The 144,179-nt window shown below is 44.8% G+C and overlaps 1 protein-coding gene across 1 annotated transcript; it reads right to left on the reverse strand.

Annotated features, from left to right (window-relative positions):
• Window positions 1-4,793: 4,793 nt before the first annotated feature.
• Window positions 4,794-119,245, reverse strand: NALF2 (NALCN channel auxiliary factor 2). The gene is made up of 3 exons (XM_075259849.1): window positions 118,124-119,245; window positions 10,270-10,441; window positions 4,794-6,015 (listed from the first exon to the last, which is right to left on the reverse strand). Exons 1-3 carry the CDS (start codon window positions 118,925-118,927, stop codon window positions 5,639-5,641), a joined length of 1,353 nt encoding a protein of 450 aa, XP_075115950.1. The 5' UTR covers window positions 118,928-119,245; the 3' UTR covers window positions 4,794-5,638.
• Window positions 119,246-144,179: the final 24,934 nt, after the last annotated feature.

Consider the following 144,179-nt stretch of genomic DNA (forward strand, 5'->3'; position numbering starts at 1 on the left):
AACACGTCCAGCAGGAAGGATACATCATTACTTATTTCGGTTTATACCCTGCACATAAAATTTCCTACGTCATGCATTGGACAAGTAAGTTGGATAAGTATCCACATCAAATACAACGCATGAACAGGGCCTACAAATGGTGGAATGACAATTTCCGAGCGGCCGCATCTGTATACAGGCACGTGAACCCCTATGTTTGTTTTTGTCCTCATTCACAACAATGCATAGTAACTACATGACTTCATCCTACTCACAACCGGGAAGTCCTGGCCTGTTACGATGACAGGAGACTCTCGCTCGCATCCCTATTAGTCACAGGGACATACTAGCTCGGTGTATTTTCCAGATGTTCGGGTCATTTGCAGGCAGCTGTACGTCACAGACTTTTCAGCTCGCTCGGGGACCTCTATGGAGCAGCCACATTGATATCTGGGAGAGCGTAATGGTTATAAATGTCAGAAGCGAGAGATTGTATACTGGGGAAGAGGAATTAGACACGGGAGACAGATAGGATGCTCCGTTGTTTAAATGACTGAGCCTGGAGGAATTCGATATGGTTTCTTACATTTTCCTTGACTATTTGACGTGCTACTCTCTGGGGCACGCACTCGCTGCCAATAAAATCAGGTGTAAAGTAATGTTTAACTTACAGCATTACATACATTATTACATGTGTCCGCCACCACGAGCTGACGTCAGCGGACCATCCCCCCCCCTTACTAATACACTTTCTAGCCTATTTTTTTCTCGCCGTCCACTAAATTAATTTTACAACCCGAGCCAGCTAATAATGAGCAGATGGAAAGGACCCGATAGCCCAGATCTGTAATGTTTTTAGGAAGTCGTTTTCTCCACAACAGATGATGTATGGCTCACAATTTGTGAAACGCTCGCTGTCATAATGTAAGATCAACAAACGCAAATCTTATATATGTTCTGCACATCCCTGCCAAGACGCCAGCAATTACAAGTGACAAATACTCCCTGGCAAAGATATCAAGTGTGCAGAATGGTGTTATATGTGAGGGATAATGAGAGACATATGATCTAAGATGCTTGGCTGATCTACGGTAACAGCGCATGAATAATAGTCATAGAAATTGTACGTTTAGTTCCGTCATTAACTGCACCCAAGTTAAAGGGATTGTCCAGGACTATGACATTTATGGCCTGTCTCTAGGTTACGCTATCAATGTTTGGTAGGTTATGGTCCAAGACTATAATGGGGCCGTCACTTACCATGTGCTATCTATAATACTGGTGTTTGGTTTGGGCCCCTCCAAGCTCCAGGGCCTTGTAGCAATTGCTACCATTGCACCCCCCAAACTGCAGCTCTAATGTCCATTACCCCATAACCTTTGGCTACTTCATCAAAGATTTAGTTTGATCGATGGAGAATAATATTTATATTTTTTTCATACTGAATATGATCCAATGGGTTCAGCAGTCCCAGGGCCCAATTCACCCCGTGTCCTCATCACCTAACTAGACATACATGTAGATTGCTTAATAATGTCTTCTGTGATTGTCGACTACAAAAGATAGATAAGGTATGTTAAAATTTTGACTGAGGCCTGGTTCACATCTGCGTTCGGTATTCTGTTCAGATCCCCCCAAACCGAATACCAAATGCATTAAAAAGTGGTGAGGAATGAAAGCACATGGACCCCTTAGACTATAATGGGGTCCGTGTGTTTTCCGCGAGGTGTCCGCACTAGTCATGTCAGTACTTTTCTCTTCGCATGATTTGTGCGGACACCGCGTGGAAAACACACCGACCCCATTATAGTCTATGGGGTCCTTGCTCTTTCATCGTTCACCGCTTTTTGAGGCGTTCGGTATTCCAAGGGGACTTCCCGAACTTAATAATGAACGCAGATGTGAACCACGCCTAAGATGGTGTTTCATTTAATTACAGACTTCAGGCCCCCATGCACATTACAAGAAAGTCGTCCAATCCTACCAATTTAGCAAGACCAGACTTGTATGTGGTATGTGTATGGGGCTGCTCAGCTTTCCTGAAGGAAAGGAGGGTCGGGCATGTTGAATTTCAATGTCTGATCCTTTTGTTCTCTTAGGAAATAAGGCCTCGTTCACATCTGCGTTGGTAGTCCGTCCGGTGGAGTCCACATGAGGACCCCCAAACGGAATACCGAACGCAACTGTAAGTGGTGTGCCAGTGAAAGCACATGGACCCATAGACTATAATGAGGTCTGTGTGCTTGCCGTGAGCTGTCCGCACAAATCATGCAGGCAGAAAAGTAGATTGTGAACTACTTTCCTGTCCGCATGATCCCTGCGGCGATCTGGTGGCAAGCACACGGACCCCATTATAGTCTATGGGGTCCGTGTGCTTTCACTGCACAGCGCTTGCAGTTGCGTTCGGTATTCCATTTGGGGGGGCCTCAAGTGGACTCCCCCGGACGGACTACCAACGCAGATGAAGGGTCATCCACCATTGGAGGTGTTTGGTGCTGCCTTACTACCCTCTCCCTATTCAGGACAGGGCTGACGCTATTTATGGGATATTGGTACACTTCATTGCAAATTGTAAGTTTTGGTTATCTTAAATACTTTTTTTTTTACATTGTTGTCCATTCTCTGTAAATGAGTCCTGTGACACCCACAGATATGCCAATACTGAGATCTATACTCTCCACCTACAGTATTGTGTTCTGCAAATCAGATGTGAGTGATTCACAAGGACACTGGGTTACACTTCACTCCTCAAAATCACATGGAATTAATAAGAGAACCCATGGGCCACCTATATGACATGACCATGTAAATCCATAGATTGGTCACGTCACGGTTTATTGGCAATTATACCACAGAAGGAAACGGGGATGTAAAATGAAAGAGCATGGAAAACTGCTTAATAGGCAAGAAATGCTTACGGACCGCGGACAAGCCAGAGGCGGACGGGGATTTGGGGAATATATCATTTCCACCAACATTTTCAGAAAAAAAACGAGGAAAACGATCGACCTTCCTCTTTCTTCCATCTAGTGGGGCCTTTAAATAGTTACATAAAATTCCTCTAGGAAATTATGTTCATTTTCACTTGTGTAGAATTCCCCTAGAAATTATCGCAGATGTGTAATTGTCGAACATGTTTAAGCTGCCAAAACAGAACAGCCACATTCCTATGTGGTAACAGAGGATGCATTAAAAGATTCTGTATTGTGTTACATGTGCAACATACAAGAATGGAACACAGACCTAATCCTGTTACTTCTGGCACGACTGGACTAGGAACCAAAATCGTGGCTAGAACTAGTGTATGTGTATCACTCGGAAAATTGTGTGACAAATTGTGTCAATGGGTTGTACTCATTTCTCCTCTACCGCTCTATGAATCGTTCCGATTCCGAATTACTACTCTAACGTAATGTTATGATGTCCTTAATATGTGAACAATCTCTTACTTATCCACATATATGGCTACTTTCTCCAGCCCCCTCCCTCCCTCCCGTTCTAAATTCTCTGCTAGATCTGTCTTGGTAGGCGAGATGGACTGTCAGCTCACAGAGGGATCGGACTGCATGCATACAAAAGTGCAAGGAGAGAGAAGGGCGGAGGAGAAGAAGCTGAAGGAGGGAGAAGCTGCAAGAAACAATTAGACCTGCTGCTGCAATAGTAAGTGTTTTATTGTCTCATACTTACTTGAGCTAAATTGCTAAATTGCTCAGACCTGCTTCATAATGTCCTCCATTCTACCGCTAGCTCGGGTGAAACGGAGAAGAAAACGACTAAAAATACATGAGTCATTTAACAGAAAGAAATACTGTTAACTCTCACACATACGGGGCAACATATCTAGAAAAGAGATGTAAAACATCCGGAATACTTTACAATAACCTGACCTTACTCCACTAAGGCCGGGATCACACAGGGTTTTTTGGTCCAGAACCGTTCCGATCCAAAATACGGGTAGGTGTGACTGGATGTCGGTGCAGTGCACCGGTATCCAGTCGTGCACTCCACTCCGGATTAGGCCCAAATGAACGGGCCTAGTTGGGAGTGTCTTCAGGCAGATTCGCGAGACAAATTGGCCTGAAGACTGAGCATGTCCGTTCTTTTTTCCGGGAGCCGGAAACAAACGGCTCCCATTGATTTCAACGGAAGCCATCTTTTTGGACGGGATTTTGAGGCGGCCACGGCCAAAATATCCCATGTGAACTCAGCCTAATACTCCAGCCCTCGGAATTCTACTCCCCTTATGGGGTACAGGTTTTTTCCCACCAATTTGTTATTGAATATTGCCCTTGTATTTTGCCATGAACTTCCATTGTTACCTTTCACTTTCCCTAAAGTAAAAAATAACTTAAAGGTAACTTAGGGGACGTCTATCACCTCTCAAAGGATTGTCAGCCATCGCCATTCATACACAAAGCTTGAGCTGGTCTTCCATTTGGTGAACGGAAAAAGTAATTCATGGTGAATGAATATATAGAATGAGGTTTACATGTCGGGATAGGCAACACGCTGAACTAGACGTGTGATATGAAGACGTGACTCACTTAGGGGGCATTCACATGGAGGAAGTTGGTGCTGATTCTGGCATGATAACTCGGAAATAAAGTCTCCCATTGACTTCAGTGGGTTCCATTTTGCACAAGGAACCCATTGAACTCAATGGGAAAAAAAAGCCTCCCATTGATTTCATGGGATTCTGAGCAAGTTATCGCCCCAGAATCAGCACCTACTTCCTCCATGTGAATTCCCTCTTACTCAATGATGGTCCCAGGTTGCGTAGGTAAGTGCATTAGAGCCATGATAATCACATTGTAACCTCTGACATCTAAGTCTCACTTGGCGCCAAGGACATGATGCTATACGCCCCTCCATAAATACCATATATTATTTAAGTCATCTTCCATTAGATCTCCCATTCTCTAATACATATTTATTTCTGTACATGTGACAACTTAAAAGGTTTAGTTCTATGTTTTTTTTGCACATTCTGTTAATATTTGTGGCTTATGATGCCTTTTGCTTTAACCAGTGATTACGGGATTTCTCCTGAAAATAGAAACATCATTATGACATCTACACAGGCTATGACTACTCATTGAATCGCCTTTCTAAATGTAACCCTGGCTTGATGACATTAAAATATAGTTAGTTTTTTTTGTTTTTTTTTTGTTCACCTTAGAAATACGGCTGCCATTTGGCCATAAGCTGTTGGATATTTGGGCCAGCTCTCAATCAGCATGACCAAGAATACATTCAGGGCAGCACTAAAGCACTTAGCATCAACCACAAGTAAGGCTCACTGGTAGTTACCAGCGGGCACAACCCACTCTACCCATGGAGTGCCATGTTTTACTTGGCCAGGCATTCGTTCCACTTTTGCACTCTTCATAATGATACTGGACCACCCCAATCTGACTCTGCCTAACGTTGCCTCTGCATAACACAAGCATCATTTCAAGGCCACTGACACAGAACCCTTCTCAAAGTTGTGTCTCACGGCCCTCTAACCCAAAGGACTCATTTTGTTTTCACCATGCTGTGTCATGGTTTAACTGCTGCTGAGGGCGATCTCCCAGTGCCTCTGGGTCATAGAAAAGGGCACACCCTTTAGAAGAACTTATTCCAATCTTCTGAGTTTTCAGAAAGCACTTCCACGTGTTCACTCTTCACGTGCCGATGTCTCATCCATGCCAGGCATGGCTTCCAAGCTCACCCCATTTTGCACAGCCGAAAAGGAGGCCATGGTGTGGAGCAACATAAGCACCAGCACGCACAGCTTTAGTCTCGTGTTTCCGAGGCGGGATCCCGCTGAGACCGGCAGCAGAGATGGTTTGTGATGATGATGGTAAGGATGCAAGTGATGGTGCCGATGGTGAGGGTGCTGGTGGTGGCGACTGCGGTGTTGGTAATACATAGATTGGGAGTTCAAAGATTTGGTAGATGTGTTGTGGGTGCTGCTCCCCGGGGTGTTGCAGGAATGCCATCGGACATCACAACAAACCGCATCTGTGTTAGACATATGGTTTTCTAGCAAATCTGTGAAAACAAAACATATTAAAACACATTAACTACAGAGAACAGTTAGCTCTGACTATGTGTATTAATAGTGGCCAACAGGGTTAGGCCGGGGTTTTACATAAATTGGCCATTAAATTTAGCAAGACTGTGTGAAACGCCTAAACTCCTGCTATACATCTTGTAGTTGTCTACATCTGCCATTCATTCATAGGTGTCAAAGACTGTCCAGTTCAGGGGCATTCCCACGGAGTAACACGGCGCTGATTCTTGCACAATAACTCGCATAAGAATCAGCGCTGCAAAACAGAAACCCACTGACTTCAATGGGTTCCGTTTAACGTGCGTAACACATTGCAATCAACGGGAGGCTTTTTAACCCATTCATTTCAATGTGTTACGTGCGTTAAACGGAACCCATTGACGTCTATGGGATTTTGTTTTGCAGCGCTGATTCTTACGTGAGTTATCGTGCAAGAATCGTGTGAATGCCCCCTTAAGGACACATGCAGGCATATGCAATAAATGTAGAAGCCAAGCATTATGTAAAGCTACCCTACCATGCCATAAATTGTAAGTAGTATTTAATAATATGCACATCTAACCCAATTTTATCAAATTTTTTTAGACATATCGGTTTAAGGCTAAAGCCCTCCGTTGCAAAAATGTAGCGTTTTTGCCGCTATGGAAAAAAAAATGCTGTGTTTTACAGTACCTGCAAAGTGATTTGGGCAAATTTCCATCCAGACATTGCGGAAAAAAAAGTGTCTTTTTAAAAAATCTCAACATATCAATTATATCTGCTTCAAAACACAGCAAAATCTGCAACAAAAAAATTCTGTGTGGGGCCTCAGATGTAATGAGGACCTTCAATCCCTTCCACTAACTTTTTGCATCCGTCAATATTTGATACCCACTGATTCTGCTGGAGTAGAATTAATGCTCTAGCTCCCACCTTTCCTGAGTGCAGTTAGTTTTATCACCAGATATGCTAGACTCTTTACTGTCAGGTGGGCAGTCCAGGGCTTCAGAAGACAATCTAGGACTGCCCACATGACAGTACAGAGCCTGATTGACATATTGGGTTCTGAAAATAAGAGCACCAATTACTCAGGACAAACAGGAGCTAGACAAAAAAATTCAACAACAACGGAATCAGTGTAGCGGTGCCTATAGAAGTATGGGGTCAGGGGATAATCATACACATTAGGGAGAGTGTGTGCCTACATAGGCAGTACGGAGACTTACAAGTCATTCCTGCTCCGCTAGGGATTCTGGGTAAAAAAATATGCAAATCTATTCTCCAGGATGTAATTAGGAAAACAGTGCCTCTGTATGCCGCCCTCTAGAGGGCAGCCTCCTTAACATCATGCATGACTCAGTTAATAAGCCTACTGTCATGACGCGGATTTAATTGCCAAATTAGTATTTCTATTCCAAAAGGAACAGATTCCCAGCTATGGACAGCGCTGTTTCGGTCTTTTGGACCTCCTCAGCATAGGGCAGGGATACTGATTTGGCAGAGTAAGAGACTATAGACCAGGGTCAGGGGATAATCGTACACATCAGGGAGAGTGTATAGAAGGATGCAAAGATTTGGAGCTGCTGTAGGTGGCGAGTAGTCCCGTTAATGCACCAAATAAGCCGAGTTTGTTGCCAATTTTTCAAAAAGTCAGCCAAATCCAAAATTTGGGAGGTTTACCAAAACGTGATACTCACCTCTCCTGGCCTCTGCTTTAAGAGATCCCACAGCAGAACACCAAACGAAACGGCAGGGCAAACCTTGCAAATATTTGAGATATGAGTTTTGCAAGGGTTTGCCCCAAACTAGCACCAGATAACATCTACCGTAGATAATACAGAGCAGTGATCTATATGTTTATCTCAAGGCTGCGACTGGACAATTTAAACATTTTCTATGTACACAACTAATCAAGAATGGGTTTATGTAAATATTCACATGGATGGGGATAAAATTCATGAGAGGACTGGTAGTAATTGTCTTCTTGTGGAGCGAAGGGAAAGAAATAGCAAAATCCCCAGCAGAGGAGATGAGGCCCAGTCTACGGAGCTGTAACAGTTATTCTATGCAGGCCCCAGCACTGAAAGGGTCAAACAGATGTTTGACCTTTGGAAATTTGAGGACTGGATGTAAATGATGAGCTGAGGACGACAGTGTTCCTTTAAAAGTCAGAAGAAATACCTGGGTTAACTCCAGGGAGTGTTTGTAGATGTACAGAACAGATATGAGTGCGACGGGAGGATATGGATAGTGCACGGAAAGTGACACCAAATCTACAAGTCCCCATAGACCTAAACAGTATAACAGTGAGGTACGAGCCACAAGGCCATCTACTCTATGACATATCAAATGGAAAGGTTTTTGTTTCAGTGCAAAATGACTTCTAAAGCTAAACAAATAAAGCGATAAATATTCTGTGATTGTTTTTGATTCCGCTTCGGCCTCCTGATCCTAGTAAGTCCCATTGTATACGGTTACATCTGGTAGACATCAGATGACATCAGTTTAGTGCTGATGTTTCTCAGAAATCTTCTCGGCTTCAGGCTCGTTTCAGACCACCATAAAATGACTGCAATTTAGGGTCCGTATGACTGATGAATATCTTAACCATCGTGCGGTTCTTCTGGGCAGAACTGGGTCATTATTACGTGTAAGGTCAGGAGAACTAAGATTCTAGAGTGACGTCAAAATATGGACTATAAAATGCAGCACAGTCTAAGGCTGAGTTCAGATGGGGTTTTTGGTATGGAATATGACGCGGAGGCCGCTTTAGATTCCGGACCGAAAAAACGGCTAGCCGCACCTGGAAGCCGGTGTAGTGTATACAGTGCACCGCAATCCAGTCGTGGCATTCCGCTTTGATGAATGGGCCTCGGGAGGTGTCACGAGGCAGATGTCCGCAGCTGAATGAGCCTTGGAATCTGCCTGAAGAAAGCTAGTAAGCTAGTGGTCTACATAGACCGCTATTGTGAGGGGGCAGATTATGGCGTGGAAATGACCGTCTCCCATAGATCCCAATGGGAGGCGTTTTTTTCAGCAGGATTTTTGATGCAGATTCTAAGTCAAAATCCCGACCAAAAAACCCCATCTGAACTCAGCCTAAAGGTATGGAAAAGGTGGTGAAAACCTCCGCCGTGTGAACTTTACACGTGGCTAGCCACGACGGGATGCCGATGCAGCATTGGCTTTCCATCGCGGCATCCCCCAAATGAATGGGCCTAAACAGGAGCATGTCCGAGCCACGGACGCAATAGCTGGAAAAAAAAAGCGAGCAGTTCCCATAGGAGTTAATGGGAGCCACTTTTGCAGGCAGATTTTGAGGCGGATTCCACGTCAAAATCCGCCTGCAAAAAACTCCATGTGAACATACCCTAAGTGTAATGAACACCAAAGTCTATATGAGCCTAAGGCTAGGTTCACCCCTGCGCCTGGATTCCGTTCGGGATTTCCAGTCCCGAATCTGCATAAAAAATGCAGAGAGGAAAGTTTTGCAAGTGGGACTTTTCGGATGGAAACCTGGCAGACCTCATTATAGTATATATGGGGTCCACATGTCTCCACAGGTAACTGCTTTTGAAGCCATGTGTGCAAAACTAAGTACATTTCCAGCCTTGGACTTGACCACCGGTGAATCCCCTGTTGACCCAGCTCACCATTGCATGGAAAATGGACAGTCACTGTTTCCGTGAATATATATATACTCATTGTACAACATCTCAACCAGGTTACGCATCAGTATAATAGACCAGCTAGATTATTTAAGAAACCATCCGGTTTATTTTTACCGTAGACCCAATGGGTAGCTTATATGACATCTAGGGGTCCTCTCATTCACCCTGCAGGGACCCCAATCTCCGGTCATCTTGACGGGTCTTTCCGCTGCCTGAGACACAGATTCCTGGCCCACAGAGTAAAGAGGATCCTTGTTCAAGGCAAGAGCCAGTCAGCAGACTACAGACAGGACCCCGGGACAAAAACAACCAGGCAAGGGTTAGGCAGTAAGATACCAGTGAACAAGTTTAGTTTAGGAATTTGTGAATGAGTGTCAGGTAAGTCTAGTGTCACACTACCGATCGGTCTCTGTTCGGGGAATCCGACCCCCCAATATGGAAAGAAAAGTCCTGCAAGCAGGTGAAACTTGGTCGTGTGAATGTAGCCCTAATGTCCCTGAAATGGCCTATAATAACACGACAATATCTTGTATATTCAATGCACGTGGTTTGCTGTGAAAAAACAAGGTGATTCTACCTTACCTGTGCAGATGAAGCCAGGCAACCCTCCATAAATGACGTCGTCGTTGTCAGGTAGTATGAAGGGACAGCGGGTCTGCACCTCCAGGCAGTACTGCTTGCAGGGAATACCATTGCGACACTGTCGCTGGGTCACATTAAAATACTCTGAGCATAGCCAGGCTTTGTAGACGGCCTATGGAGGAAACAGAAAAAGAATAGAGAAAATGTAAAAAAAAATCCTAAATCTAATCAATAACCACTATAATTTATAGATCGATTTCATAGATTATACAAGGTAACAGACAATCGCTATAAACTATACATATCAATAACGCTCTTGTTGAATTCCTACACCCATAAAAACTTCTAAAATTTTTACCAAGGTTCTGAAGAGAGATGAATGAATTGATGTGACACAAATCAAATTTGGTCTGAGATTCTGCAAAATTTGAAACTATGCGGACTCTCCCCGGACGGAACACAAAAGCAGATGTGAACAGGGCACCATTTACAAAAAGCAAAGTATGAACCCTTATGCTTTGGTTAGTAATAGATTAGATTTTGCTCAGTGTAACGACTTCTGTCCCTAAATAATCGAACAACTTGCCCCTTGTCAGTCCAAGCTTGCATGTAAATACGAAGCCCGGGCATGAATTTCTTCACTACAAGTTTTCCACCTTCTTGAGGAGAGATATTTTGCATGTTGCTATGAATGCATTTAGCAGTGTTTAGCTGGAAGCCGTATATTATATATACTATCTAGTAAGAATTACAGACGTCTGAGAACGCAGCTCCTTATTCTAGTGTCTTAACAATAAAGGCAAGAAATGCCACCTAGTGGTAATGAAGGTAACTGTACAAACAGATGCAAAGCACATCACCGAGAGAGAGAGGATATTGTGGCAAAAAAGCAGTATATTTTATTTCCAGCAATGGTGCTACATAAAGCACAACAGAGCGTCGCACACATACAGATAGACATGCAGGTTTTAATAACATATTTTGTGTTTTGCTGTGTATGCAATGCTTTAACATATCAGTATAGACTCACCAAACACTAGTGTGCTTCTTTACTTTCCTAAAAATGAATCTGTATCAGTATCAGGATCTTACTTGGTCTCAAGTTCATGAGTGTATGAAAAATGATTATCGTATAGTAGTGCATATGGCTGCACAAAATATAGTGGTGAAGTTCCACACGGTACAGAAGAGGCCCTGGGGACTAGGGACGGCATGACAGTGAACGAAGGGGTTAATGCTAACGGTCAGGAGCGGGAAAGTTGGGGGTGGAGTCGGAAGTAATTTAAGGTGGGGGTGTGGCTAGCTGGGGTCAGAGCGTCATTGGGCAGTGTGTGAAGTGGGCCGCCCTCCCGCCCTTAATACGGGTTTTGTTCTGTTCCTGTTTGCCTGGAGGGGGTTGGGGTGTTAGAGGCCTAGCAGGCTGTTTGTAGGACCTCATCTGTGGTACGGGGGTTCCTAGTGGGGAAGGTTGAAGCCTGGGGTGTCTCCTAGTTAGGCTCGGGTTCCTATGGGGTCTCAGGCTTACGTTCTCTCAAATTGTTAAGGCCTGCCCAAGGTGGGGTTCTTGCGCCTGGGTAGATTTGGGGTGGTGCCTATCCCCATGGTGGGATAGGCTGGGGTGTTTTAGTACGCACTTTATAAAGGGGTTGATTTGTATGGTTTATACGATTACCATTAATGGGTGGGTAACTATACTCCGCCCAGTTTATGGCGGTGATGTGACGGTCATACTGTATTTCATACTTTGGTTATGGGTTTAATAAATCTAAAGCTATTAGAATCACCGGAGTGGCACTATGTTCCAAGCATTTCTGACCATATGTTTGTTTGGCGTTTCTCTTCGGGCACTGCCATGACCTATGACCGGATGTTGGACCCCTAATGATCTGATATTGATGACCGATCCTATGCTATTGCGTTGAGCTCCACATGCTCCAGTGTCAGGCCCTTACGTGTGCACCGCAGTCACTGCCAACAAGGCCCTGACCCTGGGCTTGGAACCTGTGTGCAAATTTAAAAGGTCAATACGCAACCAAACAGAGCGGCCTACCCCGAATATTTCTGAAAGGTCAGATGGTGAGACAATATAATAATCTATGTTCTATTTCTGTGGCCTTCTGCTCTAAAAGTAATTGTATATGAAGGCATAAAGAGCTTTTTCCCTTTGGTATGTTTCTTTAGATGTTCTTTCCTCCATTGCTTCCCATATGAAGGCATCAGACAACAGCACGGCATTAGGGGTGATTTTTAAGGGAGCCTTCACATGGAATACACGCGTAAAAATAAGAGTCCCATTGACGTCATTGATATTTTGTACAAATGTAAAAATACGCCTGTAAAATGTCATTGAAGTCAATGGGAGTCTTATTTTTACACGTGTATTTTGCTAAAATACATGCGTGTTTACTCCGTGTGAAGGCTCCCTAAGACTGTCATTTTTTATGCCAAAAACATGACTATAATTTCTTCCTAAAACAGCAGACGATCTGTATACAGAAGGTTTGTGGTATCAATGTAGCTGAGCAGTAAACTACATGCAATCCGTAGACAGGTGAGGAAGGAAACAGCCAAGTCTTTCTATTCCTGGGAACCACTTAAGGGTAAGTTCACATGGGTTTTTTTGGCAGCGGATTTTGACGCGGAATCCGCCTCAAAATCCGCTGCCAAAACTGGCTTCCATTGACTTTAATTGGGAGACGCTCGCTTCTTTTTTCCGCTAGCTAATGAATAAGCTGCAGCGTCCGCAGCGCGAGGATCCCTCCCGATTAGGCCGGCATCCCGTTGCGGCTAGCCACGCGTAATGTTCACATGCAGTAGGCAAATTCCGCCGTGTGAACATACCTTAAGGCTGAGGCCTCACGTTGCAGAAACAGCACAATTTTCAGCGCAAAAATGTTGGAAGCCAAAACCTGAACTTTATCTGTCCATAATCTCTTCCCCCCCAACTGTGGGGACTCCGTGCCCCATCCTACTGGATTTGTGCACATGGCATGCTAACCAATCTGTTATACTATAAGAAGAAGAAAACAAAGAAGTTCTGCAGCAGCAAACTTACAGTACAAGAGGTTGGGGCCGACATAACATCCCTGGTTATCTTTTTATTTAGGGATATTTCTTTGGATTTTGTGTTCTCTGCTCTCCCTACCACTCCAGTCCAGGTTTCTGTTGCTTTCTAAGGCCAGAAAATCCGATTGTACTGTGCTATTCCCTCCTCTTAGGATCCGTTCTTCAATGGATCTGTCATCTCTGTCATGACACCAGTAATACCAGGAGCCATGGTGCTAATATGAACAGAGCCTAATACTAATGATGTTCATAGCACAGAACCTCACAATGACAAATGACATCCATTAATCATGGTTACAGATAAGGGCAGAGGCCCCGGCCAGAATAGTGAGAGATCAATCTCACTATTACTTGAACGGATCCAAGCATACATACTGTATATGTCACTTGCAGAAGACCAGTAGTTCCCGATGGACCTTAATAGAGTACGTGTATTCCATGCATCTGTTATATAATCTACATCATAATGTCGTATCTGCAAGTGGGAAGCTCCATCCTCTTCTGAACTGGTTGAACCCTAAGGCCTCTGTGTCGGTAATCCGTTTAGGGGAGTCCGCATGGGGACCCCCCTGAACGGACTACCAAATGTATTTGCAAGCGGTGTGCAGTGAAAGCACAAGGACCCTATAGACTATAATGGGGTCCATGTGCTTGCTGCGAGATGTCCGCAGTGAACATGCAGACAGGAACGTACTTCACAATCTACTTTCCTGTCCACATGACTCGTGTGGAGATCTTGTGGCAAGCACACGGACCCCATTATAGTCTATGGGGTCCGTGTGCTTTATCTGCACACCGCTTGCAAATGCATTTGGGGGTCCCCATGCGGACTCCCCGAACGGATTGCCAAATGCACATGTTAACCAAGGGTAACTATAGTGGTTGTAGTAGTCTCAGCTGCAGAAGCCAAAGGACCCACAGGTCATCTTCACCATACTATGGCTGACTAAACATCTTTGATCTCCTTTCTAAGTCCATATAATGGTTGGCAGCTTGGACTGTGTAAACCTATTGACCCTGCTCTCTGGTGCCCTGGAGTGAGTCACATGAAAAAGATTTATGGTACACAGCCTTCCACTGTCAGAAAGGGGACATTTATCTTTTATGTGTATCATTTGATGTATAGAATCTAGTCAAGAAGGTATTTTGTGGGAAAGGCTGTGATATTACTTTATGGAGGGGGGGCACTGACTGGATTGGAATGACCATGTGCTTGTCTAGACCCAGTTTCAGAAGGGAAATGTAAATGCTACTAAAATGTACAGATAGGATGGGCTATGAGCCTGGGCGGTGTGCAAGTGAAAGCACATGGACTCCATAGACTATAATGGGGTCCGTGTGCTTGCCGCCAGATCTCTGCAGGGATCATGTGGGCAGGAAAGTAGCTCACAATCTACTTTCCTGTCTGCATGATTCGAGCGGGAAGCACGCGGCAAGCACATGAACCCCATTATAGTCTATGGGATCCAATTTTATCTGATAATTTCTCGTAACTTTTGCATATCTATTTGTGAAAGTTGCAGGACGGTTCAGCAACTTTGGTCAGACAGTATTTTCATTTTAATGTCCTTTTAGACTTCCATTAAAAAACAGCAGGGGAAACTCCAATTTGGCGTCGGGTTGGAAAGCAGAAGTGCAGCAAACAGCTCCAAACTGTGCGGGGACCCTTCATATATGTAATGAGCAAGGATTACAATAATAGCGGAAGAAGGCGCATTTGCCCCATTACAAGTTAATGTATCTGCAGAGAATAGAGGCGACTACCGGAGGAACAAGAGAGTGAAGGGCGTTGAGGGGGAGGAAAGGCAGAGATACTGTACAGAACAAAGTGGGTGTATGGGGGGAGAATTTGGATATGATCTGTGACAGAGAGGCCCTGAGTCATACACAATCTAGAATGAATCTTACAAACCAGAGAGGCAGCCAAAAAAACGCATTAGAAGAGCGTGGGGCCGGAAAAGCAGAAAGATTGCAGTATTGTTTAGGGATATCTGCGTACAAACACAATACAGTTACACGTCACAATGGAGCACAGCAGGGATACAGCAGGACAGGAAAATCGGGGGGAAAGTTCTGAAGAAGACCGAAAAGACCCCCGACCCCACTGAGAACAGAGGCAGATGGCAGATAGTCACATGAGTAGGCATGAGTCCTGCAGAGAGGAAAGTAGTTCATAAAATACATTCCTCTCCGCATGTTCCATGTGGACACCGCGCGGAAAACACACGGACCCCATTATAGTCTAAGGGGTCCGTGTGCTTTCATAAGCTCACCGCTTGTCAATGCATTCGGTATTCCATTCCCATGCGGCCTCTCCAAACGGAACACCGAACGCAGATGCGAACCAGGCCTAAGTGTGGTCAGGGTCAAAACCCAAAACATGTACAAAGCCAGAGGGGTTCCCAGCAGCCAGACCCCCACCACTGATATCTTATCCACATAACAGGAATATTCGCTACCAGGCTACAAGTCATATTCCATAATTCATTGACTGACGTGAAAAAATAAGTAGTATCTGATAATTCTGCATACGACTTCAATAACTGATGCCATATTACATATAAACTACCTAGATTATTCTATAAGGAACCTTTGTAAGACCTAGAAACCCATCCAGGGCTGTATAAGACGGAGCACTAGATATTTCCCAGCATGCCGCGGGAGCATTATCTACACAAAGATGTCTGACAATCATTTATCACCAATATAGCACACCAGAAAGGCCCTGGGGGGATCCTACACTTTATTTATTAAAAAATATTGTCAGGACCCCTTAATGAAATAACCGGACTCTAACGAACCCCCCGACACTTCATTACACGAGGACGTAAAGGTCACCTGACAGCAGCATAGACATCACTGACGGAGTAGCCGTGCGCTCCAGTGACGGACATCGATTCACGTATATGACAAGCCTTAATATTCACGTGTTCTCCTACAGACACAGGAACACGCCACGTGGCTCTAAATTATTGCAAAACATAAGGCGCCTGATAAAGTTGTTTCCTACATTTTGTTCATTCACCTCCGAGTCAAATTAAAGAGCAGACATTTTTTTTTTACATATGATGTCCTATTATTCTGTTATGATATCGCAACTCGTAGGTTTTCTTTTCCACCACTAGAGGGCATACCGTAATAATTGACCGCTCATCCCGCACTGAGTTTGGGGCTGTAAGAATGAAATTCGGAGACGTTTTAGATAAGACTTTATAGCTATTGTATTAGAAATAAGGATGAGCGATACATTGAGATCTAAAGCGCTGATCCGGAAAACCTATATCCTGAATCCTAATATTGACAAGTCAGGGGTATACGGATGGCCGGACACTATCCTTCGGACAACAGTGTGGATGGGGTATAAGATGTCAGTATATAGTGAGTGTACCGTATATACTCGAGTATAAGCCGAATTTTTCAGCACAGTTTTTGTGCTGAAAAAGCCCCCCTCGGCTTATACTCGAGTCAAGCAAAAAAAATAAATATATATTTTCCAGTAGCTGCTGCATTCCCCCCCCCCTCGGCTTATACTCGAGTCAATAAGTTTTCCCAGTTTTTTGCGGTAAAATTAGGGGCCTCGGCTTATACTCGGGTCGGCTTATACTCCAGTATATACCGTAATATGTCACCCTGCTTGTATGGCACCAACATATTCCAAATTTCTGTGGTGTACACTATACAAAGTCTATATGGATACTGGCTTTGGTAACATTCAAACAAAGGCCCCCAGACCTGGAAGGCAGAGCGACCTCGTGCAAGAACATTATATAGATCCCTTGCTTTCCAGTCACAGGGTACCCCTGTATATCTCTCCAACTCCCCCACCAGTCATTATGAGATATAGAAAGCATTAGCTTAGTTCCTAAGGCCTGGTTCACATCTGTGTCCGGTATTCTGTTTGGGAAGTCCAATTGGGGACCCCCCAAATGGAATATCGAACGCATTAAAAAGCATTGAGCAATGAAACGGATCCTATAGACTATAATGGGGTTGTGTGTTTTCTACGCGATGTCTGTACGAATCATGCGGAGAGAAAACTACATCAAGCCCTACTGTTCCCTCCGCATGATTCGTGCGGACTCCGCACGTAAAACACACGGACCCCATTATAGTCTAAGGAGTCTGTGTGCTTCCATTGCTCACCACTTATTAATGTGTTCCGTATTCCATTTGGGGGGTCAGACTACCGAACGCAGATGTGAACCGGGCCTTACATGCACTCTAATAGAATATTTGATACCGTGAGCAGCTCTGGGGTAGCAAAAAGCCCCATTACCTGCTGGAGAGGGGTAACTCCTGTCTAGATTGCCCTTGCAGTGAAGGAGGTTGTTGCAGGATGATTCATTGTCACATTACACATTGTGTACGTATGTGTATAAATATTGGTATTGGATCATGTGTTGTGTTATGATATGGTACAGGTCATGAGTGTTCTCGTGCTTTCTAGAAACTGCATCACGCACAACTCCTTATAGACAGAGCCTATAGGTTGCACCCTGGGAGATTTTCAAGCTCCCTTGAAAATCATGCCTGACTTTCCCACAAGCCTTTGCTGCAATGATGTGGGATTTTGCCAAGTCAGTATCCCAGCTGTGGACAGCGCTGTTTCGATCTGATTGGATCCCGTCAGCACAGCGTAGGGAGAACAGACTTGGCAGAGGTGACAAACTTCTAGTTCCCATAACCCCCCCATAGGGGAGCTAAAATGGCTTTGTAAGACTCCACACACCTGACAAGGAGTGACATTATCCCCATACCCTGAGAGAAGCTGATTCTTGCTCTCCCATGACGCTGGCCAGGTTTTCCAGGGCAGGAATTGCTCTATATTTAAGTGTCCTTTCCCACAATCTGTAGGAGTCAGCTTGGAGGATAACCTGAGAGTGGGACTGCTTGCAAACAAGGCGCAAAACTCGAAATGTGGCAAAGCTTGAAAGCTTGTTGGATAGTTGATGTAGTGGAGCAGCCTCACAACTGGAGATGCCAATTGGTTCTCCAAACTGAGGCACCTTAGGCCTGGTTCACATCTGCAGAGTTCAGTATTCTGTTTGGGGAGTCCACTTGGGGACACTCTAAACGGAATACCGAACGCATTAGAAAACGGTGAGCAATGAAAACACACGGACCCCATAGACTATAATCGGGTCTATGTGTTTTCTGCGCGGGCTCTGCACGAGTTATGTGGACAGAAAAGTACTTCAAGCAGCACTTTTCTCTCCAGACACACAGACCCCAGTATACTCTATGTTTGGAGTAAAATATCCATGTGTCCTTCATCGCTAGCGTGTTTAGTAATTGACACAGAAGGTCCAGGAAATCCAAGCCTCTCAGGTGGGTTGTCCCGGGCACAATAGATGGTGCTGATGCTCAGGAACGGCGGGGGCTGGAGGAAAAAGTCCAACTGCCAGAATTAATGGAGCTATGGAAGGATGCAAAACATTGGAATGATGGATTTGGTGAAAGGTCCCCTTTAAAAGACTACAAAATATAATGGCCAAATTGTACAAGGTACATTTTCTGCCGGACTCCGTAGAGCGTAATGCTGTACTATTATTTCTATTATGTAATGTGCTTCATAGTCAAGTGGATAATTTACGTCCAATTCACTGGGGTCTGGTTTTAGACATTGGCATTTTTTGGCACACGAACCAGTAACGTTAATCTCAAACCCTGAAACTCACAACCCTTAAAGAAACAATAAAAGCCTCCGATCTGCTTGGAAACGTAGAAGGGACAGGACCGGGAGCGTCGCGGATCTACGCTGCGATGACAATACTGATCTAGTTGTTCCCGCAGATTCTGTTTTATTTGTAATATAACAATACAAGTGTGAGATTCATGCAGATTGTGCGATATCATCGCAACGCTATCCTAGATTCTGCATTGTTTATCTCTGGAAGGGCGCCACACGATCACGGGTGTCTTACAATGTGTAATAACATTTTTTTTTTTTTCCTTCTTTGTCAGACTTTGTGACTCATTTTAGATTGAAAGTGCGTTCGTCATCCTGAAAGATTTTCTAAGGGGAAACAGACTTAAATATTTATACCGAATGACAGTATTCTCATTGATAAAGGAATAACAGGGAGTTTTCTTACAGCCGTCTCGTAAGGATGTCTTATCAGGTTACTTGGAGATAGGAAAACAGCCCTTGGTATACAAATGTTGTTAACTTATGAAGACATCCTCAGACCTCATTCAGATACACGTATTGTATCTCTATTCCAGAAGTAACGCCTACATCTCCCCTGGTTCTTCTAAACTGAACTCACATCCCCATTGTACCAATACAATTCGCAAGTCTAAGCCACTAGGCCTAAAATAGTTGTGACTTCTTGTCTCTTGGAGATGGACCATGGACGTAATGGTCTAGAACAAGGCCTACTATGGGAGAGATTCCTGGGCATGCTCTGTGACTTCTGCAGAGGAGATTGCACAGAGGGGTTAGTAAAAAAGCGGTGAATTCACCTATTGTGACTGGAGGATTCTCTGTCTTATCTACTGCGGGGAAGTTAGCTCGGTAGAAGTGGTGGTGCGGACCCAAACAGTCAGGACAGGGACACAAAATGTGCAGCAAACCGGTTTATTTAGAAAAAAAACCAGGAAAATAAATAAGCCTTGTCTTCAGACACAAAATGAGCAAAACAAACAAAAAAAATAAAATAAAATCCTGCTCGTCTGAGCAACTAACTAAACAGTAATGTTAACCTAACTATACATGTGGCTCACTACCAGACACATGAACAAAACAAGCACAGCTTTGTCTCAACGGACTCAGGGTTACAGGACAGACCCATACATCTCCTTTCGCTCCATGGATCTGCCTTGGAGTGCAGAACGTGGCCCAGTAATGAGCCAAGGACTCCTGGAGCTGAGGACTACTCAAGACCCGCACTAGATATAGGGGGAGATATAGCGAGACTCCAGCACCCTGCCTGTCACCTTCTCACACTACCTATAGATGATAGCGGTCATCATCAATGAAGTGGCTGCTGCAAAGAAATCTCATGTAGAAAACAATAAGTGTCAGCATATGATTTTGCCTGGTCACCAAGGAGTCAAAATAGCAGGAATTTTAGAAATTTTGAATAAATATTGCTAATAGCATGGAAATTTTTAAAAACCTACATAAATATTGTTTAACATCCATATGTAACACAAAACTTGATTAAGAAAATAAAAAAGGTCATGTTTTGGTGTCGCATTCCCATTCAATGTTTTTTGTTACACGAAAGTCAGTAAAAACAAATATTTAGTATTTTAGAGATGGTAACAAGTGGTAGAATAAAGCTCCAAACTGTCAAGGAACTGTGGGAGTAAACTTTGCCTAATCCACCATTTTCTGGAGGTCGTGGGCCGTGATCGTGCGGGGTCGTGGGCCAAGTTTAGAATTTTCTTCTCCACACTGGAATGCGGACAGGACTGCAGACCGCCAGCAAAACTAATAGCCAGTATTTTGCAGGAACCACGCGTCCTTCTACGACAAGCAAGACAATAGGACTATTCATGGATGGCTCAGTCATGTGACCAGTTATATGTGGTGTACAAAAGGTTCTCTAGAGAATTCCACTGACCAGGGCTGCTTTAAACATAGGTGCAACCACAGTGGGCCCTATGGTTGGAGGGGCCCCGTCAGTCGCCCCAGGTCGAGCGGGACAGTCCCACATTTGGGGTAATGTCCCGCTCTTCTGGGTGTCAGGCAGTGATTTCACCTCTATCTGTGTCCTTAGGACATAGAGGTTGAATACTATAGTGGAGCGGTTAGCTCTGTGCTCCATTATTCAGCCTTCAGCTGACGATGTCTCTGGCAGGGAGGCGCAATGAGCGCCGACCCATGGACAATACAATTGGAGTCTGCAGGTCTATGGGAACGTGGTCGAGGGGGGCAGGGGAAATTAGGTTATGGGGGGATTTGGGCGGCCAACTTTCAAAAAGTTTGCATAGGCCCTGCCACAGACCCCAAAAAACAGATCAAAATAGCTTCCTAGATATGAATAGAATATCTGGACACAATCTAAAAAGTACAAAAAATACCAGGAATAACGCTACAAATTATGTTATAAATGTTCTTTTCCAAACCATAGAATGTTATTGACAAGTTGCACCCGGATTCACAATTGCCAGTGTGATGGGTGTTACAGATTCATGGAGCAGTTTCTATCACTATAACAAACTATACGGAATTCACAAGTACAATAAAACATAAGAATGTCTCATTCCCCGTCTTCTCGTCCTTCTGCCCTGATCACTTACTGCTACTTGAGAGACAGGACGGATTATCAGCTCGCGGAGGGATCAGCTTACATACTGCCCATAGAAGTCTATGAACAAGGATAGGGAGAAACATCATAGGCGCTAAGGCCCCAGCACAGAGTCCGCGGAAAATCAGCAGAGAAAAAAATCCTGCACGGAAGACTTCAATGCAAAAAGATGCCATTATACTCAATGGGCTCGGTGAAACTTCTGTGTTAGCAGTCCAGCTCTCCAGAGAGCCAGCACTAGTGTGAACCCAGCATATAGACTTTACATATTCCAGAGCGGAGTTCAGGAAAAACTGACAATTAGATATGGAGTCTGCAGATGTAGTGAATGTACAGTCACAACGCCTTATCCAAAAATGCATCACAAATGAGGGGTACACTAAGATGACACATGTTATTATACAGCAAGGACGGCTCACGGATGATCTCCATGTTTCGTCCTTCAGTGAGAACGAGCCACATAACGGACAGGAAAAGGACATGTCCTGAGTTTCGCTCACGACCCCATAAACAGGACTGTGAAAATGCAAAGTCCCGGTATGGGGCCAAAGAAATAAATGGGTCTGTCAGTGTGCTAGCCATGAAAAACCCAGCCAGCACACCTCACTTGTGTGCATGAGGCCTAAGGGTAAGTTCACACATGGTTTTTTGGTCCGGAACCTGAGGCGGAGGTCGTTTCAGGTTCCGGACCAAAATACGGGTGGTTGCGACTGGATGCAGGTATTGCACTGGAATCCAGTCGCACACTACGCTCTGGATTAGGACCAAATGAATGGTCCTAGTCAGGAGGAGGGAGTGTCTTCAGGCAGATGTCGTGAGGCAAATCCACCTGAAAGAATGAGCATGTCGCTTCTTTTATCCGGGAGCCGGAACAAATGGCTCCCGGAAAAAAAAAACTGGCCGTCTCCTATTGATTTCAAAGGGAGCTGTCTTTTTCGTCAGGATTTTGAGGCCGTATCCACTTCAAAAACCCTGTGTGAACTCACCTTTAGGGCAGTGGTTCTTAACCAGGGTGGGTTCGATCGAACCCTAGGCCCTATGCACGGTTCATTTTGTGTACCAGTAAAAAAACATACCTATGTCTTGAATTTGGAAAAAAATCCTATTTGATTTATCACTAAAGACGGGTTCGGTGAATGTACAGGTGAAACTGGTGGGTTCGGTACCTCAAACAAGGTTTAGAACCACTGCATTACGGTAAGGACACGTCTTCAGGTTTTGTATATCAGAACAAGGAGAGAATTGAATAAAAAGGAAGCACCATCTGTCTTTATATGTTCTCACTTATAATCCACAAGTGGTTTTCCATTTCTATCTGTCTACCTAGCAAAATTTAACGTCCATTCTGTTCTGCTGTAATGGATTGGAACAATGGACATACAGTCCTATGAAAAAGTTTGGGCACCCCTATTAATCTTAATCATTTTTAGTTCTAAATATTTTGGTGTTTACAACAGCCATTTCAGTTTGATATATCTAATAACTGATGGACACAGTAATATTTCAGGATTGTAATGAGGTTTATTGTACTAACAGAAAATGTGCAATATGCATTAAACCAAAATTTGACCGGTGCAAAAATATGGGCACCTCAACAGAAAAGTGACATTAATATTTAGTACATCCTCCTTTTGCACAGATAACAGCCTCTAGTCGCTTCCTGTAGCTTTTAATCAGTTCCTGGATGAAAGTATTTTGGACCATTTCTTTCTACAAAACAATTCAAGTTCAGTTAAGTTTGATGGTCGCCGAACATGGACAGCCCGCTCTCAAATGATCTGAAAACAAAGATTGTTCAACATAGTTGTTCAGGGGAAGGATACAAAACGTTGTCTCAGAGATTTAACCTGTCAGTTTCCACTGTGAGGAACATAGTAAGGAAATGGAAGACCACAGGGACAGTTCTTGTTAAGCCCAGAAGTGGCAGGCCAAGAAAAATATCAGAAAGGCAGAGAAGAAGAATGGTGAGAACAGTCAAGGACAATCCACAGACCACCTCCAAAGAGCTGCAGCATCATCTTGCTGCAGATGGTGTCACTGTGCATCGGTCAACTATACAGCGCACTTTGCACAAATAGAAGCTGTATGGGAGAGTGATGAGAAAGAAGCCGTTTCTGCACGTACGCCACAAATAGAGTTGCCTGAGGTATGAAAAAGCACATTTGGACAAGGCAGCTTCATTTTGGAAACAAAAATTGAGTTGTTTGGTTATAAAAAAAAGGCGTTATGCATGGCGTCCAAAAAGAAACAGCATTCCAAGAAAAACACATGCTACCCACTGTAAAATTTGGTGGAGGTTCCATCATGCTTTGGGGCTGTGTGGCCAATGCCGGCACCAGGAATCTTGTTAAAGTTGAGAGTCGCATGGATTCCACTCAGTATCAGCAGATTCTTGAGAATAATGTTCAAGAATCAGTGACGAAGTTGAAGTTACGCCGGGGATGGAGATTTCAGCAAGACAATGATCCAAAACACCGCTCCAAATCCTCAGGCATTCATGCAGAGGAACAATTACAATGTTCTGGAATGGCCATCCCAGTCCCCAGACCTGAATATCATTGAACATCTGTGGGATGATTTGAAGCGGGCTGTCCATGCTCGGCGACCATCTAACTTAACTGAACTTGAATTGTTTGTCCAAAATACCTTCATCCAGGATCCAGGAACTGATTAAAAGCTACAGGAAGCGACTAGAGGCTGTTATCTTTGCAAAAGGAGGATCTACTAAATATTAATGTCACTTTTCTGTTGAGGTGCCCATACTTTTGCACCGGTCAAATTTTGGTTTAATGCATATTGCACATTTTCTGTTAGTACAATAAACCTCATTTCAATCCAGAAATATTACTGTGTCCATCAGTTATTAGATATATCAAACTGAAATGGCTGTTGCAAATACCAAAATATTTAGAACTAAAAATGATTAAGATTAATAGGGGTGCCCAAACTTTTTCATAGGACTGTACTTTTAGGCCGGGGCGGAAACTTTTCGCCACGGGAATAATCATGGCGTTTTACAGTAACTGCAAAATGGATGAGATTCTTGCAAATCCCATGCCAACTTTGCAGTAAAAACCGCTGTGCGGACACGCTGTGATTTCCAAAACTAGCGCGTTTTTGGAAATCGCATCATGTTAATTATATCTATGGAAACGCCAGTGGTTTCCCCATAGATATAATTGAAACAAACTCCACGAACTTTCTGTTTAAAGCGCTGTGGGAAGAACCGCCATGCATTGGGGCCATGGTTTTTCCCGCAGTGCTTTTTTCCGTGCGGCCTTAGCCTAAATGTTCTTTAGACCCATGTTGGTGCACATACCCATAGTGTCATAAAATCCGGAATTATCTAAAGGGGGTTTCCAGTTACTACAAGTTATCCCTTATCCACACTAGGGACAGAGATGGCCAGATAGTTGTGGTGGACACCAAAGCACCGGGGACAGGAGAGCCGGGTCCCCAGCCTTCAATGGTTGAATAAACTTGTATACATACATTTATATAGTATAGAGTTCTACAATATAACTACTGGTGCATCTCTGTTGGAAGGGCCGTACTTAACCCTTCACTGTCAGATACAAACATGATCCCGTCTTGATCACAGAAATATTTGTCATTTGGATCCTATTTTAATTAAGATTTGTTGCATATAGCATTAATGACTTTTATGTCATTAAATACAACAGAATCATTACCTCTGTCATATTACTGTCAAGGAAAGCTAATTAGTGGGTGACAGGTGTGGCATTTATACTCGGTGCCACCGCACATGGCATGCTATGAAATGTCACAAATCAGGGAAAGGTTTTACCTTGTAGCGGGACTGCAAACTCAACAAAATATATATTGGTCTCCTTTTCTTCACTGCCTACAGCGTTCACACTATTGCCTTCGGTTTTGTTATTTGTTATGCAATAATTTTTGATATGGGAACATATCGTATGGACCAGGTTTGCCTCCTTTGACCATCCAAAACGTCCTGACTTCAAGATATTCTAACTAAGGGAGATGTAAACTATTCCACAACGGGGAAGCTTTGGTAAGACTTATAAAGCTTGGGCTTTGTACGCCGGTCTTACAAAAAGGCCCCAATTAGACGCAGGTTAGGGCAGATTTATAAATCAGATGCACTCCCGTGGAATGGAGTACGCCGCCAGTTAGAATAAGTTCACACGGGGTTGTCGCTCAGGAGTTTTTTCCGGGAGCTGTTTCTTCCGGCTCCCGAAAAAAAGAGGCGAGATGCTTATTCTTCAGGCGCAGTCACCTCGCGATTCGGCCTGAAGACACTCCCTCCTCCCGACTATGCTCATTCATTGGGCCTAATCCGGAGAGGAGTGCGCGACTGGATGCCGATGCAGTGCACCGGCTTTCAGCCACAGCTACCCAATTTTTGGTCTCGTCCCGTAGCAATAAAGCACAGCGGCAGTGCATCATGGTTCGTCCGGCAACGCTTTAGACAGAAAGTTCACAGAGTTTTCCTCCATGGAATTTCTGTTTCAATTATATCTATAGCGAAACCACCAACATTTCTGTAGGTTTAATTGAAATGTTGAGATTTGGAAATTGCGTCGTGTCCACATTGTGGTTTTTACCGCAAAGTGGGAATGGGATTCACTAGAATCTCAGTCACTTTTCTATTACTGTAAAACACCATGATTTTTCCCAAATCAGTGTTTCCTTCCCATGGGGCCTACATTAGCAAAAGACAATTACTCACCGATTAATCCTCTCCAATTTCAGCACCTCCACTCTGGTCTTAGTTACTTGCAGTAGTCATGACTTGCCTTGTCTACCTAGGTGACCACTACACAGAAAGTTGAAATCATTGCCTGCCAGCCAGAAAAGCAAGACCACCCCAAATGCAGGACTGTCCCACTCTATCCAGGGCAGCTGAGGGGGCCGCCACTAGATGCACCATTGGCCTCTGGGTAAAGTGGTCCTGATGACAAAGAAATAAACTCACTCAGCCTGAGGACAGAGGCCCTGTGATACAGCGATGCCCAATTCTCACAGGGGTTTGTGCTCAACACTCACAGTAATCATTGGATCCAGTGTCCAGCCCAAAGCCCTGAAGGAATGACCAGGCCTCTCCTTATATAAAACCTTTCCCCACAATGTGACGACAAGGCGTCAAGTCATACTGTAGCTCGCGAAGACCAAAGGGACACTGCCGACTGCTCAGCCAATGGGCTCAACTAGGTGTTGCCTGTATGGAAAATCATGGTGCTGCTCTCTTTCCAAAAAGTACCTGACTAGGATGAGGTAGATGAAATGATTCCACAGCGAAGCACATTTAGACCCCATGTTGCAGAAATGCAGCGTTTTCGGCTGCTGCGGTAACAGCGAAAAAGATAATGTTGCATTTTACAGTATTTTACAGAACCAGCAAAGTAAATGAAATTCATATACTGTGGAGAAAAAAATGCATAGGAAGGATGAGGTCCCACGTTGCGAAAACACAGATTTTTTTTTTTTTTGTTGCAGATGTTGCTGTGTTTTTTTGATCTATTGCAATTCTGCATTGAGCAGCAGTATAATGGCAGTCAGTGCAGCAAGGTGTAGTAGGATTGTTCCTATTTCCCAGGCTGCAAATACCCCAAATGAACCCTGCTCTGCTTCAATACTCTGTATAAGTTCCTCCCTATCCTTTCCGTACGCTTCTAATGCTCTTTCCCTGAACTTCAATTGTGCAATATATCAGTTTTCAAGTCTTTTCTACCACTTTCCCTAGCGCTTGCTGACGTCTCTCCCTGCACTAAGTACATTGGAAAATGCCTGAATCCAAGATGGTGGAGAAGATTTATAGGAAAGTGACATCACAGGTCTGGCTGGCTGCTGATTGGCTACATGCATGGCATGGTGGGTGATCCCGCAATTCTCCTGTTTCTTTCTCCACATTGTAACATGTACAGCAGCCATTTTAGGGAAAAATGTGATTCATCACCATGAAGTGTGAGGAAATCCAGCTTCAATGCGAATTGAATAGTTCCTGAAATTCGGATCGAATTCCACTTCATCAACTTCGATTCGCTCATCTTTAATAGTAGTGATGGAAAACATACATACAGGGGAAGGTAACAGCAATGGTGCGAACCCAACCAGTCAGAGCCAATGACATGATGTCTAGTGTTTTATTTGGAAAAACTGCAAAAATAAATAAACCTTCATGTCAGGTACAGAATAAGGAAAATAAAATACAGCCTTAATTTCAGGCAGAAAGGTCAAACAAAACCCTGCTCGTCCGAGCACTAAATAAACAGTAACAAAAACTAACTATACGTGTGGCTTACTACTGGCCTCATGAATAAACAAATTAGCACAGTACAGTCTCACCAGACTCAGTATTTCAGGACAGAGCCAAGCACCTCCTCTCGCTTTCAGGATCTGCTCGGACGTGCAGGCTCTGCAGCCTTTTATGGTCCAGTAACGAGCTTAGGACTCACACCCGGGCTGAGGCCTACTCAACACCTGCCCTGGACCACACATATGTCAGGAATCTGGGGCTGATATATCGGGACTCCGGGACTATGCCTGTCACATTCTCACTATATATATATATATATATATATATTATTCTTATATCATTTGCTTACTAGAAGTATTTATTCCTTTTAGTATTTTTTCAGGAACCCTTCAATGGCAGAGCAGCCAAGTAATGGTTAAACAGCGTAACATCCATCAGTCTCTATTTGTTTACCGCTATATCTCGGCACTGACCGCCCAGCACGGATTTGGGTTTCACCTGGTAACGCAGGATCACACTGGCAATGTGGCATTCCTTGGCAACGCTATGCTGGGCACTAATTACCCTGGCAGCAGGGCGCCGCAGGAGGATGCATTGCCGGGACGCTCCTCGGGGAGCTGCAGATCGCTGACTAATGAGAGAAGGAGAGCCCAGACCAAAGCTAACAAACCTTGCTATGTTAATTAAAGGCAGCGTTAGCCAGTAATGGTCGCTATGGTAACAGTGGACCGAGTCAGACATTGCAGGGAAAAAAGATCTCCAAACTGTACCAAGAGCAGAGAATATGGGAATGATAACTTATTACATGGGTCCTGGGGTCGCACCGGTCTGTGTGGTTTTTTGGTGTTCCCCCGAAGTGATCTAGACACTAAGACACGGGGACAACCGGGATAACTCTAAGCATTTACATAGTACAGGCCCGGGCCTGTTAGGAATAGAGATGAGCAAACAGTGAAATGTTCGAGGTTCGATATTCGTTTCGAGTAGCCCCTCAATATTCAACTACTCAAATCGAATATCAAACCCTATTATAGTCTATGGGGGGAAAATGCTCGTTTCAGGGGTAGGCAACGTTCGATCAAATTATACTTACCAAGTCCACGAGTGAGGGTCGGGCTGGATCCTCCGAGAAGTCTTCTCCTTGCAGCGTCCCCGCGGCATCTTCCGGCTCTGAATTCACTCTGCCAGGCATCGGGCCTGGGCAGAGCCGACTGTGCATGCCCACACTATAAGCGGACATGCGCAGTCGGCTCTGTCCAGGCCCGATGCCTGGCAGAGTGAATTCAGAGCCGGAAGACGCCGCAGGACGCTGCACGGAGAAGACTTCTAAAGGTAGGAGAAGAACCAGCGTTGATTGGCCGACTGTATAGCATTCGGCCAATCAATGCTGGTTCTGCATCAAACTTTTACATTCGAATAGCGAGTACGAGTATTTCGAATACCGTAGTATTCAATCAAATACTACTCGCTCATCTCTAGTTAGGAAGCCATCTTCATCCCCCACCTCCCCCATACTGCCATACGTGCTGTGTGGATTCTCTTTTTGTATATGTGGGTGCTACATGTTTATATGAAAAAACACTGGATATCAGGTCTCATATTATTGAGAAGCAGAGGGATGGTATGGCGGCACAGGCCTAGGGTTTTGTAGTATGGAGCTGCATGTGCGCCTGTATAAAGAGGCTCTGCTCCACACATGAAGCCTTAGGTACAGTAAGCCGTTGTCTGTCAGGGTAAGTTCACACGGGGTTTTTTGGATCAGAACCCGAGGCAGAGGCTGCAAACCGGGTAGCTGCAACTGAAAGCTGGTGCACTGCACCGGCATCCAGCCACGCACACGGCTCCGGATAGGCCCAATGAGCGGGCCTAGTCCGGAGGGGGGAGTGTCTTCAGGCCGAGTCGCGAGCACGTTGCTTCTTTTTTCCCAGGAGCCGGAAGAAACAGCTCCCGGAAAGGAGACCTGAGCGGCTACCGTTGATTTCAATGGGAACCGTCTTTTTGGTCATGGTTTTGAGGCGAATACGGCCTCAAAACCCTGACCAAAAAACTCTGTGTGAACTTCCCCTCAGAGAGCACACCATGAGTGATATAACGCCAGTCTTACATTCCAGCGTATTGCTAAATCTGACCCAAATTGCACTCACTTATTGAGAGTCCCTGGCTTATTAATGTTTTACATGGGGAATTTTTGTTATCCATTTATGTGCAGCAGTTTCATTGAATTTACTGCCATTTATCTGCTATATTTGGGTACATTACACCGTAGATTCCACCTCAAATTCAGCTTCAAATTGACTGATTTCAAGGGGAGTCAGACATTAAACTTTTCCAATACCCATTTTTTATGTTAGTTAAAAAATAATAAGCGTCATGCCCAATCTTCAGGTGGATTCCATCTGATTACTTCCATAGAAGTGAATAGAAGGTGAAAAAATACCGCCTGTCAGTTGCGGAATTTGCAAATTCCGCGGTGGAATCCAACTTAGAATTTTTCTGTGGAATTTGGTCAAACTGAAAAATCAAGCTTTAAGTTCCTGAAGCGGAATGATAAGAACCATATTAAAGTCACAAAAATAACACTCCAACCACTGGGTCTAATGGCCTGAACTAACAACATCATAGACCCCTTGTTCAGGTCATTAGACCCCCGGTTGGGACTTGTAACTGTTATACGGTACGTGTAATAGACTTATGGCTGTGTAATTGTGGCCTTAGACTAAGGCCCCACTGGATGCTCCGCAGCAAAAAAGCGCTGCGGTAAAAACAGCTGCGGCAACACATTGCAGTTCTTCTCGCAGCGCTTTAGACAGAAAGTTTGCAGAGTTTTGCAGACTTTCTGTTACAGTCATATCTATGGGGAAACCACCAGCGTTTCCGTAGGTATAATTGACATGCTGCGATTTCCAAAACTGCGTTAGTTTTGGAAATCGTGGCGTGTCCACACCGCAGTTTTTAACTGCAAAGTGGGCACTGGATTCGCTGGATTCGCTAGAATCCCATCCGCTTTGCTCTGACAATAAAACACTGTGATTTTTCCCCCGGTGTTTCCGCCACGGGCAAGTTGCGGCATTTCTGTCCCGTGGGGTCCTGGTCTTAAAGAGGCGAGTGACATTTATCACCTATCCACAGGTTAAGTAATAAGTGTCTATAGCAGAGTTTCCTTCAGGGCATTCTTGGAAGAAAAATAAAACCTTGGGGCACTGCAACCACATCACATATACCAAAATACTGAATTTATACCAAATTTATATATTTATACAATGTGCCACAGGTGTAATGTAAGCTCCTGGGTTCTAGTATAGTATCTCTACCAGCACCCCCAACTATAATGTATAGAACTTGTCACTTCATATTGGGAAGCGACATTCATGCACCCTCATATAATAGCGCCAAGGGGAACACACTGATAGATTTCCCTAAAGCTAATAGAGCGGTGTATACTGTATGTTCTGCTTGGCTCCAGCTTAGGACAATTCACATTTCTTTCAGCCTTCTTCGCAGGGACGTAACTACCGGGGTAGCGGCTGCCACAGGGCCCGGGACATTGGGGGCCGGCGACAGCCACTACCGCTGTGTTTTTTTTTCTTAATAGGCCGTTACCGTCTGGACTTACGCTAGTCGGTAATGGGCCCTATTTACTTACCGATCCTGGCAGGTGCCGGGAACGGTAAGTGACGCCACTTTTCAGACCCCTGAGTATAATGATCAGAGGCCCGGGAGAGGTAAGGGAACATAAAAAAACACAGTTACTTACCTCTCTGCGCGCCATACAGGGATCGGGCCTAGTTGTGTGATCCTGGCAGGGGCTGGGATCGGAAAGTGACGCCATGGGCCCCACAAAAGGTATTATTATACTCGGGGGTCTTTTCAGACCCCAGAGTATAATAATTGTTCATGGGTGTTCATTATGGGGCATAATACTGTGTGCAGGGTTCACTATGGGGCATAACACTGTGTGCAGGGGCCACTATGGGACATAATACTGTGTGCAGGGGCCACTATGGGGGATAATACTGTGTGCAGGGGCCACTATGGGGCATAATACTGTGTACAGGGGCCACTATGGGGCATAATACTGTGTGCAGGGGCCACTATGGGGCATAACACTGTGTGCAGGGGCCACTATGGGGATAATACTGTGTGCAGGGGCCAGTAAGGGACATAATAGTGTGTACAGGGGCCACTATGGGGCATAACACTGTGTGCAGGGGCCACTATGGGGGATAATACTGTGTGCAGAGGCCAGTAAGGGACATAATACTGTGTGCAGGGGCCACTATGGGGCATAACACTGTGTGCAGGGGCCACTATGGGGGATAATACTGTGTGCAGGGGCCACTATGGGGCATAATACTGTGTACAGGGGCCACTATGGGGCATAATACTGTGTGCAGGGGCCACTATGGGGCATAACACTGTGTGCAGGGGCCACTATGGGGATAATACTGTGTGCAGGGGCCAGTAAGGGACATAATAGTGTGTACAGGGGCCACTATGGGGCATAACACTGTGTGCAGGGGCCACTATGGGGCATAATACTGTGTGCAGGGGCCACTATGGGACATAATACTGTGTGCAGGGGCCACTATGGGGCATAATACTGTGTACAGGGGCCACTATGGGGCATAATACTGTGTGCAGGGGCCAGTAAGGGACATAATAGTGTGTACAGGGGCCACTATGGGGCATAACACTGTGTGCAGGGGCCACTATGGGGCATAATACTGTGTGCAGGGGCCACTATGGGACATAATACTGTGTGCAGGGGCCACTATGGGGCATAATACTGTGTACAGGGGCCACTATGGGGCATAATACTGTGTGCAGGGGCCACTATGGGGCATAATACTGTGTGCAGGGGCCACTATGGGGCATAATACTGTGTACAGGGGCCACTATGGGGCATAACACTGTGTGCAGGGGCCACTATGGGGATAATACTGTGTGCAGGGGCCACTATGGGGCATAATACTGTGTACAGGGGCCACTATGGGGCATAATAGAGCACGCAGGAATGCGGTGGAGGGGGTCGGTCGGTCAAGGTCTTCGGCGTCGGTTGGGGGGGGGGGGCATGCCAAAAGTTTGTACAGGGGCCCCGCAATTCCTAGTTACGCCACTGCTTCCTCGGTATCAGCACTGAAGGATAGTAGGGTGAAGTCTATAAAGATCTTTTTACAACCCTATGTAACTATGATAGACTAAGACAATGTAGAGTACGCTACCTTACAGAGGCCTCACACAAAACATCTACGGTTTGCACGCTACATGTGTTTTATTCCAAATCCAGATTCTAAAGGATGAAAAGCACCAAGGAAATCTCTATATTTAGAACCAGAACTGGTGAAAGAAAAAACATATCCGCGCTGCAATCTGTCTGACCGCGGTTTTATCTTACAGCACATTGCAGAAAACCTGAAAAAAGCCAATGACATAGAACAGGAAGCTGGAACAAATCAACCTGTTTAACCCTTCATCCAACAGTTACCATGCTAGGGTTAGGCCGAGAGTCAGGAGCGGAAAGCTGCCGCCTGGTAACACGTATGAATGGGTTCTCTCATTAATGTGGCCCCAGTGACAGATGAATAGACTGCTAAGGAGTAAATACTTGTAGCAATAAACCTGCCACTTCCACGCTGTATATAAATGTGCTGTCTCATGGCAACTATAACACCGCAGTCTTTAAAAGCGCAAAATGGACCAATGGGAATTGTGCACTCAGCTTTCTAGGACTGTAGTAATAAGGAATCGTGGTATTAGGACACAGAGGTGTAATATGTCTGCTTGGATGGGCTTGTAATTAAAAGGGATGTCCACTATGTAAATAATGTGGAATAAATGTATCCAGCTATTGTAATACGTCAACTTTATAAGATATCAGCTTGCTTTCACTGAATCCATTCTCAAGTTTAGTGGCTGAAGACCCATTGTGGCCAAGTGCTTACGTGCGGACGTCATTGTAGGTAAAGAACGTCTGCTACTATAGTGGCCGCTCGCTCAGACTGGCGGATCGAGCTGGTGTCAGCCTTGGAACTAGAAAGTTTATATGTCCAGGAACCATCTGCACATTAAAGGGATTCTACCATTAAACCCCTTTTTTTTGTGGATAAGACGTCGGAATATGGTCACTGGCCGGCATGCACAGTCGGCTCTACTAATGTCTCACTGGCAGAGCCAACTGCGCAGGCGTCGGAGGTGATTCCGAAGAAAGACGACAGAGAAGGGGAGGATCCATCCGAAGATAGAGGCGTCGCAGGATCGTGTTCTCGAGCAGCAGTGGGCCCGCCCCCATCGCTGCGAGAGAACAAATTTGCATACCAGTAAAAACCGGTATTTCTAAGGAACGGTGCGGCGGAGATCACATCTAAAGATAAGAGATGAATAGCCTTTCTAAAGGCTATTCCAACGTCTTATCCACAAAAAAAGGGTTTTAATGGTAGAATCCCTTTAACGGACACAACTGGTGACAGCTCATAAAGTGTTATGTTTGTGTAATGACAGTCACCTCTATTACACAATTGTCTGACCTCTGTATAAGCAATGCCGCCCCTGCTACCTCTTGTGTCACCCCCTCTACCTCATAGATTGTAAGCTCCTGCGAGCAGGGCCCTCAGTCCTATTGTGTGAAGTGACTATTACTCTGTACTGTCTGTTTTTGTTTGTACTTGTACCCTACAATTTGTACAGTGCTGCGGAATATGTTAGTGCTATATAAGTTAAATGTATAATAATAATAATAATAATAAATAATAATAATAATAATAATAATAATGTGAGTCAATCCCTTTCAAAATAGAACAACACAGATTGAGATTGCAAAATGGGTTTGAGAGTATTGGCTTGTGCAATCTTGCATGGATGTCGGGTGCTCATGCATTATTATGTTCAGATCAAGCAATGTGTCATATACGTATGGCCATAACATATCTGTATTTGGACAATTATCCCAAGAACAGTTCTAAAGCTTGTAGGATCAAATGCATGTAAATCTAATGTGGGGTGTCAGCACTGTATGTTATATGTCACCCAACACACGAATACTTGTCATTGCTACTCCTGTGAGTGTTTGGAGGACTCATTTTTTTATCTATTTGCTTTTGTATTTATGGTCCTATAGTATTGGTGACTATGCTTTCCATAGTAATGGAAAAGTCACCTCAATACAGATGGGGCAGTATTTGGAGCAGTTTTCATGTGCACATGGATGGTCATAAAGCAGATTGCTGCTGTGCTTTCACTGTAAACAACTGCCTGCAAAATACGGTTGTCACAAAGATCATTAATCCCTGTGACAGTAGCTTGAGGCTGTCCGCGCTGACTCCGGGTATCAGTACAATCTGTGCACACTGTCTTTGACCATGACTGATGTTCCAGCCATGTGTTTGGACAACCCGCAATGGTTGAGTTGTGTGGCCTATATTATGTCTGGATGGCACAAAGATCATATATGTATGTATGGCAGTCAACACAATTCTGTATAAAGTGTCGGGTAATAGTATTGTAAAAAAAAAGAAGTGAACGGCTCCAATTGAAGTCAATGGGAGGTATTTTTTGGAGCCGGATTCCGCGTCAAAATCCGGTCCATAAAACCCCGCGTGAACTTACCCTTAGAGAACCTGGTGGTAAGTTTCTGATTTTCCTGCAGCCCCACCATAGGGGAAATAAAGCCCACAATGGGAATGATTTTATAGTGGGTTTGCTGCAGAATTCTGTTGTGAAATTGGTATAATTTTTGTCATATGTCAATTTGTGCCAAAAATTTGCCAGTTTTACTATTTTTCTGCTACTCGTGGCACTTTGGAGATGGTTGTGGAATCTGGGCAAAGCTATAGCCCTAATATATGGCAGAAACCTGGGGTAAATCTCAATTGTGATACATTGCATGTGCCTGAGATAGCTCCAGTTATTGGAAGGTATAGGTTAATAACTGTGGTGCATCTGAACCAGAGTAGCAGATTATTGCAACTGGCGTACTATAGTACAGTAAAGCACCATGGAATTAATGGTGCTATATAAATAAATAATAATAATAATAATATTAAAAAATCTGCCCCGATGTGCCTTCCCTTGTAATGTATGGATGTGCTGGATCCCTGCAGCCTCTCATTGCCCTGAGTGATGTATCAGAGTCCTTGCGCCAATGCAGCCCATTTACAGCTAAACCTTATACTCACAAAAACCACCTTTGCGTATAACGCACAATATATTCGGCATCCATATCTTTTATGTATTGTATGTTGTATATTGCATAGCTTGCCAGTAGGGTTGAGCGATTGGGAAAGATCGGATGCCGATCGGCAATCGAGCAAATTTCATGATCGCGATCGGCTGGAAAATCATCGGAAATCAGATTTTAAAAACGATCCTGAAATCTTGAGGTTGGCTCAACCCTACTCCATAAACATAAAGTAACTAGGGTTGAGCGATTGGGATCGGGAAAGATCGGATCCCGATGGACGATCGAGCAAATTTCATGATCACAATCGGCTGGAAAATGATCGGGTTGAGTGATTAAGAAAGACTGGATCCCGATTGGCGATCGAGCACATTTCACGATCGCGATCGGGATCAGCTGGAAATTAATTGAAAATCAGATTTTAAAAACGATCCTGAAATCTCGAGATCGACTCAATGCTACTCCATAAACATAAAAGTAGCTAGGGTTGAGCGATTGGGATCGGGAAAGATCAGATCCCAATTGGCGATCGAGCCAATTTCATGATCGCGATCGGCTGGAAAATGATCGAAAATCGGATTTTAAAAACGATCCTGAAATCTCAAGATCGGCTCAACCCTACTCCATAAACATAAAGTAACTAGGGTTGAGTGATTGTGAATGATTGGATTCCGATTGGCGATCGAGCAAATTTCACGAGCTGGAACATGATTGAAAATCAGAATTTAAAAACGATCCTGAAATCTCGAGATCGACTCATCGCTACTTGCCAGGTATCTCAAACTTTTATTCATGTTATACATTTTTTAATAAGAGGTCATTATGCCAATAATAGCTATATAAAACTGTATAGAAGTTTTTAGGTATAGGCTAGTAGACTGTAAGTTACATTAGTGGTCTGTGCGTCTGATGGCACCACATAAGCGCCTATATACAAAGCCGCGGGATAAACCCCATACCAGTCTGGCGCAGCTGAGAAAGTCCATAAAATCAAATTGGCCTTTGTACAATTTCCTGAAAGCCGCTCTTTTCTCAATTACTTATAATATTAGTTACTGGAAAATCACATTTAGTATATAATAAGCATCCAGCGGTGACATCTATATACATATACAGTAGTGGAGCATAAACAGCAATACAGACACAGCAGTACCACCTATACAACAATACACACCCAGCAGAGAACTACACACACCGTTACAATGCAAGCCATAATATACACACAGCAGTGGCACATATACAACAATACCGCAACAGCAGTAAACAACCCTAACAGCATCGGACACACTCCACTAAAAATAACAACCGTAACAATCTCAGCAGTATTATTATTAGAGATGAGCGAACAGTGTTCTATCGAACTCATGTTCGATCGGATATTAGGCTGTTCGGCATGTTCGAATCGAATCGAACACCGCGTGGTAAAGTGCGCCATTACTCGATTCCCCTCCCACCTTCCCTGGCGCCTTTTTTGCTCCAATAACAGCGCAGGGTAGGTGGGACAGGAACTACGACACCGGTGACGTTGAAAAAAGTAGGCAAAACCCATTGGCTGCCGAAAACATGTGACCTCTAATTTAAAAGAACAGCGCCGCCCAGCTTCGCGTCATTCTGAGCTTGCAATTCACCGAGGACGGAGGTTTCCGTCCAGCTAGCTAGGGGTTAGATTCTGGGTAGGCAGGGACAGGCTAGGATAGGAAGGAGAAGACAACCAACAGCTCTTGTAAGAGCTAAATTCCAGGGAGAAGCTTGTCAGTGTAACGTGGCACTGACGGGCTCAATCGACGCAACCCAGCTTTCCCAGGATCCTGAATGGAATACACTGTCAGTGTATTCCCGTATACCCGATATATACCCCCGATACCCGTTCCAACGGTGTGCCCCCCCACCTTCACCCCAGAAATACCCTGCAAGTCCCCTAGCAATAGAATTGGGGCTATATACACCCACAATTTTTACTACTGGTATACAGTGCCATTGTCTGACTGGGAATTCAAAGAATATATTGGGAATACAAATACCCTCATTTCTTGCTACTGCCATATAGTGCCAGTGTCTGACTGGGAATTCAAAGAATATATTGGGGTTACGTGCACCCACAATTTTTACTACTGGTATACAGTGCCATTGTCTGACTGGGAATTCAAAGAATATATTGGGAATACAAATACCCTCATTTCTTGCTACTGCCATATAGTGCCAGTGTCTGACTGGTAATTCAAAGAATATATTGGGGTTACGTGCACCCACAATTTTTACTACTGGTATACAGTGCCATTGTCTGACTGGGAATTCAAAGAATATATTGGGGTTATAAATACCCTCATTTCTTGCTACTGCCATATAGTGCCAGTTTCTGACTGGTAATTCAAAGAATATATTGGGGTTACGTGCACCCACAATTTTTACTACTGGTATACAGTGCCATTGTCTGACTGGGAATTCAAAGAGTATATTGGGAATACAAATACCCTCATTTCTTGCTACTGCCATATAGTGCCAGTTTCTGACTGGTAATTCAAAGAATATATTGGGGTTACGTGCACCCACAATTTTTACTACTGGTATACAGTGCCATTGTCTGACTGGGAATTCAAAGAGTATATTGGGAATACAAATACCCTCATTTCTTGCTACTGCCATATAGTGCCAGTTTCTGACTGGTAATTCAAAGAATATATTGGGGTTACGTGCACCCACAATTTTTACTACTGGTATACAGTGCCATTGTCTGACTGGGAATTCAAAGAATATATTGGGGTTATAAATACCCTCATTTCTTGCTACTGCCATATAGTGCCAGTGTCTGACTGGTAATTCAAAGAATATATTGGGGTTACGTGCACCCACAATTTTTACTACTGGTATACAGTGCCATTGTCTGACTGGGAATTCAAAGAATATATTGGGGTTATAAATACCCTCATTTCTTGCTACTGCCATATAGTGCCAGTTTCTGACTGGTAATTCAAAGAATATATTGGGGTTACGTGCACCCACAATTTTTACTACTGGTATACAGTGCCATTGTCTGACTGGGAATTCAAAGAGTATATTGGGAATACAAATACCCTCATTTCTTGCTACTGCCATATAGTGCCAGTTTCTGACTGGTAATTCAAAGAATATATTGGGGTTACGTGCACCCACAATTTTTACTACTGGTATACAGTGCCATTGTCTGACTGGGAATTCAAAGAGTATATTGGGAATACAAATACCCTCATTTCTTGCTACTGCCATATAGTGCCAGTTTCTGACTGGTAATTCAAAGAATATATTGGGGTTACGTGCACCCACAATTTTTACTACTGGTATACAGTGCCATTGTCTGACTGGGAATTCAAAGAGTATATTGGGAATACAAATACCCTCATTTCTTGCTACTGCCATATAGTGCCAGTTTCTGACTGGTAATTCAAAGAATATATTGGGGTTACGTGCACCCACAATTTTTACTACTGGTATACAGTGCCATTGTCTGACTGGGAATTCAAAGAATATATTGGGGTTATAAATACCCTCATTTCTTGCTACTGCCATATAGTGCCAGTTTCTGACTGGTAATTCAAAGAATATATTGGGGTTACGTGCACCCACAATTTTTACTACTGGTATACAGTGCCATTGTCTGACTGGGAATTCAAAGAGTATATTGGGAATACAAATACCCTCATTTCTTGCTACTGCCATATAGTGCCAGTTTCTGACTGGTAATTCAAAGAATATATTGGGGTTACGTGCACCCACAATTTTTACTACTGGTATACAGTGCCATTGTCTGACTGGGAATTCAAAGAGTATATTGGGAATACAAATACCCTCATTTCTTGCTACTGCCATATAGTGCCAGTGTCTGACTGGGAATTCAAAGAATATATTGGGGTTACGTGCACCCACAATTTTTACTACTGGTATACAGTGCCAATTTCTAACTAGGAATTCAAAATGCGCAAGGCTCCCGGAAAGGGACGTGGACGAGGCCGTGGGCGAGGTCGGGGGAATGGTTCTGGGGAGCAAGGTAGCAGTGAAGCCACAGGGCGTCCCGTGCCTACTCCTGTGGGGCAGCAAGCATTGCGCCACTCCACAGTGCCAGGGTTGCTTGCCACATTAACTAAACTGCAGGGTACAAACCTTAGTAGGCCCGAGAACCAGGAACAGGTCTTGCAATGGCTGTCAGAGAACGCTTACAGCACATTGTCCAGCAGCCAGTCAGACTCTGCCTCCTCTCCTCCTATTACCCAACAGTCTTGTCTTCCTTCCTCCCAAAATTCCGAAGCTTTACAGAACAATAACCCAAACTGTCCCTGCTCCCCAGAGCTGTTCTCCGCTCCTTTCATTGTCCCTCAACCTGCCTCTCCACGTCACGATTCCACGAACCTAACAGAGGAGCATCTGTGTCCAGATGCTCAAACACTAGAGTCTCCTCCATCTCCGTTCGATTTGGTGGTGGATGACCAGCAACCCACCCTCATCGACGATGATGTGACGCAGTTGCCGTCAGGGCATCCAGTTGACCGGCGCATTGTGCGGGAGGAGGAGATGAGACAGGAGTTGGAAGAGGAAGTGGTGGATGATGAGGACACTGACCCGACCTGGACAGGGGGGATGTCAAGCGGGGAAAGTAGTGTGGATGTTGAGGCAGGTGCAGCACCAAAAAGGGTAGCTAGAGGCAGAGGCAGAGGTCAGCAGCTTAGGCGAAGCCAGGCCACACCCGGAATCTCCCAAGATGTTCCAGTTCGTACCCAGCCCCGAAAAACTCCCACCTCGAGGGCACGTTTCTCGAAGGTGTGGAGTTTTTTCAAGGAATGCGCCGAGGACAGATATAGTGTTGTCTGCACAATTTGCCTCTCGAAATTGATTAGGGGCTCTGAGAAGAGCAACCTGTCCACCACTTCAATGCGCCGTCATTTGGAATCCAAGCACTGGAATCAGTGGCAGGCAGCAACGGCAGGACAAAGGCCGCCTGCCGTTCACGCCACTGCCACTGCCTCTGCCACTGCCTCTGCCTCTGCCACTGCCACTGCTGACTGTGCTGGCGATGCACTCCAGAGGACGAGCCAGGACACCACTTCATCTGCCTCCGCCACTTTGTTGACTTCTACCTCATCCTCCCCTGGTCCTGTCTTATCTCCTTCTCCTGCACCATCAAAGGCACCATCAGGCGTTTCTTTACAACAACCCACCATCTCTCAGACATTGGAGCGGCGGCAGAAATACACTGCTAACCACCCACACGCGCAAGCCTTGAACGCCAACATCGCTAAACTGCTGGCCCAGGAGATGTTGGCGTTCCGGCTTGTTGAAACTCCCGCCTTCCTGGACCTGATGGCAACTGCGGCACCTCGCTATGCCGTCCCTAGCCGTCACTACTTCTCCTGGTGTGCCGTCCCCGCCTTGCACCAGCACGTGTCACTCAACATCAGGCGGGCCCTTAGTTCCGCGCTTTGCACAAAGGTCCACTTGACCACCGACGCGTGGACAAGTGCATGCGGACAGGGACACTACATTTCACTGACGGCACACTGGGTGAATGTAGTTGAGGCTGGGACTGCTTCCCAAACTGGCCCGGTGTACCTCGTCTCCCCGCCTAACATTCCTGGCAGGGACACGAGAAGAACACCCCCCTCCTCCTCCTCCTCTACCGCCTCCTCCTCCGCCACCGCCTCCTCCTCCGCCACCGCCTCCTCCTCCGCTGTTAGATTGACCCCAGCTACGAGTTGGAAACGTTGCAGCACTGGCGTTGGTAGACGTCAGCAGGCTGTGCTGAAGCTGATCAGCTTGGGGGACAGACAGCACACTGCCTCCGAGGTGAGGGATGCCCTCCTCGATGAGACGGCAATATGGTTTGAGCCGCTGCACCTGGGCCCAGGCATGGTCGTTTGTGATAACGGCCGGAACCTGGTAGCAGCTCTGGAGCTTGCCGGACTCCAACATGTTCCATGCCTGGCCCACGTCTTCAACCTAGTGGTGCAACGTTTCCTAAAGAGCTACCCCAATGTTCCAGAGCTACTGGTGAAAGTGCGGCGCATGTGCGCCCACTTTCGCAAGTCGACAGTAGCCGCTGCTAGCTTAAAATCTCTCCAGCAACGCCTGCATGTGCCACAACACCGGCTTTTGTGCGACGTCCCCACACGCTGGAACTCAACGTTTCAGATGTTGAATAGAGTGGTTGAGCAGCAGAGACCTTTGATGGAATACCAGCTACAAAACCCTAGGGTGCCACAAAGTCAGCTGCCTCAGTTTCACATCCATGAGTGGCCATGGATGAGAGACCTTTGTGACATCCTACGGGTCTTTGAGGAGTCCACAAGGAGGGTGAGCTCTGAGGATGCGATGGTGAGCCTTACAATCCCGCTCTTGTGTGTTCTGAGAGAATCCCTGATTGACATCAGGGATAACTCAGATCACACAGAGGAGTTAGGGATAGCATCCGATCCGTCACAGCTGGAGAGTAGGTCCACACATCTGTCCGCTTCACTGCGTTTAATGGAGGAGGAGGAGGAGGAGGAGGAGGAAGAAGAGTTGTCCGATGATGTGATGGTGATACAGGAGGCTTCCGGGCAACTTCGAATCGTCCCATTGTTGCAGCGCGGATGGGTAGACATGGAGGATGAGGAGGAAATGGAGATTGAACTTTCCGGTGGGGCCAGAGGAGTCATGCCAACTAACACTGTGGCAGACATGGCTGAGTTCATGTTGGGGTGCTTTACAACCGACAAGCGTATTGTCAAAATCATGGAGGACAACCAGTACTGGATCTTTGCTATCCTTGACCCCCGGTATAAAAACAACATCTCGTCTTTTATTCCGGTAGAGGGGAGGGCCAATCGCATCAATGCTTGCCACAGGCAATTGGTGCAGAATATGATGGAGATGTTTCCAGCATGTGACGTTGGCGGCAGGGAGGGCAGTTCCTCCAGTAGGCAACCAAGTTCTCACCGGTCCACACAAACGAGGGGCACACTGTCTAAGGTCTGGGACACCTTGATGGCACCCCCTCGCCAAAGTGCCGCCACGGAGGGTCCTAGTGTCACCAGGCGTGAGAAGTATAGGCGCATGTTGCGGGAATACCTTTCCGACCACAGCCCTGTCCTCTCCGACCCCTCTGCGCCCTACACGTATTGGGTGTCGAAGTTGGACCTGTGGCTTGAACTTGCCCTATATGCCTTGGAGGTGCTGTCCTGTCCTGCCGCCAGCGTCCTATCTGAGAGGGTGTTCAGTGCAGCCGGTGGCATCATCACTGACAAGCGCACCCGTCTGTCAGCTGAGAGTGCCGACCGGCTCACTTTGATAAAAATGAACCACCACTGGGTAGAGCCGTCATTTTTGTGCCCACCTGTGTAAAGCACCCCAACATGAAACTCCATGTCTGTACTCAACCTCTCCAATTCCTCCGCATCCTCATACTCATCCACCATAAGCGTTGCACAATTCTGCTAATACTAGGCTCCCTCCAACATGATTTCCCCCAACTCTGCTGGTTAGAGGCTCCCTCCACCCTGATTTCCACCAACTCTGCTGGTTAGAGGCTCCCTCCACCCTGCTTTCCCACAACTCTGCTGGTTAGAGGCTCCTTCCACCATGAATTTGCCCAAACTGGGCTGTTTAGAGGCTCCCTCCACCATGAATTGGTCCAAACTGGGCTGTTTAGAGGCTCCCTCCACCATGAATTTGCCCAAACTGGGCTGTTTAGAGGCTCCCTCCACCATGAATTGGTCCAAACTGGGTTTTTTAGAGGCTCCCTCCACCATTAATTGGTCCAAACTGGGCTGGTTAGAGGCTCCCTCCACCATGAATTTGCCCAAACTGGGCTGTTTAGAGGCTCCCTACACCATGAATTTGCCCAAACTGGGCTGGTTAGAGGCTCCCTCCACCATGAATTGGTCCAAACTGGGTTTTTTAGAGGCTCCCTCCACCATTAATTGGTCCAAACTGGGCTGGTTAGAGGCTCCCTCCACCATGAATTTGCCCAAACTGGGCTGTTTAGAGGCTCCCTCCACCATGAATTTGCCCAAACTGGGCTGGTTAGAGGCTCCCTCCACCATGAATTGGTCCAAACGGGTTTTTAGAGGCTCCCTTCACCATGAATTGGTCCAAACTTGGCTGTTTAGAGGCTCCCTCCACCATGAATTGGTCCAAACTTGGCTGTTTAGAGGCTCCCTCCACCATGAATTGGTCCAAACTGGGTTTTTTAGAGGCTCCCTCCACCATGAATTTGCCCAAACTGGGCTGTTTAGAGGCTCCCTCCACCATGAATTTGCCCAAACTGGGCTGGTTAGAGGCTCCCTCCACCATGAATTGGTCCAAACGGGTTTTTAGAGGCTCCCTTCACCATGAATTGGTCCAAACTTGGCTGGTTAGAGGCTCCCTCCACCATTAATTGGTCCAAACTGGGCTGGTTAGAGGCTCCCTCCACCATGAATTGGTCCAAACTGGGGTTTTTAGAGGCTCCCTCCACCATGAATTGGTCCAAACTTGGCTGTTTAGAGGCTCCCTCCACCATTAATTGGTCCAAACTGGGCTGGTTAGAGGCTCCCTCCACCATTAATTGGTCCAAACTGGGCTGGTTAGAGGCTCCCTCCACCATGAATTGGTCCAAACGGGTTTTTAGAGGCTCCCTTCACCATGAATTGGTCCAAACTTGGCTGTTTAGAGGCTCCCTCCACCATGAATTGGTCCAAACTTGGCTGTTTAGAGGCTCCCTTCACCATGAATTGGTCCAAACTTGGCTGTTTAGAGGCTCCCTCCACCATGAATTGGTCCAAACTTGGCTGTTTAGAGGCTCCCTCCACCATGAATTGGTCCAAACTGGGTTTTTTAGAGGCTCCCTCCACCATGAATTTGCCCAAACTGGGCTGTTTAGAGGCTCCCTCCACCATGAATTTGCCCAAACTGGGCTGGTTAGAGGCTCCCTCCACCATGAATTGGTCCAAACGGGTTTTTAGAGGCTCCCTTCACCATGAATTGGTCCAAACTTGGCTGGTTAGAGGCTCCCTCCACCATTAATTGGTCCAAACTGGGCTGGTTAGAGGCTCCCTCCACCATGAATTGGTCCAAACTGGGGTTTTTAGAGGCTCCCTCCACCATGAATTGGTCCAAACTTGGCTGTTTAGAGGCTCCCTCCACCATTAATTGGTCCAAACTGGGCTGGTTAGAGGCTCCCTCCACCATTAATTGGTCCAAACTGGGCTGGTTAGAGGCTCCCTCCACCATTAATTGGTCCAAACTGGGCTGGTTAGAGGCTCCCTCCACCATGAATTTGCCCAAACTGGGCTGTTTAGAGGCTCCCTCCACCATGAATTTGCCCAAACTGGGCTGTTTAGAGGCTCCCTCCACCATGAATTGGTCCAAACTGGGTTTTTTAGAGGCTCCCTCCACCATGAATTGGTCCAAACTGGGCTGGTTAGAGGCTCCCTCCACCATGAATTGGTCCAAACTGGGGTGGTTAGAGGCTCCCTCCACCATTAATTGGTCCAAACTGGGCTGGTTAGAGGCTCCCTCCACCATGAATTGGTCCAAACGGGTTTTTAGAGGCTCCCTTCACCATGAATTGGTCCAAACTTGGCTGTTTAGAGGCTCCCTCCACCATGAATTGGTCCAAACTTGGCTGTTTAGAGGCTCCCTCCACCATGAATTGGTCCAAACTGGGTTTTTTAGAGGCTCCCTCCACCATGAATTTGCCCAAACTGGGCTGTTTAGAGGCTCCCTCCACCATGAATTTGCCCAAACTGGGCTGGTTAGAGGCTCCCTCCACCATGAATTGGTCCAAACTGGGGTTTTTAGAGGCTCCCTCCACCATGAATTGGTCCAAACTTGGCTGTTTAGAGGCTCCCTCCACCATGAATTGGTCCAAACTGGGGTGGTTAGAGGCTCCCTCCACCATTAATTGGTCCAAACTGGGCTGGTTAGAGGCTCCCTCCACCATTAATTGGTCCAAACTGGGCTGGTTAGAGGCTCCCTCCAGCATGAATTTGCCCAAACTGGGCTGGTTAGAGGCTCCCTCCACCATGAATTGGTCCAAACTGGGGTGGTTAGAGGCTCCCTCCACCATTAATTGGTCCAAACTGGGCTGGTTAGAGGCTCCCTCCACCATTAATTGGTCCAAACTGGGCTGGTTAGAGGCTCCCTCCACCATTAATTGGTCCAAACTGGGCTGGTTAGAGGCTCCCTCCACCATGAATTTGCCCAAACTGGGCTGTTTAGAGGCTCCCTCCACCATGAATTTGCCCAAACTGGGCTGGTTAGAGGCTCCCTCCACCATGAATTGGTCCAAACGGGTTTTTAGAGGCTCCCTTCACCATGAATTGGTCCAAACTTGGCTGTTTAGAGGCTCCCTCCACCATGAATTGGTCCAAACTTGGCTGTTTAGAGGCTCCCTCCACCATGAATTGGTCCAAACTGGGTTTTTTAGAGGCTCCCTCCACCATGAATTTGCCCAAACTGGGCTGTTTAGAGGCTCCCTCCACCATGAATTTGCCCAAACTGGGCTGGTTAGAGGCTCCCTCCACCATGAATTGGTCCAAACTGGGGTTTTTAGAGGCTCCCTCCACCATGAATTGGTCCAAACTTGGCTGTTTAGAGGCTCCCTCCACCATGAATTGGTCCAAACTGGGGTGGTTAGAGGCTCCCTCCACCATTAATTGGTCCAAACTGGGCTGGTTAGAGGCTCCCTCCACCATTAATTGGTCCAAACTGGGCTGGTTAGAGGCTCCCTCCACCATGAATTTGCCCAAACTGGGCTGTTTAGAGGCTCCCTCCACCATGAATTTGCCCAAACTGGGCTGTTTAGAGGCTCCCTCCACCATGAATTGGTCCAAACTGGGTTTTTTAGAGGCTCCCTCCACCATGAATTGGTCCAAACTGGGGTGGTTAGAGGCTCCCTCCACCATTAATTGGTCCAAACTGGGCTGGTTAGAGGCTCCCTCCACCATTAATTGGTCCAAACTGGGCTGGTTAGAGGCTCCCTCCACCATGAATTTGCCCAAACTGGGCTGTTTAGAGGCTCCCTCCACCATGAATTTGCCCAAACTGGGCTGGTTAGAGGCTCCCTCCACCATGAATTGGTCCAAACTGGGGTTTTTAGAGGCTCCCTCCACCATGAATTGGTCCAAACTTGGCTGTTTAGAGGCTCCCTCCACCATGAATTGGTCCAAACTGGGGTGGTTAGAGGCTCCCTCCACCATTAATTGGTCCAAACTGGGCTGGTTAGAGGCTCCTTCCACCATTAATTGGTCCAAACTGGGCTGGTTAGAGGCTCCCTCCACCATGAATTTGCCCAAACTGGGCTGGTTAGAGGCTCCCTCCACCATGAATTGGTCCAAACTGGGGTGGTTAGAGGCTCCCTCCACCATTAATTGGTCCAAACTGGGCTGGTTAGAGGCTCCCTCCACCATTAATTGGTCCAAACTGGGCTGGTTAGAGGCTCCCTCCACCATTAATTGGTCCAAACTGGGCTGGTTAGAGGCTCCCTCCACCATGAATTTGCCCAAACTGGGCTGTTTAGAGGCTCCCTCCACCATGAATTTGCCCAAACTGGGCTGGTTAGAGGCTCCCTCCACCATGAATTTGCCCAAACTGGGCTGGTTAGAGGCTCCCTCCACCATGAATTGGTCCAAACTGGGGTTTTTAGAGGCTCCCTCCACCATGAATTGGTCCAAACTTGGCTGTTTAGAGGCTCCCTCCACCATGAATTGGTCCAAACTGGGGTGGTTAGAGGCTCCCTCCACCATTAATTGGTCCAAACTGGGCTGGTTAGAGGCTCCCTCCACCATTAATTGGTCCAAACTGGGCTGGTTAGAGGCTCCCTCCACCATGAATTTGCCCAAACTGGGCTGTTTAGAGGCTCCCTCCACCATGAATTGGTCCAAACTGGGTTTTTTAGAGGCTCCCTCCACCATGAATTGGTCCAAACTGGGCTGGTTAGAGGCTCCCTCCACCATGAATTGGTCCAAACTGGGGTGGTTAGAGGCTCCCTCCACCATTAATTGGTCCAAACTGGGCTGGTTAGAGGCTCCCTCCACCATTAATTGGTCCAAACTGGGCTGGTTAGAGGCTCCCTCCACCATGAATTTGCCCAAACTGGGCTGTTTAGAGGCTCCCTCCACCATGAATTTGCCCAAACTGGGCTGGTTAGAGGCTCCCTCCACCATGAATTGGTCCAAACTGGGGTTTTTAGAGGCTCCCTCCACCATGAATTGGTCCAAACTTGGCTGTTTAGAGGCTCCCTCCACCATGAATTGGTCCAAACTGGGGTGGTTAGAGGCTCCCTCCACCATTAATTGGTCCAAACTGGGCTGGTTAGAGGCTCCTTCCACCATTAATTGGTCCAAACTGGGCTGGTTAGAGGCTCCCTCCACCATGAATTTGCCCAAACTGGGCTGGTTAGAGGCTCCCTCCACCATGAATTGGTCCAAACTGGGGTGGTTAGAGGCTCCCTCCACCATTAATTGGTCCAAACTGGGCTGGTTAGAGGCTCCCTCCACCATTAATTGGTCCAAACTGGGCTGGTTAGAGGCTCCCTCCACCATTAATTGGTCCAAACTGGGCTGGTTAGAGGCTCCCTCCACCATGAATTTGCCCAAACTGGGCTGTTTAGAGGCTCCCTCCACCATGAATTTGCCCAAACTGGGCTGGTTAGAGGCTCCCTCCACCATGAATTTGCCCAAACTGGGCTGGTTAGAGGCTCCCTCCACCATGAATTGGTCCAAACTGGGGTTTTTAGAGGCTCCCTCCACCATGAATTGGTCCAAACTTGGCTGTTTAGAGGCTCCCTCCACCATGAATTGGTCCAAACTGGGGTGGTTAGAGGCTCCCTCCACCATTAATTGGTCCAAACTGGGCTGGTTAGAGGCTCCCTCCACCATTAATTGGTCCAAACTGGGCTGGTTAGAGGCTCCCTCCACCATGAATTTGCCCAAACTGGGCTGTTTAGAGGCTCCCTCCACCATGAATTTGCCCAAACTGGGCTGTTTAGAGGCTCCCTCCACCATGAATTGGTCCAAACTGGGTTTTTTAGAGGCTCCCTCCACCATGAATTGGTCCAAACTGGGCTGGTTAGAGGCTCCCTCCACCATGAATTGGTCCAAACTGGGGTGGTTAGAGGCTCCCTCCACCATTAATTGGTCCAAACTGGGCTGGTTAGAGGCTCCCTCCACCATTAATTGGTCCAAACTGGGCTGGTTAGAGGCTCCCTCCACCATGAATTTGCCCAAACTGGGCTGTTTAGAGGCTCCCTCCACCATGAATTTGCCCAAACTGGGCTGGTTAGAGGCTCCCTCCACCATGAATTGGTCCAAACTGGGGTTTTTAGAGGCTCCCTCCACCATGAATTGGTCCAAACTTGGCTGTTTAGAGGCTCCCTCCACCATGAATTGGTCCAAACTGGGGTGGTTAGAGGCTCCCTCCACCATTAATTGGTCCAAACTGGGCTGGTTAGAGGCTCCCTCCACCATTAATTGGTCCAAACTGGGCTGGTTAGAGGCTCCCTCCACCATGAATTTGCCCAAACTGGGCTGGTTAGAGGCTCCCTCCACCATGAATTGGTCCAAACTGGGGTGGTTAGAGGCTCCCTCCACCATTAATTGGTCCAAACTGGGCTGGTTAGAGGCTCCCTCCACCATTAATTGGTCCAAACTGGGCTGGTTAGAGGCTCCCTCCACCATTAATTGGTCCAAACTGGGCTGGTTAGAGGCTCCCTCCACCATGAATTTGCCCAAACTGGGCTGTTTAGAGGCTCCCTCCACCATGAATTTGCCCAAACTGGGCTGGTTAGAGGCTCCCTCCACAATGAATTGGTCCAAACGGGTTTTTAGAGGCTCCCTTCACCATGAATTGGTCCAAACTTGGCTGTTTAGAGGCTCCCTCCACCATGAATTGGTCCAAACTTGGCTGTTTAGAGGCTCCCTCCACCATGAATTGGTCCAAACTGGGTTTTTTAGAGGCTCCCTCCACCATGAATTTGCCCAAACTGGGCTGTTTAGAGGCTCCCTCCACCATGAATTTGCCCAAACTGGGCTGGTTAGAGGCTCCCTCCACCATGAATTGGTCCAAACTGGGGTTTTTAGAGGCTCCCTCCACCATGAATTGGTCCAAACTTGGCTGTTTAGAGGCTCCCTCCACCATGAATTGGTCCAAACTGGGGTGGTTAGAGGCTCCCTCCACCATTAATTGGTCCAAACTGGGCTGGTTAGAGGCTCCCTCCACCATGAATTTGCCCAAACTGGGCTGTTTAGAGGCTCCCTCCACCATGAATTTGCCCAAACTGGGCTGGTTAGAGGCTCCCTCCACCATGAATTGGTCCAAACGGGTTTTTAGAGGCTCCCTTCACCATGAATTGGTCCAAACTTGGCTGTTTAGAGGCTCCCTCCACCATGAATTGGTCCAAACTTGGCTGTTTAGAGGCTCCCTCCACCATGAATTGGTCCAAACTGGGTTTTTTAGAGGCTCCCTCCACCATGAATTTGCCCAAACTGGGCTGTTTAGAGGCTCCCTCCACCATGAATTTGCCCAAACTGGGCTGGTTAGAGGCTCCCTCCACCATGAATTGGTCCAAACTGGGGTTTTTAGAGGCTCCCTCCACCATGAATTGGTCCAAACTTGGCTGTTTAGAGGCTCCCTCCACCATGAATTGGTCCAAACTGGGGTGGTTAGAGGCTCCCTCCACCATTAATTGGTCCAAACTGGGCTGGTTAGAGGCTCCCTCCACCATTAATTGGTCCAAACTGGGCTGGTTAGAGGCTCCCTCCACCATGAATTTGCCCAAACTGGGCTGTTTAGAGGCTCCCTCCACCATGAATTTGCCCAAACTGGGCTGTTTAGAGGCTCCCTCCACCATGAATTGGTCCAAACTGGGTTTTTTAGAGGCTCCCTCCACCATGAATTGGTCCAAACTGGGCTGGTTAGAGGCTCCCTCCACCATGAATTGGTCCAAACTGGGGTGGTTAGAGGCTCCCTCCACCATTAATTGGTCCAAACTGGGCTGGTTAGAGGCTCCCTCCACCATTAATTGGTCCAAACTGGGCTGGTTAGAGGCTCCCTCCACCATTAATTGGTCCAAACTGGGCTGGTTAGAGGCTCCCTCCACCATGAATTTGCCCAAACTGGGCTGTTTAGAGGCTCCCTCCACCATGAATTTGCCCAAACTGGGCTGGTTAGAGGCTCCCTCCACCATGAATTGGTCCAAACTGGGGTTTTTAGAGGCTCCCTCCACCATGAATTGGTCCAAACTTGGCTGTTTAGAGGCTCCCTCCACCATTAATTGGTCCAAACTGGGCTGGTTAGAGGCTCCCTCCACCATGAATTGGTCCAAACTGGGTTTTTTAGAGGCTCCCTCCACCATGAATTTGCCCAAACTGGGCTGTTTAGAGGCTCCCTCCACCATGAATTGGTCCAAACTGGGGTGGTTAGAGGCTCCCTCCACCATTAATTGGTCCAAACTGGGCTGGTTAGAGGCTCCCTCCACCATTAATTGGTCCAAACTGGGCTGGTTAGAGGCTCCCTCCACCATGAATTTGCCCAAACTGGGCTGGTTAGAGGCTCCCTCCACCATGAATTGGTCCAAACTGGGTTTTTTAGAGGCTCCCTCCACCATGAATTTGCCCAAACTGGGCTGGTTAGAGGCTCCCTCCACCATGAATTGGTCCAAACTGGGGTTTTTAGAGGCTCCCTCCACCATGAATTTGCCCAAACTCTGCTGGTTAGAGGCTCAATCCACCCTGATTTTCAAAACAAATGTTGGTGCCAACCTCAACTTACTACAAGGGCCAAATTCACTGCTGGTGACAAGCTCTCCTCACTGCAAGTGCCAAATACACATGTTTCAAGGTGTTTTCCTACTGTCAGAGAGGTGGTATTGAGTGTGTAAAGTGTGTAGTTGTTAGGCTGTGATGTTGGGGTAATAGAGGGTCTTTGGTGTGTTAGATGCCCCCAGACATGCTTCCCCTGCTGTCCCAGTGTCATTCCAGAGGTGTTGGCATCATTTCCTGGGGTGTCATAGTGGACTTGGTGACCCTCCAGACACGGATTTGGGTTTCCCCCTTAACGAGTATCTGTTCCCCATAGACTATAATGGGGTTCGAAACCCGTTCGAACACACGAACATTGAGCGGCTGTTCGAATCGAATTTCGAACCTCGAACATTTTAGTGTTCGCTCATCTCTAATTATTATATAAGGAAAACAGTGAGATACATACACAACAGTAAACATGCGGGAGGGGGAAATAATAAGCAGCAGAAGACCCAGAATGTAACTGCGGAGGAGAAACGCGTATAGTTAATACCATAAAGGGAAACAAATATAGTTATGATAAAAATAACGCCCCAGATTTACTAATAACGTCAATTTGTCTAACCGGCAGCACTATTTCAGATATCTAAACGTGTCTAATAGATGGAAAACGTAGTAAACACAAATGTCTAGGATACTGGAATATTCTTTTTGGCCCAATTTGATGGCACAAACGATAAAGGGGTCCAAGAGGATTGGTAAATGTGGGCCCTTGTGTATCATTAGAAGTTTGGTGGGATAGACACCATATTAGGTGTAAGTCCGGGTTCATGGGGGTATTTTGGACTGCGGAGGCTGGCTCAGATTCCGGTCCAAAAATGGGTAGCAGTGCTCCGGCATCCAGTCGCGGCACTCTGCTCCGGATTAGGCTCAAATGACTGGGCCTAGTCGGGAGGGAGAGTCTTCAGGCGGACTTCTGGACACGGCATCTGCCTGAAGAATGAGTATGTTGCTTCTTTTTTCAGGGAGCTGGAACAAACCGCTCGCGGAAAAAAGAAATGATCCTATTGATTTAAAAAAAAACTCTGTGTGAATGGACCCTAAGGGAGTTGTTAGAAGAGCAATTCCCCAGTAGCTGCTGGTGAACCCTGGAGAAAGGGATCGACAAGACAATGAGTCCTAAGCTGAACCTATCCCTGTCCCTGCCTACTTGCTCTAGGCGGCAGAAGACAACTGGGCGGCAGTCCCTTTTTATGATATAGGTGATAACACAAAATGCAGACAAGACAAACAACAACAAAGAGAGGTTAAGGGTCGAAAGCCGGTGAGCAACACAGTACAGAATCAAAATCCAAGAGAGTAGTCACAAGAAAAGCCAAAGGTCTGAAATGCAAATACAAACAGTAACAGTATAGAGCCAGCACACACAGAAAGGCAGAGTCCTGTATTTCAGCTGATGTTATGTCGTGTTATAATTTTCCTGGAAGTTGTGGTCAAAATTTTGGTTGGTCTACCTGATTTATATGGCATGCTATCAGGCCAAAATCACCAGGGTATGTGAACTTTTGAACAGCGTTATTTTGAGGTTTCTGGTTGTCATTATGATTTCAAAGGAGAAGTTTGACAATAAATGGCTTCAACCAACCACTAACCATGAGACAAAGTTTTTGTGTTATCATTCATATTCCCTGAAAAACGGCCAAAAAACCAAAATATCTGCCGGCGTATGTAAACTTTTTAGCACAACTGTATGTATATTCTACTTGACTGAATGCAAGCTGTTTTGTAATTCTGGTATTACGTACTTACAAGGCTACAATATCTAAACATATAAAAATACAAGATCTAGAAATTATTTGCAACACAAGCAGATGATAGAACTTCGAGCAGAGCCTGAAATTAGATCAAAACTTTTAGGATCTGCCAACCAAAATCTGATGTATATGGCCAACCTAGATTTATGAAGCCTCAAAATTCTTAGGCTAAAACGCTCAAATTTATTTTACTACAATCTATATCCATTTTTAAATCATAAACAGAGACAAGGAAAGACATACATTAAAATACAGACAACCCATCATTCTGTGTTATTGGAAAAATATTGATTTTTGTTGTCTTCTGTGATAAGGTTTCGGGACGCAGCAGTCTAACCTATTTCCGAAGTTTGGTTAACTCTGTTTCACCTGTATATATGTCACTGACAACCATCCACCATCACCTTCATTTGTAGTGGTGTCGTGAACGAGAAGCCTGGGTTATTATAGATTGAAGTGGCATCGTCTTTAGCAAGAAACCAAGTTCTGTTTGGTTAAAGGGGTATTCCCATAACTCTTGTTCTGAAGCCTGAAGGCTCTGTACTCTCTTCACTTCCTGGATTTTTCGCACATTGGTGGGCGGGATTTCACTTACTCTGCTATCTGCTATGATCCACAGTATGACGCTGATGTGGAAACTGATGTAGCAGAGCTGGCTTTGAGTGCGCTTGGATTACATACAGAGGTAATGGACTCCTTATCTCAGCCCTTATCAGCCAAATTCAATTAAACCGGCTGATAAGTGGAAAAGCTGAAGATAGACAGCACAGTAATCCCGGAGCTTTCACCTCCCCCCCTCCCCTATATGAGGAGCTCCGTTGCTTGTCAGCCCCTCCCTCCCCCCCTGAGAGCAGGCACAAGCAGGCAGCTATGTCACTTGACAAGGGCCAGTGTCAACAATGAAGTGAATAAATTAAATTAAGATAGCGGCCAAACAAAGCAGTTTTGATAAAGCAATGTATTTAGGAAAAGTCTTATATCCACATAAACTAGCAGTATAGATAGAATCCTTGTTATGGGACAATCCCTTTAAGTATGGAGGCCTATGGAGTGACATACTGCCGCTTCTGCTGGTGTGATGATGTGGGGTCCCATTGTATAGTAGTCAGTCACCCCTAGTAGTGATACGATCTATGCAGGACATCCTGCAGCCACATGTGCTGCCTCTCATGGCAGGGTTTCCAATTGGCATTTTTCAGCAGGATAACACTCACATACAAAGGTTTTCCAAGAAAGAATCTGGCAGACTACAAGACTTCCTTGGCCTGCTCAGTCGCTGGATTTAGTGCCAATCAAGCATTTATGGGACCAGCTGGGACAACGACTTCAGCAACCTATGAGTGTGCACAATCTACAGTCCCAATGGTAACAAATGTGCCGCAGTATACTGTACAGAACCTGTATGCGCCATACTCAACTGTAGCTCATCTTGTACCCAGGTTAGGGGAAGCCAAGCAGGGTGCAGGCAGCCAAATTGTACTGTTTTTCCCAATAAACCTCTCCTTTCACTCTAATATTGTAATCACTTGCATATATCAGCATTAACACATACACTATATACCGATGAGTATTTGGACACCCATGCAAATGAAGATATCTGCGGACGTTAAATAGGAAACAGCATTGGCATTAGTCGCATGCAAGATGCCACGAAGTGCAGAGTTGTCCAATTTTGAGAAAGAGGTAATAGTGGGGTATCACAGAAATGGTCAATCCTTAAGGGACATAGCAAGCGGACTGAATTACCCCAAAATCGACAGTGGTCTATATGATTACGAAGTGGAAGGTGAACGGTGATTGTCGGAATGTGCCCCGAGTCGGCAGATCCCCGAAACTGGGAGATAGAGACCAATGACGAGTGCTGGCCAGAGACACCGCACCCAACCGATGGCTCCCATATACCAGGAGTCTCACCAGGCACCCGGGAGTATTGTGTAGCTCAATACCATCCGTAAGGAAGCATCTGCTGGGGTCTACCAACTATTGGATAGGAATAATTGGTGTTTTTCTATTCTACCGCAGGGGTCCACAAACTTATTGGTGGACAGCGTATAACACATATAGATGAGTTATTTATTTCTCAATTGTAGATATGATCACATACAGCATATTACTAATGTGTATGGCATCACAAGAACCTCTTAAAAAATTCACAACTAAAATCTATCATCACTAAACTACAGATAAGGCTTATTGGACATGTCTCGCTACATCCTACTGTCATCCGGCGAGCTAGGAGCTGATCTGCCTACAACTAGAGATGGACATGGATTGTTAGCACTTATACAATGGTTTCCTCATGCTTTTCCTTTTTTTGTTTTTATTTCTTTTTTTTAAGAAAATTTGCAAAACACTAAACACACTACAAGGGTCAGCTTTAAAAAACTGAGTTTTTTTTTTTTTTTTTTTTTTAGATTAGCGCAGGTTGCAAGACTATATGATGGGTGTTCAATAAGTTATCTACCTCAGTTGTAGAAAGCGGAGCTTGTCTGTGCTCAGGCTTGTCTAGACATGGAACACACTGTAGCAGTTCAGTCTGATGAAAGCAATGGAAGTGACAGGATGGCAAGTGTAGTACAGTGCAGGCCGGCATAGAAATTCAGGGATTTGGAGACGTGTTCCTTGATTAAATTCCTTACAGAAGAAAAAAGAAGCCTAAAGAAACCCATGAAAAGGTGCAGGCTGTATGTGGTGATGATGCACTGTCCTACTACCAAGCAAAAATGCGGGTCAAGCTGTGTACATGGGGTAGGGAATCAATTGCATACCTCCCAACCGTCCCGATTTCTGCGGGACACTCACACTTTCCTGCCCCTGTGCCACAGTCCTGCGCAGCTCCCTACATGTCTCGCTATGTCCTTTTAATGATTTACTGATCAATCATTCCTCCGATCATGGCCTGCTCTTATAACAGATAAGAGGCTGCGGTGATCGGAGGAATGCTTCACTATGGTTCAGGGACCTTGTGTGACATCACATGGTCACGTGACTAGGTCCCGTGTAGTGAAGAGATGAAGAGATACGTGTAAGGTACTGAGAAGGGAGGGGGAAGGGGAGATGTGAGATGCAGGATGGAGAGAGAGAGAGAGTGTGTGTGTCTGTCTGTCTGTTTGTGTTTGTCATTATACTGGGGGAAAAGATGGAGGGGGGACATGAAACTGGGGGCAGATGAAAGGGGATATGAAACTGAGGGAGAAATGGAGGGGGGAGATGAAACCGGGGGCAGAGATGGAGGAGGGGACATGAAATGGAGCAGATGAAGAGGGCACTTAAACTGGGGGACATTAAACTGGGGACAACTGGAGGGGAGTATTAAACTGTGGGAGTATCTGGAGGGGGACCTATCTGCCTCTAGTTGCCCCCAGTTTAATGTCCCCCTCCAGCTACCCCTGTCTGCTTCTAGTTGCCCCTGTATAAATAGGGGCCGCCTGTTACAGTTTGTGTGTATAGCACTGGCAGGGGGTGTTGTTATGTGCCGTGGACGGGTACGGCTGCTGCGCATTGATGGGAGTGGCGCCTTTGGTTGTGGCACGGCGGGGAAACTGCTCGGGCAAACCATTTGTGCTCCTGGGTAGCGCACGGGAGGATGGTGCGCAGGACCCACTTTGGGGGGTTCAAGGGGGGGGGAGCCCGGGAGAAGGGTTGCCTCTCTGGGGCTCAACGCCACCGCCAACGAAGTCGTGGGCAGATGCTAGTATGTAATATTTGCAGATACAACTCACAGCATTGGCAGACATAGTGAGTGCCACACTTGACCAAGACGTCTGCATACAAGTATAACCAAGCAGCCCTAGCGCAGAGGTTCAGATTTTGGCGTCTTATTCTGTACGCATCACTACCAAGCTTTTCATCATAGAAATATCATGTTTCTGCTTTTCGCAGTCAATTTTCCAATTGTAATAAGCTGAGTTACATTTGTTAACTGATGCTAAATATGCTTTTAACGCCAAATAACTCAGCCCAAGTCAATTCCTGAGCGTCGTCTTCACAATCACGGAAGAGAGAATTTAAAGTCTTCTTTTTTTTCTCTATTTAAACAGGTTGAAAGTCGGAACTTTCTGTAACTTATTTCTATAACGTCTGCATACAACAAGGTTTCTAAACTGAAAGGAGATGGCAGGAGGCACTTGGAACAAATCGTTCAGCCCAATTCTATACAGAGATGACATGAAAGTAGCTGCAGTATACTCTTTCGATTTTCATTTAAATACTTTTCTGAAAATATCAAATGTACCGTACATCTACATTTACTGACAATTTTGGGCAAAAAAATCTGTGGAATTTTAAAAGGAAGTAAAGTGCTATTCTAATGTCTATCTGCGGCTTCCAACTAAGTGAGGCAGCAAACAAGGATCCTTGTACAGCCCCAAATTCCAAACAAACAGAAGAGCCGGAGTAGACGGAGCTAAGGGAGCTACAACCACAAGACTCAGCAGAAATAGGGGTGACCCTATAATTAGGGTTGAGCGATCGTGTTTGGAAAAGATCAGATTCCGAGAAAATTTCACAATCGCGATCGGAATTCCGAACACGATCTTTTTAGGTGGGATCGAGATCGGTGAATATTTCCCACATTGGTTTGCTACTGGCCAAGCATTGTGGGAAAAGCTAACAATGTTAGCCTTCACACTGAGTATACGCTCCGCTCATTCTGAGCGGAGTGTATACTCAGTGTGAAGGCTCCGCTGCAGTTCCATAGGAATGAATGGAAGCAGCCGGCACACAGCCTTAACCCCCTGCGTGCCGGCTGCGTCCATTCATTCTAATGGGAGACTAGCCAGTAGCTATTTACCTGCAGAGATGGCTGGTCTGGTGCCCGGTGTTCTCGTTCTTCTTCGCCTTGCTGCCACCGGCTCCCAGGTTAGTGTTAAAGAGCTAGGAAGAAGGTGGAGCTTGTGGCTTAGGAGAGTGCGGGCGGACACAGGGCAGGGAGACGTGACATCTCCCCTCCCAGTGCCCGCCCACATTCTCCTAACCTGGGAGGAGGGGGCAGCGAGGCGAAGAAGAACGAGAACATCCGGCACCGGACCAGCCATCTCTGCAGGTAAGTGGACAAGTAGCCAGAGGATTAAAAACAAATCCTCTGGCTACTTAGTGATTTAAAAAAATCACTACACAGCGTGGATTCTAACAATTAAAGCGTTCAATTGTTAGATTCCATGCTGTATAGTGAATAGGATTGTTTTTAAAATCCGATCTCCGATTAGTAAAAAAATCCCATTGACTTGCATTGGGATCGGAATTGGGATCGAGATCGGGTTCAAATGAAAAATGATCGGAAATCGGATTTCAAAATCGATCCTGAAAAGTCAAGATCGGCTCAACCCTAGAGATAATATAATGACAATATCATGGCAATATGTCAGATAAATGACATCACTGTAAGACTCTGTTCACATCTCTCTCAGGCTTGGTTCACATCTTCAAGCAGCACTTTTGTCTCCACATTATTCGTGCGGACACTGCGCGGAAAACACAGACTCCATTATAGTCTATGGGGTCTGTATGATTTCATTGCTCACCGCTTGTTATGTGTTCAGTATCCCGTTCAGGTGGACTCCCCCAAACAGAATACTGAAAGCAGATGTGAACCGGGCCTAACAGATTCTGTCAAAAATCTCAGACAAAAAAAAATGCTGCATGCTACACTTTTCTCATCTGGCAAAATGCTAGACAACACAAGGAATAGTGAAAGGGATCCAACAGACTTTGTTGTTGGCATACATCATGTAATGGATCTGTCCTCGGCTTACCTTATATTACTCTGTTTCTATCACCGTTATGTAAACCTAATCTAAGACCCTGTACACATGACCAAATGTGCATTCGACTTTGCAGGAGATTTCCTATACGTTGCATTCTGTTATGCATTCATATTTATTGGGGCTTCTGCATCATTTTGTTCCGATGACGTGCAATAGGATAAAACCTGCTTCATACTCGTCCGTGCTATCGAAATGGAATGAGAGATGAAAGCATCATGGCATGCTCTCGGGCTACACTTCCGCTGCAAACTCGGCCCCACATTGGGTGCACACTCAGTTGTGTACATGGGGTCTAAGGCTCCGTTCCCACGGAGTAACGCACCTCACATTCAGACACGTATAGATGTGTCAAAACAGATCCCATTCACTTCAATGTGTGGCGGCTCACGCGCGCTACACATTGAAATCAATGGGTTAAAAAGCCTCCCATTGATTTCAATGTGTAGCGCTCGTAAGCCGGCACCCATTGAAGTCAATGGGATCTGTTTTGAGCGCTCACACTCTGGCACGTGTCTACGTGTCTGAATGCGCGGTGCGTTACTCTGTGGGAACGGAGTCTAAGAGTGACATCAGTATATTAAAGATAGAGGTGTAACAGGGACCACGCTCACCATGTCACGTTTATTATACTGCTAAAATCTTATGTGGCAGGAGGCGTTGGGATCTCCTTGGGCACTAAGGCCCAAGCACAATGGCTACCTCCCCACCCCTATCACTATGCTACTGTGATGCTCCAGTTTCAGGGATTGGGTATACTATGATAATACCGTATTATGTAACCCAAGAAGGTGTTTGAGTATACGGCGTTCTGCAATATAGTATCAGGCCCTTTCTCTTCAGGATAGCCTAAAACCAAAACACAGGGTGTAAGTGAATGGCTAAAGTAAGCATGAGTAAGGTTGTGGCAAATCCCTGACACATAGCCAATGCAGTTTATCTCCAATGCTAGCGGTAGACGGCTTCTATATTGCGCTTCCAATTCATCATTATACATTCACCTCCTGGAAGATATGACTTAGAGGGATGCTTGCTGTGCATGGCTGGAATTTACATGGGAAGATGCTAAGACCAAGTCCTTCCACCAGAGGTGACCATATGTGATGTCGCTGTTGTATTGGAGACCACTATGTGCAGGTAGCCCTATTAATGGCACTCTATAGTTGTGCATTGCCATAAAAATCTCTTTTTACTTGTCTCCTGAGTGACATTAAATTGCCATTAGATGCAAAACTACTGACCTTGATACCATAATACTGCCAGTGGTGTAACAAAAGGGAGTGCACAGGTAGCAATGGCTACTGGGTTTTGGTGCCTCGGAGGCCCAAAGATTTCCCTACAACGACAAGAGTATTATTGATAGCACATGGTAAGTGGGGTCCCACTAGATACTGTATTTGCACTGGTGCCTTGGAGCTTCATGGCTGGGATTTACCGGGGGAGATGTTAAGACCAGGTCCTTCCACCAGAGGTGACCATATGTGATTTCTCTGACCGCTATAGAAGACTTTGCCTTCTGAAAAAAACTTCCAACAATGGACTGAACATCTGACATACAATAAATTAAAACTTGCAAATGATAGTCTGAACTTCAAGGTGTCCAAAAGCGGACCGGGCCTCAGTCACATGTGGGAAACAGGACCCCGGCAGATCAAGAATTTATTAGGTTACGTGTCTAAGATTTAGCAAGCTCCACCAATATCACAAATGGAAATAGTCTACAATCTTGATATGCAGCTAGGAATATATGAAAAACCGTCAGGGTGAAGATGTGCGGCACTAAGCCATTCCTCACTGGCAGGCATGCATGGTGTGTGCCTATATCATATAGAGTAGTGCGTATACTAAGGATGACCTGATGTTACCCTTCACGAGTACATTAAGCCGGTGTTCCTGCACATCTGTACGTACATCTGCGTTTCGTGCTTTTATGCTACGATTACACATGCACAATTTCTATGCGGCACCGGCAGGGCCCCGGTCACCAGTGCAGATTTTCTTTTCTGTGCCTTTGGGATAGTGAGTCACCATGAATCCCCATCACACGCAGCCTTCATGTGTCAACGGTGTTTCCCTCGTCATCCTGAACCCTGCTCCCCCCATTACAACAAAATGCTCACAGACACAGGTCCGATACCATGGAAACTCCCGGATATGGTGTCACAACTGCCATGTCTGAGGGAAACGAGGAGGGTGAGATAAATACTGATAGAAATAACAAATAAGAGGGAGACAGAAGGATGGAGGGGGAGGAGGTGCACGAAATAATAGATGCGGGGATATCGTGCTTTGTGGGATGTAGAAACAGGAGGCGAGGATAAAGAAAAGTTGACAAATGAGGAATGAAAATGAAGTTGGGTGCGATAGGACATTGCAATATGGCGATGTCACCGCGGAGCTGCAGGAACGTCCTGAGCGCGCCGAGATGTCAATGCGCAATGTCACAGCCTTTACCAGTCTATTCTGATGGTTCAGTACAGTAGCAGAGAACGGATGTTGTGATGTGCGGAAATACCACAAAAGAAAAAAATATTCAGAAATAATATCATTAAAGGGGTTGTCCGGGATGAAATAAAAATTAACCCCTAAGATAAATCCCCTCCCCCATCTAACTTCTAATTTACTTATATTAAAAAAAAATTATAATTGCCCATATCCCTGGCCCAGGCACACTTTCTGATATTCCGGTGACGTTCCGTATCCCCGTTTCTGAAGCAGAACGTCATCATTACTTCCCCACCTCCAATCCCATCATACTTAGGTCTCTTCTTCTTCCAGAATGGCTCCTCCTCTCTGCACGCACTTGTGCAGTCTGAAGGTGCCTGCGACGCATGCGCAGTAGAGATGGTGCTTCATCTCTACAGCGCAGGCGTAAGAGGTACTTCCAGTCTGGTGTACGTGCTGGTAGAGAGGAAGAGAGTCGTCTCCAGCCTGAACTAGTGAAAAAAAGGATGAGCTGTCACCCAGAAAGGAAGATAGGTAAGTATGATGCGGTGTGGGGTGGGCTGAGTTATTTGGGAAAGGGTAGTAGTGGGCAGGATAGCTAGGGAGACAGGGAGGGGGTGTAACAGAGTGAGAGAGGGGCAGTGACAGGGAGGTAGGGTGGAAGCTACACCATGTAAGCAAATGCAGAAGATACCAGGAGCTCCCACATACACCCAGAAATCACTCAAAACACTGCTAAAGATATATGGATGTACTTATTAACCCATTACTAGTAGAGATGAGTGAGTACTATTCGAATAGCACGCACCCATAGGAATGAATGGACACACCTGGCAAGCAGGGGGTTAAGCGTCCGGCTGCCGGCAAAGTCTGCGTGCGGCCGCTTCCATTCATTCCAGTGGGTGTGCGTTATTCGAAGCGGCCGTTTCCAATAGTACTCGCTCATCTCTAATTACTAGCACTAAAGGACCTTCTTTACAGTTGTGGTGACTTTTAGCTCTGTAGACAGACTGGGAATGTCGCCGCTAGACTACAGGCAACATTACGCGCCTTTAATGCAACAAATTTTAGATTTCAGCATTATCTATGACACGTCCTCTCAAAAGCAAGGAAGGTATAACATAAGAATTAGGGCGGGTTCACACCTGTGTCTGGTTTCTGGTTTAGCCAATCCGGCGGGTTTCCGTCTTCTGCCTCGAGAAACTGGACAGGGGACGGAAACCCAGCAGTCATTTTTCAAACCCATTCACTTGAATGGGTTTGCAATGTGACCGCCCGTGCCCTGCATGTCTGACCGTGGAGAGGCACAAGACACTCACGGGTGGTCACTTTGCAAACCCATTCAAGTGAATGGGTTTGAAAACTGACTGCCGGGTTTCCTTCCCCTGTCCAGTTTCTCGGGGCAGAAGTCGGAAACCTGCCGGATTGACTAAAGTGGAGACCGGGCGCAGATGTGAACTCGCTATGTGGGGCCTTAAACTTAGAGAGTAAAAGATAATCATGTACAGCACTGAATGTTCCAATAACAACAAGCTGCTGAACACTAACTAATATAGGACCACCACTGATAAAGGACAACAAAATGCTAAAAGGTCAGTTTATTCCAAGCAGAAAGCTGTGACTATTGGCTGTTTGCTAATTCAGACACCACCCGAGTGACCACCTCTGTGATAAACATTCTGACTACAGATACCATGTATGTGCCAGAAGAATGGATAATGGTTATATGATTCACCGTAACTGAGTCAGATTTTATCAGCAACTATCCTTAATTCATACCGAGTACAGTAAATATCATTCATGAATTGTGTCGGTCTACTATACACAATATTGGAAAGCACAAAAACAGACAAAGGTGACTGAAGGTACAACATCATTTCAGGCTATGCAGATTTTTCCTAAAATGGTGCAGAACATACTTAGTTCCCTGGGGTATATCCTACTAATATTATAAATGTGACAGTTTGTGTTTGGATGTTTATGAGTTTGTTACTCAATCACGCAAAAAAAATTTGGCACATGCGGTAGATAGTTTGTAACCTTGATTAAAACATAGGCTACATTTTATCACAGTAAATGACATGGCTTCATGACTGTTATGAATTTATGTTCACATACTATATTACACTGCTATTGCAGCAGCTTATCTCAGGTTTTGATAACAAAAGGTCTGTTATCTCTCTATGTAAACACTCAGCTAATCGTCAGTCCATTGTGTACAAGCATTTGCATATTATCTGATGTGCTCCAGGCAACATGCTAACACACTGGATGGGAAAACACCTTTAATCCAAATTGGCAGTTTGCTACTTTTAAACATGCCGGGAAAAAGAAAATCTGATATGTCGCAAAATTCTAAAACAACGAAAGCTATGAAGGAGTGAGAAGTCACAGAGTTCTCCTCAAGCGGAGCTGAGGGAGATCATCAGTGCCAACAACACGCTCATTATATGGTGTCCCAGCGAGCTGCTAAGATGCCGGAACAATCACAGGCACAGCACAAGGAACGAATTTAGCGGCAGGCTAGCTTTAGAGCTGCCAAAACACCGGAGCATGCGGATCATCAACACCAACCACACGCTCATTATATGGCGTCCCAGCGAGCTGCTGAGATGCCGGAACAATCACGGGCACAGCACAAGGAACCAGTTCATCAGCAAGCCAGCTTGACAGCTGCTGAAACACCGGAGCAGGCGGATTATCAACACCAACAACACACTCATTATATGGCGTCCCAGCAAGCTGCTGAGATGCTGGAAACAATCACAGGCATGGTGTGAGGAACACGTTCAGCAGCAGGACAGCTTAAGAGCTGCCGAAACATCAGAGCAGGCAAACCACCGAGGGCAGCAATTTGCTTAATATAGGCGGATCATCGAAACCAACAACACGCGGATGAAGTCGTGGGCAGAGGCTGGTAATATCATATGTCATACGCTCAGTGGCATACACAGCTCTATACACAGAAGCATAAAGTTACAGATGTAAGAATATGGCAACTAAAATAACTTTTTGGATTTTTCAAAGTTTTGGATTTTTATAAAGCAAAAACTTCATACATTTTTGCTTCACAGTAAGCGCTGTAAAAATTAAAAGGATTCTACCATTAAAAAACTTTTTTCTGTGGCTAACACGTCGGAATAGTCTTTAGAAAGGCTATTCGTCTCCTACTTTTAGATGGGATCTCTACTGCGCCGTTCCTTAGTAATACCGTTTTTTACCGGTATGTAAATTAGTCATCTGGCAGCGATGGGGGCCCCAGCGCTGAAAATGCGATGAGGGCGTCCCCACCGCTGCCTGAGAACAGGATCCTGCGCCGCCACTATCTTCTGCTGGATCCTCCCCTTCTTTCTTCAGCAGCGTCACCTCTGTCGGCTCTTACACTAGTAGAGCCGACTGCATGGCCGCGCATGCGCAGTTGGCTCTACTAGTGTAAGAGCCGATAGAGGTGACGCTGCTGAAGAAAGAAGGGGAGGATCCAGCAGAAGATAGTGGCGGCGCAGGATCCTGTTCTCAAGCAGCGGTGGGGACGCCCTCATCGCATTTTCAGCGCTGGGGCCCGCCCCCATCGCTGCCAGAGAGCTAATTTACATACCGGTAAAAACGGTATTACTAAGGAACGGCACGGTGGAGATCCCATCTAAAGGTAGGAGACGAATAGCCTTTCTAAAGACTATTCCGACGTGTTAGCCACAGAAAAAAGTTTTTTAATGGTAGAATCCCTTTAAACCTGTAATAAAATGGAGAAAATGTAGTTTTTCTCCAGTTCTACCCCAATGTGAATTTTATTTCCAAATTCACAGTACGTCCTATAGGTACCATTAGGAAGTACAATTTGTCCTGCCAAAAAATAAGCCCTACGGCTTTTTCAAAGTAGAGTAAAAACAAAAAAGAAAAATCGAAAAATGGTTGCATCAGGAAGGCGTTAATGTATTTTACAGTTCCGTTGCTCAACTATATGCAAAAAGCACCCCATTGGCTGTGGGAAGGTGCAGCCATTTCCCAACCAAAATTTGGTTTTCAATGAATCACATCTTGTAAAATTAAAAAAAAAAGGGTTTACTGTATTTTTGACAAAGGAATCCAGCGCCACATAAAATTATTACTCCTCTGCTCACGTAGACGTGTGAAGTGTCGAGGTATAAAGGGGCTCCCAAATCACCGGGTGAATTTACACATTGCGGGGCCGACATCTGCTGGGAGGCCGAGGTTATTCGGTGCATTTTTCACTTTTAGTAATACACCGTGCTGTAGAGTTGGTGCTCTCCCAGAGATCTCGTTCCTAGAGGATAATTCCTAATTCCTGATATGCGAGTGCTGCTTTTAAGCAGTCATTAATCTGAGTAATGATGTTTCCTGAGCACTACACGCAGTTTAAGCACTCACCCAGAAGCTCAGTTCACTAATATCTCGTCCCTGGATTACTGCTCATTTCATAATGTCCAGGGAAGCTTGTGACAAGCACAACACACCTATGGATGCATAACCCTCAGCATCCCGCATCATCCCACAAGAGGCTTGGGCTATCAAAACCATAGCAATACTGTAAGTGGCCGGCCAGATTCCCATAAGGCTTTGGCATTTATACAGTGTAATAATATAATCTTTATAAGGCTACAGACTAGAGCTGCTGCCACTATATGGCTACATTTCTTTTATTTCTTATTATACTGTTGAATAAATTAGATTTTTATTCTACAATCTCACGTACAATGAATGGCCTCTTTATTAGAGACACCATTCATTGGAGCTTCTCTGTATGGAAATTAGACACTTGACCTCAGAATACAGCACAAGAGCAACTTTTCAGGGCAGTGTCATAACTAGGAACGGCGGGGCCCCGTGGTGAAGTTTTGACATGCCCCCCCGACCGACGCCCGCCGAAGACCCCCTGCATTCCTGTGCTCTCTATTATAGTGGCCCCTCTCTAATAGTGGCCCCTGCACACAGTATTAAGCCCCACAGTGGCCCCCGTACACACTTTTATGTCTCAAAGTGGCCCCATTACACAGTATTATGCCCCATAGTGGCCCCTGCACAGAGTATTATGCCACATAGTGACCCCTACACACAGTATTATGCTCCATAGTGGGACCTGCACACAGTATTATCCCCCATAGTGACCCCTACACACAGTATTATATCCCATAGTGGGACCTGCACACAGTATTATCCCCCATAGTGGCCCCTGCACACAGTATTATGCCCCATAGTGGCCCCTGCACACAGTATTATCCCCCATAGTGGCCCCTGCACACAGTATTATGCCCCATAGTGGCCCCTGCACACAGTATTATGCCCCATAGTGGCCCCTGCACACAGTATTATGCCCCATAGTGGCCCCTGCACACAGTATTATGTCCCATAGTGGCCCCTGCACACAGTATTATGCCCCATAGTGGCCCCTGCACACAGTATTATGCCTCATAGTGGCCCCTGCACACAGTATTATGCCACATAGTGGCCCCTGCACACAGTATTATCCCCCATAGTGGCCCCTGCACACAGTATTATGCCTCATAGTGGCCCCTGCACACAGTATTATGCCCCATAGTGGCCCCTGCACACAGTATTATGCCTCATAGTGGCCCCTGCACACAGTATTATCCCCCATAGTGGCCCCTGCACACAGTATTATCCCCCATAGTGGCCCCTGCACACAGTATTATGTCCCATAGTGGCCCCTGCACACAGTATTATGTCCCATAGTGGCCCCTACACGCAGTATTATGTCCCATAGTGGCCCCTACACGCAGTATTATGCCCAATGAGGGCACCCATGAACAATTATTATACTCTGGGATCGGTAAGTAAATAGGGCCCGTTACTGGTTGGTACCCAACTCGTGTTACCTTAGCAAATATAGACTATGAGAGCAGTGTGTGGGCCATTGATGTATAAGAATAATAGAAACGCAGGACTGCATTGAGCAAAGGTAAGCAAAAATTGGTGGAAAAACATCACCTGGTGAAATGAATGATAATGCTGATAGTAAGGTCAGAATTTGGCAGAAACACATGAATCAATGAACCGTTTCTGTCAGGTGCCAACAGGTCAAGCTGGTGGAGTTGGAGTAATGGTGGTTAGTCTAATGTTTTCTCAGTACTCCATGGGATACTTGGATACGTGTGGAAAATACTGATGAATGTTACAATGAAGTGTTCTGAAAGCCTATGTGATTCTAGGTGGGTGTCTCTAATAAAGTGGCCACTCAGTGTATTGATTTCCGGCCACTGTTTCCCTTGTTGTCAATTGTAGTTGATACCTAAAAGTTCCTTGATAGCAGTTACATTAAAGGGAGTCTGTCAGCAAGAAAATAAGTATCTGACTAATCACAGTACCTTGTAGGGCGGCTTCTACACTTTCCAAATGTGCCTTTCTTATTCTGCATTGCAGCTCCATTATCATTAAACTCAGCATTTTATACTCATGCAGAATAGCTGAAAAGGGTTTTACAGGTGTTTCTTCTCCTGCAAGGACTTCACTCGCGGATATAGATAACCTCCCCCCCACTGCCACCCAGCTCGGCCGTCCGATGCTTTAGTGACATTCCCCACTTTGTTATACTTCATCTGTAATAAACGTTTGGCCGAAATATGAGATTTTAGCCACTTCATCCAACCATCATTTGACGATCATTCATGATAGCTGGGGGCAGACAGAAAATATAAGTGTGTGGCATGATGGAAGGCTGATCCTTTGCTAGTTTGTACAGACTCAGACCATTTTTCGGGACTGTCCCCCTGAACATGTAGTTTAATGTAAAGGGAGTCTATCATTAGAAAAACACATTTTTAACGAATGGCATGTTGGAATAGCCTTTATAAAGGCTATTCTACTACTATCTTCTCCCCGCCGTTTCTGATAAAATTGGTTTCTTCTAATATGCAAATTATGATCATGGAGCATTGGGTGTTCCCCCTGTGCTCCGAGCACCCCCGCGTCATAACTCTCCACTGGCCCTTAGCTGCTTATGTTCACTCCCCAAATCCTCCTCACTGGAACTTCTGCCTTTTGTAGTCATCGGACGCAGCGCTGTACGCAATCAGCTCTACCACTTCGGGTTCGAGCAAAGCCGACTGCACATGTCCGGGCGGCCATTTTCTGGTCGTCTGCTACACGAGCGTACAATACAGCTTAGCAGGATGGCTATTACATTGTAATTGTGCCCTTGTGGACAAGCCTTAAAATAGCACTGACAAGTAGAGATGAGCGAGTAGTATTCGATCGAATACCTCACCGCCATAGGTATGTGTGTAAGCGGCCGAACACCAAGCGGTTAAGCACATTGAATACTCAATGCGTTTAACCCCTTGGTGTTCGGCCGCTTACACACATACCTATGGCGGTGAGGTATTTGATCGAATACTACTCGCTCATCTCTACTGACAACCGCAGACCAGAATGTACTACTAACTATGAAGAACTGTTGACCATAAAGGGACTAGACAATGACTATACCACTGACAACAAGGTGCCAGGCAATGAACCTACCAGTGACCAACAGGCACCTGACAAATAGTGTACCAGTGACCATCACATTGTAAAGGTAGTCTTATTTTACATCATCAGGGACCCTATGGAGAATAATCTTTGGCTCCAAAGAATCTTGCCGTCATACTCTTGAACCCATCCAAGATATTGGCCACGTCAGTAATTATATGTGAGTTTAGGCTCGCTCAATACAAACATAAACTTGTTCAGAGTGAGCGGCGTAGAAAACAGATCCCATTGACTTCAATGGGTGCCGACATACGCGCTCTCCCCATTGAAATCAATGGGAGGCTTTTTTACCTATTGCTTTCAATGTGATACGCGCGAATGCCGGCACCCATTCAAGTCAATGGGATCTGTTTTTTACGCCGCTCACTCTGAACGAGTTTACGTTCAGAATGAGCGAGCGTAAACTCCGTGTGCAGGCTCCCTTCTAGTGACTATGCAGAAAAATGGCATGACAATGCAAGTCTGTGAAACTATTATTCCTGTAATGATGGCTTTAACTAATAAAAGACATTCTATTGTGTGCTGGAAGATTAAAGTCACTTACAAGAGAAAATAACAGCCGGCAAGACATCAATGTCAAGTCAGGAACACACGTTTACCAAAGAAAACGTCTTGTAAGTAAATTTGCTGTAATATCGCTGAGCGGAGCATTGTTTTGCAAGTCGTGATATTGAAATCACTTTCCCTTTAAAGAATTCAGCTGAACCTGGTCAGGAACATTCTTGAAATATGGCTTGCTGCAAGCAATCTGTAATTATCCTATGTGCGCTCACGCAGGAAATTTTGATATGTGTTCCAGGTTCGTAAGAAACAGATTGAGAAACTTTGTTCTAGATCAGTGGTTTTCAAGCCATTCAAAACACTCCTGCAGCCTGGATTCCATATTCATGTTGGTTACACTTTGGGCAGTTTTATAAAATCAAGCTGAATTCTTATTTGCACATACTGTGCATCTACTCACATACAGAAGCATGCTAAATGTCAGTTTATCTGATGTATTATGGTCAGGTCTGGCTGTGCACCCAGATAAGCCTTTTATCAGAAGCAACAATGCAATGGCCGTCACCATATAAAGATTTCCTAAATTACATGGATGTTTGTAAACTATCTCTCATCACCAGGGGCGTAACTACCGGGGTAACAGCTGCCACAGGGCCCGGGACATTAGGGGCCGTTGCATTTTTTTTTTTCTTAATAGGCCGTTACGCTCGGTTCACACTAGCGCCCGGTTTAAGTTTTCTGGTTTCCGTCTTCTGCCAGCAGAAGACGGAAATCTGTCCGACCGTGAGTGCCGGTGAGTGTTTTGTGCTCTCCGTGGCGAAACAGGTTTTTTTTAACCGGACACAAAGTCCTGCATGTCCGACTTTGTGTCCGATTAAAAAAAAAACGGTTTTGCCGCAGAGAGCACAAAACGCTCACTGGCGCTCACGGCCGGACACTTTTCAATCCAATTCATTTGAATGGGTTTGAAAAATTACTGGGCATCCACTATGGGGCATAATACTGTGTGCAGGGGCCACTATGGGACATAATACTGCGTACAGGGGCAACTATGGGACATAATACTGTGTGCAGGGGCCACCATGGGACATAATACTGCGTGCAGGGGCCACTATGGGACATAATACTGTGTGCAGGAGCCACTATGGGACATAATACTGTGTGCAGGAGCCACTATGGGACATAATAGTGTGTGCAGGGGTCAGGGGGGAGGTCGGTCAGGGTCTTCACCGCCAATGAGGGAGGGGAGGCTTTTTCCTCCATTGAGTTCAATGAGTTCCACGTGGGAAACGGAACCCATTGAAGTCAATGGGAGGCTTTATTTCCAAAATATAAAACAGGTCCTATTCTTATTCTATTTTGCGGCTTTGCTTCTATGACTCCTATTTATTTAATGAAAGGGACCGCGGAAGCACGGCCAGTGCACGGGCAACAGACGAGTGACGCTGCCCGTGCCTTTACCTAACGGCCACGGAAAAGCACATGGTTGTCTGCAACCGGCCTTAGCCTAAAACATATTAGCTCAATGAGGTGACTGTTCACCTGCTGCCTAAGATATCCCACCCTTTGACCGATGCCATTGTCAACAAGACATAAATGAGTAGAGGTAATCAGATCCCCGGGACCACCGCTACACAGAGAACAGGGCTGTAGCATTGCTGGAATAGAAACAGCTTGCACGCGCTCCGCACCCACTGCACCACCATCCAATGCCTGGAGGCTGCTGGAACAGCTGATCTGTGAGGGATCTGAGTGTCCGACCCCCACAGATCACATAGTGATGACATATCCTTTGGTTGGGTCAACAGTATGGAAATTCCATTTGGAGAATCCAACAGTTCTTGATGCTAGAATAGCATTGGATGATTCAACAACACAAATCGGACAATATATCCAAACCAATAAGAACGATATCCATGAATAGTCCTAGGTCTCATTATGAGTGACCCACCAGTCTATAGGTATGTTGTCAGGCTTCTTGTGATACGTACCTTGTATGCCTAGACTGAACGATGTTGGTATCCCTTTAAAAATGGCTGTGAAATGATAGCATGCACTGAATTCTAACTAAGCAATGCATAAGAAACTCCAATAACTTGACCAATTTATCCATCTTTCACAGCAAGAAATGCTCTGCTGAAATAGCGACACCATGCATGTCAATGAGCATCAAGTCAACTGCAGCAAGGGCATGAGCAAACGTGCGCAGCGCAACGGGGAAAACAAATTCTAGGATTTATTCTATTGCCTTCCATAACGACGCGGCATAATGTTTTATTGTACAACCCCCCCCCTCCCCCCCAAAAAAAAGGACTACAAAACACACATACGTTTCTCTGCACTATTGCCCTCATGGCTCAAGTAGATGGCTGTATTACGGAACCATACAACCTCCGATGGGTATGGACCTATAATAAAGCTCCCATAGAAAGGTGGCTTGCAAAAGTATTCACACCCCTTGAACTTTTTCACATTTTCTCACCTTACAACCACAAGCTTATTGAGATTTTAAGCGATAAAATGGCCCGGTCACAGTCCAGACCTAAATCGTATTGAAGTGTCATCATAGGTTATCACTAATGGAAAAATATATTTGGAAAAAGGAACCCATGGAAGTCAATGGGAGGCTTTTTTTTCCACGTGGATTCAGCGTCAAAATCAGTGCCAAAAAAATCGGTGTGAATGGACCCTTATAATGAAGATCTTTTGATAAGAGCGCCCGATTGTATATACTGTACTCCCTTGTATATACTGTGAAACATGTCAAGGTCTACACCAAAAAGGAGTTTATGTGGCCAGATACTCATGAAGCATCTAAGATGGCGGACACCGGATGTCCGTGGGCTACTCATGTGTTGGTCACGAGCTGGTCATCTGCAAACGCCATTTTATTCTTTGACCAATTATAGTATTCATTTTATATGATGTATTATAATCCTGTGCGCAGCCGCAATAAACATGAGAGAATTATCATAGAGAACACATTGTGTCCTGGCGGTCATTCCTCCCGAACTCAATATAATGAATTAATTTGGACAATCTGAGACTGGAACCGCTTGGGATCCGATGCCAGTTTGTATAAGACCTGTCTCTTTTCTTTTGCGATTTACAGGATTGTTTTGGCACAATCAGAACTATTGGCAGGTACAGTATTGCGTAGATCAGGGGTCCCCAACCGCCGGTCCACGGACCAGTACCGGGCCGCGGGGCATGTTGCAGCAGTCCGCATCCCGGCGACGAGGAGTCAGCAGCTGCTGTGGAGCTGGCGAGTGCCCGGGGTTGAGCCAGGACCCGCCAGCCGTCTCCACAACACTGCCGCTTGGTTGTTGCTCATCAGGATAAGGTGAGCAAAGTGCGGGGTTGAGCCGGGACCCGCTGTATGTCCGGGATTCTTGTACTATGCAGGACATACAGCGGGTCTTGGCTCAACCCCGTACTCGCCTACCAAACTTTGGGCAACTACATTACACGTCACTTGTCCCTGTGATGTGTAATGTAGCTGTAGTGAAGTTAATAGCAGCATTAGGAGTGATATCCATCATCAGTAGCCATCTTCATAACCTGCAGTGTCCGTCATCAGTAATCTACACCCCCCATGCTTAACCCCGCCCCCCAACCACACCCCTTCCCGCCCCCATCCACACCCCTTCCCGCCCCCACCGGGCCATAGAAAAATTGTCTTGCTGAAACTGGTCCCTAGTGGAAAAGAGGTTGGCGACCACTGGCGTACAGTAGATGATAAACATATCTATAGGGCTCCATTCACCTTTTGGCCAACATTTTTTCTACAATATGGAAAAGTGTATCAGACTGGGCCATCAGGGAAAATGTGCAGGATATTTTTTTTTTTTTTTACATTGGTTGACAAGAGAACAAAAGGAAATTCTAAAGTATTGTCAAACATTTTACAAGCTGTAACTACAATAAGTCAATTTCCCTTACGTCCTACAGCAGCACAATATGGGCAGAAATACTCCATATTGTGCTGCTGTTAGGATGGCATGGTGCTGTACATTATTATATTAGTTCCATGGTGCTGTACATTATTATATTAGTTCCATGGTGCTGTACATTATTATATTTATTCCATGGTGCTGTACATTATTATATTAGTTCCATGGTGCTGAACATTATTATATTAATTCCATGGTGCTGTACATTATTATATTAATCCCATGGTGCTGTACATTATTATATTAATTCCATGGTGCTGTACATTATTATATTAATTCCATGGTGCTGTACATTATTATATTAATTCCATGGTGCTGTACATTATTATATTAGTTCCATGGTGCTGTACGTTATTATATTAATTCCATGGTGCTGTACATTTTTATATTAATCCCATGGTGCTGTACATTATTATATTAATCCCATGGTGCTGTGCATTATTATATTAATCCCATGTTGCTGTACATTATTATATTAATTCCATGGTGCTGTACATTATTATATTAATTCCATGGTGTTTTACATTATTATATTAATTCCATATTACTGTACATTATTATATTAATATTAATTCCATAGTGGAGTACATTATTATATTAATTCCATAGTGGAGTACATTATTATATTAATCCCATGGTGCTCTGTACATTGTTATATTAATCCCATGGTGCTGTACATTACTATATTAATTCCATGGTGCTGTACATTATTATATTAATCCCATGGTGCTGTACATTATTATATTAATTCCATGGTGCTGTACATTATTATATTAATCCCATGGTGCTGTACATTATTATATTAATCCCATGGTGCTGTGCATTATTATATTAATCCCATGTTGCTGTACATTATTATATTAATTCCATGGTGCTGTACATTATTATATTAATTCCATGGTGTTTTACATTATTATATTAATTCCATATTACTGTACATTATTATATTAATATTAATTCCATAGTGGAGTACATTATTATATTAATTCCATAGTGGAGTACATTATTATATTAATCCCATGGTGCTCTGTACATTGTTATATTAATCCCATGGTGCTGTACATTACTATATTAATTCCATGGTGCTGTACATTATTATATTAATCCCATGGTGCTGTACATTATTATATTAATTCCATGGTGCTGTACATTATTATATTAATCCCATGGTGCTGTACATTATTATATTAATCCCATGGTGCTGTACATTATTATATTAATTCCATGGTGCTGTACATTATTATATTAATCCCATGGTGCTGCACATTATTATATTGATTCCATGGTGCTCTGCACATTATTATATTAATTCCATAGTGCAGTACATTATTATATTAATCCCATGAAGCCGTACATTATTATATTAATCCCATGGTGCCATACATTATTATATTAATTCCATGGTGCTTTACATTTAAGGGTTTACATACGGTACACAAAATATTCAATCAATTATAATACTAACAATGACTGTCTGGCACAGTGGGATAGAGGGCTCTGCCCACAAGGGCTTACAGTCTGAGTCTCTTGTGTTCTCCATTGGTCACTGTTGGTGTCCCTGCAGCTACAATATGATATACGTGCCCATGACTGATGCAGCCATGAATGGTCTCAGTTGTGAAGCTTGCACACACAATCAGTAGCCCTGAGGCCAGGGATTCACCGCAGCACATGTAGACGACATCACCATTCCAAGACAAGTGAACAAAGACTGGTACCATCAGAGCCTTGGCCCTGGAGCATCAGGGGATGAACAGGTGTTTCTAGTTCCCATTCCCTCACATTTCTCACCCTTTGCAAATCTGTAGCATCATAAATGGAATGCAAATGACCATAAATCGTAATTATTCTAATACGTTAGGGAAAGGCTTTACAAGCAATGGCGACCCTTGTCACAAACTGAGCACCTTCTTGTAGTCTCCACTATTGCCGATGCGCCAAAGGATCAGAAACTGACAGGGACAGAGAGCAGAAGAGGCAACTGAGGCTTCTGCTCATCACATTCAGAACGTGTCTGTATCTGACAGGACATGGAGACGCATTGTGAGACAAAGACTCTGTAGACGGACACATACATGGTGGCCTGATCTACTGCAGGTATATTCTGAAGCTGACAAACAGCCATGGCAGTGAGCCGCATACACATAGACCTTACTGAATGCAACCATTCCAGGTTATTTTCAGAAAGCCGGAGACATTATTATGGCTGGGTCCTTTGCAAAAGGATTTAGATACGCTGACTTGCCAAGGTTAATAAGGAAAATAAGCATACACTATTATATAATAATGTTGTGCAGGAACATTTTTGCCTCCTCCACATTTCTTTTTCTGGGATAAAAAATGGAGCTTTATAAGAAGCCGACACACGAGGAGCGTTTCTGAGCCTGTGCAAAAATCTGCCACTGAATACACTATATACTGTCATCAATGCAGAAAACTGGATCCTCAGCCGCTATTACAGACTCCTGTGAATGCAAAAATCGGGTTTCCAAGTCTCAGGTGCTATTTATAAGACTGGGATGTGGACTCCCTCAGGCGTTAGGACCTGGGTGTGACTGCTACTTCTGCATCCCTTGGTGTCGGCATCACCTAGTCATAGGGTTTGTCTCTAACAATCTAGAGCTTGGGCTTTGTATGCAATAATATCTGATCTAGAAGACAACATGCCTGATCATGGGTGCAAGCCTTGATTTTTCTTCTGCCTAGCACAAGGGTTAAACCCATAGAGCTCGCTTGTAACCGTTTTGCGTTTGTCTATTCTATATATTATAGGAAGCTTTTGTTCTAAGCCTCATAGGTCAGCATACAACATAAAACTGAAAATATAGAGTGACGGGAGGAAGATGTAATGTCAACAGCAGTATGTGTGCTTGTCTCCCTGGGTGTCAGTCTGTATAGGCAGCTCGCTTGCCTTCGCTCTGCATTGTGAAGTTTCCACACTGCGGTATGCGTTCGCCACAGGAATTCTGTCTCTTTGAATTAGGCAGGGGGTACCCAGGTAGTTTCCACAGCAGTGCTGCATAGCATCCAATAATGGGGGAGCACCAAGTGGGGGAGGGAGCGGTTTTGCTGGCACAGCGATGCGTGGGCATCCCAGACATGAACCATTAGCAGATAAACAGCCTGCAGCGACAGCAGCACAAAGCACAGGCAGCTCAGGAGGGAAACCCAAATGCGAGAATGGCAGTAGTAAAGATGCACTGTGTCTTATTCCCAGGAGTCCCTCTCTGCTGCAGGGGTAAAGCCAGAAGGCTCCGTTATAACATGAAAGGAGGGAATCCACCATTCCAACCTGTCGCTAGATTATCGGGAATCCCTTCCATGTGTTTACAGGAAAGGACAGGGCTGGCTTGGAAGTCTTGCATGTTAAATAGGATTAGGATAATGATAGATAATGCAAAAGCAATAAAAAAGCTATATCATAGAGATGTTCCATAAAATTATAATTTGCCTCTGCGTCGCCCTGGATTGGATTTCTAGTCCCTTATCCATTACTTTACTAGAACATCTCTGCAGTGCATTAGTACCCGGCTAAATAGATTGATCGATGTAGAACGGATGTGAAATGTAATCTCGCTGTATACAATAACCTTACATATTATATAGGCATATAGAACAGGGATACTGGCATAAATCAACACCAAAAGGGGGCGCTATTTTCTATTTCCCTCCCTGGGTAGGCGCCCATACAATTATAAAGAATATAGGACGTTGTATGTGCATTGTATTACAGGTGTCAGAATAGAGAGTGGCAAACATAAAGCATTGTAAACGGCGGTCAGTATGATCCCATATAGCGCCCACCATTCTGCTTTGACTTCATTTGGATAGAATCTACGGGTGTGCCAAGCATGCCGATCACATCAATGCCATACGTCCCGGGTGAAACCATATCTGGATTATTTATGCTGACTATTGCCACTAACTTGTGACAAAAACCCAATGTGCAGCTTAAACCTACAAACAGTGGCGTAACTAGGAATGGCGGGGCCCTGTGGCGAACTTTTGACATGCCCCCCCCCCCGACCGACACTGATGCCGAAGACCTCGACCGACCCCCTCCACCACATTCCTGCGTGCTCTATTATGCCCCATAGTAGCCCCTTCACACAGTATTATCTCCCCTAGTGGCCCCTGCACACAGTATTATGTCCCACAGTGGCCCCTGCACAAAGTATTATGCCCCATAGTGGCCCCTGCACACAGTATTATGTCCCATAGTGGCCCCTGCACACAGTATTATGCCCCATAGTGGCCCCTGCACACAGTATTATGTCCCTTAGTGGCCCCTCTGCACAGTATTATCCCCCATAGTGGCCCCTGCACACAGTATTATGCCCCCCTATAGGCCTCCAGCGCCCACAAGGGGGCGTTATCGCCCACTTTGAGAAAGACTGACATACACTATTATATGTATATTAGAGGGGGGTGAACCTCTCAGATTTCGTTTTGTCTAGAGATTGAGTGAATTGGGTCCAAGATACGTTTTGGGGTAACAAGTTACACAGGGTAGAACATTGTCGGGGCTTCTAGGAACCTATCCATCCAATTTGTAGCTCTCTAAGGCAAATACAGCCGAAGATATGTCCATGTGAAAGTGACATTATTGTATCTCCCAGTGGTTGGGCCCAATCGCAGGCCTTAGTGGTGAACCCGAGAGCATGATGTCACCAGGAGAGCGCTGTACACCGTGAAGAGGAGCAAAAGAGGTAAGGGAAGGTTCACACTAGTGTTTGGTTAACCGCTTAAAAAGTGGTTGCCCACAGAAACTATAGACTATAATGGGGTCCATTGGGTTTCCACCCAAAATTAGCAGAGAGAAAAGTCCAGCTTCCAGGACTTTTGTTTCGGCATATTTTAAGCAGAATGGGGGCTGGCGTCCTGGAACGGCCCATTAACGCTAGTGTGACCACAGCCTGAATGAGTTTTAAAAATTTTTTTCACAGCTCTACACTGGTAACAGCTGAGAATCTGTGTGTCCATCACATGATCATGGGCCATATATAACATGACCATTGACCATATATCGCATTACCATGGACCATATATCACGTTACTATGAACCATTTATCACATGACCATTGACCGTGTATTATATGACCCTGTACTGTATAGCACATTACTATGGACCGTATATCACATGACCATGGACCTTATATCACATACCATGGACTGCACATATCGCATTACCATGGACCATATATCACATGACCATGGACCGTATATCAAATGACCATGGATTGTATATCGCATGACCATGCACCATATATAACATGACCATTGACCGTGCATTATATGACCCTGGACTGTATAGTACATTACTATGGAACATATATCACATGACCATGGACTGTATATCACATGACCATGGACTGTACATCACATACCATGGACCGTATATCGCATGACCATGGACTGATTTTTATCCGCTGAAATTAAACAGAATGAATGACAGCAAGCAGAGATCTAGTGAGGAACCAATAAAGAAAGTATATTGGAAAATTGTATAACTTTTCATTATACAATCAATAACACTTATTTGCAAATACTAGACAACCTCTTTAATTTATGAGCCAAGAATCTCTTAAGGGCTAGTTCACACGGGGAAATGGACGCTGATTTGGACAGCGGATTTCGCGGCCAAATCAGCGTCCATACAATGTATCCCTATGTGAACTGCTCGCTTTTTTTTTTCTGCTAGCTCGCTAGCAGAAAAAGAAGCGACATGACCTATCTTTCGGGCGGAAGCCGCGCGTGCTGAGCCGCGGCTTCCGCCCAGCCGCAGCGCCCTCCATGTCGGCTCATTCATTCACGGTCGCGGCGGGAGCAGTTCACATAGTGTGGACATTGCATGGACGCTGATTTGGCCCCGAAATCTGCTGTCAAAATCAGCGTCCATGTCCCCGTGTGAACTAACCCTTAGACTAAGGCCCCACGTAGTGTCCCACAGCAAAAAAGTGCTACAGGAAAAGCGACAACGGCAACGCATAGCGTTTCTTCCCGCATTGCTTTTCACAGAAAGTTTGCAAACGTTTCCCATGCGGACTCTCTGCTTTAATTATACCAATAGGGAAACCGCTGGCGTTTCCGTAGGTATAATTGACATGCTGTGATTTCCAAAACTGCTGCGGTTTTGGAAATCGCGCCATGTTTGCTGCGCATATTTTACCGTTCTGTGGGGATGGGATTCTAGATTAAGACAGATTTAAGAGATATTCAGGTGCAACCAGGTGAAGGAAGTTTATCTGTTTCTCTATGTCTGGATTTCGTCTTCTATGACCCTTGTATGTGTTCATGGCGCTACCGGATCTGGCCATATAAAAAAAAAAATATGTTCCCTTATAACAGTCAGCGAAAACTAGAACTCTGTATAAGTTGCTATGAAGTGCTTGTGACAAGAAGGAGCACTTGATATCACACAAAGAGACTTCCCAACATGTTCCAATTATGTAATCTTCTCTCTTCTTATGGTTAATGGAAAGGATTTGACTCTCATGAAGCAGCGGGATTCCGAGAAATGCAAGGTATATCCAGCAATACGGCTGCACGTGTCACTTATGGAGTTATCCTCTCTTACTCTAAATACATAGTTAACGGCTAAACTAATAATGATGTGTCTAAAGGCAAACTCGCTGACTGTTTCCAATAATTCACATTCACATGGGACAAATTTGTTGCAGAATTTGCTTAAATGTCAACTGAAGCGACCAATTTTGGACAAATCGAGCAATAATCTATTTACTGGGGCTGTGTTGTAGTCGAAGAGGGAACGTACTTGTTGGTTCTTTGTTCTACAGTCCTGGCAGCAGCTTATGTCTCTCTATTAGAAATAAACATGCACGATTGGCAGATCCAAGTCTACATGTGTATGGCCGGATTGGAAGAAGACAACTTAGCGAAAGACTTTCATGCTATTCCTTCCGGCAGAACTACACTAGAGCTGATGAAGGAGTTGCATTGATAGAATGTTTTATATACCTCGAAACGCGTAAATCTCGATAAAATTCCATTTCTTTGCATCCTTGGGCTCTAGTTTATAATTCCCAAAGGAGTGCGCCCCCAGTTTTTTGTGGAATCCGTTGGATTCTACTATTCTTGTCAACAACTCATTTTTGATGCCCCAGTAATGGAAGATGTACCTATAACACTGTAAGGGTGGGTTCACACCTGCCCCCGGTCTCTGCTTTGTGGGTTTGGCAGAAGACGTTGGCAGAAGACGGAAACCCGGCGGTCAGTGTTTAACCGGACACAAAGTCCTGCATGTCCAACTTTGTGTCCGGTTAAAAAAAAAACAACGGTTTTGCCGCGGAAACCAGAAGACGCTCACGGGCAGACACTTTGCAAATCCATTCAAATGAAAAGTGACTGCCAGTTTCCGTCTCCTGTCCAGTTTCTCGGGCAGAAGACGGAAACCTGAAAGTGGAGACCGGGCGCAGGCATGAACCCACAGGGTATGACCATCATTAGAGACGTTCTTTTATTCCATGGACAGCCATCTGTATAGTCGCTATGTAATACTACATATTCCTTGTGGCTGAGTCTGCCAGGCCGGCCAAATGGGCTTTTTTCCAGGGGTGGTGGGAGCAGGACAGGGGTGACCACTGGTGGCCACATTTGGAATGGATGAGACAACCCCTTTAAAGAAGAATGTAAGACACTAATAATTCATATTTTCCAGCTTATAAAGCGACCCCATGTGTAGACGCTGTGATTGATGCCCAGGCCTGGTGTCACTTTGCCAGACTTTATTTCAGCTTTGGAGCAGAGCAAATGAACGAATTAATGATTCCTCATTCTTCCTGGTTTAGCTGCCAAACCGCATGAAAAGGTTGATGTTGAGAGAGCAGCCGCCACATTGTCAGGGCTAGATGGACAAGCCATGGGCCAGGAAAGTGTTTTAGACTATTTAACTCTTCAATAGACAACCATGTCCATGTGCCCAATAAGCACTTAGAGCAGAGATCAGCAACGTTCAGCACTCCAGCTGCCGTGAAACTACAACTCCCAACATGCTCCATTCACTTCCAGAGCAAATATGCATGCTGGGAGTTGTAGTGTTACAACAGCTGGCGTGCCGTCATGTGAGATTCCATCCTATAGCAGCACGTAGGCAACAGCTTGCACCTGCTGCACCATCTAACATATACCCTGAAGGCACGACTGCCATATTGAAAAGTCACATCATAACCCATCAGGCAAAAGGACATCCTTTTATAAAAGGCTATATGGCTTGTTCAGCTTGGCTCCGTGTCCTCAGCTCTCCTCCTGTGTCTAAAGCTGGCCATACATGTGTGACAGCTGTCAGCCAAATGTTCACTCGTATGAGAGCCATATAGCGACTCCCCAAAACATACAGTCTAACATTGTAACGGGGAATCAGAGAAATCTCTATCAGACAATTCTGCCAATGCTTATTATCAAAGAACAAATGATCGAACATGAACAATAAAGCATGCGCAATTATTTTACTCCCAAACAGCAGATATTGGACACCTTCTGATATTCACTGCCCTTATATACATTATATCAAGTTGTTAATGGAGGCCACAGCCAAGATAAAGACTGGGATATTAATAGGATACAGTATTTATCTGATGGGATGAATAGAACCGTATTTACATTTGTAGACAATTAAAAGTGAATCATCGCTGCAAATAGAAATAATCTCATTTAGTTTTAAAGGGATCCTGTCACTCAGACACAATTTTTTCTAGGTACCATGTTGGAATCGCCTTAAGAAAGGCTATTCTTCTCCTACATTTCATTGTCTTTTCCGCGCCGATGTTCGCCTACAATCCAGTTTTTTCACAGTATGCAAATGAGCTCTCTTGCAGCACTGGGGGCGGGCCCCAGCGCTCAGACAGCACTGGGGGCAGCCCCAATGCTGCGAGAGAACTCTCTCCAGCGCCGCCTCCATCTTTGTCAGCAGCGTCATCTTCAGCCTCTTCTTCCGGCGGTGGCTTGTAACTTCTAGGCCTCGGGCCTTGGGTAGAGCAGACTGCGCATGCCCACAGGCCACGAGAAAATGGCCACTTGTACAATATACTATTTTATCGTGGCCTGTGGACATGCGCAGTCTGCTCTGCCCGAGGCCTAGAAGTTGTCACCGCCAGAAGAAGAAGCTGAAGAGGACGCTGCTGACGAAGATGGAGGTGGCGCTGGAGAGAGTTCTCTCGCAGCATTGGGGACATCTCCAGTGCTGTCTGAGCACTGGGCCCACCCCCAATGCTACGAGAGAGCTAATTTGCATACCGTGAAAAACCAGGATTGTAGGCGAATGGCGACGTGGAGAGAAGATAACGAAAGGTAGGAGAAGAATAGCCTTTCTTAAGGCTATTCCGATGTGGTACCTAGAAAAAATTGTGTCTGAGTGATAGGATCCCTTTAAAGCTTTTCTGTAACCATATTAGTGGTGTGTAAGGGAATTGTTAGAAGAGCAATTCCCCAGTAGCTGCTGGCGAACCCTGAGAGGAAGGGAAGGACAAGACAGTGAGTCCTAAGCTGAACCTGTCTCCAGTCCCTGCCTACTTGCCTCACTCCCCTAGGTGACAGAGGACAACTGGGCGACAGTCCCTTCTTATGATATGGGTGATAACACAGAACGCAGACAAACAACAACAATCGGGAGGTCAGGTAGCCAAGGGGTCGGAACCAGTTCAGCGGCGCAATACAGAGTCAGAAGCCAAGAGAAAAGTCACAAGAAAAGCCAAAGGTCAGAAATGTAAATACAAAGAGTAATAGTATGGAGCCAGCACACACAGAAAGACAAATAGCAAGCACTAAGGTGAGAGTGGGAAACCAATATTTAGGAAGAAAGCCCCAGACTTGATTGGAAGGAAAGAAGTCAATCACACAAGTAAGGCTGAGATTAACTATTTCAGGAGCAGAGGGAAACAAAGGTGTTAGGGAGCCTTCACACGGAGATTACACTCCACTTATTCTGAACGTAAACTCGTTCAGAGTGATCGGCGTAGAAAACAGATTCCATTGACTTCAATGGGTGCCGGCATATGCGCGTATCACATTGAAAGCAATAGGTAAAAAATCCTATCATCATGGACTTCCAATGGTAGTGTGAACGGCACCTAAGATGGTTAGAAACATTGCAGAGTTTTAAAGATTTTGTCTAATTATTGATATTTGCATAAATATTTAACTTTCAGTTGTCTACAAATATCAATACGATTATGTTCATGGGAAAAGCCCTGCAGGCCCCATGTGGCAAAAACGCTGCAGTAAAAACGACAGTGTCTTACAGTATCAGCGAAGTATAGGGGATTCTGGCTAATCCCATCCACACATTGCAGAAAAATATCTGCAGCGGACACGTTGAAATTTCAAAAACTTGCATTTTTGTAAATCGAAGCATGTCAATTATATCAATGGAAACGCTGGGGTTTTCCTTATAGATATAATAGGGACAGAAAGACTGCAGAGGAGGGGCAACACAGTGGCTCAATAGTTAGCAGTGTTGGATTCCTGGGCTTGAATCCTGCCAGGAACAACATCTGCAAGGAGTTTCTATGTTCTCCCCGTGTTTGTGTGGATTTCCTCCCATACTTCAAAGACATACTGATAGGAAAAATGTATATTGTGATCCCTATATGGGACTCACAATCTACAAAAAAAAATAGAGGTTGCAGGGCCACAGTGGTCCCTGCAACCTCAATAAAAAAATAATTTGCAGAGGAAAACTGTGGCGTTTTTGCTATGTTTTTTTCCGTTTATTGGATTGTATAGCACTGCCCTAATGTATGTATTTATCAGATCACTTCCCGTTCTATACGGAAAGCAGGTCAGATAGCCTTTTTCCAATACAGAGAGGAAAGAGTTTAATCTTTAACCCTACAGAGGTGCCAACATATAACGTCCGTAAATGATGCCGTAACACGTTGACGATATTGGGGAGTGTGATCACCCCTACCCCAATGGCTATCTCTTATATAGGAGGTGATTTCAGTAACCTATCTATATTCATGTATGTGAGTCGTTGATATTCAGTTCCCTCCTATGCCATGGAGGGTTCATCACAGGTGAACATTCCCTTCCGCTAGTTTTTCATGGAATTGACAGCCATGACAATTCGGTTTTACGTTTCTAACCGCTAGTGGAAAGTAGCGCCGGCGTTGCTGTAGGTACGAGGAGTGTGAAAGAGCCCAGCTTGTAAGAGGTTAAACAATGACTCAGTATGAGAGGACAATTAACATCTATTATATAAAGGTCTGGAGAGGTGTCCTGTTGGGGGCTCCTCTCGGTGCGGCTCCCCAGCTCATCATTTGCAGGGCTCTCCTGGGATGTCTGTTAGTGAATTAATAATGACAGTGCGCCTGGTTCTGGAGCCCTGTTACACTGCGCCACCCCTCCCCCTGCAGAGATTGCCGCAGCCGGAAAGGTTCCCTCATCATTTCCATGGGAACAGGCAGGAACTGAGACGCTAAGAGACATCTTGATGGGGACTGAATGAGGCCATCAAGGGCTTTCCTTAACCCATTGTTACCCTGGACGACGCACGGCAATAGATTGCTATTTACTATAGCTAAAGTAGGATACATAACCCTTCATGTGCTGATACCTACGTGCACGAGATTGGTTTACGTCATACAAAGGCACATAGAGGTTTTTTTCAGTTGGATTCTGTACAAATCTGACATACAGATGCCATATTATAGAGATATTCTCCCTGTATACAGTATATGGCACTTAGAGCCACATTGGTCTTCCTGTACTAACCTCCTGCCATGTGCAAGGCTCACATAGTACACCAACAATACTATGGGCTCATACAGTACAGTTGTATGCAGGCCCAGGGGCGTAACTACCGCCATAGCAGCAGAGGCAGCTGGCACAGGGCCTGGGACATTAGAGACCGCTACCGCTGCTATCATTATACTTGGGGGTCTTTTCGGACCCCCGAGTATAATGCTTGGCGGATCGGGAGAGGTAAGAAACATAAAAACACTGTTACTTACCTCTCCACGTCCCTGGCCAGGCCTCCTTCCTAGTTGTCTGATGTCTCTGACATCACAAGAACCCGGCCTGCGTCCCGGGTCATGTGATGTCCAACGTCATTGAAGAAGGACAGCAGCGGAGGCCGACAGCGGAGGAGCCGGGGACAGGTAAGAAACAGTAGTTTTTTATGTTTTTATTCCCCCGGGTCTCCGATTATTATACTCTGGGTCTGAAAAGTGTGTGCAGGGGCCACTATGGGGCATAATGGGGGCACTATGGGGCATAATACTGTGTGCAGGAGCTACTATGGGGGACAATACTGTATGCAGGGGCCACTATTGGGGATAATACTGTGTGCAGGGTCCACTAAGGGGGATAATACTGTGTGCAGGGGCCACTAAGGGGGATAATACTGTGTGCAGGGGCCACTATGGAGTATAATACTATGTGCAGGGGCCACTATGGGGCATAATACTGTGTGCAGGGGCCACTATGGGGCATAATACTGTGTGCAGGGGCCACTATGGGGCATAATACTGTGTGCAGGGGCCACTATGGGACATAATACTGTGTGCAGGGGCCACTATGGGGCATAATACTGTGTGCAGAGGCCACTATGGGACATAATACTGTGTGCAGGGGCCATTATGGGGGATAATACTGTGTGCAGGGGCCACTATGGGGCATAATACTGTGTCCAGGGGCCACTATGGGGCATAATACTGTGTGCAGGGGCCACTATGGGGCATAATACTGTGTCCAGGGGCCACTATGGGGCATAATACTGTGTGCAGGGGCCACTATGGGGGATAATACTGTGTCCAGGGGCCACTATGGGGCATAATACTGTGTGCAGGGGCCATTCCTAGTTACACCACTGTACAGGCCCTATTCACATCTGCGTTGGGAACCCCCCATACCTATCCACATACCTGGGAAACCCATGGACCCTATAGACTATAATGAGGTCCATGTGGTTTCTGCACAAAACATGCGAAAAAGGAAAAGTGCTGCTTGTGGACTCCCCAAACGGAAACCTGGACGCAGATATGAATAGGGTCTTAAAGTCAGGGCCAATTGTTGGTGGAGTCGGAGTTGAGAAACAAAAACTACAGCTTCAAAATAAAATGATTATTTTTCATTAGATTACAGAATTATTGATATTTTATAATTAATACATAGCTTTTTCTGGCTGGCAGACATTTATTAAGGAGTCAGAGTTGGAGTGCGAGTCTTGAGTTGGAGGTATGGCCTACGGACTCCAAGTACTGGTTTTATACAGGGGCACAAAGACATTATACTCTCATCAATTCTGTAAGGAAAAGCAATTGGGACACGTTTTATGGCATGCCGTATTATGGAAACAATTTCACCATAGACGCATTTCTCATAGAAGAGAACGGGATGCCCCATATACACAGTCAAGTCACGTTATTGCGACCACCTGTCCAAATCCAGAATAGCCACCTTTTGCAGAGCGGACCACTGTGAGACGTGCAGGAAGAGAGGGGATGTTGTGATGATGTCACTGGGATGTTGAGCCATGCCGACTCCAGTGCCATGGCCCACTGCGCTAGGTTACGCAGTTGAGCATCCATGGCGTGAACAATGCAATCGAGGTGATCCCACAGATTCTGGATTGGGTTCAAGTCCGGGGAATTTGCTGGCCATGGGAGTACGGTAAACTCATCCTGGCTCTCCTCCAACCACGCACGTACACTGCGAGCTTTATGACACGTCACATTGTCCTCCTGGTAGATGCCATCATCCTGAGGAAAAACAATTCGCATGTAGGGGTGAACATGGTCCGCAAGGATAGATGCATACTTGTGCTGATCCATCGTGCCTTCCACAATGATGAATGCACCCAGATGGCTTCTGCGATTGGTTATTTAACGTTAACGTCAAAAGTAGGCGGCGGTCACATTCATAGGACTGGACTGTGTATGAGCGTCTAAGAACTCTGCACACTCCTATATAGGTTGTTCATATGGAATTTTTATTATATAGGGATTTCATTTGCATTGATATGTAACTGTATACTTCAGTTATACATTTCTATGATCATGGAATAAGACGCAACGACCACCATAACCTTAGCCAGGCAGAACCATATACAGTAAATAAAAGACATGCTCATGTGAAGCTGCTTTGGTCAACATTTAATCCGCACATGACCATGTGGAATTGGCTGGAAATCACCATAGGCATTTGTATTGGTCTATACCCTGTTAAAAGGATTGTCTATAACTGGATATCGCTGGCCGATCCTTAGCATATGTCAATATCAAATCAGTGGGAGTCTGAATGGGAGTGGAGCCGCTACCAGTTCTGTATACTGTGCTGAGAGCAGATGATCGGTAGAGTACCAGGTGCCGAACCCCCACCAATCTGATCTATACGGAAGACTTGCCATCAATATCCAGTCTTGAACAACCCCTTAAAGTAAATTCACATGTGTTTTAATTTGGAATTAGTCTCTGATTTGGAATCAAATAACCATAGCTGTGAAATCGCCAGAATCGACCCAATAGTTTAATATGTGTAAGTGAACAAGGCCATTTAGACGGTGAGAGAGTGAAGGGTGTGGTGTGGGAGGACGGGTAGGTTCCAGCCAGGCAGCTAAAGGGTGTTTGGTAAAGACCCACACCAGGGAGGTCAGCTGACTACTCGAGGCCTGATATTAGGTTGTGTGGAGTGCTAGGGGCTGTGGCACCGCACTGACAAAGCTGGAAGTTCCTGTGTGAACTAAACCTGCAAACCAGGTACTGTGCCACCTGTTTGATGTCACCAGATTGAGAGTCTGGCGGCCAGGCTCTTGTATAGTCAGGGACCAGTTTATGTTATAGTTAGTTCTCAGCCGAGAAGGCTTTTATTTGGTTTGTTTAATGCAAAAGAAGTGTAAATAAACACTGAACTTGTGTGCAATCCAGTCTCTGTGTCCCTGTTTCCTGCACTGCTACCGAACATCTACCTGAGCGATTCCCCACAATGGTAACATATCGGACTGTACCCCGGACCGGCCATGTTCATTTACAAGCTGTATTGAAATGAATAGTCTCCATCTGAGTGACTGTATGCCTAGTAGGTTACTGCTGCCATGGTAAATGTGTAAGTATTAAACACGTAGGTTTGTAGGTTCAATTCCAGCCTCAGACGCCCACACTGCCGTTGGCAAATCCCTTTATCTTCCCCTGCATCTGATTCTTACCAATAAGCTTGTGATAAAAAGCAGGTGTTTATGGGATATAATCTGCATATTCTAGTGAATCACCGCAAGACGTTCTGGTTATAAGGTAATGCAATATTCTGTTTCCCATCGTTAATACATATTCTGATCAATACAGGACGCTGTGATGTTTAACTGTTGAGCTGCTGGAAGAAGCCGCACTTTTGTGTTTTCCCTCCCACGATGGGTTTGCACCGTCATGCACACAGATTATCTCCAGCAGGCCGGAGTTCTGCACCACTTCAGTCCATGCATTACAATCAAGCAATAAGGAGCGATGTGTCTGACACGTTATACCTTAGTGAGCTGTGACAGGACCAACAGAGCAACGTTAGCAAAGAAGCCAAAGGGAAATGATCCATGTCTGATGCAGAAAGTCTACTAGACAAAGATAATATATTTCCCATCAATCTTTCCGAGACTGAAACAAATGTGTGACTTGAAACACAGGAATCCCTTTAACAAACTGGACACCCTAAAATATACCGGAAAAGAAAACCTATGGATATCAAGGACAGAGCCAGAAATGTCTGCGGAGGAGATGAATGGTGAAGGCTCTCTTGGCAGGATGGGGAAGTCCAAAGATAGATATTCATCTTCACGTAATGCATTTATTATACTAAGCGTTAGAAGTACAATGTATATTAATACTCTGTCAAAATATGGCACTCGGAAAGACCTATTAACTTCCCCAAATCAATAAGACTCATCTATTAAAGTACTTATTCCTGGTGTCAGGGCCGCGCTCGTCTTCATCCCAGGTAAGCCAATTACCACCCGCTGTCACTTGCACTGCTGATTATTAGTGACCGGCTTTGTCGCTGACCTCACCGCATCGCTTTCTTGTGCCGTGATTCAGCTTTCCATTAGAAAAGCAACTAAGGCCGACAAAATAGTAACCTGCATAAGAAAATATACGGCTAGAAACTCCTCAAGCGATGAGAAGGAAAGACACTGGACCATGAGGGAACTACCGTACCTTGGACATGGGGCGACAAGGTTTTCTTTGGCACTAGTCTTCTAAGCTAAATAGTAGGGTAAATGATCCCAAACCTTTCATGATAGTAAAATATAGCAAATTCTGTATGTTCCTTTTCCTGTTACCAGGCTCTTTTCCACCCATCTGCAAATTTTACATTTCTGCAGAATCCATCTAGGTTTCCCAAGACATATTGAGTTCACTTAAAGAGGATCTTTCATGTCCACAGGCACTAGCGGCTTTATATACCGCTTACAAAGCTAACAATCAGCTTTTCTGGTGTGCGCCTGGGTGCCAGAGATATCGGTGCTGTTAGTTTCGGCACCAATATCTCTCCACTGTCAGAAGGGAAAGGCCAAAATGAATGGCACCAATATCTCCGGCACACAGACACGTACCGTCAAAGCTAACAGTGCGCTGAATTCAATACACCGTCAGCATTCTATATAATACCGTCAGCACCAACGAACGTGAAAGGTCAATTATCTTATAAAAGCCTATGGAGAGGTGATGAATGGGAAAGAAGAAGAACCAGAGAGCCAGACATGCTGCAGCTAATAGCAAGTTTCCTCACCCCAAGTGCTTTTTTCACATCACTGCTGCTCACTGATTCTCTATATAATACATGCGAGCTGCAGGGCTCACTCACTGTACTTGTAATAGCGGAGGTTGCAAGTACTATAACATGTGTCCCATTCAATTTGCAAGACTGATGTCCAGTTTCATAGATGTTTCGTATTCTAGGTATGTCTCTTTTTTGATGCGTTTTCCCATCAAACATGGTCTTAAAAACACCAGACAACATACGCGTACTGCACAATATGTTAAAAAAATGGTAAAAAAAAAATAACTGCAATAAAATTTTGGGGAAACGCATGGCACGGTGAAGAATTCCTTACATAAAAATGTTTTATAGCAAAATGTAACTACCTAGAAAAAGTTATAAAAAAGGGGGGAGGTAAAACAGAGGGAAAGTCACTCAACTGCATACTAGGCCAATAGAGTCTAGGTTGTCTATGACTGCTGCGCCTTGGATTTTGTGATGACTTTTTGTAGCTGTTACCTGGCAAATCGGTGGCTTGTCACTTATAAATGCTCCTAGATCAGTGTATGGAGCGGAGTGTTATGTGTGAAGTGTTCCTGGATTTCTAACTAGTCACAATTTCAGAATTTTTACGAATATGTAATATGATGGATTGCTTGACAATCCTATATTAATACTCCGGTATCTCTGATATTCTTACGTGAACATAAGGAATCAGTCAAGAAGCAGAACAGATATTTCTGCATGATCATGTGTCTGATTAAAAGGCATCTGTCACCCAGACATGATGGATGTCCTGATTTTACTGATAACTGGAGATACCATTTCTTCAGTAAGTATCCCGGCCGCTTGGAAAATTGCTGAATAAACTGACTATTGTATGTGTGTGTGTGTATATATATGTATATATATATATATATATATATATATATATGTATATATATTGTCAGGGTGTGGGGTTGCTAGGTGGGGTGGCATACACACGAGTCCAATTTCTTTAATCCAAAACAAAGGTAGAGATTATCTTCACTCAAAAAGGTAGTGCAGCAACAAAAGGAAACAATACAAAAATAAATCCCTCCCTGGCTAGGCGCTAACTAAACATAGAATAGGTTACCTCACCTAGAAGAACAGAAATCCAAAAGCCAGTACAATCATTCAGGACACAGCTCCAAAAATATGACCTCTCTGTCAGCTCTCCAGCCAAGCTCTGCCCACAGTCTGCTGCTGGAGCTGACTTCTTAAGTCTCCTTGAAGAGGAGACTCTCTACAGCTGAGTTGCTGCCGAAACATACCCAAAGTGTGGACTGGAGGGGGGTGGAATGACCGGTCCCACTACCAACCTACCTGCCATTCCTAAAAATCCAGCCCAGTAACTGGAACTCTGAAATAACCCTCAGCAGACAATAGTTATCTGCTGAGAAACATTCTTTCTGGAGTGTTGCACCCCTTCTAAGTTTTCCCTACAAGTGGCGCTCCAAGCTCCCAGCCTGTGCAGGGAAATGTAGTCGGCCCCATTGACTTGAATTGGGTTACCCAGTCATTCGATGCCCAGGGGGAGACCAGAGTGACACTGTGCAGGGAAAAAACCATGACATTGCCTCGGTTTAGTACTGCAACTTTCTCGCGATCGATTGGTATTCCAACGGTTGGATCCCCGCTGATCATAAAGTGATCGTGTATCCTAGTAATATTCTGTGACTTTATAAGCAAGGAAATACCCCTTTAGACTGGAGAGACTGAAGCTATTGATAGCCATACCAATATATGACTGGGTATTTACTGGAAAAGCCCTGTTGAACATCCACTGTGCAGGAAGACATCAATATCATGTAAACATGGCCGTAGAGCCCACGTAAACACACAGTCCAGCTATAACAATGTTGTTCTCTAAAGGTGGTCCTGGTCCCAGTCACTTCCGTTATGTGCTACTTGCTGAATTGTACCTGTACCTTCCATGTGAAGTAATAGTATTAGTCAGCGACTGGACAGGACTGGGCCTTTACTTACTATTGCTTCAAAACCAAAGTACATGTGTGGCCCGGGACACATAGCACATAGTGAAGGCTCCGGGACACAATGTATACAGAAATACAAGGCAGAATAAATACCCACAACAAGCAATGACCAATGGGTTAGCTGGTTATTTCTTGTTTAAAGGGGTTTTCCTACAAAACAAGTTATCAGCTGTCTATAGGCTAGGGGATAACGTGCAGATCAGTGGCGTCCGACCACAATAATCAGGAGAATGGAGGACTTTTGTCCCCTGTTCCGAATGGAGTGCTGATCGGGCAGCGTGAGCACCACATCATTCATTTCAATGGTAGTGCCAAAGATAGCAGAAGTAAAGTGCCCGGCTATCTCCTTCGCTCTCATTAAAATGAATGGAGCGGTGCACGAGATGCCCGACCACAACTCCAATCGGGGATATGACTGGAGAAGAGTCATATCCCCGATCAGCTGACAAATAGAGACGAGAGAACAGCTATTTCCACATTTCCATAGAAATGTATGGAAGCGGCCGGCGCGCAGACTTTGCCGGCAGCTGGCCGCTTAACCCCCCGCGTGCCGGCTACGTCTGAAAATTAGGCCATGTGAGAAAAATAAAGGACACCTTTACTACTTTCATATTAATTAAGAAGGTCAGTGGCAGTCAGGGGCCCCTAATAAAATGCAGTTGATTGATTATTGACAGCAAGTGTTATTACCTCCATAAAGGCAAAGTTTTGGCAGTTTTCTGGTTTGGATCATTCAGAAGAGTGTAAAAGACAGCATTAATGGTTGCTGCCCAACAATCTGTGAAGGTTTGTAAGGTCATTTACAAACAATTTGAAATCTATCATAGTACAGTGAGAAGATTATTCACAAGGGGAGAACATTCGAGACAGTCAACAATCTTCCCTGAAGTGGACAACCCAACAAATTCACCCCGAGGTCAGTCTGTGCCATCACCAGAAAACCTGCAAAAAACAAAAAGCTACATCCAAAGCTCTATAGATCTCCATGACTATGCTAAATGTTCAAGATCCTGACAATACACTTAGAAAAAAGACGGAATGCATGCGGCTTGTTGGGAAAGGTTGCCCCTTCTTTCTATAATGAACATGGCAGGATAATGTACATTTGCACCGTTGCATCTGGTTTTGAGAACAATGTCAGAGACTAATAAAGTTATACAGAAAGCTATAACTCAAGGTATTAAAGCTACAGGTGGCTCTGCAAGCTATTGATTCATAGATCATATAGAGGAGGGCAAAACCGGAACCGTTTCTGGTTGGAACCATAGGATAGAAAGTTAGTCATGCCCAGGCAACTTCCCTCCTCAGCATTTAAAGCAAAGACGCTACCAGCATCTATGTCCGTTACAGGCAACCACTATAGAGATCTGATGAAGGGGTGTGAGTTTGGGTTAAACATTGCGATACCCTGAAACGCGTAATCTTAATAAACGTTGAATCCTTTCCTCTTCACAATCATTTTTTTTCCAATTGGACATCTGGTTCTTTGAGTTGGGAGGAGCACCATTCCTGGTTTTTGCTACCTGGAGGCATATCCTCCACCCATATACTATTGATTCATGGGTGTACTTAATTTTTTACGCAACTTTTCCACTTTGGACTCATTTTTGTTAAATATGTAATGAAACGGTGAAATCTGTTGTGTTGTTCACCTGTCGCTAGGTTCACACTGGTCTTCAGCTTTACGTTTTTCAGGGTTACTTTGGTGACCCGAGGAACGGAAACCTAATCTGCTTAGAAAGCGGTTTCCCCCGGACCCCTTGTCTATAACGGGGTCTGCTGGGCTCCCGAAAAGTCCTGCTTGTAAATAAGTGGATTCGGGGATGGAAACCCCGAACATAGTTGGAATGCTTGTGTGAACCTAGCTTTGGGTTGTAGTTACCTAATTTATGTCCTGGTATGCAAAACCAGAGAATTTAAAGAGGGAGTACTGTATTTTTCTCATGTCTGTAGGTGACAGCTCTGCACCAGAATTCTATAATGTAAGGCCTCATTCACATCTGCATTGGTATTCCGTCTGGGGGAGTCTGCATGGGGACAGAATACCGAACGCAACTGCAAGCGGTGTGCTCGTGAAAGCACATGGACACCATAGACTATAATGGGGTCTGTGTGCTTGCCGCCAAATCTCCGCAGGGATCATGCGCACAGGATCATCCGCATGATTTGTGCGGACAGCGCGCAGCAAGTACACGAATCCCATTATAGTCTATGGGGTCCATGTGCTTTCACTGCACACCACTTGCAGTTGCGTTCGCTATTCCCTTCGCAATGCTGCGGACTCCCCCAGACGGAATACCGACCACAGATGTGAACGAAGGGTAAGCTTGTTTAGTCTGGGAACGGATTAATTATAAAATGTCTGTTCTAATGACGTCATAGACAGCTAAGTCACCAGCACAGATACTCGGTGACATGTCTGATCATACTGGGTACCTTGGACATCTTCCCCATGTTCCGATCATCTGAAATGCTTGCTATCTACCTGGCTACGTAGCCTGATTTTCTTACTGGAGAGTAAGACTTGGCTTCTGATTAGATTAGCATAGTAACTATCATAACCTGTCTTCATAACAGCAGGAAAATAAGTCTCGCTTAGGATTCAAGTCACAGATTTGCCAATGCTATCCGCCACCATAAATAGGAGGTTGTCTGACATAATTTGGTATCCTTAAGGCAACAACTATTTCCTATGTAACGTGCCATGTGATCCGCTGATTTTGGACAGATATAAACTGACAGCAAGGACATTTGTTTGCCCTGGAAGTCAATTAGCTTCATTCCCCCGGAGCAGAATCAACGTCTATAAGAATATATTCACACGTGTCATTTTCAGTGCGTTTTTTGCTTTGTTTTTGCACTAATGCAACCATATAAGATCAAAGCATCTCAATCATCCATAATATATTCCTATATACATGCAATTTCATATGGATACCCCTAAAGGGATATATAGTCACATCGTATACAATATTGAAATGTTATTTTATTACATTTTCATACTCATTGATAGCAGAAAACCACATGCACACTATTGTGTAATATACAAACGCATTCTCTTTGGTGCAATCTCATGCACTGCCAGACATGTGATGAATGACTATGGAGAGTTGCCCTAAAAAATGCTAAAATGTTATGTTCGGACAAGTATCACACATTGCTGTTTGCATGGAACTGTGCAGGTTTTGTCAGAAACGATGTAGTAGACACATAATTCTGTATAATCATCTCCATCCCCCTCCTCCTTCCTGCCTTTCACTTGCAGAATCACTTGGCTCTTCCTTCTCCTGACTCACTGCCCTTGAGATGACAGCAATGCTGCGTGAGAAGCTCAACTCACCACGAGCACGTCGCAGGTCAATCTACCACGAGAGCCATTCAGCATTTGCTTTACAAGTGCATGACGACCTACATATGCTGCACGTTCAGGCTTCCCATCCTGCACACCATGTGAAAGCTCATATACTACCAGTACTAGAGGTGCCAGCCCTAAAATATCATTTACAATACCACAACGCCATCCTCTATAGGAAAGACTTCATAGATTGCAGATATTATGCTCAATCCTAACCCCACTTCCCCAAGGTATGATGTCGAGAAGGCAACGTTATGAAAATCCCTCAATATGTCTCCATGCAATAATTGCATGTTACTGAAGAATGAGAACCTATATGTCTGGTCACCTGCAGATACAACATTGTGAAAGCTTATCACAGATGACAACCAGTGGCGTAACACGTGTCTTGTGGGCCTGGGTGCAAACTTTTGTCCGGGCCCCAGAGAATCATCATCGGCGACCCAGGGAAGGTGAATACAAATAACACACTAATACTCACCTTTCCTGGGTGTCCTGGCTCCGGCTGTCTTCTGCATCTTTGGCCATCTTCCCGACGTCTCTGCTGAGGCCTGTGATTGGTCCTCACGGGTCACGTGGGGGCGTACTGACATCATTACGCTGCTGCGCCGCATGTGACTGCTGGGGCCTAATCACAGGCCTCAGCAACTTGTTGGTAGACGCCGGAGAGGACGCTGAACCCAGGACAGGTGAGTATATCTATTTATTATTTTAAGTCACCTTCCCTGGACTAGTGTCTATTGAAAAGGGGCCCAGTGACAATATGTATAGCGGTCATAGGGGTACCGGGCCCCAGCCATCTCCAGCTGTACCTCGCCGGGCCCGGTCTCAGTCGTACTCCCTGATGGCAACAAAAGCCAATGAAAAATGATTTAATAAATATTCGGCAACTAACTTTCATTGGCATTTGTTGTCTTCTGCAATAATTTATCCTGCTGCAGAATGTTGGAGGAACTCGGTTACATCTGTAAGGTTATAAAAAAACAATCACGTCTCCTAGACCCAAATCCATTCAATCCTAATTTACATCTGTGTCAATGTGATATCAATTGTTTTAGGCTAGGTTCCCATCTGTGCTGGGTTGTCCATCATTAGGATTCAACGATGGAGAGCTGGAGCGCTAAAACAGCGGACACCAGCGGACCCCATTGGCTATTCAGGGACTTTTATAGTGGGACTCTTCTTCTGCCTATTTTTGGCAGTTTCTGAGGCGGAGTCCCCAATAGAACACAATTTAAAACCTTCAAGCATAACCTAAATCCAATCCTGTTCTTTATATAGTAACAAGTTGCCACCATCCACAGAACTGGGCCATGGCTTCTATCTCTTGTAACCTACTCTAATTTCTAATAGCCCAGAAAAGCGTGCTCAGCTATGGACTGAAGATCAGACATCTAACACATCATCAAACCAGGGCTAGGCCAAACCTGGTAAGATACCGAGGCCTACAGATCTTAGGTGCCCATGGGGAGGTGGGCATGCATCTACCCATGTCAAGTCAAACTGGAATAACTAGGAGGCTCATATCATTGGGTTCCCAAGGGCCTATATATACCCTTAAAGGGATTCTATCATTAAAATCACATTTTTTATCAATCACATGTAGGAATAGCCTTAAGAAGGCTATTCTTCTCCTAGCTTTAGATGTCTTCTCCGCGCTGCCGTTCGGTAGAAATCCTGGTTTTCGTCTGTATGCAAATGATTTCTCTGACAGCACTGGGGGCGTCCCCAATGCTGCGAGAGAAATCTCCAGCGCCGCCTCCATCTTCTTCAGGAATGGCCTCTCTGCGTGTCTTCTTCCGGAGCTGAGTTCAAACTTCTACGCATGCGCAGTCGCTCTGCCATCGGGCCTCGAACAGAGCCGACTGTGCATGCTCATCTGATGTAAGCAGCCATTTTCTTACACAGTAAGCTGGGGTAAGCAGCCACAAAAAAATGGCCATGCGTATATGCATTCGGCTCTGCCCGAGTCCCGATGGCAGAGCCGATTGCGCCTGAGTAGAAGTTTGAACCCAGCTCCAGAAGAAGACGTGCAGAGAGGCCGTTCCTGAAGAAGATGGAGTCGCGCTAGAGATTTCTCTCGCAGCATTGGGGACGCCTCCAGTGCTGCGAGAGAACTCATTTGCATACAGATGAAAACCCGGGATTTCTACCAAACAGCGGTGAGGAAAAGACATCTAAAGGTAGGAGAAGAATAGCCTTTCTTAAGACTATTCCTGCGTGTGATCGAGAAAAAAGGTGATTTTAATGATAGAATCCTCTTAATTATGCTGTAAGAGATAAAGCAACAAAGCTTCATCATTCATCTCTATAACATTAGGATTATCAAAAATGAGGTAGAAATAGACGTCGCTATACAAAGATTATTATTGGAAGAAAATATACTGAAAATTCTGTTATACTGCTGGAATTAGCAAGTAATGATGCCAAAAATTATAATCAGAGACAATTAATATAAAGAGTATTTACAAGAATGTATTTATCTCAGTGAATTACAGACTATAAAAGGAATAGCAAGGAATAACATGACATAAGTAGTCTGCAGAAACGTCTACATCGCAACAGGTGCAAAAAAGGAACTGTCTTTCAAAGATTTTTTTTTTATAAATGAGTAGTTCAGGTGAATATAAGAAACTTTGTTCTATCTCCTCTTATTCGCGCCTCTCCTGACTGCTAAATTTCTCACTTTACTAAGAGGTACTGACAGGTACAGACATCTGATGACAAGTCTATGGAGAGGGTAGGGGGGAGGAGGCAGCACAGACAAATCAGGTTACAAGTCTATGGATAGTGTACGAGGGAGGAGGAGATACAGACATATCAGGTTACAAGTCTATGGATAGGGTAGGGAGGAGGAGGCACAGATACATCAGGTTACAAGTCTATGGATAGGGTACGGGGGAGGAGGAGGCACAGACATATCAGGTTACAAGTCTATGGATAGGGTAGGGAGGAGGAGGCACAGATACATCAGGTTACAAGTCTATGGATAGGGTAAGTGGGAGGAGGCACATCAGGTTACAAGTCTATGGATAGGGTAGTGGGGAGGAGGTGGCACAGACATATCAGGTTACAAGTCTATGGATAGGGTAAGGGAGAGGAGGAGGCAGAGACACATTAGGTTACAAGTCTATGGATAGGTTAGGGGAGAGGAGGAGGCACAGACACATCAGGTTACAAGTCTATGGATAGGGTAAGGGAGAGGAGGAGGCAGAGACACATTAGGTTACAAGTCTATGGATAGGTTAGGGGAGAGGAGGAGGCAGAGACACATTAGGTTACAAGTCTATGGATAGGTTAGGGGAGAGGAGGAGGCAGAGACACATTAGGTTACAAGTCTATGGATAGGGTAGGGGAGAGAAGGAGGCACAGACTCATCACGTTACAAGTCTATGGATAGGGTAGTGGGGAGGAGGAGGCACAGACATACCAGGTTACAAGTCTACGGATAGGGTAGGGGAGAGGAGGAGACAGAGACACATTAGGTTACAAGTCTATGGATAGGGTAGTGGGGAGGAGACAGAACAGACACATCAGGTTACAAGTCTATGGACAGGGTAGGGGAGAGAAGGAGGCACAGACTCATGAGGTTACAAGGCTATGGATAGGGTAGTGGGGAGGAGGTGGCACAGACACAAGTTGCTACAGGACACCGTAAGATTTACAACACTTTTACAGAAGTTTTATTCAGCAGTACAGAGGTAGCAATTGATATTGGTCCCTGGAACCTGGAAGGGGCCCAGAGATCTCTACAACATAAGAAGACACCAGTATAGGTACCGCATGGTAATCCCATTACAGATTTTGCATTGGGGCCCAAGAACTTCAAGTTACGCCTGTGCAGACAATACCAATCATAATGCTATACTGTATACATGGGGATATAGTGATATAGATTCAATTAAGCTTAATATATGATTACAACAAGGGCTTTTCCCTTGAACATAACCGTGATTAAATCTGTAGACAATTAAAAATTATACAGTTTTGCAAATATATGCGATTAATAGGGTTTCTCTAATGATCATGGTGGTCACAATATATTGTTATGATAGCTTGCCAATAGATATGACCATGAAAACCCCTTAAAATTCTATTTTTATATATTTTATATATTTGTCATTATTTCAAATAAAAGTTATGTTTTAATTAGATTTGAAATAATAATAAATACGTGACATTTATTAACCCAAAGCACTTTATTGGGTGCAATGGTTGTTCAGCATTGGAACATTGGGGGGAAATGTATCAAACTGTCTTTGTTGCCCATAGTTTTAATCTCTTATAGTGTTCTTGAACATTTACAGGAAAAAAATGGTTTAATTGTATTAACCGATTGTTGTCATCTCGCATTGGCATCTCACCAGTGATACGTCAGTGCTGTTATATTATATTACTTGTATATTTGCCAATATATTCAGGAAACCAACCAAACTCCTATATACAGTAAACCCTAAAAGAACAAGCCAAGATACTTGGGCAATACAATTCTTTTCAGCCCTGAAATTTAATATCAAAACATGTCTGGCACAAGAAGAAGAGGAGGGAGTCTCGAGTCGTGGACCCCGAGGCTGAATCAGTCGCAGAATCCATAATAAGATCGAGCAGGACGCTTCTTTTTTGGCATCCTGCTGCGATCTCTGCCTCCCATTGAAATCCACACCTAAATGCGCTGCAAATTCCTCGGGGTGAACACAGTCTAAGGGCTAGTTCACACGTAGGGTTTTGGTCCAGATCTTGATGCGGAATCTGCGTCAAAATCCAGGTCAAAAAACCGCCTCCCATCGAATTCAATGGGAGTCGGTCATTTCCTTTTTCCGCACCCTGCCCTAACTTGAAGCAGATTCCGTGGCAGATATCGCGTCAAGACAATCCCTCCAGACTAGGTCCATGCGTTTGGGCCTAATCCGGAGTGAAAAGCCACAACTGTCAGAAGCTAGCTGCGGCAGGCGCATTTTGGTCCGGATTCTGACGCGGCTTTCTGCGTCAAAATCCGGACCAAAAACCTATGTGTGAGCTAGCCCTTAGGGCTCGTTCACACGGTGTAACGTGCCGTATGATGTAGCACGTGTACGCCGCGTGACCCTTTGCGTGCCGTACACGCTCCCATTCATTTGAATGGGAGCGGGGATCGTATGCGCCGCGCTAGTTTGCGGCCGTGCAGTTATTCATCACGCGGCACGTTACACCGTGTGAACGAGCCCTTAGAGGACAGTCCTGAATGTGTGCTTTAGTAACTATTTGTATTCTCCACAAAATAAACATTCTAGGGCATCTTTCTTTACAAATCTGAATTGGACCATTCCTCAGTTACTCCTCCTGGAAATGTATTACCGTATATACTCGAGTATAAGCCGACCCGAATATAAGCCGAGGCCCCTAATTTTACCACAAAAAACTGGGAAAACTTATAGACTCGAGTATAAGCCGAGCGGGGAAATGCAGCAGCTACTGGAAAATTTCAAAAATTACAATGGTCGGAGTTTTTGGGTGCAGTAGTTGCTGGGTGCTGGGAAAGGGGAGGGGGTGTTTTGGTTGTCTGTTTTTTTTTTGTTTGTTTTTTGCTTGACTCAAGTATAAGTACAAAAACTGTGCTGAAAAATTTGGCTTATACTTGAGTATATACAGTAATACATTGACAATGGAGTGTTACCATTTTCCTTGTCAGTAGCTTCTGATTGGACAGTGTTTCCCCATCTCAATAAATCAAGGTTGAGACCGAAATATACCAACCACCCGACCGGGACTTACAGAAACAGCTATGAGCTCGTTCACATCTGCGCCCAATCTCCATCTGTCGGGTTTCCGTCTTCTGCAGACAGAAGACGGAAACCCGACAGACAGTGTCTGGCCGTGAGTGCCGGGGAGCGTTTTGTGCTCTCTGCGGCGAAACGTTTTTTGTTTTTTTTAACCGGACACAAAGTCCTGCATGTCCAACTTTGTGTCCGGTTAAAATAAAACGGTTTCCGTCTCCTGTCCAGTTTCGGGCAGGAAATGGAAATCTGCATAACGGAGTCCGGGACGCAGATGTGAACCCGGCCTATACTGTTTTTTCAGGTCCAATAAAAGTGAATGGTTGGTACAGACATAACATTGCACATTTAGCGACACATAACTGTGGATCTACGTATGAAGCGTTCCTCACTTGTGCTGTGCTGCTCCTATAGCTCCCATTCACCACTATGGAAACAGTGTAACGCAGCACTGCTCAGCCGCTTCCATAAGTCCCGCAGTCATAGCTGGGACTTGTAGTCGGTTATTACTCTCTTGGCTGAATGGAATAACCCTTTAAGGTTTTTAAGAGCACACTACTTACACTTACACTACTTTCACTTTTAGAATGAGTAATCTAGAAACTAAAATCTAGAAAAATGCTGCAGCATTCATACAGATACGTATGAAAAAGATGTGTCAGGAGATTTTGCAGGTCCTCTTTAAACCCCTAAGCCTGGGGCCCCATGTTCTGAAAACGGAGCGTTTTCCATTACCTGCAAAGTGGTTTTGACTGGGATCCAAACATATCCGCCATTGAGTTTTTGTAGATCACAGCCTAACAGTCACATTAAAATTGCAAAAAAACTTCCAAAATTGTCTCTTTTTATGGCAGATTTTGAAGTTATGGCTAAAATAAATATTACCGACTAGAGATGAGCGAATACTATTCGAATCTCCAGCTTCGAATAGTACGCACCCATAGGAATGAATGGAAGCGGCCAGCTGCGTCCATTCATTCCTATGGATGCATGCTATTCGAAACTGGAGTTTCGAATAGTACTCGCTCATCAAATTGTCCTGTGTATTTATATAATTTTTACGGTATATAACGTGTAAATATGACAATACGTGTGGTTATGTAAGTACATATGATTGCTGCTCATACCACTGCCATACTATATAGGAACACATCAATAGGATATATAGACTTGGTATATGGTAATAGGTAAGCACCTATACACGCCAGACACCGGCACCCCTAATAATGTCACTCCATAAAGGTAACAATTACATTCCAGCATACACAATGTACTGCAATAAGATGAATACAAGTCTGGAGACCCGGGCTCTGCCATATTGATTTATCATACCGTAGGCATTTATCTGCAATGTTGGCAGAGATAGTAACAAGGTGTCAGTACATGTCTGGGTGAGAGCTCCGCTCATACAAATGCCTGGACTGACGTCCTTTGAGTTGTCCTCTTGTGTCAAGCCTTTCAATACTGTATGAAAATGATCTAACGTTATCTCATTCTCCAAAAAAGCTGGGTCTATGGCGAGCTGTGTTACACGCCAGTACACAACTTTCCATAGATCCTGAGTGACATATGTGCCCAGATTATTATGCAGAGCTATTGTCTGTAACATGTTGATGAATATGGCATTTATTACCAACCATTGTCAATGACTAGTATCCCTTCCCTGCTCGTATCCGTATATGGTATAACCAGGAACCGAAGAGCATGTACAAAAGTGCAAAAGTTTTAGGCCAGAGTGAAAAAATTCTGCAAAGTGAATGAACAAAAGAGAAATCTAAATCACAAGAATATTTGGTGTGAGAAGTCCTGGAAGTGATGATATGGCCCTGACAGAGACCCGACCTCTACATCATCCAGTCTGTCTGGGATTACATGATAAAACAGAAGGATTGGGGCGAGCCTAGATAAACACATCACACAGAATATTGATAGGAATTAGATTTCTTTTGCTCATTCACTTTGCTAAAATGCAAAGTGACTGCAATGGTTTTTAATGTCTGTATTGTGCAATAAACATGTCCGCATTGCATCAGCATCGCATGGCATCCATAATGATCTGCAAAGAGACTTGTATGGTCACCGGCATCCAGTCGCAGCTACCTGTATTTTGGTCCTACGCCTCAGGTTCCAGACTGAATAACCCTGTGTGAACCCGGCCTTATTGTGTACCTGTCAGTTCAGGTGACTTTCAGGATAAGCTGTCATGTGTGTACATGAGGAATAACAATATTTAAAGTGGTGACATGACTAATTCTGCATGTGTTAGCATCGTTCCAATCTGCAAGCTCTATGTGTAGTATTCCCGAGCTAGTGGCTGGAGACTAGGTAGCTAGCAAATCAGAGTTAGTCCTTATGGGGTTAAAAAAAAAAACACCAAACCCCATTTGGTTTCTGTAACCCCCGCAATATCGCTGTTACTCATGGTAGAAGCTACATCTGGCCATACATTTCCTTCATATTCTGTTGCCCAGTTTTATATAGTTACTATAGATAGTCCTATATACGGTGGACGCGTGCTTATCCAGTTCTATATAGGTATTATAGATAGTCCTATATACAGTGGCCACATGCTTATCCAGTTCTATATAGGTATTATAGATAGTCCTATATACAGTGGCCGCATGCTTATCCAGTTCTATATAGGTATTATAGATAGTCCTATATACGGTGGACGCATGCTTATCCAGTTCTATATAGGTATTATAGATAGTCCTATATACGGTGGACGCATGCTTATCCAGTTCTATATAGGTACTATAGATAGTCCTATATACAGTGGCCGCATGCTTATCCAGTTCTATATAGGTATTATAGATAGTCCTATATACGGTGGCCGCATGCTTATCCAGTTCTATATAGGTATTATAGATAGTCCTATATACGGTGGACGCATGCTTATCCAGTTCTATATAGGTACTATAGATAGTCCTATATACAGTGGCCGCATGCTTATCCAGTTCTATATAGGTATTATAGATAGTCCTATATACGGTGGCCGCATGCTTATCCAGTTCTATATAGGTATTATAGATAGTCCTATATACGGTGGACGCGTGCTTATCCAGTTCTATGTAGATATTATAGATAGTCCTATATACAGTGGCCGCATGCTTATCCAGTTCTATATAGGTATTATAGATAGTCCTATATACGGTGGCCGCATGCTTATCCAGTTCTATATAGGTATTATAGATAGTCCTATATACGGTGGACGCATGCTTATCCAGTTCTATATAGGTATTATAGATAGTCCTATATACGGTGGACGCGTGCTTATCCAGTTCTATATAGGTATTATAGATAGTCCTATATACAGTGGCCACATGCTTATCCAGTTCTATATAGGTACTATAGATAGTCCTATATACAGTGGCCGCATGCTTATCCAGTTCTATATAGGTATTATAGATAGTCCTATATACGGTGGATGCATGCTTATCCAGTTCTATATAGGTATTATAGATAGTCCTATATACGGTGGACGCATGCTTATCCAGTTCTATATAGGTATTATAGATAGTCCTATATACGGTGGACGCATGCTTATCCAGTTCTATATAGGTATTATAGATAGTCCTATATACAGTGGCCACATGCTTATCCAGTTCTATATAGGTATTATAGATAGTCCTATATACGGTGGACGCATGCTTATCCAGTTCTATATAGGTATTATAGATAGTCCTATATACAGTGGCCGCATGCTTATCCAGTTCTATGTAGGTACTATAGATAGTCCTATATACAGTGGACGCATGCTTATCCAGTTCTATGTAGGTACTATAGATAGTCCTATATACAGTGGACGCATGCTTATCCAGTTCTATACGGTGGACGTGTGCTATTTCTTAGAGGATAAGCTTTCAGAGAACATCACTTATGATTTACGGGTTCGCCTTATATCAGTGTCCCTGGAAATGCCACTTCTCTGAATCTGGGGAGCCTTGAACATAAAACCAGTTAATTTTCAGTGCAGCGTGTAGATTTGTAAGTGTTTCGGAGCATGTATTAGTCAGAATATAGGTTTCTCACAATGTAAGTGAGAATGTGACGGTGCGTACATTAACTGTACATATGCTGTGTGCCAGACAGGCTTGTGTGTATTTTTATCAGGGTGACAGGGAATAGATTGCAGATGAGGAGAGAGGTTAGTCAGATGACTACCTGACCTCACCAGAGGCTGCTTATCTCCAGGAAAGTAGTGGAGACGCGCCATTATGGGAAGCCGGATACTTCCACCTGTATTTGTCTGCCATCCTTGAGGCTTAGGATTTCTGAGTCATCCCATTGCTGCGTCTAGCTAGATTACAAGCCTGTTTTCCCTGGACTGTTGGGTTGATAATAGGAGTGTGAGGCTGGTGGGATGTATTACCTCACTTCTATATGGAAATGGCAGTGACTTGTAGTCATGCATACACCATGCAGAACGTAGGAGCAGATCTACAGGAAAAGGTAGACATCACATTCCTATTACATACTATTGTTCGGTATACATATTGGGTCTTACTGGAAAATCAGGAGACAACGTACTCTATAAGGAATATATCCTGGCCATAAGTAAGTAGTCTGGTTTACTAGATTAGGGGGTGATCTCAATTCAGGACCCCCAATTATACGCCAAAGTGAAGAATAGTTAAAAAGAACATCTGTAACTTTGGAGGACTGGCATATCGGTGCATTCAATTAAAAGTGTTATGTTTCATTTCACCTGTGGAGGCGCTGCAGGGAAAGTGAACTCTAGCTGTCAGGTCCCCCCCCCCCCCCCCAGTTTAAAGGGGCTATACAAATCTTCCAAACGGATTATCTATTCCTAGGGCAGGCCATAAATGTAAGCCCTGGTTCACATCTGCATTTGGATTCCGTCCAGGGGAGTCCGTATGAGGACTTCTCCCCCTTCCCCGAACAGAATACCAAACGCAATTGCAAGCGCTCGTGCAGTAAAAGCACACGGACCCCATAGACTATAATGGGGTCTGTGTACTTGCCGCGCGCTGCCCGCACTTTCCTGTCCGCATGATTTGGGGAGGCAAGCACACGGACCCCATTATAATCCATGGGGTCCATGTGCTTTTACAGTGCAGCACTTTCAATTGCGTTTGGTATTACGTTTGGGGGGGGGGTCTTCATGTGGATTGGCCCGGACGCAATACCAACACAGATGTGAACAGGGCATAAGACTGGTGAGGGTCCAACTCTTACTGATCAGGGGTCCCTTTTAAATGATTGATCATGGGTGCCAAGTTTTAGGCTCACACCAATCCAATATTGATGGCCTATCCTATGAAAGACTGTCAATTTTAAAAAGTTAAATAACGCCTTAATTGCTGGGGCAACACAGTGGATCAGTGGTTAGCACTGCAGCCTTGCAGGGCTGCAGTCCGAATCCCGCCAGGAACAACATCTGCAAGGAGTTTGTATGTTCTCCCCGTGTTTGCGTGGATTTCCTCCCATACTACAAAGACATACTGATAGGAAAAAAAAAGTACATTGTGATCCCTATATGGGGCTCACCATCTACATAAAAAAATAAATAACCCCTTAATTGCTGGAGTACAGTGCTCAGCTATCTCTGGCACCAATCTGCATGGAATGCGTTCCCATATATAATGGATATGAGACAATATTAAAATTTAAGCCAACCTCTAAAGAAATAACCACGATGAACACTGATCACATCACGTCTTGTATGATCCTCCGCATATAAGTTGTCTATATAGTCTATGGGGTCTGTGGGTGTCGGCGGGTAACGCCTGAATGCTATACACAACGTCAATGGTAGAGACCACTGGGCTGGAGCAGTGGAGCACTAAACAGGTATCACAAGAGTATTGAAAATCTCAGACACCCCCTTTATCTTCCAATAGTCCAATCCGCCAATCCTGGAGCGATTGTGAAAAACCTCACCCCAAATTACATTTTTCTGCCCCAATTCTTAGATCAAGATCTTATTCACAAAAAAAGATAGCGATTGAATTTCTATGGAAGTAAATATGTAACAAACTACAGTAGACATCTCATTAATGATATAATATTCATAACTGAATAATAGAATTCCAAATAATAAATTATTTTATTTTGAAGCTGGAATTGGAGTTGGTAACTTTTTTTCCGACTCCGACTCAGTCCATAACTGGCCTTGACTCCATCTCTGACTCCATAAGGCCCCGTTCACATCTGTGTTGGTATTCCATCTGGGGGAGTCCGCATGAGGACCCCCCACCCGGAATACCGAATGCAACTGCAAGCAGTGTGCCAGTGAAAGCACATGGACCCCATAGACTATAATGGGGTCCATGTGCTTGCCCCCAGATCTCTGCAGGAACATGCGGACAGGAAAGTAGTTCACAATTTACTTTCTTGTCCGCATGATTCATGGGCAGCGGGCGGCAAGCACACGGACCCAATTATATTCTATGGGGTCCATGTGCTTTTATAGCACTCCGCTTGCAGTTGCGTTCGGTATTCCGTTCAGGGGTCCCCATGCGGACTCGCTGAAACGGAATATCGAACGCAGATGTGAATGAAGGGTAATCCTGTCCATTTTTACAATGTGTAAGCCGATGGCTGGTCAGGTAATGGAGGGGGTGTACAGCTCTCCCAGACTACTCAGGTGGGTGAGATGAGAAAACTACAGGAATGTTTGTTCTCAGCAGACAACTTTTGTCTGCTGAGCATTTTAATAAGTGCTAAGTACTGGGCTGGATTTTTAGGAATGACAGGTAGGTTGGTAGTGGGACCTGTCATTCCACCCCCCTGCAGTCCACACTTTGGGGATGTTCCGGCAGCGACTCAGCTGCAGAGAGTCTCCTCGTCAAGGAGGCTTAAGAAGCCAGCTCCAGCAGCAACACTTTGGCAGAGTTTGGCTGGAGAGCTGACAGAGAGGTCATATTTTTGGAGCTGTGTCCTGAATGATTCTACTGGCTTTTTGGATTTCTGCTATTCTAGGTGAGGTAACCTATTCTATGTTTAGTTAGTGCCTAGCCGGGCAGGGATTTATTTTTGTATTGTTTCCTTTTGTTGCTGCACTATATTTTTGAGTGAAATAAACTCTACTAAAGAAATTGGACTTGTGCGTCTACGCCACCCCACCTAGCAACCCCAGACCCTGACACTTGGTATAGTTTCCTTTTAAAAACAATAGGATTTTATTGTGGTTATTTTTTGCTGCAGAAAACACTCCAAGCTCCATGTCCAAAAACCTCTGTGTGAACATACTCTACTCTTACCAACCAAGATTTATCACAGATGTCAAAGTATCCAACTGGAAAGGACAAGTGAGCAGGGCAACATTTCTGAGAACAATACCAAAGATTGGGATTGGCTGAGCCCTGCCGCCCCAGAGGTCGGGCCCCTTCTTAAATGTCGGTTGCAGCTAGATGCTAGCGATTGTATATAATATAAGTCACCAATCTAGGCACTGTATTGAACTCAACCCTAGCGGTGCTTTATAAAGTAGCTCTGTGACACTTTCACTGCATCTTGTGCTGCCGCCAATAAATTTTGCAGAAGACTTTAAGGTTATAAAGCAGATATCTGGTACCAGGTGAGAAGAGATACAGTCGGGGCAAACTTAGCACTGACTCTATACTACAAGTCATCCATAGGTTAAAGAACTGCTACCGAGCGCCGTCTTTCTTGTTTATTGAGCTCTAATTCCACTTTATCTTTCAGTAAGTTGAAGCGGCTTCTTTTATCTCAATGGCTTGCCTTGTCTTCTCTTTTCCAAAGACAAATCTCTTCAGTGTGGAAACAACCTGGTTAATGGTATCAAAGATTTAATGGTATCAACCAGCACAGAAATGTATAGTGGCCTAATATATGCAGACCAAGCACGTCGCTGCCTATTACATAAAATTGCATGATTGCGACAAAGTATGCCCACCTATGAATAGTCATGCACCTCAAGTCCCTGTCAGAATACTATCGGAGAAGCGCTTCCGCCAAAGGGTTAGTCAGCCATTACGGAAATTGCTTGTTTGACTGTGAAATCGCTAGTTGATTGTAAAATATACTGTATGTATAACTAACTATGTATGTAACTATGTCCCACTAGCTCTCATTTATACATTCAGCTCATCTGTCTCATCTCTCTTCGATAATTGTGTCCATAATGAGACGCCGCTTTACCTTCACCGCCACATAATAACTTACTTGCTAAACCATATATTATTGGGTTTACAAAAACACCGCATCTTCCTATCAGATTCCTGTGTTTAAGCTGTTAAAGGAGTTTTCCGCCTGTAGATAGGGTCAGACCTTCCCTGATGAGGAGCCAAAGGGTAAGTTCACACGGGATTTTTGGTCGGGATTTTGGAGCTGTATCCGCCTCAAAATCCTGACCAAAAAGATGGCTCCCATTGAAATCAATGGTAGCCGGTCAGTTCTTTTTTCCGGGAGCCGATGTGACATCCGCCTGAAGGTACTCCGTCCTTACTTGGCCCATTCATTTGGGCCTGATCCAGAGTGGAGTGCGCAACTGGATGCCGGTACAATCCAGTCGCAACTACCTGTATTTTGGTCCGGAACCTCCGCCTCAGGTTCCGGACCAAGAAACCCCGTGCGAACTTACCCTAAGGATCCCCAAGTTCGCCATGTAAATGGATCCCTGTAGATCAGATTCCTGCTCAGAATGGAGATTAGCTACGAAGAGCAGGTCTGTACATTATAAGAACAACCCATTACAGCAGATTTTATAACTCTATCCAAAATTTAGACACTGTAAACCTAGACTACACCGTCCTAAAATGCACCAGATTTATCACAGAGGCTGATGCTAGCTGTTACATGTCTCGGGAGCCTTTAGCAAAAAGAGATTGGAGAAAATGGATTTACTATCATAAAGCTTAAAACTAAACCAAGACAGAAGCGAGGCCGATATGACAGTATCTCACACTGTGATATAGGTTTGAGACATCTTGGTAGACATGTCAGGCCCAGTTCACATCTGTATTTGGTATTCCGCTTGGGGATCCCCAAACAGAATACCAAACGCAATGAAAGCACACAGACCCCATAGTACGTTTCTCTCCGCATGACTCGTGTGGACACCGTGTAGAAAACACACGGACCCCATTATACTCTATGGGGACCTGTGCTTTCATTGCTCACCGCTTTTTAATGCATTCGGTATTCCCAAGCAGAATACCGAATGCAGATATGAACCAAGCCTCAGACACCTCTATCTTTTTTATGGCTCAATTTGGGGTCAAGATAAACCAGAGACTTTTCAAAACCGTGAAGTCATGTGCAAAAAGTAACCACACCAGTTTTTGGGTGCAAACTGAGCCAGGATTCTGGCATATTCAGTTTAGTAAATCCCCCAATTGGAAAATGCATGTTAAGTGTCAGGGTCTGGGGTTGCTAGGTGGGGCGGCATAGACACACAAAAGTCCAGATTCTTTAGTCCAAAAACAAAGGTAGAGTTTATTTTCACTCAAAAAGGCAGTGCAGCAACAAAGGAAACAATACAAAAATAAATACCTGCCCGGCTAGGCTCTAACTAAACATAGAATAGGTTACCTCACCTAGAATAACAGAAATCCAAAAAAAGCCAGTAGAATCATTCAGGACACAGCTCCAAAAATATGATCTCTCTCTTTCGCTCTCCAGCCAAGCTCTGCGCCCAGTCTGCTGCTGGAGCTGGCTTCTTAAGCCTCCTTGATGAGGAGACTCTCTGCAGCTGAGTCGCTGCCGGTACAAGCGCAAAGTGTGGACTGGAAGGGGGTGGAATGACAGGTCCCACCACCAACCTACCTGCCATTCCTAAAAAATCCAGCCTAATAAACAGAACTTTGAAATAACACTCAGCAGACTAAAGTACCATTCTTTTTGGAGTTTTCTCATCTCACCCACATGAGTAGTCTGGGTGAGATGTACACTCCCTCCATTACCTGACCAGCCATTGGCTTACATAAGCTAAAAATATGATTTAATGAACCTGCCAATATCTCTAGGTCCAGGTGAACCATCTTATATATACGTGACCCCCTGACTGCCCCGATGGTACATGCCAATCCTTTGAATCTGGCAGCTGCTTTCTCCTCTCTACCTGTTCGGTGTAGGTACACGAAGGCCAAGGCACGTCTGCACGTGTGTAGGGATATCAGACAAGTTAGCCGTCACCCAAATAAGTACTCAGCCGACAGATAACTAAAATCTAAAGTGAGTGGTCCGCTTTAAATAGTAGATGAGGTTGGATAAAGACAACAGTCCATGAAGTCCAACCTATAACCCTGAGCTATTGAGGAAATTTAATACTGTATATCCAGTTCACGTCAACAAACAAAAGTTTTGCACTGTGATATGAAACAAGAAAAGTAAACACATCTGTATAAAATATACATCTGAGGGAGCGACAACCATACAGGTATGTATAGCCCAAGTGTGCACCGCTCATTGGCAGAATGATTTAATGTTTGTTTGCATGAGATTGCTCGTGTAGACAGTGTAGCTCCTTGGCACAGGTAATGTATTGCTGTCTAGTAATATATTTGCTTGTGTCTCATGATGCATTCATCAGACGTCTCTAGATCAAAACATCCACAGATGAACCATATGCTCGCACCTAAAGCACACAAAGAAATGCAGATTTACATAAGTCTATGTATATATTTATTGGAGTGTCAACATTTCTGTCAACTCATTAGGAGGAATTCTAAAGAACCGGTTGTCTTTTTTTTTTATCTTTGCTACAAAGACATTAACACGATAATTCCACTATCATTAGACTGTATAGAATGTAGCCAACCAAGGCCATCACTTATCACGTAGAATAGATCTGACTTCAGTTCCAGCTGAATTGAATCTCTTTTGCCATATTTTAGGCTTCTGCCCTATGTCACTCAAACACCACCCACACCATTCACAGATATGGCTCCAGACCGGCTTCTTCCATGCATGGAGCCCAATAAATGGCCTTGTGCTGAGGTATTCGGGATAAGGTGTATCGGAGATAGATGCAGATGTTGATATGGATGTTACTGAGATACTCTAGATTTATACATATACACAGTCCAGTCATATTAATGTGGCCACCGCAACGTTAAATAACCAATCGCAGAAGGCACGTGTCATCAGCCATCTGGGTGCACTCATCATGGTGGAAGGCACGATGGATCAGCACAAGTATGCATCTATCCTTGCGGACCATGTTCACCCCTACATGCGAATAGTTTTTCCTCAGGATGATGGCATCTACCAGCAGGACAATGCAACGTGTCATAAAACTCACAGTGTACGTGCGTGGTCCGAGGAGCACCAGGATGAGTTTACCGTACTCCCTTGGCCAGAAAATTCCCTGGACTCAAACCCAATCGAGAATCTATGAGACCACATTGATTGGGTTGTTCACGCCATGGATGCTCAACCGCATAATCTAGCACAGCTGGCCACGGCACTGGAGTCATCATGGCTCATCATCCCAGTGACATCATCACAACATCCCCTCTCTTCCTGCACGTCTCGCAGCGGTCCGCTCTGCCAAAGGGGGTTATTCTGGATTTTGACAGGTGGTCACATTAATGTGACCGGACTGCGTACATTGCGATAATTCAGCTGTATAAAGCCATCGAAGCAATATTTAAAGGGGTGCTCAAGGATTGCATTAATAATGGTCTATGGCTTAGATAAGCCAACTCTCAGCTCCCTAGCTGTTTGTCAGACCATCTACAGTATCTGCACACCTTTAGGCTCTGTTCCCATGGAGTAATGCGACGCTCATTTAGACACGTAAACACGTGTCAGAGCGAGGGGCTTCAAAACAGATCCCATTGACTTCAATGGGTGCCGGCTTATGCGCGCTACACATTGAAATCAATGGGAGGCTTTATAACCCATTGATTTCAATGTGTAGTGCGCGTGAGCCGGCACCCATTGACGTCAATGGGATCTGTTTTGAAGCGCCGCGCTCTGACACATGTTTACGTGTCTAAATGAGCGGCGTGTTACTCCGTGGGAGCGGAGCCTAACATGGTAAAACAATAGTGCAGATGAGTGAAAACCCCTTTAAGGACCTGAATCAAGCACTAAGGTTGTCACCTCTCCTGACACATCTGTCTTACCAAATAAGCGCATTTATCGTGAAATAATTTTGGAGTATCTATTCTATTCTTGGAACTCTGTGCTCTGTTCTGTCTTATAGTAATGTATAATAAAGAGTTGTTAATGACTGAGCCAAATAGAGTAAGGGTCAGCCAAGATGACCAGACATATGTCAGTTTTTGAGATTTTGGAATGAAGTAGCAGGAATGCTTCTATATACATAGTATCACTTCACTTTCCAAAGCGGGTTCACAATAAAAATTTCACAATAATTGCATGATGTGTTGTTACACTATATGGAGCCCAACCTTTTAATCTGCTGCTGTTTCTCTGATTTTAGTCAACCTTTTTTTTGTAGCGTGGCAAGACACATCATCCTGCTGAATGAAGCCTCTGCCTGTAGGGAATACCAATGCTATGAAGGGGTGGATTTGGTCTACAACACCATTTAAATAGGTGCTACATATCAAAGTGACCTCCACATGAATGCCAGGAACCAAGGCCCCATGAGAAACCATCATACGGGCATTGTGCCTTCTTCCCATAGTGCGTCATGATGCCATTTGTTCAGATACCCAAAGCCACCTAGAATCTAATGTCAATGAAAACACGATTCCTTGGACCAGGACACCGCCTTCCGTCGATTTATGGTCCTGTTCTGATGCCCATGTGCCCACTGTGGGCACTTATAGTAATGGATAGTCAGCATGGACAATCTGACGTTATGTAGCTCCATATGCAGATGTGATGTACGTGTTCTGACACCTTACTGCAATGTATGCTCCTGTGACTCTTCTATGGGCAGACTAGCCATGTCAGCCTTCCCCTTATATACTCATCCACCAGCTTTGGGTACTCATGACCCTGCTGTGAATTCACTGGTTTCCTTGGATCACTTTTAAAAAGCACCAACCTCTGCATCTTACCCCCGATTTACATCTGCAATGGGATTCCATTCGGGGAGTCTGTGCTTGGGACCCCCCCAAACAGAAACCTATACGCATTAAAAAGCGGTTAGCTACGAAACAACGTAGACCCCATAGACTATAATGGTGTCCGTGTGATTTCCACTCTGCAAGCAGCACTTTTCGCTCTGCATGTTTCGTGCAAAACCACACGGATCTCACTATAGTCTATGGGGTCCGTGTGGTTTCTTAGCTAACAGCTTTGCAATGCATATAGGTCTCCTTTTGGAGGGGTCCCCAAATGGAAACCCAAATGCAGATGTGAACCGGGTCTGAGAACAAGCTCACAGAACAGCTGCTTTGAAAATGGTTCTAGTCCTGCATTTGCCTATATACATATATATATATATATATATATATATATATATATATATATATACACACTTCTAGAACTGAGTTTTCCCCTAGTTGCCGAATATATCCCATTCATTTATTTTACCTTTTTTGTGATTTTATTGTTGAGATGGATTCATGTCTATATCTTCCTATGTGACCAATATCAGCAGCACTCATTTTGGTTTGTCAATTAGGGACACATGCTATACGTTACAATGCAAACACTTCTTCAGCAGAGTAGGTTATGATTTTTTGGTTCACTTTACATAAAATCTAGTATGAATGGCCTAACTAAAATCCACTTACAGTCTATGTGATATGGATTGGTGTGCATGTGGCCTAGCTGGAAAGTCGCCTATTAGGTACATGTATGCCTAAAACAAAACCTACTATTGCTAGCAGCAGATTGCTGTTCCCCGAGTTGCAGCTTATCCTGTAAGCTACCTGATATTCTAGCGAATTTAGTACATTTTGCCCATGTCTATTGTAAAGAACATCTGCTTAATCTGATTTGCTGTAACTCCCAGGTCAATACTCGGCACCAGGTGTCAGAGCCTTGAAACGTTGATCTGTAGAGCATTATACTATTCTTCAGGTGTCTTGTCTCTTCCGCCTTTCCCACAGTGGTAGATTTCCATCATGGCCTGTCAGTACGCTGCTCCCTGTCATTCTCTCATATGTGTGTACAATGCGGCCGCCCGTATCATGACCGTTATATTGACTCTCCATATGACGACGTGTATTATTCCGGTTTGCAAACCATTTGTGCTTGTGTCTTTCTGTGCCTCTTGGTTGCTCCCCCCTCCCCCCCTCTCCGTTCCCCCCTTCTGGTACAGATAGCAGGCTCTCCTGATTGCAATGCAGGAGTTGGCATCTGCAATTTCTGGCAGGCGGTTTTAGTTGCCATGGTTTCTGTTGGTTTCTGTTGTAGTAGGCAGCAGCCCGGGTGGCCCATTACAGAAAGAGGCTGGTAAGAGGGGCCAGAGGTCAACCAATCTCGGCGTCGATCGCATACCACGTCTGCCTGGCACAAGAGCCACAGATTGTGCAAATGTCAATTGAGGAAATTAAAGTTTTATTAGCTGAGCTGGGGGTAGAACAATTCATTAAAAAGTCACCGGGTCTTGCCAACACTGTCCGTACCCGAGACACGAGATGCAAGGTGAAAAATGTGTCTAAATATTCTTGCACAATTCTATGTGGAGCCACCAGATAAGTAGATACCCCAGGAGACCAAGGCCCAGCTAATGAGCCTTGGCACGGACGTCTACATTAACCTTTGCCTGTTTAGCAGTTATTGCAAATGGATTATCAAAGTAATTGCTATTTTTTCAGCCAACCATGAGAATGAACGTGCAGCAATAGCAATGAGACTTTACGCTTAAAATAGAGACGACGAGGTGACCTATAGTGCACGGTTACAGAAATGTGACTTTATGACACAGCAGCCTGCATTGTGGTGCAGTGCAATCCTGTGCTTGGCCATGCTTCCCTTATGTACCCATATATGGTTCTGCAAAGAAATGTGCATACAGCATGGCATCATATAGGCAGATCGGCCGGCCGCTCGGGCTTGATGAAACACTGCAGTGTAGTATTGTGGGCAGTGTTTAGTCCATGAGGTGCAATGCAGTGTGCAAACTACGGTACAAAAAAAAGACTGTAGGGTCAGCGCTTCCCCATAATGACATTACTTACAAATCAAGCAGTGCACAAGCCAATGAGGAGCGGGAATAATTCCCCATGGTTACACAATAAAGGAATTTGTCCAGGGTTACACATTCCCAGCGCTCCTCCCACTGCTGCGTCAGGATACATAGTGCAGTGTGCACATCTTAAAGGACCAACCCAAATACACGGGAAGATTTGCAATAACATGACAAATATTACCGGGATTTTCAATCACGTGTTTAGGAAATGCTATATATTTATAGACAAGACGAGTCCTACTAAAACTGCTGCAGCAAGACACAATGTCAGAAGTAGTTTGGCCATAGATGCGGAGCTGGTTAATCCATTGTACATACCCTGTACCCTATAGGGGATAAAGCCCAACTAGAAGGGACCCTGACCACTTTATAGTCCCTGTCCATTTAGATTGTCATAATTGTGAAATAAGGGGTCACGAGCTTTCTGCATGTCTTTAAGAAATCGCTTTTGGCTTACTATTAGTCAAGAGTAGATTATGCTATAACAATATTATACGATATATATATATATATATATATATATATATATATATATATATATATATATTATAATACTACAGTGTCAAATATTGTCTATTGGTCAAAGCAACTTTCTCATATGACAACGGATAGAGCAAAAAAGTGCAAAAAGAAGTTCAGATATTACTTCTAGAACTCTAACTACGTATACTATGTATACTAATGTATCAATATACTTAGTATACATATACGAATAATCATATACGTATTGGAATAATCATGATTGACTAATGTGTGTATAATAATTATATGAAAGATAATATATTTGTATATATATATATATATATATATATATATATATATTTATATATATATATATATATATATATATATATATATATATATATTTATATATACACGAGCATGCCGGGAGTTGTTACTTCAGTTGTAGTTACAGTATATATATATATATATATATATATATATATATATATATTAGCCTAAGGTTGTAGTAAAGTAAAGTGTATACACAGAACCATAAACTTGGCAATGGTAATGAAGCAATAATACTATAGCGCCTTATTATGTTCCAGCGGCACACTATCCCTAAACTCACTAGCCTTTAACCATTTAATCCCCGAGTAGTGGTTCCTAAACTTTGTAGGAGTCACACGACTACCATTTTTTAATATTTCATAATGAATACATCCTATAAAGGGTTTAGGGCTAGGACTGCACAATACAGGACCGGACCTGATGCAAACCCAAAAGTGGCAACCCTCTTCTCTAATACTATATGTGCCTAGAAATGAAGCGCCTATTGATTCTCAGCTATAACCATAAACAGTTTCCCTCCAGCTGTTGCTGTGCAAAAACTTATCCAGCATCCAATGACTGAGAGTCTGCTGGTGAACTCTGTGAAAGCAAGCAGATTAGTATTATGTTGTGTTGGGTGTCAAATCCCCTGCAAGCATCCCATGGAGCAGCCATTCATTGCATTGAGTACTCTCCAAGCTGCCTCATGTGACCCAAGAGTAGTAGTAGGTGGCTAGAGAGTTTAAGGTGGTCCTCTTACCTTGCAGTCCCCTACGCAGGATCTGACAGAGTACTCCCCAGATTGCAGGTACTTCTCTAACACAAAGTCAAACTCCTCGTATTTTTCCTGAGCGTGTTGATCCAGTCTCTGGTAAGCTTGGATACAGGTGCTGCACACCTCATCGTCAGTGACAGCAGAAGAGGCTGCAGGGGCCCCCGTGAAGTCCTCCATTAGGTTCTCCAGGCTGCAGTTCAGGCTGTCCGGGTTGGACATGCCCAGCAGCAGGTCCAGGATGGTGTAAGTATCACAAAAAGACAGAGTGAAATTGTTAAAATAAGCCTTCAAAAAGTTCCTCTTTTGGTTGTAGGAAGTAGAGGAAGGGGAGTAGGATCTCGAGGAGGAGGATTGGGGGGAGGAGGGGGCAACAGACCCCCGATGTCTTTGCAAATGCAATTTGGTGCAGGCAGTATCCAGGTGAGAGGACCTGGCACCAGTGCAATGCGGACTATAAGCAGCAGATTTGGTCGAATTGCTTAGGAAGTTGTCCCAGCACCCCCTGCCCTCCCCTGGGAAGCTCTGGAGGGACAGCAAGCTGGAGTTGGCCTGCTCCCCCCGGCCCGGCTGGTGGCTATAGGAGAAGTTGCCTCTTGCTTTGGCCCCTGCAGAGACCAACCAGAGGTGATTAGACAGCAGGACGGTGAAGAACAAGAGAGAGGCGAGGGACAAGCGCCATCTCTGAGCCCTCTCGGAGTCGGCGCACGGTTTGTCGCTGTGTCGGGGTTCCCAGCAGATCTTTAAGACGGCCTCATCTTCCCTTGGATACATCCAAGCCCCCCTGATCATATTTTAGGGGGTGGGAGAATTCGGCGGCCGGGTGCTCTCAGTCTCTCCCCACCCCCTATGTTTGTGGTGGGTTCCCTACCACCAGCACAATGTCACCTGCCTCTGGTGAGGGGGCCTGCAAAGAGGGGCATCATCAGGAAGGTTGGTGAGGGGGATGGGTGACCAAGGAGATGGAGGGTCAGAGAAATGATAAGGTTAATAGGAGACTATTGATGATTTGATGGAGCAATGACAGGTGGATGGAGGATGAAGGGATGGGAGCTCCCCTCCCCTACCCGCCCCTGCCCGGGTCACTCAGTAACAGGCCATTGCAGGAAATATTGGGAAAGCCAACCAAGAAAAAAAGAACCCCCCTCCCTGTGTAAAGATTCACCCCCGGGGCACAGTACATCAAGGAGAAGTCCGCAGGGGATGCAAGGGATAACCCATGCAGATCCCCCCACCCTCCCCCCTATGGACCTAAAGCAGAGCCAGGTAAGAGCATCCCCCTGTGACTAGCACCTGCTGCCCATCCTGCCTGCTGATCCGGGACTGCTTGTGCTCCTCCGCTCTTTGGAAGGTGGCTGTGCCCTCCTTATTGTTTTCTCTTCCTCTTCTGATGGGCACTGTTCTTCTGCTCCCTGGGCATCCTGCTGCTAGGACAGAATATTCTCATGCCTTCTCTTCCTCGCCGTGTACCCAGGCCGAGATCACCCAGCTGGGTCTCCTATTATTTCTATTTAATCTGTCGCCATCTTCAGCTGTGCAGAGAACACCTTGAGAAATTGATCAGAGGGGCGCAGGCACGACTACGCGCGGCCCCGTCCACGTGCACACGCACTGCCTCCCCTGCCTTATGCAACTCGCATTTTTTTTTTTTTTATTATAAAAGCCGCCCCCTCCTCCTTATGGCCGACACTCCACCCCTTCCTTCCCCCTCCTCTCCTTTCATTCACTATGTGCAGCTTCTCATTCATCTTCTCTTCCATTCAGCTTCTAGTAGCCCTCTCCCCTAATAATGGATGATGAGTCAGCCTTTACCACAACCCTTGCTGCCAGCCTTTTGCACAAAGAGCTTGCACTCAACATCTCTATGCTACATAAGTGGCGCTTCAGCGATCGGAACAATATGATCATATTCCATCATATTAATGATAAAAGCATTAAACTTACATCTGAATGTGGTTTATAGGTGATGCCTTCCAAATCTCGGTCCTTGTGCAACAGGTGTCCAAGTCTGCAATACAATATTCATTGTTTAGTAAGATTATATACATAGAACATGCCCTATTTAGATATGATTGTATGGTCCAGTGAAGAAATTGACAGGAGGTGTTGACGGAGGGCTACAAGGACTGATAATAAGCACCCTCCCTTTTCAGAATTAGCAAAGATGGAGAGGTGTTCCTACCACCAGACAATCCCAATAACCCATGGAAAGACATCAGATTGTACAGGCCCCATATACATGACCTGATTCCCATTTGGGATGGTTGTGCAGATTCCCAGTATCCCAAGGACATCATACAGTCCACACCGAATAACAATGTATCCTACCGTCTACTAAAACCAAGAACGGTCAGCTCAAATACAATCTCATCACCACCTAGAAGATTCTACCTAAAAACCCAGGGGTCACTTACAGACGAGCCAAAACCCTAAAGAACCGGCTAGCACCCAGCAAACTAAGACCCCCCTCCACCAAAGTTTCCCCATATAAATTCTGTTCCCTCCTATACCGGTAAAACTGGAGGAAGCTTCAGGTGCAATAACACCAAGATGCCAATGTTGTCTCAGCCTCACCCACCGCCGAACAACTATTACAAGCACAATTTTCCATCAAAATCGTTATTGATATGCCGCTGCTCCTATGTTACTTATGTTCTACAATGCCCTCGTGGCCTAAAATACGTAGGGCAAACAACTATGCTCCCCCGAGGAAGATTTCATATGTACAAGACCGTGACAGCACTGGGCAGTACTGTCAGTGACCGACTGCTTTACCCCAAGTGTGAGAAGGAGCTATCGGAGATCCTTCCTCCCAGCCACGGTCAGGCCGTATAATCATCATCAGGTACCGCTGGGTTCACACAAGCGCCTGAACTCCGTTTTCAGGTTTCCGTGTTCTGCATGCAGAAGACGGAAACCTGTCATGCCGAGTCCGGACGTGAGCGCCGGTGAGAGTTTTATGCTCTCCGCTGCGAAACCGTTTTTTAAAAAACTGGACACAGAATACTGCATATCCGACTCTGTGTCCGGTTTAAAAAAAACAGTTTCGCCGCGGAGAGCATAAAACGCTCACCGGTGCACACGGCCGGAGACTTTTCAAACCCATTCAAATGAATGGGATTGAAACATGCCGGCAGGTTTCCGTCTCCTGCCCCTGTTTTGTGCAGGAAACGGAAACCTGCAGAACGGAGTCCCGGGTGCAGATGTGAACGAGCCCTGAGCAGAGATCACTCTGCACAGAGAACTAAATGATCCTGAGTCTTTCTTTCTTCTTAGTTGCTATGACTCCTGGTATCTTTTCTATCTGCTATGAGCTTGTATGTGTAGATATTACTGTATTATCCAGGCTGCTGTAACACACTGAATTTCCCCATGGTGGGACTATTAAAGGATTATCTTATCTTATCTTAGACACTGCTCCAATCCACTATAAGGATTCCAAAAACCTAGTGTTTCACAATGCACAATACCACAACTGGGAATACAATGTCCTCATCACCCCAATATATCAAGTCTTCACAAGCAACCTAGATCTCCTCCGAAAGAGAGAACTCTACTGGATCTATAGACTCAACACTAAGGTAGCTGTCAGCCTCAATGAAGCCTCCGAGAATATTTAATAACAAAGTGAATTCTTTATCCTGTCATATATATATATACATATATATATATATATATATATATATATATATATATATATATATATATTACTATAACATATATACAAATATTAAATTTTTTATATATAAATATTTTATATGTATTATATATGTATCATTCTTTGTATATAGTTTATACAGTCCGTATATTATATGTATCACTCTATGTATATAGTTTATAGTATATTATATGTCACATTCTTTGTATATAGTCTATAGTATATTATATGTATCACTCTATGTATATAGTTTATATGTATACTCTATGTATATTTTGTACTTTTTATTCTCCTCCTGCTATTTTATTCCATTATTTCCTGTACATTTCTATGTATACATTTCTTATTCTAGCTCCTATCTATCCCCATCCCATTTTGGTTATTTTCCCCTCTCAGCCTAATATTAGTATTTTCCCAGCTATATCATTGCTTTTACCTCACACACTTTCCATCCATATCCTTTTGTCTCTCACTAGCCCCCCTTATCATTACATCCCATATGTTCCTTCTTCCTCCTCACTCCTCTGTCACTCACTTATATTCATCTCTACCCTCCGTCTTTTTGCATTTTTCTCTTTTTCTCCGCAAACACCCAGCTTTCCCAGGCTGTGATAGTGAGGCAGCACGCATTACAGGTAACCTCCCTCCCTCCCCTCCTTTCCCGCCCATACCGCCATCCCCTGTGAGCGCTGAGTGCCGGCGCTTTCCCGCACCAGGACCTAAGGCCACGCCCACTTCCCCGCCTCATTCATATAACCCCTCCCTTTCTCCACCGGTTTCACTATAACGATATGGGCTACAGCACCGCCCCTCCCGGACCTGACCACGCCCCCTCCCGAGCCAGGCCACTCCCCCTCCCTTTCTCTACCTATTCTACGTGGTCCAGCGCTCCTCCCTCCCTCCTCAGCCGTGACTCCTCCCCTTCCTCGGCTTACACAGTCTCTACACGTGACCTATGTTGTATACATATATACGGATTGTATCTCTACCTATAGTTTACTCAGTACCCAAAATAGAGAATACTTCATATTCTCTTATGGCTCATATCTATTATTTTTTTTATGAACCTTTGTTCTTTTGACCTTAATATATGACCCTTGTGAGCTACGACCATATTTATATGTATATACAGTATATATATATATATATATATATATATATATATATATACTGTATATATACACACACACACACACACACACACACACACACTGTATATATGTATCACATCCATTATGTATGCCGTAATAAACACTTGACAAAGGGCTAGACCCAAAACGCGTTGTGTATCAGCACTTGGGATTGAACTCCTTGCACCGGGTAGCGCTTTCATGCCTCTTTTTTTGGGGATCCATCTATACCCTGCCCCGCTCTATAGGATCCCCTTTCCAGAATGACCTGGCTGATAGCAAGCCTCCCCTCCTACTGACTGATGCGTCACATGACAATCAAGCTGATAGATATGGAAGGTATATGAAGGAAAGTAGCGGATTTATCTGCCAAGTTGGTTCCGGATTGATGGGGTTGTGTATAACATGTAGAGGTCTGACCATCTATGTATTGGATAATGATCCCTCTGTATCCAATTCATTTTTTGGTTAGCCTTTCTGCTACCTCTTGTGTCATCCCCTCTACCTCATAGATTGTAAGCTCTTTTGAGCAGGGCCCTCAGTCCCATTGTGTGAAATGACGTTCTTTGTTATGTATGTCTGTATCTGAACCCTATAAATTGTACAGTGCTGCGGAATATGTTGGCGCTATATAAATAAAATGTATTATTATTATTATTAATGTACACTGACTAAAGGGCCTGTGATGTAATCAAAAGGTCATGTTGACTTGGATTTACCTTGTACAGAGTTTCCTAAAGGACCTGGCTCCTCTGCCCACTAGCAGCCTGCTCTATATAATAAAGCTTTATCCTAGTGAACAGAGAGACCAGGTCCTTTAGCCCAGTAGGATTTAGACTGCGTTATATAAGAAAGCAGCACTTATTCCACCCCCCCCCCCCCCTCTATCTCACAGCAGGGAGCTAGGTGATGTGTAGGTGATGTGTATGTGTGGTGCAGACACAGGCTGGCTCCATACACTCAGCCCCCCCCCCTCTCTCCCCCCACACAGCAGGGAGCTACATCATGTGGCTCCCTCAGCAATGAGCAGGGGGCCAGGTGCTAGTGTCCATAATGAAGTGAATAAAGTAAGATAGTGGACAAACAAAGCAGTTTTGCTGAAGCAGTGTATTTAGGAAAAGTCTTAAATCCACATTAACAAGCAGTATAGATAGAATCATTGTTATGATACCACCCCTTTAAATTAGCCATTGCCCCCCTAAACCGCTTCAAGGCCCCCCAATCTTCACTGTGCCCTTTACTGCCCCCCTATAGACCTCCAGTGCCCACAAGGGGGCGTTATCGCCCACTTTGAGAAAGACTGGAATAGATAAAGACTCGGTCTGTGTCGTTCTCTGCCACAGATAATGTCCGTTGCTGTCATCCTATGATGGATGACAGCAACGGACATTAACAATGGTAGCGTGAACCCAGCCTTAAGGAGGAAGACATATGTGTAGTCTCAGATTTACTAATAGTTAGAGAAAGGTAGTCTGAAGGTATGCCAAATTTTACATGGTGTTTGATACTGGATGATAAATCTGGCAGACCTTTAGACCGTCTAGTCTCAGTTTATACCATCTTTAAGTGAATTTACTTTATACCAGAATATTACAGCACATTTTTAGCGCTTTGTGGTGCATTTTCCCGAGAACCCACATGTCTAGAAAGGCAAAATATTCTAAGCCAAACTAGATGTTCCAAGCTACAACAAAGATGTGCCGCGTTTACGTCAGTGTCTAGTCATAACCACAATAGCAAATCTAGGCCACTGTTCTATAAAAAGATGCTCCAGAATGGTAATGGGAATTTCATGGGAAACACAAGTAACAAAAAAGTCAAGTTTTCTTTACAGCCATTTTCTGAGACTGAACTCTTGACGGCCTATCCTTGGGATAGGTCCCCAATATATGAAGGGTGGGGTCTGATATCCAGGACTCCCACAAATCATCTGTTTGAAGATGCTGTGGTACTTACAAGCACTGCAGCCACCTCCAAGTCACCTTTATTGGTCACATGGTACAGCTGAAACTCAGTCTTGTTCAAGTGATATATATCATATAATACGCAATGTATGGCACTGTGCTTTGTATTCAGTGGTGAACACTGGGAGTGGTGGACCATCAGCGATCTGATAGTGATGATCTATCCCAAGGATAGATTGTAAATAATTCAGTCCAGGAACCCCCATTTTAATGGCTTGCTGGTGATTTAGTGGTCCCAAACTAGAAGACAGATTCCCTTTAAATAGGTTATTCAGGGAGAAATAAAGTGTAACAGTGCATCCCCTGCATTGAATAGTCTTTACTGCTAACTACAACCAGAGACCTGATAATCACTTTGCAGAGCGCTGTGGAAGTCTCACTACTATGCCTCTTCTGCTCATGCTCCAACTCTTGGTCACATGACCGACTCCGTTCTACTGTATGGACCTGAAACTGGTGTACAGTAGAGTTAGTGACATCACAGAAAGCTGGAGCAATAGCAGAGAAGGCAGCATGCACTGACTTCTAGCACTCCACTGCGCCTTGCAAAGATAATAATCAGAGATCTGAAGGACCTGGTTATATACTAGTACTAAAGCTTATCCAGTACAGGGAATGCACTGTAAGCTTTATTTCTCCATGCTGTGAGTAAGTGAAGGTGGTGTGGGAGGACAGCTATGTTTCAGCCAGGCAGCTAAAAGGTGATTGGTAAAGACCCACACCAGGGAGGTCAGCTGACTAATTAAGGCCTGATATTAGATTGTGTATAAGTGCTAGGAGTATGACACCACACCGTCAAAGCTGAGAGTTCCTGTGTGAACTGAACCTTCAAACCAGGTACTGTGCCACCCATGGTTGTTATCAGAGCGAGAGTCTGGCAGCCACTTGAGTGCAACCCAGTCTCTGTGTCCCTGTTTCCTGCACTGCTACCGAACATCTACCTGAGCGATTCCCCACAATGCATAAGCTCTTTAAGTAAAGCAATTTCATTACCACCAATAGAGGGAGCTCACTTTGTCCTGCTCTTATCTCAATTTGAGCTGCGTTTGCATAGAAGTTGCATTCGATTCCTGGCTTGTGACCCCGTATCACTAGTCTATACATTAAAATATATTAATTTACACTTCAGTTATACCAACGGGAATGATAAAAGTCACAAACATTAAATTGTTGCCGAGAATAAAAAACAGATACAGCAGTGATCGTGTTGATGGTCTATCCTGTTAGTAACGTCATTAAAGAACATTGGAATCAGCTACAACTCCGAATAACACATAAAATCTTGTATATAAGGAATACTGTAATGTAATAAAATAAGATTATCAGACCACCTTTCCGCTCAGCAATAAGAGCTAAGGAGCTGTCCACCATGAGAGGTGCTGAAAGGGAGACGGACACCAGAAAACTCAGTATCAAACCAACCGCGGCCATTGTTGGGGACATTCATACCTTTAGATAGCCCAATAAATCATTAAGTTGCCATTTATAAAAATAACCAGTCTCCAAGGGATCTGAATTGAGGTTTGACAACCTGAGATTCTGGCTTGTCTATCGCATTTAGGCCTTATATATAGACAAGTCTTTTTTAAGGAAATTGAGCATCTATTGGGCTGTCTAAAGGTATGATGATCCTCAGCATAATATCTCCTACAATGTGCTAAGGCTATTCCCTCTCTTTGCAGTGAGTTACTGGCTTCGCTGTAGGGGTTGCGGTCATCACATCGGTGATCAAGCTCAGAAGCCCAGGGGGCTTACAGGTCACCCTCAGCGCTCTAGAGATTGATCAACTTCATTCCTAATTTCTTTGATGACTGGCAATTGACTTCTGTGTAAATGTATGAGCCCTTCCTGCTGGTGAATTGGAGTGAGAAGATTTATGTTACACAGCCTCACACTGTCAGAAAGGACAGTCAGTCAGTAGCAGGTCGCCAAAGAGGTTGTTCATAGGAGAGGTAGTGGCTCAACAATGTCGATTTTATTGTGGCTACACAAGATCGCCAATTTTTAATTTTTTTATACAAAAACAACATCTCCGATGCAACTTTCCCAGACAAGGGCCAGTGTAGGTTTGTGGCCTTGGGCAACACTGATATAATACTTGAGGTCAGATCAAGACAATAAGAGAGACATATTAAAAGTGTAAACATTGTGCAAGGGCAGAGCGGAGTGGTCGCTCATACTCACCATTCAGATTCCATCTATCATGTTCTTTGGAAAATAAAATCTGAAATATTATTGGTTGCTCCTGGTCCAGTTTTGCTTACTAAATCTAGCCTATTGAATACACAGAGTAATGGCCTTATAGGGAAACTGTGAGTAGGTTTGTGATGCCCTAACCATGGATAGTATGAAATGGTGACAGGTTTCCACATCATGAAGAATACCGCATAACAAGCACCTCATCATTTCAGAGTAAAGCACAGTTCTTGGTAATGTGGGAGCTTGTCAGTATGTTAGGCTGCCCCTGGCCAAGAAAGCTTGAGTACTGACAGGTTCCCTTAACCTGAGTAACAAGGAACTGAGGAGCTGTCCATTGTACGAGGTGCTGAAGCATGTCTTCCCCTGCACTGTCTATGCACTGCAGATAGAGCCGGCTACAAGCTCCCAGGATCAGATTTCGAGCACAGAAGTGCAGCTAGCGGGAGGCCTTCAGTGTTTAAAGAAAGATCAAACCTGAAATTCACAGCTTACAGCAAAAGATCTGTTACTAACATATGCATGTATGAATTGATAGATATGCAATATCTTTGTTTGTGCAAAGCTATAGATATGTGAGATAACATGGTGGTCAGGGGGCAGTAACATTACTACATTTACTATTCTCAGCATAAAGTGGCTGCTTACAGAGAATAATAGCATGGAGATACAATAGATTTTAGGTAGTGGTGTACCTAGGAATGACTGGCCTCAAGGTGAACATTTGACATGGGGCCCCACACCTCCTGACCGACATGCCCCATAGTTGCCCCTGCACACACTATTATGCCCCATAGTGGCCCCTGCACACACTATTATGCCCCATAGTGGCCCCTGTATATGCTATTATGCTCCATAGTGGCCCTTGCACACACTATTATGCCCCATAGTGGCCCCAGTATACGCTATTATGCTCCATATTGGCCCCTGCACACACTATTATGCCCCATAGTGGCCCCTGTATACGCTATTATGCTCCATATTGGCCCCTACACACACTATTATGCCCCATAGTGGCCCCTGTATACACTATTATGCTCCATATTGGCCCCTACACACACTATTATGCCCTATAGTGGCCCTTGCACACACTATAATGCCCCATAGTGGCCCCTGTATACACTGTTATGCTCTATATTGGCTCCTGCACACACTATTATGCTCCATAGTGGACACCTTTGAACTATTGCAGACCCAGGGGAGGATACAAACATAAAAAAACACTGTTACTTACCTTTCCTTGGCTGCGGTGTACTCCATGCTGATTTCGGCCATCTTCAATATTGGTACAGTTGTCATGTGAGCCAGGCCTGTGTCGCAGTGCATAATGATGCAGGCCCAGCCCACGTGAAGTCTGGGATGTTGCCACACAGGCCCAAAGCCTGCCGGAGCGCAGGAGAGGTAAGTAACAGTGTTTTTTATTTTATTTTTTTTATGTAGATTGGGAGCCCCAGATAGGGCTCACAATATACACATTTTTTCCTATCAGTATGTCTTTGGAGTATGAGATGGAAATCCATGCAAACACGGGGAGAACAAACTCCTTGCAGATGTTGTTCCTGGTGGGATTTGAACCCAGGACTCCAGCGCTGCAAGGCTGTAATGCTAACCACTGAGCCACTGTGTGGCGCCTTAATAGTGTTTTTTAGGCTCCTTCACCTCCCCTCTGTAAAGACCCCCGAGTATAATGGTAGTAGTGTTTGCGGGATTCGTGGGCCCGCAGACTTACTTACTGATACCTGCTCCTGCTCACAGCCGCATCCACAAAAGGGGAAGCGCCAGCAGCCATAAGCTAGAGCGAGGTTAAATAAATAGGGCCCGTTACTTACTGGGCTTACTCCAGCATGTAACAGCCTATTTAAAAAATAAACAACAACACGAGCCTGCCGGGCCCCCTAAAGTCCCGGGCCCTGTGGCAGCCACTACTGCTGCTACCCTAGTACTTACCTGTTGAGGACCATTGACAGCAGCCTTGTCTACAGCCATTCCGGCACTGCGTATACTATATATTGCATTATACATAGTGGTGTTTTGAACATTGTAGTTGCACTAGCATAAAGTCTTCAGAGTTTCCTTTAAAGAATGTTTATAAGAAGTGACAGGTTGGAAAACATGCGCGCCTGCCTTGATTATACCGGTAATGTGAGATGCTTAGTCCTGAAGAAGAGACATGATTAACATAGGAGTCAAGAAGACTTTTCTTTTTATAGACTTGAAGTTTGCTGATTAAGTTTCATCCTAGATCTGCTGCCTGCTCCTGTATAATTGTTCCAAAGCCACAACTACACTCGCTGGCACTCGTATGTAGTCTCCGAGGGATAGGTTATAGCTAAGCACATTGGGAGTGATGAGTGGTGGGCAAAGAAAAGGGGGGATAGGGTGGGATTCAGAGTTAGATGGACAACACGAGAAGAAATTGTTTGGAAGGTGAATTATAACAACCAGTACTACATATTGAGTGTCAAACGCCCAAGTGCCATGAGAAATACAGCATACATGGCAGAAAACTGTAATAAACCAGTCATGTAATAAATTAGATAGCAATCTGAATGCCTTGTTTTCCCTGGACACTGCTCACTCTGCTGCAATAAAGCTGTGACCAAGGTCTCAGGTGGACTGAAACCTTGGCCATTCCATTAATACGTAATGACTAGAGATGAGCGAACAGTGAAATATTCAAGATTCGATATTCGTTTCAAGTAGAGCCTCAATATTCGACTACTCGATCGAATATCGAATCCCATTATAGTCTATGGGAAAAAATGCTCATAGGGGAAACCACTATTCGACTAAAGGAGAGTCACCAAGTCCATGAGTAGCAGAAGGAGAGTGTTTAGGAGGAGCGCTGTGCAGTTAAAGCGCCCGAGGCCTCCTGCTTTCAGACAGCCACAATTCTACAATACTAGTTGTTTTCTAATATTCTCAGAATTTATAGTGGAGATACTTTATCTCCAACAAAAGAGATAACTCAACCTGTATTCTGTAGCAAAATGGAAAATCTAGGAAATAAAATGTTTTAGGTTCGCAAGCAGTTGATGTTGTGAAGTCTGTAGAAATGAATTATTGTGAAGGGTTAGTGGTAGTAACTGGAGCCGATATCACTTGGGTTTTCTCCGTGTTTTTGTCTCTGCCAAACATATAAATCACACAGTACTATAACAAACAAGCAGAATACATAGGGGAGCGAAAGAACAAATACCGGGCACTGAGAGGTGTCTGTCCTGAGCTCCTCGGGGCAGTATTCACTAGAAGTCTACTAGATGTAGGTTTTCATTTCAGGTTATTCATCCTTTTCTGAAACCAGGGTAAGGCCAGGTACATAATATTTGATGGTGCGGATTGTATTCTTGTTGTGCCTGAAAGGATGACCAGGAGAAGTGAGACAAGTTTACTATTCTCTGGGGTCTGAATAAGGGGAAGAATACAGTAGAATAAGGAGGAGCATATAGAGAAATAAGGTGCAGCATACAGTAGAATAAGGGGTAGGATACAGCGGAATAAGGAGAAGCATATAGAGGAATAAAGTGCAGCATGAAGCAGAATAAGGGGTAGAATACAGAGAAATAAGAGGCAGTTTTCAGTGGAATAAGGGTCAGGATACAGCGGAATAAGGAGAAGCATATAGAGGAATAAGGTACAGCATGCGGCAGAATAAGGGGTAGAATACAGCAGAATAAGGAGAAGCATATGGAGAAATAAGGTGCAACATGCAGCAGAATAAGGTGTAGGATACAGGGGAAAAGCAGGACTGGTGTTTTCAATTTTAAAGGGACTTTTCGTATTTGAATGGTAGTGAGCTCCTGAACAAAGTTCTCACCCAAAAGTTGGTCCTTCAGCAAGTTTGGGAAGCACTGCTCTATTACATTTATGTACTATAACAACTTGTCTAAAACAAGAAAAAAAAAAACCCTTTTGAAAACTGACACAACAGGTGCATTAATGGAAAGTATTTCTACATTGTAACTGGATATTTCCATGCTCGGTCCTCACCATTATCCTCTGTTACATTTATTTAACCTTACAATCTCCTGTTACATTACATATCCACAGTGGCGTAACTAGGAATGGCGGGGCCCCGTGGCGAACTTTTGACATGCCCCCCCCCTCCCAACACCGACGACCTTGACCAACCTCCTCCTCCGCATTCCTGCGTGATCTATTATGTCCCTTCGTGGCCCCTGCACACAGTATTATGTCCCTCAGTGGCCCCTGCACACAGTATTATCCCCCATAGTGGCCTCTGCACACAGTATTATCCCCCATAGTGGCCCCTGCACACAGTATTATCCCCCATAGTGGCCCCTGCACACATTATTATGTCCCTCAGTGGCCCCTGCACACAGTATTATGTCCCTCAGTGGCCCCTGCACACAGTATTATCCCCCTCAGTGGCCCCTGCACACAGTATTATCCCCCATAGTGGCCCCTGCACACAGTATTATCCCCCATAGTGGCCCCTGCACACAGTATTATGCTCCACTGTGGACACCCATAAATAATTATTATACTCTGGGGTCTTTTTAGACCCCAGAGTATAATAATCGGAGACCCGGGAGAATAAAACCATAAAAAAACCACTGTTGCTTACCTGTCTCCTGGCTCCTACGCTGTCGGCCTCCGCTGTCGTCCTTCTTCAGTGACGTAGGATGTCACATGACCTGGGACGCAGGCCGGGTTCATGTGACGTCAGAGATGTCAGACAACTAGGCCTGGGGCCTGCCCGGATAGTGGAGAGGTAAGTAACAGTGTTTTTTATGTTTCTTACCTCTCCCGGGTCTCTGATCATTATTCTGGGGGGTCTGAAAAGACCTCCGAGTATAATGATAGTGTTTGTGGGGCCCGCGGTGTCACTTACCGATCCCAGCCCAGTAAGTAAATAGGGCTGGTAACGGCCTATGAAAAAAAACAAATAAAAACGCGGTAGCGGCTGTCACCGGGCCCCCTAATGTCCCGGGCCCTGTGGCAGCCGCTACCACTGCTACAACGGTAGTTACGCCCCTGCATATCCACATGGAAATGTTGCACAATCTGCAGTGGTAAACAAGGGATCTCTCGCTCTCTCCTTGCTACTGTCGTATTGTGGACTGCGACCATTGATAGGCACCGACATCTCTTCGAGGCTGTTCTTAAATGAGCACTAGTCGGCTTCAGTTCTCATTGCCTAGGAGGAAAAACTGACTCATAAGGCAGATGAGAATTTGGAAGTGTTTCACTCTACGTGTAATCTCGGTCGTACTGTCTGTGTGTATTTAGCAGGGCTGGCATCAGGTGCCGTGTGCTTTATACTGCATGTATGCTGCATGTTTTATCAACCTGGATTATTACTGACTAAAGCATTTCATTAACCCTTAATATGATTTTTTGCTTCCATTTGATGAGCACAAAAGAAAAGATGAAGAGCTTCGTTCTGCACTGAAGCATACCTAAGGGTTTTGTCTCAAACAATTCTCCTGTCATCCACAGGGAATCAAGAAGGACGAGTGTAAAATATATTTATCTTGGCAAAACAATCCATCTTACTGTTTGATTTCCCATTAGATGGAAGAATCATAAGAAAATGTAGGCCTTTAAAGATAAAGTCTAGCAGCCACACAAGGTCGTATCCATCGCTTCTTAACCTAGACCTATGTGGTGCATCTTTCCGAAACCTTGACAGCAGACATAGAAAGAAGTGCATAGACTGTCTTTAGGTTGATGATGGCCAAGCAGAGGTGCAAAGTCTGCTCTATTCCTGTCCTTAACTCTTTAAAGTCATTGCAGACTTTACTGGTCTGGTAGCCAAGTCGTGTTTCCCAGGATAGTTTGACTGAGTAGCTGTAAGTGGATTGAGTTAGAGATAAGGCCACAACTGATCCAGGTTGGTAATGGATGTGGATTGTGAAGTCCAAATTTATTAGTAGAAGACATGGTCGAAAAGGTTAGGCCAGATTTAGTACACATCATGAATGATCGAGGAAGGTTAGATATGTCCAGTCCAGACCTCCTGAGTATAATGAATGGAGGGCCAGGAGAGGTAAGGGAACATAAAAAACACTGTTACTTACCTCTCCTGGTTTCCAGAAGTCTTCAGGCCTACTTGTGTGACCTCCTAAACGTCACGTGAGCAGGGCTCGCGTCCTTATGCATCGTGACGCAAGCTTCGGCTCAAGTGACATCTCTTCCATCATTAAAGATGGCCGACATCATCAAGGAGCAGACCTTAATAAGAGAAAGAAAGGTACAGGAATGACTATGGATTGAATGACATTTCTAATGTTTTATACTTTACATTTCTACTCTAGTCGATCAGTACTTGTAGGAATACTTCCTCAAGCTTAAAGGGTGAAACTTTCTACATTTCTTGAATTTATTTGATCTTTTGTCTGATAATTACATTTTCATCATATAATTTGTTCTAACCTTTTACATGGTATTTTCATAATTCAGCGCTTTCTTATATTGCTGTTGGAAGAATGGCTATGTTCCTACATTACAATGGTTCCCCTAAGAATAGGCTAGCTTGTTCTATTCATCTGGTGCTGATATCTTTGAAGGTATATACTTATTTAAGTTTAAAAAAGACCCTTGTCCAGTGAACTTAACCTTGCTCAGTCTCCTCCTCCAGTTGTTGTATTGTCCATACATGCAAAACTAAATCCATGATTCAAGATTTTGTTGACAAGGGATTTTTAGAGGGGTCCATTAGGATCTTTGGTTTTTATCTCGCTTTGTATTCATCATAAAATGTTATTTGCTTTTGCAACTGCTGCTTGACATTGAGTGCTGCTACTTAGGTTACTTGTAAGCAAAATGCACAAGTTTTCTTTAGTCCAGATCTCCCCAGTGTTGCTCTATTTAGGCCTCATGTACACAACAGATGAAAAACAGACGTGTAATAGTAGGTTCAGGGTTAGGGTTGAGCGATCGTGTTCAGAAAAGATCGGATTCCGATCGGCGATCAAGAAAATTTCACGATCGCGATCGGAATTCCGAACACAATCTTTTTAGGTGGGATCGAGATCGGTGATTATTTCCCACAATGCTTTGCTACTGGCCAAGCATTGTGGGAAAAGCTAATAATGTTAGCCTTCACACTGAGTATACGCTCCGCTCATTCTGAGCGGAGTGTATACTCAGTGTGAAGGCTCCGCTGCGGTTCCATAGGAATGAATGGAAGCAGCTGGCACACAGCCTTACCCCCCTTTGCGCCGGCTGCGTCCATTCATTCTAATGGGAGACTAGCTAACATCTCTAGTAGCTACTTAATTGCAGAGACGTCTCTCCTCCCAGTATCCGCCCACACTCTCCTAACCTGGGAGGCAGGGGGCAGCGAGAAGAACGAGAACACCGGGCACCGGACCAGCCATCTCTGCAGGTAAGTGGACACCAGGGGGGACTAAGTAGCCAGAGGATTAAAAAAAAAAAAAATCCTCTGGATACTTAGTGATTTAAAAAAATCACTACACAGCGTGGGGTCTAACAATTAAAGCATTCAATTGTTAGATTCCATGCTGTATAGTGAATAGGATTGTTTTTAAAATCCGATTAGTAAAAAAATCCCATTGACTTGCATTGGGATCGGAATTGGGATCGAGATCGGGTTCGAATGAAAAATGATCAGAAATCGGATTTCAAAAACGATCCTGAAAAGTCAAGATCGGCTCAACCCTATTCAGGGTCAGTTCACACTGAGTGTTTTGGCAGCCAAATTTGACGCGGAATCCACCTCAAAATCCGCTGCCAAAACCGACTCTCAATGACTTCAATGGGAGCCACTCGCTTCTTTTTTTCCGCTAGATAGTAGCGGAAAAAAGAAGCAAGATGACGAGTCAGGCAGGAGCAGACAAGGGGTGCGATTTCGAGCTTCGACACTGGCTGCCTTTGATTGGAGTTCTGAATCACGCCCCCTGCCTGACACTGACCTTATGACGTTACAGAGCTTAAATAACACATCAGGCACCAAAACTTCTTGCGCTTGTCGCTCGGTAAAGGAGGGGGCTAGAAGAAAAAATCCAACTGTGCTGGAATCAGTGGAGCAGCAACTATTAACAGATACTAAGAACTTCAATGGGTGGCAGTGATGAAAGGTCCTCTTTAATAGACTTCAGGCCCAGTTGTGAGATAACTAAATTCCCCATAATAAGGACTCCATCAGTATTTACTGCCTTATCTACATTTCATCCTCAGTCTGTTCATGTTATCAAAATGCAGTGCGAATCGTATGTTGGTCCATCCCGCACCCCGACTGATGGCTAGGAAACAGTCCTGCAGACGATGTTAGTCTCTGTAATACTGGGTGAGGTTCCTCAGACAATGTGGAATAATGCCTTTAAGCTTTGCCAAACCTCATCATAGAAAATGATCTCATTACTTTTTCACACCTCTCCTTTACCACGAGGAGATCTAGGATTTGTCTAAAAGAATACAACGTGCCCAGGAGAACGTACAAGTCTGCCAGCCATCCCTGAACGACGCTTACAGCTTTTATAGCCTATTTCTGTTATATATTCTGGCCTTACCTTTTATTGAAAAGACAAATCCAGGTAATTGGATTTAGCAGTAGGAACATGTGCTGGAAATTATGGACCATAATAAATTTACTTACCATAAAACCATACAACATGCCATAAACTGTAATAGAGTATAATTGTGGCTAACATAACATTTCACAATTACATTAGAATCCGAATGAGGTTTGTGGGGCAGTACTAAATCTCACACAAATATGAGAATACTTAGTACATGTTCAGAGATTTCCTTAAAATCCCCTGGCCTTCCCTTGGTCTGTCAGTAGGCCTAGAAGTTTAACAGTCTGTTCCTTAAGGAAACATAGGCTGCTAGATTCCCAGACAGGAAAACCAAATTTCTGCAGTCCAACATACTGTAATCATGATGGCTTCACCCAACTTGTGAATAGGACATTTAACCTTATAAAATGGAGTTACATGTAGCTTAATGGGCTTCCCTCATAAAAACAACCACAGGCCATCAGATAATGGCCGCAGGTGTCATCTCCAGCGTGAAAGGCGTTGCCTGCAATGAGAAAAACCCCTTAGGCTGAGGACACACGTTGCACAAAAGCCGTTGTTTCTGTTGCAAGTTTTCCGGTGGTTTTAGTTCCAAAGCCAAGAATGGCTTTATAAAAATGTAAAATATAAAGAAAGCACCTAGACTTCTAAGCCCTGATAAATCCACTCCGGGCTAAAGAGAATATAATGAATTATTATGTTGCTGCACCTCCCTTGGGCCTCAATTTATTAGGGTGGGAGCAGTGCCGCACCTCCCATGAGGCGACCGCTTCAGGCGGCGCTATGAGGGCGGCATATTTGCTGATCTAAGCCAGTCCAGGACAAGCTGTCCTGGACTGGTTTACGGTCACCGTCACTGAGCGGTAGATTGGGGAGGCCGCTGGAGCAGCGCTGCTCCAGCGGTCGCCCCTCACGCTCAGGCAGAGAGCAGGTCCTCTCCCTACCTGCTAAAGCTCCGCTCGGCTCCGCCCCCCTCCGCTTGCCCCCTTCTGCTCCGCCCCCTCCTTGGGGGGGCGGCTTTCTGACGTCCGCTTCAGACGGCAGAAAGCCATTGTTCACCCCTGGGTGGGAGACAACCCAGACATTTTGAAAGAAAAAAGTCATCCTACTTTTTGCAGAACAAAGGATGGGTCATATTGAGAAACGATATGCTTGATCTTTAGCCACCATAAACTTTTGATTGTTGATAGATATGAGATTAATAACTGCAAAGTGGCAAAGTCAAATACTGGCATAGACCAGTGGCTACTGCTGTCACCTGGAAGGAAGAGAATGATAGAGACAGTGAGTACTAAACTCGACCCAGCCCCTGTCCCTACCTACTTGGCTAGGCAGTAAAGGACAACTGGGCGACAGTCCCTTCTCTGGATAAATGTTACACAGAACAGGACAAGACAAAACACAGAAGAGTCAGCAAGCCGAGGTCAAACAGTACCAAATCGAAATCCAAAGAGAGGTCAAAAGCCAAAAAACAGAGGTCAGTAATACAAAACAAGAGCAAGGACAAACGCTTAGCAAGGTCAGGGACACAATAGCCAACAAACAGGTGTGGGCTGATGAGTTGTTTATAGGAAGTCCAGAAACCGACCCAGGCTTGAGAACCAATTTGAGTCCCAGAAATTGCAGCCCAACCAGCTTGTCAGTCAACGGGAGTGCCTGCCCACTACTGACTGTATACATGGCACAGGATATAGTCAACCATGAGATCCTTGTGACATCACTTGCCCATAACTGCAATGTCCCATTGTGATTTCATTATTAAATCGAGTTTTGAAGCGGAAAACAGAATGCAGAACAGTGACGTGGCCACTTATGAGGAAAAAATACCAATGCTAAGACGTATTGCATTGTGATGTCAATATTTATCATACCCTGGCATGGTACAGTATGTGGCATGGAGGTGAGGACCCTGTCACATCAATAGACAACTAAATGCTATTCTGTCATAAAGAGCCAGATTGTGACATCATCAGTGAATTGGGGGGGGGGGGGATGACAATCCCGTTTCTATGTATGATGGTGTATAAGACGTCGTAATTTGCAATTACCAAATTGGATACTGTGTATTTTTTTATTTTTTTTTTATAACGAACGTTTTTCTTTTGGATAATTAAAAAAAGTTACAATAGTTTAGTTCACGATAACATTGTATAGTTTGGTGCAAGTAATGAATTCACCTGGAAGGCAAATAAATAAATAAGTAAAGGTATTGTTTCATCAATTGAAAAACCTGTACAGAATCAAGTTATTATATTTGTTGAAGACCATAGAGAATGTTAGAATAATGAATTTATTTAACGAAGCTAAAGTATCCAAGGCGAAGTGTTTAAACCCTTTATCTCTCCACTTTATGGCACCGTTGCTATAACCCAAGGTGAAGGGTTCAAAACAGAAACGATAGAAATACAAATAATATAACAAAACGGAAACAAAAGCATAAAATCCTAATTCAGAAGTAAAAGGTGATATCTGTCTTTGTTCCAAGTGAAAGTCAATTACGTTATGTTTAACAGAAAAGTTTGAATGATTGGTAGAATATTCCGACCATCTAGCCCTGGGTGCACCAGTTTACCAGCTATATAGTGTTCATCATAGCATTGTTTATTATCATTGTTTATAACTATGTTAAAGGGGTTTTCCGGGCAAAAAATGTTGTTTTAAAAAAGGTCTAATAATGAGTTATTAAATGCACCATATACTGTTAGCAGTGTTTTCAGTGATTTTGGGGTGTCTCTGGGAGCGCCTGCATTTGTTTACAGGGTTCGGCTTCCTGCTATGTAACTTCCACACTAACCCCTTTCACCTCCCTCCCTCCAATACACCCCCTCCCTGTCTCTCTAGCTATCCTACCCTTCCCTACCTACTCAGCCCAAGCTTTTGACCCATAATGTATACTTCTATATTATATACTACTACCGCGTTTCCCCGACAGTGTCTTATATTAAATTCTCGTCCTAAATATAGGACGTCTTATTTTCAAGGGGGTGTCTTATGGAGCGGGGGACAACCCGCTCCATAAGACATGCAGGAGGTTAGGCGAGGGGAGGTAGGCTACTTACCTTCCCCATCTTCATAGCAGCACTGGTGCTGCTGTTAATCGTGGCGGCGGAAGTGGTGGGCGGGGCTTAGCGTGGCTGCCGGCAGTTGCCAGGGAGCCTCACTTTGTGGGCATTGCAGCAAGCTGAATGCTGTACACTGTGTTCCATGTGCACAGGAAAGCTGGCTGCTGCCTCTGCTGTGATACTGGCTGCTGTGGGATGAGATGGGAGAGCCAACTCCCCGCAGCATATGCACAGCGGCATCTCCCAGCTCATCCTACAGCAGGGACAGTGGATACAACCTACGGAATCACAGCAGAGGCAGCAGTCGGCTTTTCTGTGCACACAGAACATCGCTCACAGTGTTCAGCAGGCTGCAATGGTTTTTGGGGGATGCTTTATTTTCAGGGGGTGCCTTATATTAGGCAATTAAACAGAAACCTCCCCATGCCTTATTTTCAGGTGATGACCTATTTTCGGGGAAACAACGGTATATTATATACATATTATATGCTTCTTCTTGCAATATGGTGCCTCCTTTTTTACTGATTCTGTAGGCACATGCTCTTCTCCAGCGATGAGCCACCTCTACTGCGCATGCGTGGAAGCTGTGCAGTAGAGGTGGATTATCGGCAGCAGTACACAGAGCAGCGCTTGGAAAAGAGGTCGCACCTACAGAATCATTAAAGATGGAGGAGCCATCTCGCAGGAAGAATGTAAGTATAATGGGGTGTATGAGGAGTAGTAGTGATGATCTGTTTCCGGAAATGGGGAAGCAGATTATCACCGGATAATCAGTAAATGCCGCTGGGCCAGTCACATGACCACTCCAGGGATCTGGCTATCTATACATTTTTTATTAAACATGTTATTTAGAAAGTAGGAAGGTGTTAAGATTAGTGTAGGGATTTCCAGTTATCCCGGACAAACCACTTTAAGGATTTGCGTGATTGTTGAGGTTATTATTGTATTGTGGCACCTCCAACAAATTTTAGACTCTTGGAGGCATGTAACACAGACTGCAATATAGCTGCATAGCAGTCTATGGGAAAATCATTGATAGCTGGATACGAATGACAGGCCTCCACTTCAGCGAGATTGTGGTGGCTGTACCAGCAACAAATGGTAAGCGTAGAGATGGTGGCTGAGATTGAGAGGGGATCGAGGTCACAGAACGACTAAGTGCCTGCGGTCAGAGAGGACTGCAGGTCTAGCTATATAAAACAGTGGAGAGCAAGCAGTTGTGGGTGCCATATTTAAAGTGCTCACATCCATCATACTATTGCGGCAGATGAAAGTGAGAGGTCAATGTGAACTTGACACGTAAAACAACAAAGCGCAGTTATGATGACATCACAGGGCATAGACGGTGAAAACGCTATGAGTGCAGGGGCCACTATGGGGCATAATACTGCGTGGAGGGGCCACTATGGGGGATAATACTGTGTGCAGGGGCCACTATGGGGGATAATACTGTGTGGAGGGGCCACTATAGGGCATAATACTGTGTGCAGGGGCCACTATGGGGGATAATACTGTGTGCAGGGGCCACTATGCGGATAATACTGTGTGCAGGGGCCACTATGGGGCATAATATTGTGTGCAGAAGCCACTATGGGGCATAATACTTTGTGGAGGGGCCACTATAGGGCATAATACTGTGTGCAGGAGCCACTATGGGGGATAATACTGTGTGCAGGGGCCACTATGGGGCATAATACTGTGTGCAGGGGCCACTATGGGGGATAATACTGTGTGCAGGGGCCACTATGGGGCATAATACTGTGTGCAGGGGCCACTATGGGGGATAATACTGTGTTCAGGGGCCACTATGCGGATAATACTGTGTGGAGGGGCCACTATAGGGCATAATACTGTGTGCAGGAGCCACTATGGGGGATAATACTGTGTGCAGGGGCCACTATGGGGCATAATACTGTGTGCAGGAGCCACTATGGGGGATAATACTGTGTGCAGGGGCCACTATGCGGATAATACTGTGTGCAGGGGCCACTATGCGGATAATACTGTGTGCAGGGGCCACTATGGGGCATAATACTGTGTGCAGGAGCCACTATGGGGGATAATACTGTGTGCAGGGGCCACTATGCGGATAATACTGTGTGGAGGGGCCACTATGGGGCATAATACTGTGTGCAGGGGCCACTATGGGGGATAATACTGTGTGCAGGGGCCACTATGGGGGATAATACTGTGTGCAGGGGCCACTAAGTGACATAATACTGTGTGCAGGGGCCACTATGGGTTATAATACTGTGTGCAGGGGCCACTATGGGGCATAATACTGTGTGCAGGGGCCACTATGGGGCATAATACTGTGCGCAGGGGCCACTATGGGGGATAATACTGTGTGCAGGGGCCACTAAGGGACATAATACTGTGTGCAGGGGCCACTATAGGGCATAATCCTGTGTGCAGGGGCCACTAAGGGACATAATACTGTGTGCAGGGACCACTATGGGACATAATACTGTGTGCAGGGGCCACTAAGGGACATAATACCGTGTGCAGGGCTTACTAAGGGACATAATAGAGTGCGGAGGAGGGGGTCGGTCGAGGTCTTCGGCGTCGGTTGGGGAGGAGGTGGCCATGTCAAAAGTTCGCCATGGGGCCCCGCCATTCCTAGTTATGCCACTGAGGGTATGTGCATAGATACATCATATGTCACTTGACCTTACCTGTCACGTGGCCTTACCCAATGTTTCATTCACGTATGTCTTGAGACCAGCGCTGACCGTTGTTGCAATTAAAGAACCAGTAATATATTCATTACAATCTTGCTTTTTGCTATTCAAGAAAAAACAGTCTTAAAAAAAATCTACATTGTGGTATTTGTCTTTTGTCTGGTTTGCTCCTTTCATAGTGACCGTGATAAGAGTGCCGCTTAGTATTCCAGAACTAGACCTAGACGTTATTTCCGATCAGCAGGTTTCAGTCTCCCTGATGGGAGCAATAACATTGTGTCCTCACTTCTATTCATTACATGGTACCTCCAAGAGGACTGAAGGCAGTCAACAAATGCAATTTAATACTGTATGAACAGGAAGGGGGGGTGGGGGGTATTGCATAAAAATTAGAAACATACTAAAAAGGCATCAGTGGCCAGCGTGAGCATGTTGAGCCACCTCCCCAATGCATGCAAGCTCCGTTCTGCAGGGTTGCTGGTCGCTGAGTGTGGTAGGTGCAGTGGCGTAACCAAAGTCTTGTGGGACCGGGTGCAAACTTTTGTCCAGGGCCCCCTACCCACTTCCTAGTGTGAGTTCTTGATAGTAGAGGGAACGAGTAGAGATGAGCGAGTATATTCGATCGAATACCTACCCTAGTTGTTGGTGTAAAAAAGTTTCGGGGAAAGTGGGAGGGGCATCACATTTTTACTGCCCCTCCCACCTTCCCTGGCGCTTTTTTACACCAACAACTATGCAGGGTAGGTATTCGATCGAATATACTCGCTCATCTCTAGGAACGGGTGCTAAAGCAATATCTCAGATACATCATCAGATCCTTTAGTCCACTAGGATTTAGCATCTACTGCAAGAAGAGCCCTGGACTGGATGCTCAGCCCAGGACAGGTGAGTATAAGTATTTTTATTTTATTTTTATACATCTCCCCTGGGTTGGCATTTAATGCAAAGGGGCCCAGTCAGGCCAAGCACCAAATCTCCTATAACGGAGGGTCAATAAAAAATACATTCTAGCTGCGGTCCATGGTTGCAATAAACAAATTTAGCCCAGATGAGCATGTAATGTACTATTAATGCAGCAACATGACTTCACAGAAGACAAAAAAACAATGAAAAGTCATTGAAAATTGTTTTTCCATTGACTTTTCATTGGTTTTTGTTATCCTTTGCGATGAGCTATTATGATGTAGCAATTGCAGAAATTCCTGCTACACCTGAATGTAGACTATACATCTTTGGAGAATAAGGTGGAACCAACTCGCTCCTGCCAGGGATTCTGCGACTTGCGATTCCTTGCAGATTAGGCCCATTCATCTGGACAACAGAAAGCCACAACAGAATGCTATGGCATCTCATCATGGGTAGCCCGAGGCCGAATATGGCAGTGGAAAATGAAGATGAATTCCTCTTCGAATACGAATATTTTGGATCATTTAAGGTATTTTTCATATAATGGTATTATACTTTTATTGCATGGTACAATAAAAGTCATGCTGGTCATATGATTGCCTTGGCGCACCATTCACAAGGAGACCTTGGGGGGACTTTCAATCCCCTGTCCTCCTGATCGCTTGGGGGACCCGGCAATAAAGCCCAACAATCGGGCACGTATGCCCTGTTCTGTGTATAGGGATGTCCATATGGAGACTTGGTGAGATCTCATGAGATGATACTCGGACAAGCCACTCGCCACTCTGACATTGCTGTGAGTTGATAGGACAGTGCCAGGGGGTTCAGAAAAGAACCGTCCACAGACCCTATGGGAAGGTGATCTCTCTATTGCACAGGTTACCGCCCCGCTGGAGAAAGCTAGGTCATTTACATAATGGGCGTAAAATTAGTACAGAGGCAACATTTCGGCAATTTCATGATCTGTATGAAGCCCACATTCTAGGTATATGCTAAAATGTCATTTTCTAATAACAGGTTCTCTTTAACCCAAAACAGCAACACTCATATGTAGCAGCTATTGTTGCGCCATTCTCAGCATCGATGGTCGTCTCGGATACAGTATGCCATCACTTTATAACAAAGCAATTATCTTTTAATTATAATTTTTTACAATGTGTGTATGGGATAAGGTATAAACTATATACTGTACATAGGATTTTCTGCAGTTTGGGGCCCTCTAGTGGAATAAACAGGATCTGCATTTAACACATTTTTATTTTCGGTATTCTATGTTGGCAGAGATGAGAAACTCATAATGAGCTGAGCTTGTTACTGAACCCCAAATTTGGGGGGTTTACCACCAACAATCCACCCACTCGGACATGTTCGCCCCCCTTCCCGTGCTCAATCCCTAGCTTCGCCTTTGCTGTGAGGGAATGGTCCTGTGAGACGCGCGTCGGGCGTTCCGGTCTGTGGTAGGCATATTCATTATTATTTTTGCAATATATTGTGTTCAAAGATGTTCATTTGTTAATCTTTGTGTCATGCCTTACTTGTAATGTCTTTTCAGCCTTGCACTCACTTCATTATTTAGCTACCATGCTTTCACTTGTGTATATGGCTACATGTGTGTATTCCCTTATGCACCTACACTGACTTCTATCTCTATTTAAGGGTATTGCTACTATATTTATTTATTTATTTTTTCATTATTTATTGTGCATACCTGTATACCTTTCAGCTAGCTGACTCATTATTATAATATTATTGTTTTATACACTTCGTTACACTTCTGCATGTTTATATTTTACTGTTCATTGTTGCCTGCCACTCTCCGGATTTTGTGGTCTGTTGGTCCTCCTATATTTTTGATGAAACTATGAACTACAATTTTGTTTTTGTTTTTTTATATTTGATTATTAATAAATACAATATTTTTATGGTGATCCTGTCTTTTG

This window comes from Leptodactylus fuscus, chromosome 11 (assembly GCF_031893055.1).
Source record: "Leptodactylus fuscus isolate aLepFus1 chromosome 11, aLepFus1.hap2, whole genome shotgun sequence".
Classification (NCBI taxonomy): domain Eukaryota; kingdom Metazoa; phylum Chordata; class Amphibia; order Anura; family Leptodactylidae; genus Leptodactylus; species Leptodactylus fuscus.

Coding starts and splice junctions, on each gene's coding strand:
- NALF2 (XM_075259849.1), bottom strand. CDS start 118,927: ATGATCAGGGGGGCTTGGATGTATCCAAGGGAAGATGAGGCCGTCTTA. Junction 10,442..118,123: donor CCTGCGTAGGGGACTGCAAG/GTAAGAGGACCA, acceptor TTTCCTCCATAG/GCCGTCTACAAAGCCTGGCT. Junction 6,016..10,269: donor GCCTGGCTTCATCTGCACAG/GTAAGGTAGAAT, acceptor TTGTTTTCACAG/ATTTGCTAGAAAACCATATG.